The sequence below is a fragment of the Brassica napus genome, chromosome A7 (genome assembly GCF_020379485.1).
Source record: "Brassica napus cultivar Da-Ae chromosome A7, Da-Ae, whole genome shotgun sequence".
Taxonomy (NCBI): Eukaryota; Viridiplantae; Streptophyta; class Magnoliopsida; order Brassicales; family Brassicaceae; genus Brassica; species Brassica napus.
The window spans coordinates 773,278-879,764 of record NC_063440.1 but is presented as its reverse complement, the minus strand read 5'-3'; the positions used below and the strand labels follow the sequence as shown (position 1 = coordinate 879,764).

Below are 106,487 nucleotides of genomic sequence, written 5' to 3'. Positions count from 1 at the left end.
CAAAAGTCGATAACAAAGAATTGAGTATAAGAGTGAAAGGTCCTTCCGTCCGTTTCCTCAGTGACAATTAAGCAATCGGGTAGCTAAGCCGTTACTCGTTAGTCGAGAAAAGGCAGAGATTCACTCTTGTTTAGTCGGTTCAATGCTTGGGCATAGGTGAACCGTGACTGTTAAGGTCCTGGAGCCAAGTGTCTGATCAGGACATAGCTGCGAGAAAGGGAGCGTGAGTGTCCGCGTATCCTCTGCTGGAGGCACGGAAATTATGATGTGAAAGTCATTGTTTGTTCAATTGAGACCTAGGTAAGGTTTTGACTTTGGTTTTGTTATAGCTGGACCTGTTAAGGCTGCCTACGTACCTCGGTTGAGGATCAAGCCATTCGTAGTTCGTTTTTCCCGAGTAAAAGTGACTGTTGATGGCGCATTTACTCGGTCGAGTAGAAGTGACCACGGGGGTGCATCTACTCTGTTTTTTTTTGTTACAGCTGGACCTGTTAAGGCTGCCTACGTATCTCGGTTGAGGATCAAGCCATTCGTAGTTCGTTTTTCTCCAGAGTAAAAGTGACTGTTGATGGCGCATTTACTCGGTCGAGTAGAAGTGACCGCGGGGGTGCATCTACTCGGTTTTTTTTTTTTTTTTTTTTTTTTTTTTTACGTGTAAATACTTCTACGAGTAGAAACGTCGAAGATGCATTGAGTTCCATGATCGCGGGACTTCTTCTCCGCGCGAGGTTTGGAGTCGGTATACGCCAGGTTTAACAACTTTGATGATTTTGTATGGTCCCTCCCACCTGGCGCCGAGTTTACCGGCGTTAAGCTCTTTAGTGTTTTCAAACACTTTGCGCATGACGAGATCACCGAGTTCTAGAGGTCGGGCCCGGACCTTTTTGTTATAGTAGCTCTCAATCTGATTTTGGTAATTCTGGATGCGCAGCAGGGCTTGATCTCTCCGTTCTTCTATCTCATCGAGGGCGTCGAGTAGCATCTCCTTGTTTAGCTCGACGTATTGAGGCATTTTGGAGCGTCGGAGGCTTGAAACATTAACTTCAGCGGGAGCCATGGCTTCAACACCGTAGGCGAGAGAGAAGGGTGTCGATTTAGTCGATCCTCGTGGAGTCGTGCGATGGCTCCATAGGACTCCGTCGAGTTCGTCAGCCCAGTGTCCTTTTTTGAGGTCCAGACGCTTTTTAATGCCGTCGATGATGAGTTTGTTGGAGGATTCGGCTTGGCCATTACCTTGCGGGTAGCGTGGAGTGGACGGGCTTAGTCGGATGTTCCACTTGCTACAGAACTCCTTAAAGTTGCCTGACATGAACTGCGATCCGTTGTCTGTGACGATCTCGTAGGGCAGTCCGTGGCGGCAAATAATGTTTTTCCAGACGAAGCCGCGGACTTCTTTGTCTGTAACTTGAGCGTATGCTTCAGCTTCGATCCATTTGGTGAAGTAGTCGGTGAGGACGAGGATGAAGCGTCTTTGGCGGGAGCAGGGGAGTGGTCCTATGATGTCCATCGCCCATCGCATGAACGGGTAGGGAGCGGTGGTTGTTCGCAACAGTTCGGTTGGACAATGGATGCTGGGTGCGTGCCGTTGGCACTTGTCGCAGCTTCTCGCATAAGACTCGCAATCCGCGTTCATTGTTGGCCAGAAGAAACCTAAGCTCCTTACTTTTATTGCTAACGCACGTCCGCCCGAGTGATTTCCACCGGCGCCTTCATGCGTTTCCGCCATAACCCTTGCTGTCTCGTCGCCATGGATGCATTTTAAGAGCACCTTACTCGCAGTCCATCTATGCAGTTCATCATCGAGAACGACGTAATGGGCGCTGCGGGTTTTTAGCCGGCGAGCCGCCCATTTTTCTGCTGGGAGTTCCCCTTTTGAGAGGTAGTCGATGAATTCATTTCTCCAGTCAGGGCCAAACCCATCGTCGTCTGGAGTGGCGGGTTCAGCGACTTGGGCGATGAGGGTTTGATCGGTTAGGACGTCGATGCTTGGTTTCTCGATACGATGTATCGGGATGGTTCTCTTTACTTGATCACGAAGCTTGCTGCCAAGGGCGGCGAGGGCATCGGCGCAGACGTTCTCGCCTCTCGGAACTTTGATGAGTTCGAAAAATTCGAACTCTGCCGCCAGGCTTTGCACTATTTTGAGATAGGCGTCCATTCGATCGTTGCGGGCGTCGTAGTCGCCACTAAACTGACTGGCGACTAACTGGGAGTCACAGTAAGCGCTTAGACGTTTAGCTTTGACGGCTTTTGCTAAGCGGAGTCCTGCGATGAGAGATTCGTATTCCGCCTCGTTGTTTGAAGCGGGAAAGCCAAAGCTGAAAGACTGTCGGATCAGCTCGCCGGTCGGGGATTGCAATTGGACTCCAGCGCCTGCTCCTTTGTTAGTTGACGAGCCATCGACGTGCAAAGTCCAGTTTGAGCTTGGGAGTGTGAGATCTTGCTCTAATTCTGGGGCCAGTTCGACCAAGAAGTCGGCAAGGACCTGGGATTTTGCCGCCGTGCGATTCTTGTAGATGATATCGAGCTCGCCGAGTTCGATGGCCCACTTCGTGAGTCTGCCAGATCTGTTAGTGTTCTGGAGTATCGTTCGGAGAGGCTGATCGGTCAGTACTTCCACGGAGTGCGACTGGAAATACGGTCGTAGTTTTCTCGCTGCTTCAACAACTGCTAAAGCCATCTTTTCCAGAGTTGGATACCGCGTCTCCGGTCCTGTCATGCGTCGGCTCGTATAGAAGATGGGCTTTTGCTCGCCGCGGTCTTCTTTTATCAGAACACTGCTGACTGCAGCCTGTGATACTGCGACATAGAGAGACAGAACGTCGCCGACGTTAGGCTTAGCGAGTACTGGGGGTGTAGTTAGATACTGTTTGAGTTGAGTGAATGCTTCCTCGCATCTTTCGTCCCAAATGAACTTCTTATTTCCGCGCAGGAGATCATAGAATGGGAGGCACTTGTCAGTGGATCTGGAGATGAATCGATTTAGAGCGGCTATGCGGCCCGTGAGTCGCTGCACTTCTCTGCTGTTCTTCGGACTTGGGAGGTTTAGAACCGCAGAGATTTGCTTTGGGTTCGCCTCGATTCCTCGCTGTGTGACAATGTAACCAAGGAACTCGCCAGAAGAAACCCCGAACGTGCACTTCGCTGGGTTTAGCTTCATGCCGTACTTGTTGAGGGTCTCGAAGCATTCTTGTAGATGGCGGAGATGATCGGTTGCATGGAGCGACTTAACCAGCATGTCGTCGATGTACACTTCCATGGTGATGCCCAGCTTATCTGCGAACATCTTGTTGACAAGCCTCTGGTAGGTTGCTCCGGCGTTCTTCAGACCGAATGGCATGACCTTGTAGCAATAGGTTCCCCTATCTGTGATGAAGGCCGTCTTCTCGCGATCGTCCGGGTGCATCATTATCTGGTTGTATCCGGAAAAGGCGTCCATGAAGGTGAGCATCTCGTTCCCAGCCGTGGACTCAACTAGACGGTCGATACTGGGAAGAGGGTAGCTATCCTTTGGACAGGCTTTATTCAGGTCGGTGAAGTCGACGCAGACGCGCCACTTACCATTTTTCTTTTTGACGACTACCGGGTTTGCCAACCACTCAGGGTAGCGAACTTCAGCAATCGAACCCGCGCCGAGTAGCCTGTCGACTTCTTCGTTTACTGCCTTAGACCTATGGGGGCCGAGCTTGCGTCTCTTCTGTCGGATAGGCTTGAACGTTGGGTCGACGTTTAGTTCGTGAGTGGTTATACTCGGGTCGATGCCTTTCATGTCTGCCATAGACCAGGCGAACGTGGACACGTTCTGTCTGAGGAAATCCAGGACTGACTGCTGCATCTCATCGGAGAGGTATGCTCCAACTCTCACGGTTCGACTCTGGTCGATGTCGTCGACAGGTAACTCGAGAACTTCGCTTTCCTGAGAGTGGACTTTTGGGGTTGGAGGGGACACTGAGTTCACGGGTAGCGACGCTCGTTGGAGTTTGACCGTGGCGACTAGGAGATCCCTAGCGGCCTTTTGGTCCCCACGCAATGTTTTTATCTTCCCGTCCGTGCCCGGAAACTTGACGCATTGATGGTAGGTGGAAGGGACAGCTTGCATAGAGTGTAACCAAGGAGTACCGAGTATAGCGTGATACGGAGCTTTTGTGCTAACGACGGCGAATTTGACCGTTCGAGTAACGCCGCATGCGCGCACCGGGAGACGGATCGTTCCCAATATGGTTTCGGATGACCCGTTGAATCCTGTTAGCGTTCTGGAGGATGCTTTTATATCGTCGAGGTCGACTCCCATCTTCTGCAGAGTTCCTCGGAAGATGAGGTCAACGGAACTCCCGGTGTCAATAAGGATCTTGGTGACATCATACTCTCCAATTCCAAGGACGACGAGGAGGGGATCATTATGGGGCGCGTGAACACCTTCAGCGTCATCTGATGAGAAGGTTATTGGAGGATGACTTGACGGTTTACTCGGCCACTTCTGAGACGTCGCGACTTGTCGGCGATAATCTTTCACGGAACGGACTGAGTCGCCGCTAGGGGAACCCCCCATGATGACGTTTAAAGACTGCCCCGTTTGTACTCGCTTGGAGTTCAGTAAGGCGCGGAGGTCTTTTGGTACGCTAGTATCAGGAGGTGGGAGTTGAGGTTGACCTTTAGCTCGCTCCAACTGTCGTCGTAAGTCTGTGGGTTTTGACTTGTTAAGCTTCACGCGGAGATCGCTTACTCCGGCATTGAGTTTGTCTCGGAGGTCGCCAATTGGCCCTTCGTTGTTGTTGCCATCGTTTGTCGAGATGCGCCGAGACTTCCGTGCATCGAGCGTCGTCCGGAGATCTCTGCGTGTGGTATCGCTTACGTTTTCCGGCGCGAGGCGCCGTTTAAGGCTGTCTCTCAGGTCTCCGGGTACAGGCGAATCGTCGTTGTCTTCGTCGGACGACAAGGACTGCTGAGAGAGTATAACCTCAATGCGCCTGCGATTAGCCGGATGCTCTTCGTCGGCTGAGGAGTCTCCCCCGCCGTTATCCCGTGGGGTTTCTTCCTCGTCGTCTCGTTGCGGAGTGTCGTTTTGTCGACCTCTGCCAGTGGCTTTGCGCTGGGCCCTTCGTTCCTTGTTCTTGCTCCAGCTCTTACCGTTCTTTGGTTTGGCTTTCAATGGCTCAAATTTAAACTCGCCGCTTGCAAGGGACGAGAGGTAATGTGCGTAGAGGGATTTGCATTCTGAGGTATCGTGTCCCTTGACGTCGTGATACTTGCAATGCTTGGTGAGGTCGACGGTCCGGGAAGGTCCTGCTGCTGATCCGACTCCAGCTGCGGGTTGGGAGGTGCAAACAGAATCGACTTTTTGGTCGGATGACTCGAGTTCTCTTACCCACTTGTTCCACCCCTCTCCGCGAACTACGAGAGTGGAGATTGGTGCGTTATTCTCGTTCACGACATACATGTAACCATCCTTGGGACCGTTTTTGTCGTTTGGAGCGTGTTGGCGCGGTTCTTGTCGCGCATTTGCGTTCTTAGCCGCTGGAGCCTTGGGTGCGCTCATCTTGCTGAGGATTGCGTTGGTGTCCTCCTCCATTCGGATGAAGTTATCAGAGCGTGCGATAGCGTCTTGGAGCGACTTGGTTGGATTCTGGTACAGGTCTTCTCGGAACTTGGAGTGGACCCACAAGGTGTTGCGCAATGCATCGATAGCGATTCCATCTGGGATCTCAATCTTCGACACTACGGCTTTGAATTTCTCCATGTAGTCGCGCAAGCTCTGGTCCTTTTTCTGATTGAGGTTCCATAGGCTGGACGCGGTGGCGCTGCGCTTTGTGAACATGATGTATGTCTTGAGAAAAGCTGCTGATAGGTCGCGGAAACATCCGATTGAGTTCTCCTCCAACTGGGAGAACCAAGTCAGGGCTTGCTCGTGAAGAGTCTCGACGAACAGCTGGCAGTAACCTGCGTCCTTTTCGTCGTCGGGGAGACGAGCTCGCGCCATCGCGATGTTAAAAGCGGTCATATGTTCTACCGGGTCTCCGCCGGGCTTGTACTCAGGTAGGCGCAGCTTTTCTATCTTTCCGAGTTGGACGCTAGTTAGCGCGCGAGTAAAAGGAGTGCGCGAGGTTGCGGCGAGTACGCTCTCTATTTGCGGAGCTGCGCTGGTTACATGGTGGATCTTCTCTCCCATTTGTTGAAGGCTGAGTTTGAGCTCGGCGAGCTCGCGTATTGTCGTGAGATCTGAGCCTGCTGGGGGAGCGTCTGCGAGAAAGGCTTCGTTAGGCTCCGAGTCGTCAGAGATATGGTCGACTCCGGCTGCCGTAGGATTTGTGTTGAAGAGGCGGCGGCGTGTCAGCTGGGGACGGCTAGTTTGTCCCTCAGGGGCTGTGAGCGCCGCGACCAACGCAGCGAGTTGGTCGTTGGTTGTCTTTTGGACTTCGTCTTGGCGGGCGAGTCGAGCCATGACGGAGCTCATGAATTCTGAGGTGATGGGCGGCGCGGCCGCAGGCGTAGGCGTCGGTTCCTCGCCTGGGGCGCCGAAGGCGGCGTCGTCTTGAGCCATGTAGATCTAGAACGTTGCTTTAGTCAGCCCCACGGTGGGCGCCAATTGTTTGTACAGGATTCGGTTGATTAGAATGAAGAACTTAGAAAATGGGGTGACTAAAGACGTTTTATTAGAATCGACACAATGGGTTACAAGACTGATCAAAGATAGGAGACAAGATCAGAGGTTTAAACGACAAGATCAAAGAGATGATTAGGAAACCCTAAATCTAGCCGCTTAGTATGTGATTTGTTCCAAAAGTCCCTCTCTCGTTGCCTCCTCCTCCTCTCTTATAGTACCCTTGTGCGTGATGCCCTAATCGCGCCTATCCTTTGGGCCTTGTCGCCCAAAGGCCGAGTATGTGGGCCTCGATACTATTTCGTCCGAGCCGAGTATAGCTGATCGGCTCAGCTGACCGGCTTAAAGTACTCTAGGGTCGAGCTGACGTTTCTAGCCGCTAAGCCGACTAAGCTCGATCGACCTTGTCGGGCTAGGGCCTGTTATATGATGGGCCTTGTGGAGGGATGTAATCCATCTCCTACATTGCTCATCATGGATGTGTCAACCGCATACGTGCAATGCCTCAAAATCCTCATATCTGTGTCTCTTCGGCAGATTCTGCTCATGTACAGGTATGATATTGTCCATATTCTCAACATATATACTCAATGTGTATTTAATTCTTTTTTTAAACCCTTTAGGTGACTGCATGAGTATGATTCATTTATGGGAGCCAGCTTCCGGTTCATGGACTGTTGATCCTATTCCGTTAGCCGGACACACCGCAAGTGTTGAAGACTTACAAGTAAATTTCTCGCTTTGCAGCTAAATTGTGTGTTAACTGTTACTGTCTCTTTTCAGCTTAATATTCTTTCCTCTGTGTCCAGGTGAAGCCAACGCGTTTGCGTCTTGTTCTGTGGATGGGATTGTTGCACTTTGGGATATCCGAATGGGGAAGTCGCCTGGATTATCTTTCATGGCACATAACGAAGATGTGAATGTCATCTCATGGAACAGGTTCTCTTCCCACTTTGATGTGTAACTTGGTTTTGTGCTGCTTTCAAATTGGCTCATTCGTTGTATTTCCTCTTTCATGAAGGCTGGCTAGTTGCATGTTGGCATCAGGGAGTGATGACGGGACGTTCTCTATACATGATCTTAGAGTTATAAAGGTACTCTGAAGACCATAGGTTTTATAATTTTCATATCAATATCTTAACAAGATTCTGATGTGATAGAATTTGAATCTTGAACTAGGATAAGGATAAAGCTAAGGTAGCTCATTTTGGGTATCATAAGCATCCTATTACGTCGATTGAGTGGAGCGCTCATGAATCTTCGACACTTGCAGTCTCTTCTGGCGATAACCAGCTCACGTAAGCCACAAAGCTTATACAGAAAACATTGATAATCCCCAATAAAATCGATAACACTGTCTAATGTTTTTTTTGGCTATTTGTTGAATCTGCAGGATATGGGATTTATCCTTAAAGATGGATGAAGAAGAGTTCAAAGCACAGAGCAAGGAACAAGTCAACACACCTCAAGACTTGCCTCCTCAGCTACTCTTCGTTCACCAGGGGCAAAAGGACTTGAAGGAACTTCACTGGCACAACCAGATTCCAGGGATGATCGTCTCAACTGCGGCTGATGGTTTCAACATCTTGATGCCTTACAAGATTCAAAACACACTTCCTGATCTCGCTGCTTGAAAAGATTAAGTCTTTTGTCAAATGAAACACTTTTGAAGTATTTTAGTATCTTTGAATCTGTTTTTCTACTTAATTTTTTTTTGTTTCCAGAACGTACTCTTTTACAATTCTCAAGGTTTCATCATCGGTTGTTTTGACTAATGTAAATTTTGAAATGCATTCTCTTAGGCCTAGGCATTCAGATTCGGTTGATTTTTAGTACTATGCTCATAAAATTTGAGATGATTATCCAAAAAATCTAAAAGCTACAGCAAATTCTCTAAAAATATTGTCAAAGCTGAAAATGAAATTTTAGTAATAGTTTTATCAGTGAAATAAAACTTTGAATATTTTCGTTCTTGGAAAAAAGAATTGACATTCAAATTTTTTTTTATTGAGATTTCAATAAGTTGAAATAAAATGAGAAGAGAAAACACTGTTTTAGTAAAGGAAGCTTATGTTGATGAGAAAATCCTTCTTTCATTTGGTTAATTATGAGAATCAGAATAAGAAGACAACAAAACTTTTTTTTCTTCTTGCGGGTCAAATTTTTGAGTAAAAAAAATGACTCAACCCACAGCATGGCGGGTCGGGCGGGGTGAGTTTGACCCGCTTCCTAGACCTAACGCTCTATAACTTGAAACTCCATATGATCTCTCATATCTGTAGTAAATTAAAATAATATATATACATATAAAATTACACATTTATATAAAATTTGTAAAATCATCCGCACTTTTAAAGCAAGAGTCAAAATCTAGTTTGTTATTTAAAACAATAATTGTAGTTAATTTTGTCACACTCCAAATATATGAACATACCAACTAAAGATAATTGCAGAAAATGTTTTTCATTAGCTTATAACTCATAAATTCATAACCAATTTTTTAGTTTGATGAATCCAAAATAAATAAAACCAAACACCAAATCAAAGTTGTCAATCCCAAAGTAAATAAAAAAGAATACCAAATTAAAACACCACCAGAGCTCAAATCTTCGGAGCTCGAATCATCATCACCAGAACTTAAATCGTAATCGCCGGAACTCGAATCTTCATTGCCAGAGCTCCTTTCATTTTCTCGGAGAAAATCACGTGAATCACCTTCTTTTCACTCTCATTTTTTTAGGTAAAACAAGAAATGAAGAAGAAAAAAATACGGGTCCTTGTAATCCCGCATGACCTGTTTCGTCTCATCTCGAAAAAGTCCAGTCCTACAACAATGTGTTCCACGATGCCTGCTAATTTGCGGTCTAGGAATTCCCGGCCCAGTACCATTCCGCGACATTTTTTTATGGATCAGACCTGCAGTCCAGGTCCAAAATTGCCACCTCTACATGCCACATAGATAAATGAACAATTGGTATCTATTATTAGGCACCACGTTCATGCTACATGCCACATAGATAAATGAACAATTGGTATCTATTATTAGGCACCACGTTCATGTTTTCTTCATTGGTTGACTGATTTCAATTGTTACAAAATATCACAAAATTTTAAACTTTGAATGTACAAAAAGCAAACAATTCGTAAACTGTTGAGATGGAAAAATAAATTATTCAAGGCTGTAAAACAATCTGGATGTTCTGATTCCTTCTAGATCATTTTTTATTCCAAAAACAAATCTATCAGACTATCAAAAACAATTTCGAAGTAAATAATGAGATTAAGCTCGGGTTAAAACAGAGTTTCTTAATACAACAACAAGGACAACCCGCAAGTCACTATGAGCCTACAGGCTTCCCGTTCAGTTTAGGGAAAGGATCTTGCTTGCTTAGAACTACCACTTTGCTCTTGTGTGCCAAATAACCTTTCACAAGGTTTTTGTAAATCAAGATCGTCATTATACATTCCACCTGCAAACAACAGTATCAGAGCTATGAGTTTTATAACATTTCTATGCAAAGTAATCAAAAGCAACGAATGAGATGGAAACGTAGAAGAAACCTCATCGAGATCCATGTCTATCTCAAGCCATCTAAGTGCTTTAGCAATCACTTCAAGCTTCAGTTGGTGAGCTCTTGCCGGATCACTTAGCTTCTGGATGATATAACTGAAACATTAATTAAAAAAAAAAGAGTTATGAAACTGTGAAACTGAAGTAATCTGAGAGTGTTTTGTAACTACTACTTACATTTTTTTCATGAGTCTCTGGTAGACTTGGAGCTCCAGCTTTTCCAAGACAAGGTACACACCAGACCTCAAGAACCTGATTAGTATTAAAGTTGTTCAGCGATCTAATAATCAAAACTAAACAATTTTTTTATGCGATAGACTAACAAGGGCATCTCCACTCTCATTTAACCTTTAGCTCTATAACTAACCAGTCATTGCTGAGCTGTCAACACAGCTACAATACACTAGAAGCCACCTACGCTAATCACAATGCTCGTACACTACTAGTCTAAGACAAGGACCTAACATTAAGATGTAGATAAGTACAGTAAGATGTCAACGGAAAGACGTACCTATCTTCGTGTTCTTGAAGAGCATGCCGAAGAAGCCTGAGATCACCCTTTCTCAGAGCTTGCACAACATTCATGTACTGGACACATAGAAAAGTTGGATTAAGAGCGATAAGTTTGACATAGAACTGAGTATTTTTGAAAACAAAAAGAATGGTTGTTACCTCATGAAGATTATACTTTTGTAAGAGCTCATCTTTTGGTATGACTCCTAAAGAAAGTTTCACTGGTATTAAATACTTCAATATCATCCTGAATATAAGCCAATTATCCTCATTAAGCAATGAAACGCATGGGGTTAATCACTAATCAGAGAGTAAACCACAAACATACCTTATATTCCGTTCTCTTTCGGGGTTGCAATGTTGTAAGGCATATGATAGCTTTGTATCAGCCTGCAAGATTATTAAAACAAGAACATGTCCTTATCCATATTTCAACTAATACTACAAAATGAACCACAGAAAATCTATCAGTGACTCACAGCAGGAAAATTCTCGTTGAAGACTTCTAATCTTCCGGTATAATACATGTATGTAACCTGTATAGTTTGTGAAGAAAAGAAAAGCATAAGAAAAATGCATAACCGAATCAGGAGGCCAGAAACTATAACTGATTGCACAAGACCTTGTCTCTTCTTGGAAACTCCTCAAAGTCAAATATCCGAGCAGTCTCAATACTTCTTATTACACTTCGACAAAGATTGACAGTTCCAAGCTGAAATAGAGAAACAAGGGACACATTTTTAGTAAATGGAAAATCATATAACAAGTAATAAACAAACTATTTATCCTGAGTTTCACCTTGAAGTAGGTCTTGAACAATTGGCAAGTCACATACAATGCTCCAACTCGTTTTGGACCTTTACCCTATAGTTAAAAAAAAACTAAATAAGGATCCTCAAAAGAAGAAACTCAACACAAAAGTTAAAGATTAACAAAGACTAAGGAAGCTTACAGCAAGAACTCCAAAGACTTTCATGAGAAGAGATCCTGCTGCTTTCAGTTTCTCAGGGGATTTTCCATTAGAGGTCAACTCTTTATCAGCCTGCATTGCCATTGAAAACCTTCAGAAGATGTGAAACTAAACTAATCTATGAATTTGGATGAGTGATATAAAAGTGAAAGACTACCTTTTCAGCAAGAATACGAACTTCATAGCAAACTACATAGAGAGCTTCCAAAGCCCAAGCAGATTCCCAATTACGAAACTCCTGAACAAAAGCGCTGCACATATATAGAATCCCAATATCAGACATTGTCAACACACGAAAAGAGAGAGAAGCTTATCTATTCTTCTCATCAATGCAGCAGAGAGGGAACAAGAAAACTTTACTTGGCAAACTTTTCAAAAGCGAGGTATGCTTCGACTAGATTCCCAACGCGGTAACTTTGTAGAGAACGAAACAAGTGAGCTAGTATCTCCCCGTACTCAGAGAACTTATCAGATTGTCTTATCAAACTGCTAGCATCCTGCATCATTAAAAAAATAGTAGATTTCACTGGAATCAGTCTTTCAGAGTTCTCTACATTCTCAGATATCTTGCAAATTAAGGAAGATTCAATCCTATCCAGTAAACACATGAACCCAATTTTATCAGACGGTTTCATACCCTAATCCAAAACTTATACTCATTAAACTCAACACACATAAAACAAGTTCACCACAAACGGTTGTAAGCCTTAATCCAAAAACTTACACTCACTAAAACCAATACACATAGAGAGTGTTTTATACAACAACTTCACCACAGACAGTTTCAAGCCCTAATACAAAATTTATACTCATTAAACTCATACACATAGAGAGTGTTTCATACAACAAGTTTACCAAAGACAGTTTCAAGCTCTTGATTCAAATCGGAAAGCAACTTTACCTAACAGAAAGATTAAGCTTATACCCAAGGAACATACTCTTACTTAAATTCAAGATTCATACTCACTGAGAACTCAAATTAGAAGATCATATTCTAAGCATCGTGGATTGAAACTGAACCTAAAAGCCACAAACTTTACACACATAAGGATCATATCATGCCTCTTATCGCAAAAACATACTCCTACTGTTTCCAATTTGTTAATTTGACAATACGGGTCTCGATTAAACAGAGAAATTTAAGCAAATCAGAGAAATCTAAGAACCTGGAAGACGTTGAGTGCGTCGGCGAGTGAGAGAAGAGACGGGGAGTTGGAAGAGAAAGAGAGGAGGCGACAAAGCATAGAAGAGTCTTGGTAGGAAACGGCGTCGCAGAAGCGGTTTAGGTACTCAGTGATTCGCCGGTGAGCTTCACCCATGCTAACATACGCCATTCTCACCTTCGCCTTCTTCTCTGCGTCGTCTTTCTTATTTATTCCACAATAGAGAGAGAGAAGAAAAAGGAAAATTGACAAATTACAGAGACACGAAAACGGCGACGTATAATATGTAGACATGGTGAAAAAAGAACCGGTTCGGTTTAGATTGGTTTTATAAGAATGCAAGACCGGTTCGATTACAAAAAAAAATAAATCGACTCGTATTTTATAACATAACCGTGAGAAGAAACGCGTGTTGTCAAACGCTTGATCGAGAGGCCCGACTCAAATTAGAAATCTAACCGTTAGGAGAGACGGCATGCATGTTTTACGAAAAGGAAAACATTTTCTCCCAAATCAATTGATCTCTCCGTAACCTAGTTCCGTATTTTCTTTCTCTCTTCTTGACTTTCGAGAACTCTGTCAATCGACGCTTCCACAATTTGCTGAAACAGCAAATCCCTTCGAATTTTTTCAGATTAGTAAGTGTTTTGATCTCTCTGCAAATCGTGAATTTTTTTCTTAACGATTCGCATAAAATCTCTGATCGCAATTTTGTTTCTCTCGTTCGCCTGAAGCGGATCTAGCTGGTCAGGGCTTCTCGCTCGCCGTCGAGGTACGTCTCTGTAAATGTTAGGGTTTCTAAGTTTCGTATAAATCCTTCTTATGTCGCAATTGTTGCTTTAGCGTTTCTAAAATTGTTCAAATCCAGTGAAACTGAACCATGTATGGTCTCTCTCTCTCTGTCGTTTCGTGTAACTCCTGTACCAAACGCTGTCGTTTTTTCTGTTTTGATCGTATCTAGTTATCATCTTTGCGGCACTGCTTACTGTGGGTAGCTTCTTTTGTACATTTGATTTGTATCTTGTTCTTTTGCAGTTGTATAACAGAAACAGAGAATAAAAGGCTTCATTCAAGAAGAAGAGACCTTGAACAAGATTCAAGTGATGAAGCGTGATTATGATGAGACGAAAATGAAGGAGTTAGAGCAGATCAGCGTGACAACTTATAACATCACCTCAAACGCAATGATGATAAGTATATATTTCTAATCCCTTAGTGCATTTTAATACCATTACGTACGAGTTCTTGCTATAGACGTTCTTGTGGTTTTTCAAACCCAAAAAAGATCATAGACAGACACTAATCTAATAGTGTTCTGTCAGATTCTGATTAAGAGATTGACTGGCTATGTTAATGGTCGACAAGACTTGATATATATATATTCTTTTGTGTAGCACAGGTTGAAACAGTAGCTCAGTTTGGTGTAATCTTTCTCCTTTTTGCTTTAGGATTAGAATTTTCTGCAGCAAAGGTTTGCATGTTCTTTTCTGGTTTCTTTGTTCTTTTGAAACTTTTGAGATAGTCATTGACTTATTGTACTTTGTGGTCGCAGCTTCGTGTAGTTCGTGCAGTAGCTATTCCAGGAGGTCTTCTTCAAATATTTTTGTTCATGTGCTTGAGTGGGATAACAGCCTCGGTATGTTCTAGTTTGTAAATAGTAATAGCAATTGAGTAAGAATGAGTTATTAGGCTTATTGTGTATAAATCATGAAAAGGAATGCATTGGGTTGACTTGGCTGCTTCTTCATTGCATTGCAGTTATGCGGTGGTAAACTAGCAGAAGGAATATTCGTAGGTGCTTTTCTTTCGATGTCGTCAACAGCGGTGGTATATTCTAATATCACTTTTGTATTCTAAACTGTTATAATTTACTCCTGTATTAAATCCTTTCTTTTGTTGTACCAGTTATGTTTCCCTAAGTTTCTCTTTAGGGGTGATCCTCATATGTTCTTGTTACCTTGCCATGATTCTTGTATCAGGTGTTGAAATTTTTAATGGAAAAAAATAGCATAAGTGCTCTACATGGCCAGATAACCGTTGGAACACTTATCCTTCAGGTATCTCAGTCACTCTCCAAACAATAGCATAGTAATATGATTTTTACAGGCTACTGTTTCCGCTTACTCTTTTGTATGCTACTGGATTTCAGCTATTAATATGTTGTATCCTACAGTTGCTTTCATTAGATTTTTAATATATGGCTTCATGAATCTCTAGGATTGTGCTGTGGGTTTGCTTTTTGCTCTCCTTCCGGTTCTTGGTGGCACATCTGGTGTCCTTCAAGGAATGTTGTCCATGGCTAAATCGTATGTTTTCTATTTTACTGGAAGTTCTGTGAAAATGTCGACAATATCCTGCTTCCTTTTTCACTTGTTATACTGTTCAGTGAAACCAAGTTTTTGATACTTCATTTCTTTTGACCGTGCGGTAATTTCTTTCAAGGTTGGCTATTTTGATTGCGTTTTTGGCTGCTTTGATTGTACTGTCACGTACCTGGGTACCTTGGTTTCTAAAACTTATGACAAGCCTTTCTTCTCAGGTATACACATATTTTTACTTGCTTCCGTTTTTGGTCTTTAAAATGTTTATCAACTTAAGCGTTCGTCAATCTTTGACAGACTAACGAGCTCTACCAGTTGGCCGCTGTAGCATTTTGTTTGCTTGTTGCTTGGGTCAGTCTGATCCTTTGTTCTTCTTATCTATTGGCTTTTTGCACATCTGCTATCTCAAATTTTCAGTTCATAAACTCAGTATTGTTTTGGTTTCTTCAGTGTAGTGACAAGCTCGGTCTAAGTCTTGAGCTGGGTTCCTTTTCGGCAGGAGTGATGATCTCAACAACGGATCTCGCCCAGCATACTCTTGAACAAGTAAGAAGTCAATTTTGACTCTTTCGGACCTGTGGATCTTTCGCATTTTATTTGGACATTCTTATGCCACAAGTGTCTTTTGTGCTATATATCTGTTGGTGGCTTTATGAAATGCATTTCTCTTTTTTGCCACATAGAGCTCTTCTTATCATTCCTGTGCTTCCCTTTCAGGTAGAACCAATCCGCAATTTTTTTGCAGCGCTGTTCCTTGCTAGTATTGGAATGTTGATACATATGCACTTCTTGTGGAACCATGTTGATATTCTGGTAGCAGTTGTGTTACTGGTGATAGTGATAAAGACCGTGGTCGTTGCAATCGTTGTTAACGTCTTTGGATACTACTTTTAAGAAGTGAACCCTTCCTTTTTGCTTTCACATTGCTCCAAACCTTACTCGTAGTGAGAGCCCTTACAGTTTTCTTCTCTATAGGTTGGAATGTCGCTTGCGCAGATTGGGGAATTTGCTTTTGTTCTGCTAAGTCGAGCATCTAATCTTCACCTTATTGAGGTAAGCAATCAAATGAAACTCTGTAGTGCAACTACGGTTATATCTTCCCGACTGTGTAGTACCACATAATAGGTTGCTCATAATTTGCTTTTGATGGAGTGATAACAGTGAAGGGTTTTGTGTTTATTCGCAGAGCAAACTGTACCTCCTACTTCTGGGAACAACTGCTCTAAGCCTGGTATGGTTCACATCCACACCATTTCAGTTGTAGAACGAATATTTTGACATGTACATTAAAGTGAATATGTTGCAGGTAACGACACCATTTCTATTAAAGTTGATACCGGCCATTGTACATTTAGGAGTGCTCTTACGGTGGTTCTCTCCCGATAGCTCAACTGAGGTAAATCAAAAACATCTATGTCGTCCTGTTTCTCTCTGCACACCTTTGGCACAAACTCAGCTTTTTTATTGTCTTTTCTCTTCTCTGCATGTCCTTACACTTTCCCGTTTTATTTTGAAGCGCTTTTATCCCGGTTTTGTTTTGAGATTTTTGAAATCAGGATTCCGTTTTGAACTGTTTTTTATTTGACTACGATTTTCCTCTTTTAACAGGACTTTTAAAGCTTTTTGTTTTCTTGTGGTTTTATCAAACCCAAGAGATTAGGCAGACGTTCTTGCTATAGACGTTCTTGTGGTTTTTTCAAACCCAAAAAAGATCATAGACAAACACTAATCTAATAGTGTTCTGTCAGATTCTTGTTTGGGAACATTGTTTTGGTTTTGTTTTGTTTTTGTTTTTGTTTTTCAAACCAAAAAAGATCATAGACAGACACTAATCTTATAATGTTCTGTCAGATTCTTATTTGGGAACATTGTCCCTTGCTGCCTCCTTGGTTCGAAAAGGCGTGTGGCGAGAAGAAGCGAAGAGACTGGCGCTTAGCGCCTAGCACCACGGCGCCACAAAGCAAGCGCTTCATGTATCCTGCAACAAGAAGGTAAGTTCCTAGACCATCTATATGTATATCATGCTGCACAACTGAAAAAACCAAATCCATATAATAAAATTCAAAGGTTCTTAGAGCAAAACACAACTGAAAATATTAAATGCAAACACCAAATTAAAAAAAACCAAATTCAAAAGCAAATGAAACACCAGTAGACAAAGCTCTACTCCGATTCAGAATCCTCATACTCCAATTCCCTGTCATAGCCAACACCTACCTCGCCTTCAATGTCATCCTCTTCATCAACCAACTCCAACTGAGAAGGTGATGGACCATAGCATTTCTTCTGAGTTGAAGAGCTTGCTATTCCTTTTCCTTTGTCGTTTTTAGCTGAAGTATGAGTCTTTGCTCCTCTAGTAGTGTAGTTTGGCTCTTCAGCTCCTACTGCCTCACTCACCATGGTCCAAGGCAGCCTGTCTCTAAAAGAAACTTATGCCATCTCCTATAGCAAGATTGTTAAATGGACCGAGAATATGGGTTGGTGGTGCATGTATAAAGAAGGGCTTTAGGGGATGGCAAATAAGAGCATGCGGCTCAGTCTTAAGACAAAAGACTATAACTGAAAACAGATTCCTTACCCACGGCTTACAACGATTATTACCCACGGCTTACACATGTTTTGACAAAGACAAAGATTTATTACCCACGGCTTACAAGTCTTAAAGACCAAAGACTTTTATGTTTTCAGTTATTTGAATGGTACAGTTTGAGAAAGTCCTAAGACAAGGATTATAACTGAAAACAATGTCCCTTGCTGCCTCTAAAAAAAACTTATGCCATCCCCTAATGGATCGAGAATATGGGTTGGTGGTGCATGTATAGAGAAGGGCGTTAGGGGATGGTAAATAAGAGCATGCGGCTCAGTCTTAAGACAAAAGACTATAACTGAAAACAGATTCTTTACCCACGGCTTACAAAGATTTATTACCCTTGGCTTACACATGTCTTAGACAAAGACAAAGATTTATTACCCACGGCTTACAAGTCTTAAAGACCAAAGACTTTTCTGTTTTCAGTTATTTGAACGGTACAGTTTGAGAAAGTCACAAGACAAGGACTATAACTGAAAACAATGTCCCTTGCTGCCTCTAAAAGAAACTTATGTCATCCCCTAATGGATCGAGAATATGGGTTGGTGGTGCATATATAGGGAAGGGCGTTAGGGGATGGCAAATAAGAGCATGCGGCTCAATCTTAAGACAAAAGACTATAACTGAAAACAGATTCTTTACCCACGGCTTACAAAGATTTATTACCCTCGGCTTACACATGTCTTAGACAAAGACAAATATTTATTACCCACGGCTTACAAGTCTTAAAGACCAAAGACTTTTCTGTTTTCAGTTATTTGAACGGTACAGTTTGAGAAAGTCCTAAGACAAGGACTATAACTGAAAACATTGTCCCTTGCTGCCTCTAAAAGAAACTTATGCCATCTCCTAATGGACCGAGAATATGGGTTGGTGGTGCATGTATAAAGAAGGGCTTTAAGGGATGGCAAATAAGAGTATGCGGCTCAGTCTTTAGACAAAAGACTATAACTGAAAACAGATTCCTTACCCACGGCTTACAAAGATTATTACCCACGGCTTACACATGTCTTGACAAAGACAAAGATTTATTACCCACGGCTTACAAGTCTTAAAGACCAAAGACTTTTCTGTTTTCAGTTATTTGAATGGTACAGTTTGAGAAAGTCCTAAGACAAGGACTATAACTGAAAACATTGTCCCTTGCTGCCTTTAAAAGAAACTTATGCCATCCCCTTATGGACCGAGAATATGGGTTGGTGGTGCATGTATAAAGAAGGGCGTTAGGGGATGGCAAATAAGAGCATGCGGCTCAGTCTTAAGACAAAAGACTATAACTGAAAACAGATTCCTTACCCACGGCTTACACATGTCTTGACAAAGACAAAGATTTATTACCCATGGCTTAAAAGTCTTAAAGAGCAAAGACTTCTGTTTTCAGTTATTTGAATGGTACAGTTTCAGAAAGTCCTAAGACAAGGACTATAGCTGAAAACATTGTCCCTTGCTGCCTCTAAAAGAAACTTATGTCATCCCCTAATGGACCGAGAATATGGGTTGGTGGTGCATGTATAAAGAAAGGCGTTAGGGGATGGCAAAGAAGAGCATGCGGCTCAGTCTTAAGACAAAAAACTATAACTGAAAACAGATTCTTTACCCACGGCTTACAAATATTTATTACCCACGGCTTACACAAGTCTTGACAAAGACAAAGATTTATTACCCACGGCTTACAAGTCTTAAAGACCAAAGACTTTTCTGTTTTCAGTTATTTGAATGGTACAGTTTGAGAAAGTCCTAAGACAGGGACTATAACTAAAAACATTGTCCCTTGCTGCCTTTAAAATAAACTTATGCCATCCCCTTATGGACCGAGAATATGGGTTGGTGGTGCATGTATAAAGAAGGGCGTTAGGGGATGGCAAATAAGAGCATGCGGCTCAGTCTTAAGACAAAAGACTATAACTGAAAACAGATTCGTTACCCACGGCTTACAAAGATTTATTACCCACGGCTTACACATGTCTTGACAAAGACAAAGATTTATTACCCACGGCTTAAAAGTCTTAAAGAGCAAAGACTTTTCTGTTTTCAGTTATTTGAATGGTACAGTTTCAGAAAGTCCTAAGACAAGGACTATAGCTGAAAACATTGTCCCTTGCTGTCTGTAAAAGAAACTTATGTCATCCCCTAATGGACCGAGAATATGGGTTGGTGGTGCATGTATAAAGAAGGGCGTTAGGGGATGGCAAAGAAGAGCATGCGGCTCAGTCTTAAGACAAAAGACTATAACTCAAAAACAGATTCTTTACCCACGGCTTACAAATATTTATTACCCACGGCTTACACAAGTCTTGACAAAGACAAAGATTTATTACCCACGGCTTACAAGTCTTAAAGTCCAAAGACTTTTCTGTTTTCAGTTATTTGAATGGTACAGATTGAGAAAGTCCTAAGACAAGGACTATAACTGAAAACATTGTCCCTTGCTGCCTCTAAAAGAAACTTATGCCATCTCCTAATGGACCGAGAATATGGGTTGGTGGTGCATGTATAAAGAAGGGCTTTAAGGGATGGCAAATAAGAGTATGCGGCTCAGTCTTTAGACAAAAGACTATAACTGAAAACAGATTCCTTACCCACGGCTTACAAAGATTATTACCCACGGCTTACACATGTCTTGACAAAGACAAATATTTATTACCCACGGCTTACAAGTCTTAAAGACCAAAGACTTTTATGTTTTCAGTTATTTGAATGGTACAGTTTGAGAAAGTCCTAAGACAAGGATTATAACTGAAAACAATGTCCCTTGCTGCCTCTAAAAAAAACTTATGCCATCCCCTAATGGATCGAGAATATGGGTTGGTGGTGCATGTATAGAGAAGGGCGTTAGGGGATGGCAAATAAGAGCATGCGGCTCAGTCTTAAGACAAAAGACTATAACTGAAAACAGATTCTTTACCCACGGCTTACAAAGATTTATTACCCTCGGCTTACACATGTCTTAGACAAAGACAAAGATTTATTACCCACGGCTTACAAGTCTTAAAGACCAAAGACTTTTCTGTTTTCAGTTATTTGAACGGTATAGTTTGAGAAAGTCACAAGACAAGGACTATAACTGAAAACAATGTCCCTTGCTGCCTCTAAAAGAAACTTATGTCATCCCCTAATGGATCGAGAATATGGGTTGGTGGTGCATATATAGAGAAGGGCGTTAGGGGATGGCAAATAAGAGCATGCGGCTCAGTCTTAAGACAAAAGACTATAACTGAAAACAGATTCTTTACCCACGGCTTACAAAGATTTATTACCCTCGGCTTACACATGTCTTAGACAAAGACAAATATTTATTACCCACGGCTTACAAGTCTTAAAGACCAAAGACTTTTCTGTTTTCAGTTATTTGAACGGTACAGTTTGAGAAAGTCCTAAGACAAGGACTATAACTGAAAACATTGTCCCTTGCTGCCTCTAAAAGAAACTTATGCCATCTCCTAATGGACCGAGAATATGGGTTGGTGGTGCATGTATAAAGAAGGGCTTTAAGGGATGGCAAATAAGAGTATGCGGCTCAGTCTTTAGACAAAAGACTGTAACTGAAAACAGATTCTTTACCCACGGCTTACAAAGATTATTACCCACGGCTTACACATGTCTTGACAAAGACAAAGATTTATTACCCACGGCTTACAAGTCTTAAAGACCAAAGACTTTTCTGTTTTCAGTTATTTGAATGGTACAGTTTGAGAAAGTCCTAAGACAAGGACTATAACTGAAAACATTGTCCCTTGCTGCCTTTAAAAGAAACTTATGCCATCCCCTTATGGACCGAGAATATGGGTTGGTGGTGCATGTATAAAGAAGGGCGTTAGGGGATGGCAAATAAGAGCATGCGGCTCAGTCTTAAGACAAAAGACTATAACTGAAAACAGATTCCTTACCCACGGCTTACACATGTCTTGACAAAGACAAAGATTTATTACCCACGGCTTAAAAGTCTTAAAGAGCAAAGACTTCTGTTTTCAGTTATTTGAATGGTACAGTTTCAGAAAGTCCTAAGACAAGGACTATAACTGAAAACATTGTCCCTTGCTGTCTCTAAAAGAAACTTATGCCATCCCCTAATGGACCGAGAATATGGGTTGGTGGTGCATGTATAAAGAAGGGCGTTAGGGGATGGAAAATAAGAGCATACGGCTCAGTCTTAAGACAAAAGACTATAACTGAAAACAGATTCCTTACCCACGGCTTACAAAGATTTATTACCCACGGCTTACACATGTCTTGACAAAGACAAAGATTTATTACCCACGGCTTACGAGTCTTAAAGACCAAAGCCTTTCCTGTTTTCAGTTATTTGAATGGTACAGTTTGAGAAAGTCCTAAGACAAGGACTATAACTGAAAACATTGTCCCTTGCTGCCTCTAAAAGAAACTTATGACATCCCCTAATGGACCGAGAATATGGGTTGGTGGTGCATGTATAAAGAAGGGCGTTAGGGGATGGCAAATAAGAGCATGCGGCTCAGTCTTAAGACAAAAGACTATAACTGAAAACAGATTCCTTACCCACGGCTTACACATGTCTTGACAAAGACAAAGATTTATTACCCATGGCTTAAAAGTCTTAAAGAGCAAAGACTTCTGTTTTCAGTTATTTGAATGGTACAGTTTCAGAAAGTCCTAAGACAAGGACTATAGCTGAAAACATTGTCCCTTGCTGCCTCTAAAAGAAACTTATGTCATCCCCTAATGGACCGAGAATATGGGTTGGTGGTGCATGTATAAAGAAAGGCGTTAGGGGATGGCAAAGAAGAGCATGCGGCTCAGTCTTAAGACAAAAAACTATAACTGAAAACAGATTCTTTACCCACGGCTTACAAATATTTATTACCCACGGCTTACACAAGTCTTGACAAAGACAAAGATTTATTACCCACGGCTTACAAGTCTTAAAGACCAAAGACTTTTCTGTTTTCAGTTATTTGAATGGTACAGTTTGAGAAAGTCGTAAGACAAGGACTATAACTAAAAACATTGTCCCTTGCTGCCTTTAAAATAAACTTATGCCATCCCCTTATGGACCGAGAATATGGGTTGGTGGTGCATGTATAAAGAAGGGCGTTAGGGGATGGCAAATAAGAGCATGCGGCTCAGTCTTAAGACAAAAGACTATAACTGAAAACAGATTCCTTACCCACGGCTTACAAAGATTTATTACCCACGGCTTACACATGTCTTGACAAAGACAAAGATTTATTACCCACGGCTTAAAAGTCTTAAAGAGCAAAGACTTTTCTGTTTTCAGTTATTTGAATGGTACAGTTTGAGAAAGTCCTAAGACAAGGACTATAGCTGAAAACATTGTCCCTTGCTGCCTCTAAAAGAAACTTATGTCATCCCCTAATGGACCGAGAATATGGGTTGGTGGTGCATGTATAAAGAAGGGCGTTAGGGGATGGCAAATAAGAGCATGCGGCTCAGTCTTAAGACAAAAGACTATAACTGAAAACAGATTCTTTACCCACGGCTTACAAAGATTTATTACCCACGGCTTACACATGTCTTGACAAAGACAAAGATTTATTACCCACGGCTTACAAGTCTTAAAGACCAAAGACTTTTCTGTTTTCAGTTATTTGAATGGTACAGTTTGAGAAAGTCCTAAGACAAGGACTATAACTGAAAACATTGTCCCTTGCTGCCTCTAAAAGAAACTTATGCCATCTCCTAATGGACCGAGAATATGGGTTGGTGGTGCATGTATAAAGAAGGGCTTTAGGGGATGGCAAATAAGAGCATGCGGCTCAGTCTTTAGACAAAAGACTATAACTGAAAACAGATTCCTTACCCACGGCTTACAAAGATTATTACCCACGGCTTACACATGTCTTGACAAAGACAAAGATTTATTACCCACGGCTTACAAGTCTTAAAGACCAAAGACTTTTCTGTTTTCAGTTATTTGAATGGTACAGTTTGAGAAAGTCCTAAGACAAGGACTATAACTGAAAACAATGTCCCTTGCTGCCTCTAAAAAAAACTTATGCCATCCCCTAATGGATCGAGAATATGGGTTGGTGGTGCATGTATAGAGAAGGGCGTTAGGGGATGGCAAATAAGAGCATGCGGCTCAGTCTTAAGACAAAAGACTATAACTGAAAACAGATTCTTTACCCACGGCTTACAAAGATTTATTACCCTCGGCTTACACATGTCTTAGACAAAGACAAAGATTTATTACCCACGGCTTACAAGTCTTAAAGACCAAAGACTTTTCTGTTTTCAGTTATTTGAACGGTACAGTTTGAGAAAGTCCAAGACAAGGACTATAACTGAAAACAATGTCCCTTGCTGCCTCTAAAAGAAACTTATGTCATCCCCTAATGGATCGAGAATATGGGTTGGTGGTGCATATATAGAGAAGGGCGTTAGGGGATGGCAAATAAGAGCATGCGGCTCAGTCTTAAGACAAAAGACTATAACTGAAAACAGATTCTTTACCCACGGCTTACAAAGATTTATTACCCTCGGCTTACACATGTCTTAGACAAAGACAAATATTTATTACCCACGGCTTACAAGTCTTAAAGACCAAAGACTTTTCTGTTTTCAGTTATTTGAACGGTACAGTTTGAGAAAGTCCTAAGACAAGGACTATAACTGAAAACATTGTCCCTTGCTGCCTCTAAAAGAAACTTATGCCATCTCCTAATGGACCGAGAATATGGGTTGGTGGTGCATGTATAAAGAAGGGCTTTAAGGGATGGCAAATAAGAGCATGCGGCTCAGTCTTTAGACAAAAGACTATAACTGAAAACAGATTCCTTACCCACGGCTTACAAAGATTATTACCCACGGCTTACACATGTCTTGACAAAGACAAAGATTTATTACCCACGGCTTACAAGTCTTAAAGACCAAAGACTTTTCTGTTTTCAGTTATTTGAATGGTACAGTTTGAGAAAGTCCTAAGACAAGGACTATAACTGAAAACATTGTCCCTTGCTGCCTTTAAAAGAAACTTATGCCATCCCCTTATGGACCGAGAATATGGGTTGGTGGTGCATGTATAAAGAAGGGCGTTAGGGGATGGCAAATAAGAGCATGCGGCTCAGTCTTAAGACAAAAGACTATAACTGAAAACAGATTCCTTACCCACGGCTTACACATGTCTTGACAAAGACAAAGATTTATTACCCACGGCTTAAAAGTCTTAAAGAGCAAAGACTTCTGTTTTCAGTTATTTGAATGGTACAGTTTGAGAAAGTCCTAAGACAAGGACTATAACTGAAAACATTGTCCCTTGCTGCCTCTAAAAGAAACTTATGTCATCCCCTAATGGACCGAGAATATGGGTTGGTGGTGCATGTATAAAGAAGGGCGTTAGGGGATGGCAAATAAGAGCATGCGGCTCAGTCTTAAGACAAAAAACTATAACTGAAAACAGATTCTTTACCCACGGCTTACAAATATTTATTACCCACGGCTTACACAAGTCTTGACAAAGACAAAGATTTATTACCCACGGCTTACAAGTCTTAAAGACCAAAGACTTTTCTGTTTTCAGTTATTTGAATGGTACAGTTTGAGAAAGTCCTAAGACAGGGACTATAACTAAAAACATTGTCCCTTGCTGCCTCTAAAAGAAACTTATGCCATCCCCTTATGGACCGAGAATATGGGTTGGTGGTGCATGTATAAAGAAGGGCGTTAGGGGATGGCAAATAAGAGCATGCGGCTCAGTCTTAAGACAAAAGACTATAACTGAAAACAGATTCCTTACCCACGGCTTACAAAGATTTATTACCCACGGCTTACACATGTCTTGACAAAGACAAAGATTTATTACCCACGGCTTAAAAGTCTTAAAGAGCAAAGACTTTTCTGTTTTCAGTTATTTGAATGGTACAGTTTGAGAAAGTCCTAAGACAAGGACTATAGCTGAAAACATTGTCCCTTGCTGCCTCTAAAAGAAACTTATGTCATCCCCTAATGGACCGAGAATATGGGTTGGTGGTGCATGTATAAAGAAGGGCGTTAGGGGATGGCAAAGAAGAGCATGCGGCTCAGTCTTAAGACAAAAGACTATAACTGAAAACAGATTCTTTACCCACGGCTTACAAATATTTATTACCCACGGCTTACACAAGTCTTGACAAAGACAAAGATTTATTACCCACGGCTTACAAGTCTTAAAGACCAAAGACTTTTCTGTTTTCAGTTATTTGAATGGTACAGATTGAGAAAGTCCTAAGACAAGGACTATAACTGAAAACATTGTCCCTTGCTGCCTCTAAAAGAAACTTATGCCATCTCCTAATGGACCGAGAATATGGGTTGGTGGTGCATGTATAAAGAAGGGCTTTAAGGGATGGCAAATAAGAGTATGCGGCTCAGTCTTTAGACAAAAGACTATAACTGAAAACAGATTCCTTACCCACGGCTTACAAAGATTATTACCCACGGCTTACACATGTCTTGACAAAGACAAAGATTTATTACCCACGGCTTACAAGTCTTAAAGACCAAAGACTTTTCTGTTTTCAGTTATTTGAATGGTACAGTTTGAGAAAGTCCTAAGACAAGGACTATAACTGAAAACATTGTCCCTTGCTGCCTCTAAAAGAAACTTATGCCATCCCCTAATGGACCGAGAATATGGGTTGGTGGTGCATGTATAAAGAAGGGCGTTAGGGGATGGCAAATAAGAGCATGCGGCTCAGTCTTAAGACAAAAGACTATAACTGAAAACAGATTCCTTACCCACGGCTTACACATGTCTTGACAAAGACAAAGATTTATTACCCACGGCTTACAAGTCTTAAAGACCAAAGACTTTTCTGTTTTCAGTTATTTGAATGGTACAGTTTGAGAAAGTCCTAAGACAAGGACTATAACTGAAAACATTGTCCCTTGCTGCCTCTAAAAGAAACTTATGTCATCCCCTAATGGACCGAGAATATGGGTTGGTGGTGCATGTATAAAGAAGGGCGTTAGGGGATGGCAAATAAGAGCATGCGGCTCAGTCTTAAGACAAAAGACTATAACTGAAAACAGATTCTTTACCCACGGCTTACAAAGATTTATTACCCACGGCTTACACATGTCTTGACAAAGACAAAGATTTATTACCCACGGCTTACAAGTCTTAAAGACCAAAGACTTTTCTGTTTTCAGTTATTTGAATGGTACAGTTTGAGAAAGTCCTAAGACAAGGACTATAACTGAAAACATTGTCCCTTGCTGCCTCTAAAAGAAACTTATGCCATCTCCTAATGGACCGAGAATATGGGTTGGTGGTGCATGTATAAAGAAGGGCGTTAAGGGATGGCAAATAAGAGCATGCGGCTCAGTCTTTAGACAAAAGACTATAACTGAAAACAGATTCCTTACCCACGGCTTACAAAGATTATTACCCACGGCTTACACATGTCTTGACAAAGACAAAGATTTATTACCCACGGCTTACAAGTCTTAAAGACCAAAGACTTTTCTGTTTTCAGTTATTTGAATGGTACAGTTTGAGAAAGTCCTAAGACAAGGACTATAACTGAAAACATTGTCCCTTGCTGCCTTTAAAAGAAACTTATGCCATCCCCTTATGGACCGAGAATATGGGTTGGTGGTGCATGTATAAAGAAGGGCGTTAGGGGATGGCAAATAAGAGCATGCGGCTCAGTCTTAAGACAAAAGACTATAACTGAAAACAGATTCCTTACCCACGGCTTACACATGTCTTGACAAAGACAAAGATTTATTACCCACGGCTTACAAGTCTTAAAGACCAAAGACTTTTCTGTTTTCAGTTATTTGAATGGTACAGTTTGAGAAAGTCCTAAGACAAGGACTATAACTGAAAACATTGTCCCTTGCTGCCTCTAAAAGAAACTTATGTCATCCCCTAATGGACCGAGAATATGGGTTGGTGGTGCATGTATAAAGAAGGGCGTTAGGGGATGGCAAATAAGAGCATGCGGCTCAGTCTTAAGACAAAAGACTATAACTGAAAACAGATTCTTTACCCACGGCTTACAAAGATTTATTACCCACGGCTTACACATGTCTTGACAAAGACAAAGATTTATTACCCACGGCTTACAAGTCTTAAAGACCAAAGACTTTTCTGTTTTCAGTTATTTGAATGGTACAGTTTGAGAAAGTCCTAAGACAAGGACTATAACTGAAAACATTGTCCCTTGCTGCCTCTAAAAGAAACTTATGCCATCCCCTAATGGACCGAGAATATGGGTTGGTGGTGCATGTATAAAGAAGGGCGTTAGGGGATGGCAAATAAGAGCATGCGGCTCAGTCTTAAGACAAAAGACTATAACTGAAAACAGATTCCTTACCCACAGCTTACACATGTCTTGACAAAGACAAAGATTTATTACCCACGGCTTAAAAGTCTTAAAGAACAAAGACTTTTCTGTTTTCAGTAATTTGAATGGTACAGTTTCAGAAAGTCCTAAGACAAGGACTATAGCTGAAAACATTGTCCCTTGCTGCCTCTAAAAGAAACTTATGTCATCCCCTAATGGACCGAGAATATGGGTTGGTGGTGCATGTATAAAGAAGGGCGTTAGGGGATGGCAAAGAAGAGCATGCGGCTCAGTCTTAAGACAAAAGACTATAACTGAAAACAGATTCTTTACCCACGGCTTACAAATATTTATTACCCACGGCTTACACATGTCTTGACAAAGACAAAGATTTATTACCCACGGCTTACAAGTCTTAAAGACCAAAGACTTTTCTGTTTTCAGTTATTTGAATGGTACAGTTTGAGAAAGTCGTAAGACAAGGACTATAACTAAAAACATTGTCCCTTGCTGCCTCTAAAAGAAACTTATGCCATCCCCTAATGGACCGAGAATATGGGTTGGTGGTGCATGTATAAAGAAGGGCGTTAGGGGATGGCAAATAAGAGCATGCGGCTCAGTCTTAAGACAAAAGACTATAACTGAAAACAGATTCCTTACCCACGGCTTACAAAGATTTATTACCCACGGCTTACACATGTCTTGACAAAGACAAAGATTTATTACCCACGGCTTACAAGTCTTAAAGACCAAAGCCTTTTCTGTTTTCAGTTATTTGAATGGTACAGTTTGAGAAAGTCCTAAGACAAGGACTATAACTGAAAACAATCCTTTGCGGTCTCTAAAAGAAACTTATGCCATCCTCTAATGGACCGAGAATATGGGTTGGTGGTGCATGTATAAAGAAGGGCGTTAGGGGATGGCAAATAAGAGCATGCGGCTCAGTCTTAAGACAAAAGACTATAACTGAAAACAGATTCCTTACCCACGGTTTACAAAGATTTATTACCCACGGCTTACACATGTCTTGACAAAGACAAAGATTTATTACCCACGGCTTACAAGTCTTAAAGACCAAAGACTTTTCTATTTTCAGTTATTTTAATGGTACAGTTTGAGAAAGTCCTAAAACAAGGACTATAACTGAAAACATTGTCCCTTGCTGCCTCTAAAAGAAACTTATGCCATCCCCTAATGGACCGAGAATATGGGTTGGTGGTGCATGTATAAAGAAGGGCGTTAGGGGATGGCAAATAAGAGCATGCGGCTCAGTCTTAAGACAAAAGACTATAACTGAAAACAGATTCCTTACCCACGGCTTACAAAGATTTATTACCCACGGCTTACACATGTCTTGACAAAGACAAAGATTTATTACCCACGGCTTACAAGTCTTAAAGACCAAAGCCTTTTCTGTTTTCAGTTATTTGAATGGTACAGTTTGAGAAAGTCCTAAGACAAGGACTATAACTGAAAACAATCCTTTGCGGTCTCTAAAAGAAACTTATGCCATCCTCTAATGGACCGAGAATATGGGTTGGTGGTGCATGTATAAAGAAGGGCGTTAGGGGATGGCAAATAAGAGCATGCGGCTCAGTCTTAAGACAAAAGACTATAACTGAAAACAGATTCCTTACCCACGGTTTACAAAGATTTATTACCCACGGCTTACACATGTCTTGACAAAGACAAAGATTTATTACCCACGGGTTACAAGTCTTAAAGACCAAAGCCTTTTCTGTTTTCAGTTATTTGAATGGTACAGTTTGAGAAAGTCCTAAGACAAGGACTATAACTGAAAACATTGTCCCTTGCTGTCTCTAAAAGAAACTTATGCCATCCTCTAATGGACCGAGAATATGGGTTGGTGGTGCATGTATAAAGAAGGGCGTTAGGGGATGGCAAATAAGAGCATGCGGCTCAGTCTTAAGACAAAAGACTATAACTGAAAACAGATTCCTTATCCACGCTTACAAAGATTTATTACCCACGGCTTACACATATCTTGACAAAGACAAAGATTTATTACCCACGGCTTACAAGTCTTAAAGACCAAAGCCTTTTCTGTTTTCAGTTATTTGAATGGTACAGTTTGAGAAAGTCCTAAGACAAGGACTATAACTGAAAACAATCCTTTGCGGTCTCTAAAAGAAACTTATGTCATCCTCTAATGGACCGAGAATATGGGTTGGTGGTGCATGTATAAAGAAGGGCGTTAGGGGATGGCAAAAAAGAGCAAGCGGCTCAGTTTTATGACAAAAAACTATAACTGAAAACAGATTCCTTACCCACGGCTTAAAGAGATTTATTACCCACGGCTTACACATATCTTGACAAAGACAAAGATTTATTACCAACGGCTTACAAGTCTTAAAGACCAAAGACTTTTCTGTTTTCAGTTATTTGAATGTTACAATTTGAGAAAGTCCTAAGGCAAAGACTATAACTGAAAACATTGTCCCTTGCTGCCTCTAAAAGAAACTTATGCCATCCCCTAATGGACCGAGAATATGGGTTGGTGGTGCATGTATAAAGAAGGGCGTTAGGGGATGGCAAATAAGAGCATGCGGCTCAGTCTTAAGACAAAAGACTATAACTGAAAATTGATTCCTTTACCACGGCTTACAAAAAAATTTTACCCACGGCTTACACATGTCTTGACAAAGATAAAGATTTATTACCCCGGCTTACAAGTCTTAAAGACCAAAGACTTTTCTATTTTCAGTTATTTTAATGGTACAGTTTGAGAAAGTCCTAAAACAAGGACTATAACTGAAAACATTGTCCTTTCCTGCCTCTAAAAGAAACTTATGTCATCCCCTAATGGACCGAGAATATGGGTTGGTGGTGCATGTATAAAGAAGGGCGTTAGGGGATGGCAAATAAGAGCATGCGGCTCAGTCTTAAGACAAAAGACTATAACTGAAAACAGATTCCTTACCCACGGCTTACAAAGATTTATTACCCACGGCTTACACATGTCTTGACAAAGACAAAGATTTATTATCCACGGCTTACAAGTCTTAAAGACCAAAGCCTTTTCTGTTTTCAGTTATTTGAATGGTACAGTTTGAGAAAGTCCTAAGACAAGGACTATAACTGAAAACATTGTCCCTTGCTGCCTCTAAAAGAAACTTATGCCATCTCCTAATGGACCGAGAATATGGGTTGGTGGTGCATGTATAAAGAAGGGCGTTAGGGGATGGCAAATAAGAGTATGCGGCTCAGTCTTTAGACAAAAGACTATAACTGAAAACAGATTCCTTACCCACGGCTTACAAAGATTATTACCCACGGCTTACACATGTCTTGACAAAGACAAATATTTATTACCCACGGCTTACAAGTCTTAAAGACCAAAGCCTTTTCTGTTTTCAGTTATTTGAATGGTACAGTTTGAGAAAGTCCTAAGACAAGGACTATAACTGAAAACATTGTCCCTTGCTGCCTCTAAAAGAAACTTATTCCATCCCCTAATGGACCGAGAATATGGGTTGGTGGTGCATGTATAAAAAAGGGCGTTAGGGGATGGCAAAAAAGAGCATGCGGCTCAGTTTTATGACAAAAGACTATAACTGAAAACAGATTCCTTCCCCACGGCTTAAAGAGATTTATTACCCACGGCTTACACATGTCTTGACAAAGACAAAGATTTATTACCCACGGCTTACAAGTCTTAAAGACCAAAGACTTTTCTGTTTTCAGTTATTTGAATGTTACAATTTGAGAAAGTCCTAAGGCAAAGACTATAACTGAAAACATTGTCCCTTGCTGCCTCTAAAAGAAACTTATTCCATCCCCTAATGGACCGAGAATATGGGTTGGTGGTGCATGTATAAAGAAGGGCGTTAGGGGATGGCAAATAAGAGCATGCGGCTCAGTCTTAAGACAAAAGACTATAACTGAAAACAGATTCCTTACCCACGGCTTACAAAGATTTATTACCCACGGCTTACACATGTCTTGACAAAGACAAAGATTTATTACCCACGGCTTACAAGTCTTAAAGACCAAAGCCTTTCCTGTTTTCAGTTATTTGAATGGTACAGTTTGAGAAAGTCCTAAGACAAGGACTATAACTGAAAACATTGTCCCTTGCTGCCTCTAAAAGAAACTTATGCCATCCCCTAATGGACCGAGAATATGGGTTGGTGGTGCATGTATAAAGAAGGGCGTTAGGGGATGGCAAATAAGAGCATGCGGCTCAGTCTTAAGACAAAAGACTATAACTGAAAACAGATTCCTTACCCACGGCTTACAAAGATTTATTACCCACGGCTTACACATGTCTTGACAAAGACAAAGATTTATTACCCACGGCTTACAAGTCTTAAAGACCAAAGCCTTTTCTGTTTTCAGTTATTTGAATGGTACAGTTTGAGAAAGTCCTAAGACAAGGACTATAACTGAAAACAATCCTTTGCGGTCTCTAAAAGAAACTTATGCCATCCTCTAATGGACCGAGAATATGGGTTGGTGGTGCATGTATAAAGAAGGGCGTTAGGGGATGGCAAATAAGAGCATGCGGCTCAGTCTTAAGACAAAAGACTATAACTGAAAACAGATTCCTTACCCACGGTTTACAAAGATTTATTACCCACGGCTTACACATGTCTTGACAAAGACAAAGATTTATTACCCACGGCTTACAAGTCTTAAAGACCAAAGCCTTTTCTGTTTTCAGTTATTTGAATGGTACAGTTTGAGAAAGTCCTAAGACAAGGACTATAACTGAAAACATTGTCCCTTGCTGTCTCTAAAAGAAACTTATGCCATCCCCTAATGGACCGAGAATATGGGTTGGTGGTGCATGTATAAAGAAGGGCGTTAGGGGATGGCAAATAAGAGCATGCGGCTCAGTCTTAAGACAAAAGACTATAACTGAAAACAGATTCCTTACCCACGCTTACAAAGATTTATTACCCACGGCTTACACATGTCTTGACAAAGACAAAGATTTATTACCCACGGCTTACAAGTCTTAAAGACCAAAGCCTTTTCTGTTTTCAGTTATTTGAATGGTACAGTTTGAGAAAGTCCTAAGACAAGGACTATAACTGAAAACAATCCCTTGCTGCCTCTAAAAGAAACTTATGTCATCCCCTAATGGACCGAGAATATGGGTTGGTGGTGCATGTATAAAGAAGGGCGTTAGGGGATGGCAAAAAAGAGCAAGCGGCTCAGTTTTATGACAAAAAACTATAACTGAAAACAGATTCCTTACCCACGGCTTAAAGAGATTTATTACCCACGGCTTACACATGTCTTGACAAAGACAAAGATTTATTACCCACGGCTTACAAGTCTTAAAGACCAAAGACTTTTCTGTTTTCAGTTATTTGAATGGTACAGTTTGAGAAAGTCCTAAGACAAGGACTATAACTGAAAACATTGTCCCTTGCTGCCTCTAAAAGAAACTTATGCCATCCCCTAATGGACCGAGAATATGGGTTGGTGGTGCATGTATAAAGAAGGGCGTTAGGGGATGGCAAATAAGAGCATGCGGCTCAGTCTTAAGACAAAAGACTATAACTGAAAATTGATTCCTTTACCACGGCTTACAAAAAAATTTTACCCACGGCTTACACATGTCTTGACAAAGATAAAGATTTATTACCCCGGCTTACAAGTCTTAAAGACCAAAGACTTTTCTATTTTCAGTTATTTTAATGGTACAGTTTGAGAAAGTCCTAAAACAAGGACTATAACTGAAAACATTGTCCTTCCTGCCTCTAAAAGAAACTTATGTTATCCCCTAATGGACCGAGAATATGGGTTGGTGGTGCATGTATAAAGAAGGGCGTTAGGGGATCACAAATAAGAGAATGCGGCTCAGTCTTAAGACAAAAGACTATAACTGAAAACAGATTCCTTACCCACGGCTTACAAAGATTTATTACCCACGGCTTACACATGTCTTGACAAAGACAAAGATTTATTATCCACGGCTTACAAGTCTTAAAGACCAAAGCCTTTTCTGTTTTCAGTTATTTGAATGGTACAGTTTGAGAAAGTCCTAAGACAAGGACTATAACTGAAAACATTGTCCCTTGCTGCCTCTAAAAGAAACTTATGCCATCCCCTAATGGACCGAGAATATGGGTTGGTGGTGCATGTATAAAGAAGGGCGTTAGGGGATGGCAAATAAGAGCATGCGGCTCAGTCTTAAGACAAAAGACTATAACTGAAAACAGATTCCTTACCCACGGCTTACAAAGATTATTACCCACGGCTTACACATGTCTTGACAAAGACAAATATTTATTACCCACGGCTTACAAGTCTTAAAGACCAAAGCCTTTTCTGTTTTCAGTTATTTGAATGGTACAGTTTGAGAAAGTCCTAAGACAAGGACTATAACTGAAAACATTGTCCCTTGCTGCCTCTAAAAGAAACTTATGCCATCCCCTAATGGACCGAGAATATGGGTTGGTGGTGCATGTATAAAAAGGGCGTTAGGGGATGGCAAAAAGAGCATGCGGCTCAGTCTTAAGACAAAAGACTATAACTGAAAACAGATTCCTTACCCACGGCTTAAAAGATTTATTACCCACGGCTTACACATGTCTTGACAAAGACAAAGATTTATTACCCACGGCTTACAAGTCTTAAAGACCAAAGACTTTTCTGTTTTCAGTTATTTGAATGGTACAGTTTGAGAAAGTCCTAAGACAAGGACTATAACTGAAAACATTGTCCCTTGCTGCCTCTAAAAGAAACTTATGCCATCCCCTAATGGACCGAGAATATGGGTTGGTGGTGCATGTATAAAGAAGGGCGTTAGGGGATGGCAAATAAGAGCATGCGGCTCAGTCTTAAGACAAAAGACTATAACTGAAAACAGATTCCTTACCCACGGCTTACAAAGATTTATTACCCACGGCTTACACATGTCTTGACAAAGACAAAGATTTATTACCCACGGCTTACAAGTCTTAAAGACCAAAGCCTTTTCTGTTTTCAGTTATTTGAATGGTACAGTTTGAGAAAGTCCTAAGACAAGGACTATAACTGAAAACATTGTCCCTTGCTGCCTCTAAAAGAAACTTATGCCATCCCCTAATGGACCGAGAATATGGGTTGGTGGTGCATGTATAAAGAAGGGCGTTAGGGGATGGCAAATAAGAGCATGCGGCTCAGTCTTAAGACAAAAGACTATAACTGAAAACAGATTCCTTACCCACGGCTTACAAAGATTTATTACCCACGGCTTACACATGTCTTGACAAAGACAAAGATTTATTACCCACGGCTTACAAGTCTTAAAGACCAAAGCCTTTTCTGTTTTCAGTTATTTGAATGGTACAGTTTGAGAAAGTCCTAAGACAAGGACTATAACTGAAAACATTGTCCCTTGCTGCCTCTAAAAGAAACTTATGCCATCCCCTAATGGACCGAGAATATGGGTTGGTGGTGCATGTATAAAGAAGGGCGTTAGGGGATGGCAAATAAGAGCATGCGGCTCAGTCTTAAGACAAAAGACTATAACTGAAAACAGATTCCTTACCCACGGCTTACAAAGATTATTACCCACGGCTTACACATGTCTTGACAAAGACAAAGATTTATTACCCACGGCTTACAAGTCTTAAAGACCAAAGCCTTTTCTGTTTTCAGTTATTTGAATGGTACAGTTTGAGAAAGTCCTAAGACAAGGACTATAACTGAAAACAATCCTTTGCTGCCTCTAAAAGAAACTTATGCCATCCACTAATGGACCGAGAATATGGGTTGGTGGTGCATGTATAAAGAAGGGCGTTAGGGGATGGCAAAAAAGAGCAAGCGGCTCAGTCTTAAGACAAAAGACTATAACTGAAAACAGATTCCTTACCCACGGCTTAAAGAGATTTATTACCCACGGCTTACACATGTCTTGACAAAGACAAAGATTTATTACCCACGGCTTACAAGTCTTAAAGACCAAAGACTTTTCTGTTTTCAGTTATTTGAATGGTACAGTTTGAGAAAGTCCTAAGACAAGGACTATAACTGAAAACATTGTCCCTTGCTGCCTCTAAAAGAAACTTATGCCATCCCCTAATGGACCGAGAATATGGGTTGGTGGTGCATGTATAAAGAAGGGCGTTAGGGGATGGCAAATAAGAGCATGCGGCTCAGTCTTAAGACAAAAGACTATAACTGAAAATTGATTCCTTTACCACGGCTTACAAAAAAATTTTACCCACGGCTTACACATGTCTTGACAAAGATAAAGATTTATTACCCCGGCTTACAAGTCTTAAAGACCAAAGACTTTTCTATTTTCAGTTATTTTAATGGTACAGTTTGAGAAAGTCCTAAGACAAGGACTATAACTGAAAACATTGTCCCTTGCTGCCTCTAAAAGAAACTTATGCCATCCCCTAATGGACCGAGAATATGGGTTGGTGGTGCATGTATAAAGAAGGGCGTTAGGGGATGGCAAATAAGAGCATGCGGCTCAGTCTTAAGACAAAAGACTATAACTGAAAACAGATTCCTTACCCACGGCTTACAAAGATTTATTACCCACGGCTTACACATGTCTTGACAAAGACAAAGATTTATTACCCACGGCTTACAAGTCTTAAAGACCAAAGACTTTTCTGTTTTCAGTTATTTGAATGGTACAGTTTGAGAAAGTCCTAAGACAAGGACTATAACTGAAAACATTGTCCCTTGCTGCCTCTAAAAGAAACTTATGCCATCCCCTAATGGACCGAGAATATGGGTTGGTGGTGCATGTATAAAGAAGGGCGTTAGGGGATGGCAAATAAGAGCATGCGGCTCAGTCTTAAGACAAAAGACTATAACTGAAAACAGATTCCTTACCCACGGCTTACAAAGATTATTACCCACGGCTTACACATGTCTTGACAAAGACAAATATTTATTACCCACGGCTTACAAGTCTTAAAGACCAAAGCCTTTTCTGTTTTCAGTTATTTGAATGGTACAGTTTGAGAAAGTCCTAAGACAAGGACTATAACTGAAAACATTGTCCCTTGCTGCCTCTAAAAGAAACTTATGCCATCCCCTAATGGACCGAGAATATGGGTTGGTGGTGCATGTATAAAAAAGGGCGTTAGGGGATGGCAAATAAGAGCATGCGGCTCAGTCTTAAGACAAAAGACTATAACTGAAAACAGATTCCTTACCCACGGCTTAAAGAGATTTATTACCCACGGCTTACACATATCTTGACAAAGACAAAGATTTATTACCCACGGCTTACAAGTCTTAAAGACCAAAGACTTTTCTGTTTTCAGTTATTTGAATGGTACAGTTTGAGAAAGTCCTAAGACAAGGACTATAACTGAAAACATTGTCCCTTGCTGCCTCTAAAAGAAACTTATGCCATCCCCTAATGGACCGAGAATATGGGTTGGTGGTGCATGTATAAAGAAGGGCGTTAGGGGATGGCAAATAAGAGCATGCGGCTCAGTCTTAAGACAAAAGACTATAACTGAAAACAGATTCCTTACCCACGGCTTACAAAGATTTATTACCCACGGCTTACACATGTCTTGACAAAGACAAAGATTTATTACCCACGGCTTACAAGTCTTAAAGACCAAAGCTTTTCTGTTTTCAGTTATTTGAATGGTACAGTTTGAGAAAGTCCTAAGACAAGGACTATAACTGAAAACATTGTCCCTTGCTGCCTCTAAAAGAAACTTATGCCATCCCCTAATGGACCGAGAATATGGGTTGGTGGTGCATGTATAAAGAAGGGCGTTAGGGGATGGCAAATAAGAGCATGCGGCTCAGTCTTAAGACAAAAGACTATAACTGAAAACAGATTCCTTACCCACGGCTTACAAAGATTTATTACCCACGGCTTACACATGTCTTGACAAAGACAAAGATTTATTACCCACGGCTTACAAGTCTTAAAGACCAAAGACTTTTCTGTTTTCAGTTATTTGAATGGTACAGTTTGAGAAAGTCCTAAGACAAGGACTATAACTGAAAACATTGTCCCTTGCTGCCTCTAAAAGAAACTTATGCCATCCCCTAATGGACCGAGAATATGGGTTGGTGGTGCATGTATAAAGAAGGGCGTTAGGGGATGGCAAATAAGAGCATGCGGCTCAGTCTTAAGACAAAAGACTATAACTGAAAACAGATTCCTTACCCACGGCTTACAAAGATTATTACCCACGGCTTACACATGTCTTGACAAAGACAAAGATTTATTACCCACGGCTTACAAGTCTTAAAGACCAAAGCCTTTTCTGTTTTCAGTTATTTGAATGGTACAGTTTGAGAAAGTCCTAAGACAAGGACTATAACTGAAAACATTGTCCCTTGCTGCCTCTAAAAGAAACTTATGCCATCCCCTAATGGACCGAGAATATGGGTTGGTGGTGCATGTATAAAAAGGGCGTTAGGGGATGGCAAAAAGAGCATGCGGCTCAGTCTTAAGACAAAAGACTATAACTGAAAACAGATTCCTTACCCACGGCTTAAAAGATTTATTACCCACGGCTTACACATGTCTTGACAAAGACAAAGATTTATTACCCACGGCTTACAAGTCTTAAAGACCAAAGACTTTTCTGTTTTCAGTTATTTGAATGGTACAGTTTGAGAAAGTCCTAAGACAAGGACTATAACTGAAAACATTGTCCCTTGCTGCCTCTAAAAGAAACTTATGCCATCCCCTAATGGACCGAGAATATGGGTTGGTGGTGCATGTATAAAGAAGGGCGTTAGGGGATGGCAAATAAGAGCATGCGGCTCAGTCTTAAGACAAAAGACTATAACTGAAAACAGATTCCTTACCCACGGCTTACAAAGATTTATTACCCACGGCTTACACATGTCTTGACAAAGACAAAGATTTATTACCCACGGCTTACAAGTCTTAAAGACCAAAGCCTTTTCTGTTTTCAGTTATTTGAATGGTACAGTTTGAGAAAGTCCTAAGACAAGGACTATAACTGAAAACATTGTCCCTTGCTGCCTCTAAAAGAAACTTATGCCATCCCCTAATGGACCGAGAATATGGGTTGGTGGTGCATGTATAAAGAAGGGCGTTAGGGGATGGCAAATAAGAGCATGCGGCTCAGTCTTAAGACAAAAGACTATAACTGAAAACAGATTCCTTACCCACGGCTTACAAAGATTTATTACCCACGGCTTACACATGTCTTGACAAAGACAAAGATTTATTACCCACGGCTTACAAGTCTTAAAGACCAAAGCCTTTTCTGTTTTCAGTTATTTGAATGGTACAGTTTGAGAAAGTCCTAAGACAAGGACTATAACTGAAAACAATCCCTTGCTGCCTCTAAAAGAAACTTATGCCATCCCCTAATGGACCGAGAATATGGGTTGGTGGTGCATGTATAAAGAAGGGCGTTAGGGGATGGCAAATAAGAGCATGCGGCTCAGTCTTAAGACAAAAGACTATAACTGAAAACAGATTCCTTACCCACGGCTTACAAAGATTTATTACCCACGGCTTACACATGTCTTGACAAAGACAAAGATTTATTACCCACGGCTTACAAGTCTTAAAGACCAAAGACTTTTCTGTTTTCAGTTATTTGAATGGTACAGTTTGAGAAAGTCCTAAGACAAGGACTATAACTGAAAACATTGTCCCTTGCTGCCTCTAAAAGAAACTTATGCCATCCCCTAATGGACCGAGAATATGGGTTGGTGGTGCATGTATAAAGAAGGGCGTTAGGGGATGGCAAATAAGAGCATGCGGCTCAGTCTTAAGACAAAAGACTATAACTGAAAACAGATTCCTTACCCACGGCTTACAAAGATTTATTACCCACGGCTTACACATGTCTTGACAAAGACAAAGATTTATTACCCACGGCTTACAAGTCTTAAAGACCAAAGCCTTTTCTGTTTTCAGTTATTTGAATGGTACAGTTTGAGAAAGTCCTAAGACAAGGACTATAACTGAAAACATTGTCCCTTGCTGCCTCTAAAAGAAACTTATGCCATCCCCTAATGGACCGAGAATATGGGTTGGTGGTGCATGTATAAAGAAGGGCGTTAGGGGATGGCAAATAAGAGCATGCGGCTCAGTCTTAAGACAAAAGACTATAACTGAAAACAGATTCCTTACCCACGGCTTACAAAGATTTATTACCCACGGCTTACACATGTCTTGACAAAGACAAAGATTTATTACCCACGGCTTACAAGTCTTAAAGACCAAAGCCTTTTCTGTTTTCAGTTATTTGAATGGTACAGTTTGAGAAAGTCCTAAGACAAGGACTATAACTGAAAACAATCCCTTGCTGCCTCTAAAAGAAACTTATGCCATCCCCTAATGGACCGAGAATATGGGTTGGTGGTGCATGTATAAAGAAGGGCGTTAGGGGATGGCAAATAAGAGCATGCGGCTCAGTCTTAAGACAAAAGACTATAACTGAAAACAGATTCCTTACCCACGGCTTACAAAGATTTATTACCCACGGCTTACACATGTCTTGACAAAGACAAAGATTTATTACCCACGGCTTACAAGTCTTAAAGACCAAAGCCTTTTCTGTTTTCAGTTATTTGAATGGTACAGTTTGAGAAAGTCCTAAGACAAGGACTATAACTGAAAACATTGTCCCTTGCTGTCTCTAAAAGAAACTTATGCCATCCCCTAATGGACCGAGAATATGGGTTGGTGGTGCATGTATAAAGAAGGGCGTTAGGGGATGGCAAATAAGAGCATGCGGCTCAGTCTTAAGACAAAAGACTATAACTGAAAACAGATTCCTTACCCACGGCTTACAAAGATTTATTACCCACGGCTTACACATGTCTTGACAAAGACAAAGATTTATTGCCCATGGCTTACGAGTCTTAAAGACCAAAGCCTTTCCTGTTTTCAGTTATTTGAATGGTACAGTTTGAGAAAGTCCTAAGACAAGGACTATAACTGAAAACATTGTCCCTTGCTGCCTCTAAAAGAAACTTATGCCATCCCCTAATGGACCGAGAATATGGGTTGGTGGTGCATGTATAAAGAAGGGCGTTAGGGGATGGCAAATAAGAGCATGCGGCTCAGTCTTAAGACAAAAGACTATAACTGAAAACAGATTCCTTACCCACGGCTTACAAAGATTTATTACCCACGGCTTACACATGTCTTGACAAAGACAAAGATTTATTACCCACGGCTTACAAGTCTTAAAGACCAAAGCCTTTTCTGTTTTCAGTTATTTGAATGGTACAGTTTGAGAAAGTCCTAAGACAAGGACTATAACTGAAAACAATCCTTGCGGTCTCTAAAAGAAACTTATGCCATCCCCTAATGGACCGAGAATATGGGTTGGTGGTGCATGTATAAAGAAGGGCGTTAGGGGATGGCAAATAAGAGCATGCGGCTCAGTCTTAAGACAAAAGACTATAACTGAAAACAGATTCCTTACCCACGGCTTACAAAGATTTATTACCCACGGCTTACACATGTCTTGACAAAGACAAAGATTTATTACCCACGGCTTACAAGTCTTAAAGACCAAAGCCTTTTCTGTTTTCAGTTATTTGAATGGTACAGTTTGAGAAAGTCCTAAGACAAGGACTATAACTGAAAACATTGTCCCTTGCTGCCTCTAAAAGAAACTTATGCCATCCCCTAATGGACCGAGAATATGGGTTGGTGGTGCATGTATAAAGAAGGGCGTTAGGGGATGGCAAATAAGAGCATGCGGCTCAGTCTTAAGACAAAAGACTATAACTGAAAACAGATTCCTTACCCACGCTTACAAAGATTTATTACCCACGGCTTACACATGTCTTGACAAAGACAAAGATTTATTACCCACGGCTTACAAGTCTTAAAGACCAAAGCCTTTTCTGTTTTCAGTTATTTGAATGGTACAGTTTGAGAAAGTCCTAAGACAAGGACTATAACTGAAAACATTGTCCCTTGCTGCCTCTAAAAGAAACTTATTCCATCCCCTAATGGACCGAGAATATGGGTTGGTGGTGCATGTATAAAAAAGGGCGTTAGGGGATGGCAAAAAGAGCATGCGGCTCAGTTTTATGACAAAAGACTATAACTGAAAACAGATTCCTTACCCACGGCTTAAAGAGATTTATTACCCACGGCTTACACATATCTTGACAAAGACAAAGATTTATTACCAACGGCTTACAAGTCTTAAAGACCAAAGACTTTTCTGTTTTCAGTTATTTGAATGTTACAATTTGAGAAAGTCCTAAGGCAAAGACTATAACTGAAAACATTGTCCCTTGCTGCCTCTAAGAGAAACTTATGCCATCCCCTAATGGACCGAGAATATGGGTTGGTGGTGCATGTATAAAGAAGGGCGTTAGGGGATGGCAAATAAGAGCATGCGGCTCAGTCTTAAGACAAAAGACTATAACTGAAAATTGATTCCTTTACCACGGCTTACACATGTCTTGACAAAGATAAAGATTTATTACCCCGGCTTACAAGTCTTAAAGACCAAAGACTTTTCTATTTTCAGTTATTTTAATGGTACAGTTTGAGAAAGTCCTAAAACAAGGACTATAACTGAAAACATTGTCCTTTGCTGCCTCTAAAAGAAACTTATGTCATCCCCTAATGGACCGAGAATATGGGTTGGTGGTGCATGTATAAAGAAGGGCGTTAGGGGATCACAAATAAGAGCATGCGGCTCAGTCTTAAGATAAAAGACTATAACTGAAAACAGATTCCTTACCCACGGCTTACAAAGATTTATTACCTACGGCTTACACATGTCTTGACAAAGACAGAGATTTATTACCAACGGCTTACAAGTCTTAAAGACCAAAGACTTTTCTGTTTTCAGTTATTTGAATGGTACAATTTGAGAAAGTCCTAAGACAAGGACTATAACTGAAAACATTGTCCCTTGCTATCTCTAAAAGAAACTTATGCCATCCCCTAATGGACCGAGAATATGGGTTGGTGGTGCATGTATAAAGAAGGGTGTTAGGGGATGACAAATAAGAGCATGCGGCTAAGTCTTAAGACAAAAGACTATAACTGAAAACAGATTCCTTACCCACGGCTTACACATGTTTTGACAAAGACAAAGATTTTTTACCTACGGCTTACAAGTCTTAAAGACCAAAGATTTCTCTGTTTTCAGTTATTCGAATGTTACTATTTGAGAAACTCCTAAGGCAAAGACTATAACTGAAAACATTGTCCCTTGCTGCCTCTAAAAGAAACTTATTCCATCCCCTAATGGACCGAGAATATGGGTTGGTGGTGCATGTATAAAGAAGGGCGTTAGGGGATGGCAAATAAGAGCATACGGCTCAGTCTTAAGACAAAAGACTATAACTGAAAACAGATTCCTTACCCACGGCTTACAAAGATTTATTACCCACGGCTTACACATGTCTTGACAAAGACAAAGATTTATTGCCCATGGCTTACGAGTCTTAAAGACCAAAGCCTTTCCTGTTTTCAGTTATTTGAATGGTACAGTTTGAGAAAGTCCTAAGACAAGGACTATAACTGAAAACATTGTCCCTTGCTGCCTCTAAAAGAAACTTATGACATCCCCTAATGGACCGAGAATATGGGTTGGTGGTGCATGTATAAAGAAGGGCGTTAGGGGATGGCAAATAAGAGCATGCGGCTCAGTCTTAAGACAAAAGACTATAACTGAAAACAGATTCCTTACCCACGGCTTACAAAGATTTATTACCCACGGCTTACACATGTCTTGACAAAGACAAAGATTTATTACCCACGGCTTACAAGTCTTAAAGACCAAAGCTTTTCTGTTTTCAGTTATTTGAATGGTACAGTTTGAGAAAGTCCTAAGACAAGGACTATAACTGAAAACAATCCTTTGCGGTCTCTAAAAGAAACTTATGCCATCCTCTAATGGACCGAGAATATGGGTTGGTGGTGCATGTATAAAGAAGGGCGTTAGGGGATGGCAAATAAGAGCATGCGGCTCAGTCTTAAGACAAAAGATTATAACTGAAAACAGATTCCTTACCCACGGTTTACAAAGATTTATTACCCACGGCTTACACATGTCTTGACAAAGACAAAGATTTATTACCCACGGGTTACAAGTCTTAAAGACCAAAGCCTTTTCTGTTTTCAGTTATTTGAATGGTACAGTTTGAGAAAGTCCTAAGACAAGGACTATAACTGAAAACATTGTCCCTTGCTATCTCTAAAAGAAACTTATGCCATCCCCTAATGGACCGAGAATATGGGTTGGTGGTGCATGTATAAAGAAGGGCGTTAGGGGATGGCAAATAAGAGCATGCGGCTCAGTCTTAAGACAAAAGACTATAACTGAAAACAGATTCCTTACCCACGCTTACAAAGATTTATTACCCACGGCTTACACATGTCTTGACAAAGACAAAGATTTATTACCCACGGCTTACAAGTCTTAAAGACCAAAGATTTTTTTGTTTTCAGTTATTTGAAGGTACAGTTTGAGAAAGTCCTAAGACAAGGACTATAACTGAAAACATTGTCCCTTGCTACCTCTAAAAGAAACTTATGCCATACCCTAATGGACCGAGAATATGGGTTGGTGGTGCATGTATAAAGAAGGGCGTTAGGGGATGGCAAATAAGAGCATGCGGCTCAGTCTTAAGACAAAAGACTATATTTGAAAACAGATTTCTTATCCATATCTTACAAAGATTTATTACCCACGGCTTACACATGTCTTGGCAAAGATTTGTTACCCACGGCTTACAAGTCTTAAAGACCAAAGACTTTTCTGTTTTCAGTTATTTGAATGGTACAGTTTGAAAAAGTTTTAAGACAAGGACTATAACTGAAAACATTGTCCTTTGCTACCTCTAAAAGAAACTTATGCCATCCCCTATAGCAAGATTGTTAAATGGACCGAGAATATGAGTTGGTGGTGCATGTATAAAGAAGGGCGTTAGGGGATGGCAAATAAGAGCATGCAGCTCAGTCTTAAGACAAAAGACTATAATTGAAAACAGATTTCTTATCCACGGTTTACAAAGATTTATTACCCACGGCTTACACATGTCTTGACAAAGACAAAGATTTATTTTCCACGGCTTACAAGTCTTAAAGACAGATTTATTACCCATGGCTTACAAGTCTTAGGGAGAAAAGACTTTTCTGTTTTCAGTTATTTGAATGGTACAGTTTGAGAAAGTCTTAAGACAAGGACTATATCTGAAAACAGATTCGTTATCCACGGCTTACAAAGATTTAGTACCCACGGTTTGAGAGAATTTGTTTTCAGTTATTTGAATGGTTATGGTTTGAGAAAGTCTTAAGACAAGGACTATAATTGAAAACATATTCATTACCCACAGCTTACTAATGTCTCGACAAAGACAAAGAAAATGTAGGAGGTTTAAGACTTGTTGGATTGGAAATAACGACCAACAACCCACCTTTGATTTTTCAGCTTATTCCAGTGGAATGGAGTTAATGACCACAGTTTGAGAATGTCTTAAAGACAGAGACTAAGAACTGAAAACAGATTCCTTATTTCACTACCCACGGCTTCTAATTCTTAAAGACAAAAAAAAACTTTTATGAGAATCTTTTTTCAGTTATTTGAATGGTAATGTTTGAGAAAGTCTTAAGACAAGGACTATAACTGAAAACAGATTCCTTACCCACGGCTTACAAAGATTTAGTACCCACGGCTTGAGAGAATCTGTTTTCAGTTATTTGAATGGTTATGGTTTGAGAAAGTCTCAAACCAAAGATTATAACTGAAAATAGATTCCTTACCCGCGGCTTACAAATGTTTTGACAAAGACAAAGAAAATGCAAGAGGTTAAGACTTGTTGGATCGGAAATAAGACCACACGGCTTACAAGTCTTAAAGACAAAAGACTTTTATGTGATTCTGTTTTCAGTTATTTGAATGGTACTGTTTGAGAAAGTCTTAAGAAAAGGACTATAACTGAAAACAGATTAACTCACGGCTTACAAAGATTTATTACCCACGGCTTACAGTTGTCTTGATAAAGAAAAAGAAAATGTGGGGTTTCTAAGACTTGTTGGAGTGGAAATAACGACCAACAGTCCAGAAAAAAAAAGTCATTAGTGGATGAAAAATAAGACCACACGGCTTACAAGTCTTAAAGACAAAAGACTTTTAGGAGAATCTGTTTTCTGTTACTTGAATGGTACAGTTTGAAAAAGTCTTAAGACAAGAACTATAACTGAAAACAGATTTCTTACCCACGGCTTACAAAGATTTAGTACCCACGGCTTACAAAGATTTAGTACCCACGGCTTGAGATAATCTGTTTTCAGTTATTTGAATGGTTACGGTTTAAGAAAGTCTAAAGATAGACTATAACTAAAAACAGATTCCTTACCTACGGCTTACAAATATCTTGACAAAGACAAAGAAAATTTAGGAGGTTTAAGACTTGTTGGATTGGAAATAACGACCAACAGCCTAGAAAATGTCATTAATGGATGGAAAATAAGACCACACGGTTTAGAAGTCTTAAGACAAAAGACTTTTTTAGTACCCACGGCTTTCAAAATTCTGTTTTTGATCTATGGATGGATGGAGTAACGACCTACGGTTTAAGAAAGTCTTAAGACAAAGGCTACAAATTGAAAGCAGATTCCTTACTTCACTACTCATCGCTTACAAGAAAAGAATTGTTGGATGGAAATATATTGCAATAGGGCAGGCAGTTATTAGACTTGTGTCCGTCCGTAGAAGAAACAAGGTGGGCATACTACGTAACTAAAGACTAATTATTTTTATTTCCTCAGGTATGTACTTCAGAAGGCGTTCATATTGTTTGGGAGATTCTGAATAGATTTGAAGTGTAGAAGACTTCTGTGACAGGTATCTTCTTTTCAAACATCTTTGTAACTAGTTTAGTCTCATATAGTTTACAACTTGCTTGACTCTAGAAACTATATGGGTTATCACTAAACCCCTTTGTTGAACATTCTGAAATTGGGCAAATGACATTCATGTAGTTGTATAACTAATTTTGACTGTCATATGAGCTTCCTTACATTTCGCAATCTGCATTCATTTGGTTGTTGTATGCACTTTGCATCATGTGGTTTACACTTCTCCATTCTATATTTTACAACACATTCTGCATTTTGCACCATTTTCTTGCAATCTTACTTCATCATTGAATGTCCTACATTTTGCATTATGCATCATTTCCTTACACTTACAGGTTCTTCATTTTACTAAACATTCTGCAGTATGCATCTTCATTTGGTTGTTGTATGCACTTTGCATCATGTGTTTACACTTACTGCATTCTACATTTTACAATACATTATGGCATTTTACATCATTTCTTGCAATTTTACAATATACTTCAGCTTTGAGCGTCCTACATTATGCATCATTTTACACTTATGGGTTCTTCATTTTACAATATGTTCTGAAGTATGCATCTTCCTTGCAATTTTGTAGTTAAATTTGGATGTCTGAGCACTTGCGACATTCCGCAACGACATATTACATTACGTTCTGAAGTATGCATCTTCCTTGGAGTTTTGTAGTTAAATCTATTGACCGTTTCGGAAATTGTTTTGGTATCGTACTAAAATATATGTCTTTGGTCTATTATACATAGTTGATGGGCCGTGGAAATCTATTGAATCATGGTGTATTCATTTAAAATGTGCAATAGATGTTTTCGCGGTTTTTGTTTGATACTTTTGTTTTAATAATATTTTTATGACTGATGTCAAAAAAAACAGAAAATGAATATTATTTGAACTCTTATTTTGCTCTCCTTTGTATATGTGCTTTAATTTTCACTGTTATTTATTTAGGCTAAATGTTAAATTTCTATTATTTTTGGTTCTAGAAACCGTATTTTTGGTACTTCGGTACATATTCTGAATTATTGTTTAAAGGTAAATTCAGCTATATCCTTTAATATATATATATATATATATATTATTGTATTTGTATTGTCTGTTTCTTAATCCATACTAGACCTTGACCCGCCCGAGCGGGCGGGTATTTATTTTATGTTTTTAGTTTTCTTAGTTTATATTAAATGATGTATTTGTAATATTTAAACATAAATTTATATTGAAAATTAATCTTTGCAGTTATAATAAAAATAAAAATTAAAAATTAAAAAATATTCTGATATAAATTTTATCCTAATTAAAATAATATAGAGGTGGGTCATAATTGTTTTCCAGTTTCAAAATATTAGCATCCCTTAAAAAACAAAGAAAATAAATTTATAAATAGATAAAATATATAAACATATTTGGAACTATAATATCTATTAAAATAAATTTGTTAAAGAAAAATAATCTTGCGCTGTTGTTGTTTATTTCTAGAGCTTGACCCGTGACCGTAAAAATATTTGCTTTACTTTAAATTTTTTGAGTACTAATGGTATAATATATATTTGTAAATTAAAATGTATTACATAATTGTTAATATAAAATTTTAAAACATAACAATTTTATTTATTACTTTGAATAATTATATTTTGTGATTTTAATTGTCTATTATATCACAATGTGTCATAAAAATCCAACATTTATAATTAATTGGACTTGTATTATGAAAGCATTATACTAATAATATACGAATAAAGTATTTTATATTTTATTTATATGTTATATAAATTGATTATGATGTGTACTTTTTTATTTTATTATTTATTATTAACAAATATTAAAAAGATTTAATATGTTAATATAAAATATATTAAGAATATCTATTTTGGTTAAGATTTAATTAAAGAAATCTATTATTTAAATTAGGAAAAGATATTAAATGCTTAAATCTATTATTTAAATTAGAAAAATAAATGCATATTTAAATATATGTTTAATAAATATCTCAATGAAATTCTAATGTAAATAAATGGTAAAATTAAAGGGTATTTTTATTTTGTACTTCTGTTTTAATAATATAGATGTAACATTTCAGGAAGATGGTATTTATTATTATTTGACTATTTGTTAGTTTAATACGGACAATTTGATTTTAGATAATATTTTCTTGATATTAATTTTTATGTATTTTGTATAATTACTTATCTATGCCATTGGATTAAAACACATCGTGTAACGCTTTACCTATCTATTAATTCCCTTTTAATAAATTCACCATTAACAAACCGCCTTACAACTCTAAAATTGTCCGTAGCAAACCGGATACAATCCGTGGTTTATATAACCACCTCCTTAATATTAGTTAGCTTCACAATCTTTTTTAAAATACTACAATTTAGCGTGACTTGATTACAACCTTCTTTAGTGGAGATCTTTTGACGTTTATAATAGAAATATTATATTGAAAAGATATTTTTGAGACACAACTCAATTAGCTCCGCCAAATAACACAAAAATCTGAATCACTCCCAAACAGCCCCTGTTTTCAAGCTATCACATTAACCCAAGCGTATCAATCTTTCAAATCCAGTCGATATTCTTAGATCAACCAGAATATTCCTTTCATATATACTATCACTAAATTATTGGAAACATGTTAATCTTTTTATTAATTTTCATTTCCTTTACAACATTATTCGACATACCAATTTAATTGAAACTAAGGGTATGACTGATTTCTCTGCTACTATTTGTAAACGCAGTTTGCGGTTGCTAACGGTTATTGGCGTTTTGCAACAATCAATCAAACTGTTCTGAACTATTTCAAACTGTTGTAAACTTCATAAATTCAAAAGGTGGTTTCAACGTTTGCGGTTGCGGGCGGTTGCGGAATGATAATTTTTTTCTATTTTAAAAAACAATATAAATACAAAAATAAAACTATTAATTAAAAATTTTAAATTTGAATTATAAAAATACTAAATTATATCTATTGTATTTTAACTAATATTATAAAATTTTAAAATAAAAATTTTCTATAATTTTAAAAAATTTAAAACTATACCGGTTTTAGGAAGCAACCATCTTTCGTCGTTCAAAGGCGGATATCCTAGCACGTAGTGTCAAAAAGCAACCGTCTTTCGTCGTTCACATGGATCAAGATCTATCGGTTTGGTTCACAGAGTCAGTATGAGTCTGTATAAGTTGATGACAAAAAAAACTATAATTTTCTAAATATAATTTTTATACTTAATATAAGATTATGATTTTTGATATTTTTTATAATTATATAAAATTTAAATATTGTTAATTTATTATTTAACCCCTGTTGTGTTTGGTAATTAACCAGTCATAAGTATCCCGCACCATATAACCGCAGAACCAGTTATATAAATCTCTTAAAACCGCTAGAAACCGCAACCATCCGCATCTGCAAACTCTCGTAACCGCAACCGCTGCGTTTGAACCAGTCATGCTCTAAGCCAGTTATATTATTATAAATATAAGACTACTTATTTTATTAAACTTCTAATGTAATAGGTTTATAAAGTATTGTTGTAAATTTAAATTTCTAATCTTAATGTATTCCTTTCAAGTGTTAAAAACACTATTCTTAATATTTTGTTAAGATTTATTTCTTAACATGTATAGTCGCACCAACAATATAAATAAATTTCATTCCTATAGTATGATAACATATTCATATTAAGAACAATATAAAGTTATAAAAAAACATCCGTGCGGACGCACGGATCAGAATCAAGTTATTGTTTAAAGGTAAATTCAGCTATATCCTTTAATATATATATTGAATTTGTATTGTCTGTTTTTTATTCCATATGTAACTTTTCAGGAAGATGGTATTTATTAGATTTGACTATTTGTTAGTTTAATACGGACAATTTGATTTTAGATTATATTCTCTTAATGTTTTATGTATTTTTGTAACTTTTTTTTTAATGGAGAATTAGAATATGTTACTTATTAGACATAGATCTTGCATTTTAGCTCACTAGTCCTTCGCTGTTATGTCTAAATGTGATTTTAATTTTCTAATATGGCCCAATTATATACCATCTTAACTTTTTTGAAAAACTAGGAACACACGAACAGTTAGTAAATTATCAATTATTTTCTTAAAATATATTTTGATGCAAAACTATAATACATGTTTTTCAAATATATTTTGTAAGTAGTTTTAACTATTTGTAATTGTTAATGTCATATAATGTTATGTTTGGGCTCAACCCAGCTAATAAGACCATTTCCACTTCATAATTTACTGCAAAATAGAGTGGAAAATAAAGTAATGAAGAAATAAAAAAGTGATTACTCCATAAATAGAGTGATTTTTTATTGTTTGTCCATACTTCATTTTTCACTCCATATTTGGAGTAAATTATGAAGTGGGGATGGAGATGCCCTAAATATTTCAAACGAGAAGTCAGTTTAGCTCACTAGTCCTTGTTATGTCTGAATGTGATCTTAATTTTCTAATATGGTCCAATTATATATACCATCTTAACTTTTTTGAAAAATAGGAACAGACGAACAGTCAGTAAATTATCAATTATTTTCTTGAAATATATTTTGATGCAAAACTGTAATACAAGTTTTCCAAATATATTTTGTAAGTAGTTTTAACTATTTGTAATTGTTGATGTCATATAATGTTATGTTTGGGTTCAATCCAACTAATAAATGTTACAAACGAAACGAGACGTTAGTTGTTTCCATTTTAATTTTTAAATAATATAATGACTTGATTATGTTGATTATCAATAGAGAAAATTCCTTAAAAACACACGGACTAATTTTCATTTGCTAATAAAATACACTAATTATTTTGGATCTATGTTTAATACACGAACTAATTTTTGTTGCCTATTAAAAACACAAATTTTTGAAATTCGCAAGTTAACGATATTGACGACGGCGTTAGTGTTTAATTAACATGTATTTAAATTTTGAAAATAATTTTTTTAAAATACACAAACTATTTTTCATTTGCTAATAAAATATACAAACTATTTTTGGATCCTCGTTTAATACACAAACTAATTTTTGTTTTCTATTAAATACACAAACTTTTAAAATTTGCAGATCTTACGCATCAATTTAGACGATGTCAACTATATTTAACAGAAATGAAGTCAATGTTTTAATTAAACAAGTGGTTTAACTATGAAAAGCACGCTCACCTTCAGCCAATTGAAATTAATTTGAGTTAGTTTCAATTTGAGTTTGGCACTCTAATATGTTCCAACTTCTTTTATTCTCCAAACTATGTTTCTTTTCTTCTTATTTACTTTGATTTCCCTTTATATTGATTCGAAGTGGAGTTGATTTCCACGTCGTGAAAAAGGACGAAGAAAACTACGTAATTTTAAACGAGTTTCTGATTAGTGTTATGAATTAAATTCTACATATATTCTTTCTACTATGATTAAAAAATTTGAAATTTCATTAAAAAAATTTACACTATGAAGCATCACTGGAGAAGAAAGCTAACAATATAATATATCGGAGGACCTTTAAGGAACTTTTTCTTCACAGTTTAACCATATGCTCAATTAAACATTAACATTGTCTTCACTTCTGCTAAACATAGTTGACATCATCTGAATCGATGTGTAAAATTTGAAAATTTTAAAAGTTTGTGTATTTAATAGAAAAAAACAGTTTGTGTATTAAACGGGCATCCAAAATAGTTCGTGTATTTTATTAGCAAATGAAAAGTAGTTTGTGTATTTTTAAGAAATTTTATTTTCACAATTTAAAAACATATTAATTAAACACTAACGTCATCATCACTTCCGTTAAATATAGTTAACGAGTCTAAAATGATGTGTAAAATCTGTGAATTTCAAAAGTTTGTGTATTTAATAGGCAACAAAAATTAGTTCGTGTATTAAACGCGAATCCAAATTAGTTAGTGTATTTTATTAGCAAATGAAAATTAGTTGGTGTACTTATAAGGAATTTTCCCTTATCAATATTATTAATTTATGATCACTCTTATTTTCTGTCTTTACCCATATCTGGTATATTACTTAAAATGTCACTGGACCTACCTTTTTTTTTCAAAACTGATTATTTCATAACTGCTTCTAATTATTTACTAACTCTAACCACAATCCCTTATTATTTGTCTAACCATTTCGCAAGTTTTATATTAACGGGTAAATTTGTTACTAAATTGGGCTTTGTAAGAAGGTTTTTGCGTGGTCCAAATTTATGATTAATAATTTGTTTTTGTGTTAAATTTTGTTGGCGGTTTTGTAAAGTTTTGTAAAGTCAACCTTGCATAGTGACTCAAAGTTTTGCGTATTGGCTGTCGGTTTTGTAACTGCTTCTATTTTAAAAATTGTTTTAGCTATAAAATTTTTTTTTTCTTTACAACTTGATGGACAGTAAACTTTCAGAAATCAAACCTAATTAATATTATTAAAACATGACTAGATTTTGATCCGCGCAGGCGCGCGGATGTATATTTTGAAAAATATGTTGATATTTGTTTTTCATGTAATTATTAGGATTTGGAAAAATGAATCCGAGGAACATAACCGATACCGATCCAAAGATATAGTACCAAACCCAAACATAAATTGATTAAATATTCTAATTATTCAAAATTTTGTTATTTAGAGAACCGAATCTGATCCGAACCGAAGTATTTGGGTATCCGAATTTATCTAAAAATAGATTTATATACTTATATATATTAATTATTTTTAGATTTAACGTATATAAAACATCAAAAATGATACTTTTAAATTGGTTTAAATACTTGAAAATATATATAGATAGTCAAAAGTAAATATCTGAAATAGTTAAAGTATACTCAAATCACCAAAAATACTTAAAATAATTATTGATTTCGTATCCAAAATTTTAAATCAAGCCAATTGATATGTTAAGCTTAAGTATTATGACATATGTTATTCAAATTTATACGTAATATATTATTTTATTTATACATTTTGAGAAATTTAAAATATATAATGATTTAAGACTTTAAAAATAATTTAAATTAGTTATCCAAACCCAAACCAAACCCGCAAAGATCCAAATCGAACTCAAACCAAAATTTAGAAACATTCTAATAAGGCTGAAATCTTTGACCCCGAAAACCCAAAATACAAACCGATCAGAACTAAACCCGTATGGGTATCCAAAAGCCCATCCCTAGTCATTATTATATATCGTATTTTATCATCATATAATTAATCGTATTTTATATATACCATCATATAAGTAATCATATAATTAATAGTATTTTATACATACCATCATATAAATAATTACATATATTATATTTTTAAAACTTAATATGAAATATGAAAACCATAATTTGAGTTGGTATTTCAAATTGGGCTTTGTATTATATTTTTCTTATATATATTGACAATATTTTTTTATAATGGTTATTGAAAAATAGTTTAGTAAAAATCCATTTTTGAATATATGTATATTTTTGAATCAATTTTTGATATAAATCAAATTTGAATTATTATTTTGATTTGAAATATGTATATAAAGTTTAAATTTTGTTTTATGGTTAGTTTAGAAAAAAAAATTTTAGGGAATTAGATTGATCCATTTTGGTATATTTTAAAAGTGGCCTAGATAACTTTCAATTTTAAAAAAAAACATAAGCCCATTACTTTTTTTCTTAATACTACTATCTTTGTTTTCAAAAAAAAATATTTTTTTTTAAAAGACTGCAATCCATGTTTCCAAACACTCGAAATTTTTAAAAGTCCTATTCAAGTCTCCAAACACTCCAATTTTGTACTTGAGTTTTAATAAGATAGAAGATTCTCTTGACTTTTACTTCCACCATCACATGGAATATTATTATTTTTTTGCCACTAGACCTACTTTAAAAAACCAATTTTTGAATAACAGTATCTAAATCTATTTAATAAAAAAGACACGATCTTTCTCTATACTCGACAATTATATTTTAATTTATACTTACTTTTTTTTAGACTCGACAATATTTGTTTATATATTTATTGAAATCCTAAATTTTGCCTTCCAAAAAATTATGAAACCCAGTTTATGAACAACAACCTCTGCAACTTCAGAAGCGATAGATAATTCGTCGGTTATGTGTTCATCGGAGATGTGCCGTGGAGATTTGTCAAATCGGTAAAATTCAGAAATACAACTTTGACATATTCGATATAGTTTTCAAAAGTTAAATTAAACACATATATAAAAATCAAATTTCTTGACATAATAAAAATTAAAATAATTAAGGACGGGTCAAAGTCTAGTTGCACCTTCAAAACCATGTTTTCGTTGTATTGGTTGTTGCGTGGTTTTAGCTTTGGATTCATGGCTTGCTTAGTATCGGTTAGAATATGGCCTATAATGCTTTCAAACTATTTTTTTTTGCCGCATCTATTATAAAGTGTTTTTATGTATCATAACCTTGAATTTTAAACCCTAAGGATGTTTGATCAAAAAAAAATCCCTAAAGCTAAAATTTACACAAAAGTGTTTTACCAAAAAAAAAACTTTTGACAAAAGTGTACTATCTTCCATCTGAACATTAGTGATCTAAAATTTCTAGACTAATTGATAACCACTCATAGTAAGAGTTGCTTGTGGACCATCTTATTTTTATTATAGCTTTTCAAAAATTCATGTTAAGCCATCAATATGTACACTGATTGTGTAAACAACATTCATAACTTATTCTTTTATTGATCAGTCGATGTCTTCACTGTCCTTGTTTAGTTGCCACACAACATCATACATTACATAAAAAATTGCCAAGACAATTAGTCTTGTTTATCTGTAACAAAATAAAGGATGATATGGCTAACCTTAAGATTTCGATTTTAGTATTCCACATTTTTTGTTTGCTCAGTTGAGAAGAACTATACCGGATTAATACTGAAATTTCTTTGGTTCATTTGAAAATATAAGATCCCTTTCTTTCTGATATAAGCAAACAGAATAATTTCTTGCGTTTGATTTGAGTTTGATTCAAATATACGTTCCTGCTTCTTCTTTTTTGCACAACAATTTACATTCCTGCTTTTGTGATGTAATAGCTGACATTAAACTTTAGAGAGGGATATAACATTATTATTAGAGATTTTCTTAAAATGAATCTCTCAAAATTATTATTAAACAATTTATTTATGTATTGAGTTTAAAATAGATATGCTAATAAAAGAAAAAATACTCCTATAAAGAGTTTTTCCAAAGAAAATTGAAAATATATTGGTAGAAAGACTCTTTTCCTCTTTTCTACATTTTTAAAACATTTATTATTATTTTGAATGAAGAAAACAATTTAAAAGATGATTAATCAAATATAGTTTTAAAAGTACAGACGAACATAATAATTTATTAGAATAGTTTATACATAATACAAATAAGATAAAAGAGTCTTCTTATATTAATTCTCTTACGTCTCATCATCACCAATCCATTCATCATTCAGAGCAGAGGCATCGCTTTCAACTTTTAAGTTTCAATAATTAACTATTTTTTGTTTGTTTTGGGTTACGAATTTAAAGTCCATTTTATTATTTATTATTCGTTTTTTATTTTATTTTTCTTTTGGTGATATTTTATCTCAAAGGTCAATGGCAATGGTAGACGCTGAAATCGCATTTCGGCGATATCATCTGTATCAGCAACCTCGCCGTGTGCTCTTGCCGCACCACCGCGTCTTCTTTCTCCACAAGCACAGCTCCGACGATTCTCTCATAACCTCCTCCGCCTCCGTTAGCGATGTAATCCACCAACGCCGCCTGTAGTGGTCCCAAACTAGGGTTATACGCCGCCGATTCCATGTACCATCCTCTATACACTTTCCCGTCGCAATCCACAAGCGCAACTCCCGAGGGACACAAACTATACGGCGCGTACGATCTGTTCGCCGCCGCTAGAGCCGTACGTTTCAATTCCACGGTGTTTCCGTTGGAGATCGGATCGAGATCCGAGATCGTGAGGTTGTTATCGTGATGCTCGAGGATGAGAGGGAAGTCTTTCTCGAGAAGATCCTCCGGACCGAATCTGTGCGGCAAGATGCTCCCGAGGCGGAGGAATCCGTCGGAATCGGCGTCGGGATCCGCGGTGGCGTTCGGATCGGTGATTACGAGTCTGATCTCCGACGCGTCGCGGATCTCTTGGAGGAACTGACGGCAATGTCCGCACGGCGCGGCGGAGACGGCGAAGTTTCGGAGATGTCGCTCGCCGTTGAGTGTGAGATTGGTTACGAGGAACTGCTCGGCGTGGATCGAGTGGTGGAGAGGGAGGCCTGGGAACTCGACGTTGACTCCTAAGAAGATCCGACCCGATGATCCGAGTCCGACGGCTCCGACGTGGAATTTTGAGATCGGTGGGCGAGCGAAGGATTTCGCAGGGTTGACCAGCGAAGGGAGGAGCTGGAGGACGGAGACGCCGAGTTGGTTCGCGGCGGATTCAGCTTCTTCTGGTGAGATTACGAAGCTAGGCTTATCCATTGTTCTGGTTGACCCGGTTTGGGTCGCGTAAATGGGTCGGGTCGGAGTTGTAGAGATCCGGGAAATGAGGATCGTGAAATGGATGCTATCTACTAATAGACGGAAACTATTTATAGGTAGCAACAAAGTGGGAAACTATAATACGCAAATGAAACACAATTTGGTTTTCCACCTTCCGGTTTAATTATGAAATACATAATTGAGATCCAAAATAATTGTGAAAGCATAAAATAACATTTACATATAAGGTGAATTTTACATTAACACACAATAGTTGGATTACTATATGCAGTAACGTATTTATAATGTTAAACTCGTGACCATTCAACATAAATTAAATTATACAACTATTTTTATGGATCAAAGGAACTTACCTAGTAGTTTCGACCACGTTAGGAAACTACAATGATCTCAAGATGATATTAATTTAAAGGTAAGAAATGCTAATGACAGCTTAGGTTTGATCATTTTGTACATTTTATTTCTAGAGTTATTAATTTATTATTTAATTGAGATCCAAAATAATTGTGATAACACTTTTTAATCTTTTCATAAGACTAATAATATATCAAAGATCGATGGACGAGAAAAATGCATACACTTAAGCTATAAGACGAGACTTGGAACGCCCAAACAAAAGATAAGTCTTTGTTGATAGTTGTGTGTTTAACAAAACTGCATACACTTTGGTTAAAGATTTCTTAGTTTGAAACTGAGAAAAGTAGGTGATGTATCTTGATTAAAAGTATAGATAATGCACAAGTGGCTGTAACTTAGAAAAACAGTGTCAACTTAACGCCTAAGCATACAACAAAATCAAGATCTGGTTATAGTTAATTACTTACGTATATAGAAATACAAAACACAAGGATACGTTTTTGAGAGAGATAGGGATGAAGAAAAGGAGTGTGGTGATAATTATTGTAGTGTTGGTGATGGCTAACATGGAACAAGAAGCACAAGAAGTGACTTTTTTTTTATTGCTTGAACAAGTACCATAAACAGGATCCGATCCTCCTTTCTGTAACAAAATATTGTTTGACTGTGCTTTTCAATGCATGTTCTTCAAGAGTCGACCAAGCAAACATCTCGCTGAAATAACATCTCTACGCGATACATGCCCCCGACCACCTAATGCTCCATGACAATCATCACAGTAATTATTTATTTTGTATTTGCGTTCATCTTTAGACCATTAAAACATAGTATTTTGTTAGAAAGATAAAACAGCATTTTAATGTTTGTATCAAACGTGTTTTGTTTATGTATAAATGTATAATTGCAACTGATACTTGTAAGTATAAACTTATAAATGTTTTCGGTTAAAACAATCATACTCATGTGTTTACCTTCTAGTGTTGTGCGTATGGAGAAGTTGACCTTGTTTATAAATATGTTGACATTGCAGGATAGAAACCTGGTATAGGAATGAGAAAAGGAAGATAATAGATGTTCATGGTTAAATATTCTTGATTTTGCATGTGACAAATGATAGACCAATAAAATTTTCAAATATTTACTTAATTAAAGAGTTTGATAATCAATACGTAGATTAGGGATCCTATTTAATATTTCTTTCTTCACAACTCACAAGCAATGTAACATAAACATAAAAATCCATGCAAAAGAAAAAACCCTTTCCAAACACGAGTAAATATTACAAGCTATTTTCGAAAATACTTCCATGTCAACAACTACAAACAAATCTATACACTTTAGACCCAACCCTGTTTGTATTTGCGGAAGAGGTCCTCGGTCTGAGCATTCCTAAACGCACTACACGCAATAACATAGACCCAAATAAGAACAACGACAGTGATGATAAGTATGAGATTTGCTTTACGCCAATCTTTTCTAAGGTTTCCCAAAAGACCAGCTTTGCATGAGTTGCAATTGTAACAAAGCTGGCTTTGGTCGTTGTTCCATAGGTAACAGTCTGCATCTGCAGCCATGTTGGTTGGGTTTTGCCACAGTGTCGGGTTCACGAAGTTGTAGCCACACGCAGGGGCGGTCCTCTACTAACTGGGGCCACAAGCAAAAAAAAATTTGGGGGTCCATACATAAACATAAAAACTTTGAAAATGAGAAGAAATTTAATCAAAACTATTTTTTTTTCTATTGAATCCCATTGAAATGATAATATTTTGTTAGGATAACTTTCTAACTTCATTGACAATCTTTTTTTGTACCATAAAACTTAAAAATATATATATAATAATTTTTTTTTTCAAATGGGGGCCCAGAAAAATTTGGGGGCCCAAAGCCTGTGCTTCACCTCGCTGTGCCGAGGGACGCCCCTGGCCACACGCGGTCGGCGGTTTGCAGCAACCGGACTGTGCAATAAAAAAACAGTGTCAAATTAATATTTGATCAGAAGCTCCTCAACAAATGAAAATAGGATAATGACAATTTCGACTTTTGAGATATCTTTCAACGTATTTAATTGTTATGCAAGCTTGAAGATCTTGTCCCGATAGTCTTGTCTCGTGTAAGGATTTGGAGAATTTAGGAGATGTATTCGGAAAATCAAGATTTTGATGTTTTTGTGTGCATTTAGGTTTTGTATGAGATTTTTTTTTTAAACTCAAAATTTTGAAATCTAAAACCTTTTAAACCTTTATTAACTTCTGATTGACATTTTCATTGTTTCATAAAATATTTTTGCGAAGTATAAACGCTTTAAAAAGTCATGTGTACTCAATTGTTTACTTTAGTGTGTAATTTATCTAAATGCACCCAAAGTTCTAAACATTTTAAGCTAACAATTATTATTTTTGCTTAAAATGGTTAGAACGGTGAGCTCAATTGGAGAAGACATACATTTTAAAGCAATGAACATAAGCAGTGAGACTAAATAATAGCTGTCTAGTATTTTTGTTTAAAATGGTTAGAGCTGTGCTTCATAAGGAGAAAATACACACCAAGTCCCTAATGTAAATGGTAGAACATGGGAGGGGTATAAATATTCGTTATGCTTATCGATGGGGACAAAGATTTGTGATTGTAATTATTGAATCAAATAATTGGTCCAACATTTAATAATGTCTAATTACTATAGACATATACAATCAGTCAAAATCTCATCAACTAGGCTTTATCTAATTATATTAGTGGTTCCCATTTTGTTACAGGAAATTTGAATGTCAAGTTGCTAGAAACTAAAGATATAAAATCACTTTACTGGTTTAAAACGTTTCCACATTTACGTGGAAATCTACTCGATGGCAAATATCAGAACATTTTAATCTTATTCAGATATAAAAAAACATATATTATATATGCATCTGTAGTAACCACTTTGGTCATTATTTGTTTTGAACATAATTTCGTAAGCTATGTCATTAATCTCTCCATGTTCTAAGCATAAAAGACAGGACAGTTAACGTTAAGAGTGCTTTAGTTTGTAATTTTTGGAAAGAAAAACTTGAAAATCATGTCAAGTTTATGTCGAGATGAAAAAAAGACTATATAAACTCTAAAAGAGAATGGTATCCTTGAATAATGTGGGTGAGTTGATTAAAAAGACAGGTAAACCTATTTTATCATGTACCATATCGATGGTGCATTGTGGGTCCTTTCCTTATGCAAGATAGTGTGTTATTTTGACTTCCGGTTATCCTACTATAATATTTTGTTTTGGACTGTTGGTTTCCAGGAACTTCTACACCAGTCTCATAGGAACTATGCGTTTCAATATCAAGTTTCTAGATATGTTTTCAATAAGTGTGATTACATCTGCCTAAAATTTGAGTAATACGCTTGAATTGTTCAGAAACCATTTTACTTGGCTAAACTGTTCCATCTTAAAGTGAATTAAAAAAAATAAAAAAATTTAAAAGAGAATTTAAACGTTAAAAGCCACTATGAAAAAAAGGAACTTAGAGAATAAGAACAATGCTCTTTTGAACTTCACAAAAGCTAAAGTGAAATTTTATAACTTTATGATATGAGCCCCCTGTTTTAATTTTTGAATAATGGGACCTCTCTTCTTTCTTTTTCATTTATAAGATCATACCGCAAGTCTCGCATAATCTTGATATTAACATCGCATCTTATCTTCATTAAGCATATAATCTTAATTAATAAGTTTTTCTTTTTAAAAATCATCACAATAGTCATGTGAAGAGTGACATGATGATTTTGATCGACTAGTAGTTGACAATTAATGACTAACTTACTGCGCCATTACATTTTGATTTTGCAGGTTAAATTGATATTAATTAGCGTTGTACCGCAGTTACTCCATTTACTGTGATTTATCACTCGTAAGTCCTAACTTACTTCAGTTAACCACAAATTGCTAACTAAAAAATAAATTATAAATTAGGAAATGAAAAATGTGGGGGCCGAAATGTAACAAACTAGAAGTTTCAGGTTCAGAATAAAGAGATTTAAAAAAAGAGAGAACATGCCTGGAGGGCAGTGATGGAAGAGGAAGAGAAGAACTGATCAGCGGTGATGAACTGTTGGCTGAGCTTAGGACAAACGTTTGAATCAGCCAAACAAGCCCTTATCTTCCCCCAGTTCTTTGAACCCACAACGTTCTCTCTAAGCCAATTCGAGAACCCTTCGAGCCTGTACTCTTTATAACCTCGACCCGGAACTTGATACGACCCGTCGGGTCGGGTCACGACGAAAGCGAATATCAAAACCACCAGCAAAAGTCCGATCAGTATTGCCATACAGCACAAGTAGACAGCCAGCAGAGTCTCCTTGTACCTGAGAATGTTTCAAAGCTAAGATCTTTTGTCAGGCTCTGTCTTTTTATATTAAAACTTACTGATAGGCGCCAATGAAGCCGCAAGCAGAGACGACGAGGATGAGAACGCCGAGGACGACGACGGGCCAACGGAGGAGATTGACACACTCGTTGTCGGGCTTTGAGGCGAGCCATATTCCTGACGCCGTTATGGGTATGGAACAGAGTAGCGCTAGTAAGTTCAGTATGGCCGTTAAGTTATTCGCTAACGCCATTAACTCTCTCTTTCTCTCTTGAAAATTTGAGTTTTATTTTGTTGTTGTTGCTTATAAATTGAAAGAAAAAGAAATTGTCAAAGTGAGAGGACTCTCTGTTTTTCGATACAATGAGTTATGTGGTCGGTGCCTCGGTTGTTAGAGATGATGGGAAGTGTGAGAATTGTTTAATGCTAATTTACAGAAGACAAGGTCCGGTCCGGTGCAGTCAATCCGGTTCGGTGCTGATTTAAAGGGATGAATCTGATTGGACCGGGTTTTTGGGTTTAGGAGTGGAATCATGTCACATAGATGGAGACATAGAGACATGAGATGCCTTGAGTGCGTTTGTGTTATACAAACGGCATTCTTAATGCGTCACTGTAACTACTTTTTTTTTTTTGCTTAAATTTTGTCACTTGTTATTGGCTCCAAACTAGTGTAACTTCTTTAAATGGTAAAAATATTCATCCAAATAGAAGGTATCACTATCACCCAAAGGGAATTAGCCATGTGACCCCAACTCCTCTGCAATGAACTAAACTTGAAAATGTTAGGCCGAGCCATACGTTGAATACTGAAGTGCAAGTTGTAGAAGCAAATTTGGAAGATCAAAAAAAGGAATCAACTATTATGTTAGAAGATCAAAGAAAGGAATTTGCTCAGTTACATGCCAAGTTAAAAGGTGAAGAAAAAGAAGTTGCTACAAATAAGACCACTTGGTTTAGTTTGTGGTCTGCTATTACAAGAAGCAGCCGTGGGAGTTTGATCCTACGAAAACTTAAATAAAAAGACTGTTTTTGTTTCACCATTGTCTAAGTTTTATGGTTTGACATTTTTTTTTCATTATCTTGGGTTCTCTTTTATGACCATACGGATGTTGGTAATTACTAATTACTAACTAGGTTATCATTCTCTTAATCATATTGAATTATCGCTTAACATGAAATATCTTTTGTGTTTTTGTTGTTTTAAAAGATAAACAGAATTAAACGATATATAACTTTTTAGCCAAAACATACTAATATCTTAAGGACATCCTTAAAAATAAAAGTACAATATAAAAGACCTTCAAAGTTCAAACTAATGTTTTTAAAGTTGCCATCAACGACTTGCCTAGTACAAAATCACTTGAGTAAAAAGAGTTATTTTTTCTTAACAAAGCAAAATAGTTGAATCAGCATGATCCTGGCATAATTGTTATTCCTTTATGAAAGAAACACAACAAGAAGACAAAGTTTTAATAGAAATAGAGTTTCATGTGAAATACAAAAGCAGCGTTACGTTCAGGCGATGCATCCTAGACGGAATCCCCATTCTCCATTTTCTTCATGGTATTAAATCTAGAGCCTTTGTCTCCAAACTTAGTGGTTGAATAAAGCTTAAGGTAGTCTTGGAATCGGTAACCACTTGGGTACAACATCTCTTGAGCTGGAGATATTATGGCATCCCCAGCTGGATTGTAAAATGTAGCTATCGACAGTCTACTTCCTTGCTTCATCGTCATCACACGGTGTACAACACTCTTGTACCTCCCATTACTCAATATCTCGACTTGATCACCGGTATTGACAAAAATGGTATTGTTCTTCGATGGTGGGATAGGAACCCACTTCCCATCTTTCAAGAACTCAAGACCAGGCACTTGATCATCCTGCAAGAGCAATATGATCCCTCCAGCATCAGTATGTTCTCTCAGCCCTCTAATGAGCTCCGGATGAGGGCATTCTGGGTATTTAGCCACTTTTGTCCCAAAAACTGGACCTTCTATACCGGAGAACGCATTCACTATGTGTTCTCGAGGGAGACCAAGATTTTCACACATGAGTTTAGAGAGCCTTTCTGCAAACTTGTGCAGTTGAGAAACATATTCATCCATTGTCTTGCTGCAATATAAGTTTCATCCCCACACATTGTTAATTATAATAGGCAAGACATATAAATGGTAAAAACTTTGTCCAAATAAAGAAATTGGTAAAAATTTGGATATATAATTTTTTTAGTTACTTACATGAGTTCATCTGAAATGTTGGAGACTTTGGATATGTTTGAAGTCGGCTTATGCCAAACGAAGAAAGTGCTTTCCCAATCAGCATCTGACGTTTTGCCTTCACTCAAAGCCTTGACCATCTCTGACTGGTAAAACTTCTCTTTCAAATGCTCCTCATAATGAGAGTTAATCAGCTGTTTTACTTTATCCATCAATTCTTTATCATTCCATGATTATCAACCTGAAAATTCATCAGCCCGCATTTAATAAGGGTCTACACTAGAACTGGATCTAGGAACGTTTACATATGCATACTTAAGAACTTGATTTGTGGATAAAGATTTGTACATACCATGAAGAAGCCCCACTTATCACATGCATGATCAAGAAGAGACATAGTCTTGGTTCTGTTTTCTCCATCCAGTTCACTAAAATCAATGACTGGAATCTCCATCTCTTTCTCTTTGATTAAACCCATCTTCTTCTTTTTTTTTTTTGCCTTTTTGTTCTCAGACACAATTTGAATGGATAAGTTATTGATTTGAGGAGTATTTATAGGCATGGAGTGAGCATGATGTCTCTTTTTCTTTGGGAGGCATAGTTGCCTACTTGGAGAGGCAAAACCATTTGCTTCTTTCAATACTGGTTTTTAACTCTGGGAGTGTCATTACAATTAAATAAAAAGAACATAAGTAAAAGTATCGATCTTCCTTGAAAATGAAAAATGAACTATATGATTAAAGAAAAGTCCAAGTTTAGTCCACACAACCATGTGATCAAAAGTTTTGAATTTTCTTTTATGATTTCTTCTAACCTAATTAATGTGAATTTTCTTTCTTCTTTACAAGGAAAGTGTTTTTCCTTACCACTCGCTCATAAGTTATATTCGCTGGAGTTAGTTAGACCATCATGCTTCGTTTTGTATTGTGTGCTTAGTACATTTCTTTTGTATTGTTGTTGTTAAAGTTAGGTCTATAAGTAGTTCTTGGGGTTTTAAGCAAAAAAAAGAGGTTGTTCTGGGTTTCGATCTACTCACCTACTTGAAAACAGATTTGAGGAATAACATTTCTTTTATCTAATTGTTTAATTAATAAGTCTCGAGAAATAGAATAAATTAATTCAGCTAAAATATGTTTGGTTGATGGCTCAATCCGACAATGGAAAAGTCCATGTGAGTCTAAGCGGGATTAAGCTAAAAATCTATCTCACTTCTATGGGCGCTCTTGGTTTTGAATTAGATATTTTATAAATATGTATTTCATATTTTACAACTTCTTATATAATGGTTGGGATGCTGATTAGTGTATAAGTATTCTAGATTATCATATGACTTAAGACCCGCACAATTATGTTATATATAAAAATAAATTTTATATATTATTATTTATTTATATTCATTTATTTATTATGTATATAATTAAATCAGAGTGAGCATATAAATCGAAACAATACATCTTATTTATGATACATTTTTTGGTAAATAAATCAAAACATTATTTTATTTGTTTTATATAGTATATAACTAAATTTTAATGACATGGATATATATATATATATAGTATATTTTAATATAAATATTTATTATTTAGAATCATATTCATACGATAAACACAAAATTTCTAATGTGCGATTTTTTGAATGCAAATTTTAAAATTAAAATAATAAGGTTTTAATATTTTTTAATACAAATTTAGAAATTATCATACTTGAGTATTTTTCTATGCTATATAATTTAATTTAAAAAAATATTAAAATATAATATGAATGTCTAGTCATATTCATACAATTTATGATCATTTGTATTTTGTTATCACCAAAAAAATTAAACCATTGATGACAAAATTTTAGTGTGTGAGACATTTAACTATTTTAGTAATTTATAGTCGTTTTAAAAATTAAAATGGGAAATACCCTAGAATAGCACTAAAAAGGTTTATGTCACAAATACAGATCCTAAGGATCAAAATAACCAAAATGTTTCATTAAAGAGATCTACAGTTATACCCCTAGGATTAACTAATCAAAACCGTAGGGTTTAGAGTTGAGAGATGGAGATTTGAGATTGAGATTTAAAATTTTATTAAAAAAAATTTCGAAAAAAATTATAAAAAAATTATTATAAAAAAGTTCGAATTTGAAAAAATATAATCTAAAACTATAATTTTATATATATATATATATATATATATATCTAGGGTATTATGGTCCTTTTACCTATTAAATGAAACATTTTGGTCATTTTTTTCCTTATGGTCTATTTTTGTGATCAAAACTTGAAAATGGTCTGTTTAGGAGAATTATCCATTAAAAATATAACATATAAAAAAATCATGTTTTATTATATAGTTAATGTGGTTGCTTAATATCTTTTAATAATGTCAAATTAAATAAAAAAGAGCTAAGATACTAAAATTCTTATCAAATATTTATTATTCATAATCATTAATTCTTTTATATATGTTAATCATATTATGAAATTTTGTAGCTTTTTTTAAGGAAAGTGCGATAATATTCTTCTGTATGCTATTTATCAATTTAATAGTTAGTATAATGTAAGTAAGATGGACCAACCTATTTCTCTAAGAATTCTGAATTTCATTTTTATGGTCACACGTGTCTACAAAACAATGTTGTATTGTTTCTCGGTTAATATATAAGGGATTTATAAAAATCACACCGACAAATCTATTTTGGTGGTCAAGCGGATTCAACCGTGACGGCACATTGAGTTTAGTGGGACAATACCCATTTTTTAAAGACGTATCATTTTTGTATAGCCAAGTACAAATTATTTATGATATAACTTGTTTTATCTTGTGAAAATTCCTTGGACAAATGTTTGAGTATTAATTAGGTTTAGAGTTTAATATTCACAATATTCTTTTGAAGGTTGTAATAAGGGTTAAGTATGTAAACGCAAAGTTTACTGAAAATCTTATCGTATTGCATGTAGAATTGTATACAGTTGATCCAAGTGTTACGTAGAGTACTATCATCACAGAGTTGTACACGAAACCATGCATTTATCGTGACTACATGTGTAAATTATTCATCAAGAATAATAAAAACCAGCTTCATATATATACTTTTTGTTTTGATCAACTCGAATCCGAGGAACTGGACTTCCAAAGCTTTTCAGCTCATATGCAACTGTATGCCAATTGATAAACACTGGACATTTCCCGGCCCAGCTAGCAAACATTGTATACCAACTCAACTATATATATACTATAACAAAATAAATGACTAAAACATTCTATAATCTAAGTTAGTAATCTATCACTCTATGTACAGTTCAAGATTAAGGGCTTGGGATTCCTCTTTGTCATCCTTTTTAGTCCAGATGATCAACAGCACCATCCTAAAGTTGTAGCATCCGTAGTACCATCAAAAGAATACTCTCTTTGTTCCCGAAAGTAAGATTTTTTTATAGTATGCACGCTTATTAATAATTTAATAAACATTTATAATTTAATTTTTTTTACTTTATTATACACTTTTCAACAACTTTCCACCAATGAAATTTTATCAATTCAAATATTCTCAATTAATGTTTTTTAAAAGTATAAAAAAATACCTTAACAATATAGAAAATCTATCTTTGTGGAACAAGAAAAAAATCTAAAAAAATGTTTACTTGGAGTATTATTTATTATCTCCATGTATCATTCAGTAACATTAAAGTTGAATGAGATATCATTTATTTATTAAAATAAAATGAAAATTTGCTGGTTTCTTCACCAAAATTAAGCTATTTAGTACAAGCAAAAAAAAAAAAAAACGATAACAGTTGAATATAATTTACACGTATTTAATGTGCATATTCAGCAAATGTTACCCTTTTTACTTTAATAGTATTAATTAATTTTCCTTCGATCTGTTTTCTTTCTCGCTCTCTAACCACCAGAAAGAGAGAGAAGAAGAAGAAGAAGGAAGCAGAATCTATCTTTCACAATCACTCTCTCTCTCTCTATTTCTTAATCGCTCCGCCGCGCCACCACCGTCACTGAGATGCGGCGGTGTAAAATCGGCGAATTCATCTCCGTGGAAACGATGAGGTTTCTGGCGTTTCTCCTGATCTGTAGTTTCCATCTTGCCTTCTCCGCCGAGTCCGATATCGGGACTGAGTCAGTTGCCACACGCGAGATCAACGGAAACGCCGCCGAGTCCAATGCGACGAACGCGAAACCTAAGGAGGACAGTTTCGCCGATATGATCGATAGGGCACTTGAGAAGGAGTTTCCGGAGAATGACCAGAACGATGGTTCGTTTGCTACACTAGGGATTTAGATTTGGTGAAAATTGATTCTACTCCTTAGGGATTTATCATTGATTTTAGCTAATGCTCACATCTGTATATATGCATTGGAGTTTTTAGATTACTCATGGCTTATAGAATTTAATGAATTGCATATTGAGATGATAAAAGTTATTGACCAATGGCATAGTGCTTAAAACTCTTGGATTATATCACTTGGTCTGGTCTCGTCCTAGAGGATATACAAGATGTTATTTGAACTCTTTGAATAAGTGGTTTGTGAATTGCTTTTGTCTTGTTTTGCTTTTGCAGTTCCTGATCCAGGAAGCTTTAATAATAGCGTTGCTGATCAGCAGGTTGGTTAATTGTAATCTTTGTTTTCGCCACTTCATTTGTGGCCTTATTGCTTTTAGACGGTACACTACTCAGTCTTTCTTGTTTTTTTTTTCCTTCTTTTTATTAAACCATTTGTTCTGCTCTTTAGGCTGTTCTGGAAACTGTTGCTCGAGTGAAGCCCAAGAAAAATGAGACCAAGACCAAGGAGGAGAAGTGAGTCTCTTTATAATCATGCTTGCTTTACCCTTTTTGGACTCGATTTGTGAAAGTTGTGGCTGCTATCTAGCTTTGTTTCAGAGGCGGTAATATAATCAGTGCCTTTTATGCTAGATCATTCTTTAATTTGGATAACGAGAATGGCGTAGAAGATACTCCAAGACTGATAGATAGGAAGGTAAGCTTTCATAGTCTTTGAAGAATTGTACTATATATTGGTTAAGAGAGAATGTACACCTGTTATCTACCCGTTTGTGACAACATTCCTGAATTGTGAATTTTCAATTCCAATCCAGGACAACGTTTTTATCATGTCCAATCCAAAGTCCAAGTACCCTGTACTGCAGCTAGATTTAAGGTAAATATAGCATTCGTAAGGAAAGGTCTTTGATCATTTATCATTTGTAAGAATCTACCTAACCGTTTTTTGTTGGGGACGCCTCTCTTAACTGGATATATTTGTAGGCTGATCTCAGATTTGGTCGTCGTCATTGTTTCTGCTACTTGTGGTGGAATTGCATTTGCTTGTGCTGGTCAACCGGTGAGTACACGCTTCCTTTGCAGAGCTTGTAACTTTCAACATTATTCCGTTACCATTTGAGTATTCACCTTTCCAAGAGCTTAGAATTGATTTTGTTGGCCTTTGAATCATCGAACAGTGACGGCCATATTTAATTTCTGTACTACTTACTTGGCAGGTCATTACTGGGTATCTGTTGGCTGGATCTATCATTGGACCGGGTGGGTTAAGCTTTGTTAGTGAAATGGTGCAGGTAGCTTACATCAGCTTTAGCTCTTCAAAGTTCCTCCTTTTTGTCTTCATATTGCATTTCGACGGAAGTTTTCATGATTAAGAGATTGACTGGCTATGTTAATGATCGACAAGACTTGATATATATATTCTTTTGTGTAGCACAGGTTGAAACAGTAGCTCAGTTTGGTGTAATCTTTCTTCTTTTTGCTTTAGGATTAGAATTTTCTGCAGCAAAGGTTTGCATGTTTCCACCCTCTTACACTTTTCTGGTTTCTTTGTTCTTTTGAAACTTTTGAGATAGTCATTGATTTATTGTACTTTGTGGTCGCAGCTTCGTGTAGTTCGTGCAGTAGCTATTCCAGGAGGTCTTCTTCAAATATTTTTGTTCATGTGCTTGAGTGGGATAACAGCCTCGGTATGTTCTAGTTTGTAAATAGTAATAGCAATTGAGTAAGAATGAGTTATTAGGCTTATTGTGTATAAATCATGAAAAGGAATGCATTGGGTTGACTTGGCTGCTTCTTCATTGCATTGCAGTTATGCGGTGGTAAACTAACAGAAGGAATATTCGTAGGTGCTTTTCTTTCGATGTCGTCAACAGCGGTGGTATATTCTAAGATCACTTTTGTATTCTAAACTGTTATAATTTACTCCATGTGCTCTCACTGTATTAAATTCTTTCTTTTGTTGTACCAGTTATGTTTCCCTAAGTTTCTCTTTAGGGGTGATCCTCATATGTTATTTTTACCTTGCCATGATTCTTATATCAGGTGTTGAAATTTTTAATGGAAAAAAGAGCATAAGTGCTCTACATGGCCAGATAACCGTTGGAACACTTATCCTTCAGGTATCTCAGTCACTCTCCAAACAATAGCATAGTAATATGATTTGTACAGGCTACTGTTTCCGCTTACTCTTTTGTATGCTACTGGATTTCAGCTATTAGTATGTTGTATCCTACAGTTGCTTTCATTAGATTTTTAATATATGGCTTCATGAATCTCTAGGATTGTGCTGTGGGTTTGCTTTTTGCTCTCCTTCCGGTTCTTGGTGGCACATCTGGTGTCCTTCAAGGAATGTTGTCCATGGCTAAATCGTATGTTTTCTATTTTACTGGAAGTTCTGTGAAAATGTCAACAATATCCTGCTTCCTTTTTCACTTGTTATACTGTTGTTCAGTGAAACCAAGTTTTTGATATTTCATTTCTTTTGACCGTGCGGTAATTTCTTTCAAGGTTGGCTATTTTGATTGCGTTTTTGGCTGCTTTGTTTGTACTGTCACGTACCTGGGTACCTTGGTTTCTAAAACTTATGACAAGCCTTTCTTCTCAGGTATACACATATTTTTACTTGCTTCCGTTTTTGGTCTTTAAAATGTTTATCAACTTAAGCGTTCGTCAATCTTTGACAGACTAACGAGCTCTACCAGTTGGCCGCTGTAGCATTTTGTTTGCTTGTTGCTTGGGTCAGTCTGATCCTTTGTTCTTCTTATCTATTGGCTTTTTGCACATGTGCTATCTCAAATTTTCAGTTCATAAACTCAGTATTGTTTTGGTTTCTTCAGTGTAGTGGCAAGCTCGGTCTAAGTCTTGAGCTGGGTTCCTTTGCGGCAGGAGTGATGATCTCATCAACGGATCTCGCCCAGCATACTCTTGAACAAGTAAGAAGTCAATTTTGACTCTTTCGGACTTGTGGATCTTTTCGCATTTTATTTGAACATTCTTATGCCACAAGTGTCTTTTGTGCTATATATCTGTTGGTGACTTTATGAAATGCATTTCTCTTTTTTGCCACATAGAGCTCTTCTTATCATTCATGTGCTTCCCTTTCAGGTAGAACCAATCCGCAATTTTTTTGCAGCGCTGTTCCTTGCTAGTATTGGAATGTTGATACATATGCACTTCTTGTGGAACCATGTTGATATTCTGGTAGCAGCTGTGTTACTGGTGATAGTGATAAAGACCGTGGTCGTTGCAATCGTTGTTAAGGTCTTTGGATACAATAACAAAACTGCAGTACTTGTAAGAAGTGAACCCTTCCTTTTTGCTTTCACATTGCTCCAAACCTTACTCGTAGTGAGAGCCCTTACAGTTTTCTTCTCTATAGGTTGGAATGTCGCTTGCGCAGATTGGGGAATTTGCTTTTGTTCTGCTAAGTCGAGCATCTAATCTTCACCTTATTGAGGTAAGCAATCAAATGAAACTGTGTTGTGCAACTACGGTTATATCTTCCCGACTGTGTGGTACCATAATAGGTTGCTCATAATTTTGCTTTTGGTGGAGTGATAACAGTGAAGGGTTTTGTGTTTATTCGCAGAGCAAACTGTACCTCCTGCTTCTGGGAACAACTGCTCTAAGCCTGGTATGGTTCACATCCACACCATTTCAGTTATAGAACGAATATTTTGACATGTACATTAAAGTGAATGTGTTGCAGGTAACGACACCATTTCTATTCAAGTTGATACCGGCCGTTGTACATTTAGGAGTGCTCTTACGGTGGTTCTCTCCCAATAGCTCAACTGAGGTAAATCAAAAACATCTATGTCGTCCTGTTTCTCTCTGCACACCTTTGGCACAAACTCAGCTTTTTGATTGTCTTTTCTCTTCTCTGTATGTCCTTAGACTTTCCCGTTTATTTTCAAGCGCTTTTATCCCGGTTTTGTTTTGAGATTTTTGAAATCAGGATTCCGTTTTGAACTGTTTTTATTTGACTACGATTTTCCTCTTTTAACAGGACTTTTAAAGCTTTTTGTTTTCTTGTGGTTTTATCAAACCCAAGAGATTAGGCAGACGTTCTTGTAATGTTCTTGCTATAGACGTTCTTGTGGTTTTTCAAACCCAAAAAAGATCATAGACAAACACTAATCTAATAGTGTTCTGTCAGATTCTTGTTTGGGAACATTGTTTTGGTTTTGTTTTGGTTTTGTTTTTGTTTTTCAAATCCCAAAAAAGATCATAGACAGACACTAATCTTATAGTGTTCTGTCAGATTCTTATTTGGGAACATTGTCCCTTGCTGCCTCTAAAAGAAACTTATGCCATCTCCTATAGCAAGATTGTTAAATGGACCGAGAATATGGGTTGGTGGTGCATGTATAAAGAAGGGCTTTAGGGGATGGCAAATAAGAGCATGCGGCTCAGTCTTAAGACAAAAGACTATAACTGAAAACAGATTCCTTACCCACGGCTTACATTACCCACGGCTTACACATGTCTTGACAAAGACAAAGATTTATTACCCACGGCTTAAAAGTCTTAAAGACCAAAGACTTTTCTGTTTTCAGTTATTTGAATGGTACAGTTTGAAAAAGTCCTAAGACAAGGACTATAACTGAAAACAATGTCCCTTGCTGCCTCTAAAAGAAACTTATGCTATCCCCTAATGGATCGAGAATATGGGTTGGTGGTGCATGTAGAAAGAAGGGCATTAGGGGATGGCAAATAAGAGCATGCGGCTCAGTCTTAAGACAAAAGACTATAACTGAAAACAGATTCCTAACCTCCGGCTTACAAAAATTTTTACCCACGGCTTACACATGTCTTTGACAAAGACAAAGATTTATTACCCACGGCTTACAAGTCTTAAAGACCAAAGACTTTTCTGTTTTCAGTTATTTGAACGGTACAGTTTGAGAAAGTCCTAAGACAAGGACTATAACTGAAAACAATGTCCCTTGCTGCCTCTAAAAGAAACTTATGCCATCCCCTAATGGATCGAGAATATGGGTTGGCGGTGCATGTATAGAGAAGGACGTTAGGGGATGGCAAATAAGAGCATGCAGCTCAGTCTTAAGACAAAAGACTATAACTGAAAACAGATTCCTTACCCACGGCTTACAAAGATTTATTACCCTCGGCTTACACATGTCTTAGACAAAGACAAAGATTTATTACCCACGGCTTACAAGTCTTAAAGACCAAAGATTTTTCTGTTTTCAGTTATATGAACGGTACAGTTTGAGAAAGTCTTAAGACAAGGACTATAACTGAAAACATTGTCCCTTGCTGCCTCTAAAAGAAACTTATGCCATCCCCTAATGGATCGAGAATATGGGTTGGTGGTGCATGTATAGAGAAGGGCGTTAGGGGATGGCAAATAAGAGCATGCGGCTCAGTCTTAAGACAAAAGACTATAACTGGAAACAGATTCCTTACCCACGGCTTACAAAGATTTATTACCCTCGGCTTACACATGTCTTAGACAAAGACAAATTTATTACCCACGGCTTACAAGTCTTAAAGACCAAAGACTCTTCTGTTTTCAGTTATTTGAACAGTACAGTTTGAGAAAGTCCTAAGACAAGGACTATAACTGAAAACAATGTCCCTTGCTGCCTCTAAAAGAAACTTATGCCATCCCCTAATGGATCGACAATATGGGTTTGTGGTGCATGTATAGAGAAGGGCGTTAGGGGATGGCAAATAAGAGAATGCAGCTCAGTCTTAAGACAAAAGACTATAACTGAAAACAGATTCCTTACCCACGGCTTAAAAAGATTTATTACCCTCGGCTTACACATGTCTTAGACAAAGACAAAGATTTATTACCCACGGCTTACAAGTCTTAAAGAGCAAAGACTTTTCTGTTTTCAGTTATATGAACGGTACAGTTTGAGAAAGTCCTAAGACAAGGACTATAACTGAAAACATTGTCCCTTGCTGCCTCTAAAAGAAACTTATGCCATCCCCTAATGGATCGAGAATATGGGTTGGTGGTGCATGTATAGAGAAGGGCGTTAGGGGATGGCAAATATAAGCATGCGGCTCAGTCTTAAGACAAAAGACTATAACTAAAAACAGATTCCTTACCCACGGCTTACAAAGATTTATTACCCTCGGCTTACACATGTCTTAGATAAAGACAAAGATTTATTACCCACGGCTTACAAGTCTTAAAGACCAAAGACTTTTCTGTTTTCAGTTATTTGAACGGTACAGTTTGAGAAAGTCCTAAGACAAGGACTATAACTGAAAACATTGTCCCTTGCTGCCTCTAAAAGAAACTTATGCCATCTCCTAATGGACCGAGAATATGGGTTGGTGGTGCATGTATAAAGAAGGGCTTTAGGGGATGGCAAATAAGAGCATGCGGCTCAGTCTTAAGACAAAAGACTATAACTGAAAACAGATTTCTTACTCACGGCTTACAAAGATTTTTACCCACGGCTTACACATGTCTTGACAAAGACAAAGATTTATTACCCACGGCTTACAAGTCTTAAAGACCAAAGACTTTTCTGTTTTCAGTTATTTGAATGGTACAGTTTGAGAAAGTCCTAAGACAAGGACTGTAACACCCCCGAACCGTCCTAGGCATAGGTCGACCCACCGGCCAACAATCAAACAAGAACATGACCGACAGACCAACCAACACCAAGGATTGGAGATGAAAGGCCAACCGGCCAGCCAACAATCAAACAAGAACATGACTGACCGTCCAACCCAACACCATGGTCCGGAAGCGCTACGTGACGAGCTAGGGACGATCCGGTCCGAGTCACAGATTTATTCCGCAACCTAGACTAGTTCATCCACTAACACGTCCCGCTAAATCAAAGCTTAAGGCTTTGCAACCTGTACCATGAGTTAACGGTTCCGTTAGATCGAGGCCTAAGGCTTTTCAACCCGTACCAAGACCTAACGTTGTGTTGGTTCAGACTAAACCAATATCATATTGGACCCGTTAATTTTTTTAAGATTTAAATCCAAGACTTTTAAGAATATTTGCAATACTTTAGGGATCCCAAATCCGATAAAACGCAACGGAAACATAAATCGTATAAAAATCAAACCGTAGCCAAATGCACTGCAAATCTATTCCGGTGGCCTACGCGTCCAATCTCCTACAACCTAAACTCCTGCAAAAAGGACAACGAGAGTTGGGTGAGTAACAGAAGGTCACTCAGTGAGCTGGCTACCTAAATACCTAAACCTAGTAGCTAGCTCAGACAACCCAAAAATAAACAATCAATCTAGCCTAAGCGCAGAAAATAAAGCTTTAAGGCTAATCCCCAAAACCGCACCGATTAAGGTATGCTCGACCTTAATCTAATAATACTAATAATAGACATGGCCAAACGACCATCTACTCAACGGATCCCTAATCTAACAATCAAGACTTGATCAACACCGTATCTCGGTGCTAACACTATCTCGAGGGTTCCTCACCCTCAAGACGACACAATAAAACTAACTCGACACACTATTCTAACTCTAGACTCAATACTCTAACATGGGCCCTGGTGATCTCGTGTTCCTCCTCAACATCGGCAATATCCTATCTCCCTACCACAAAGGCCAGAAGAAGGAACTTTCAACCGACTGCGGCCCACAGTCCTTCGGGTCACCGCGCGACAGCCCACAGTCCTTCGGGTCACTGCCACATTACACCGTCGTGTAATAACTCAGCCATAGACCATGATCCCGTCTCTCTGAGTCTTCCCGATCCAACGAATAAGGGGTTTCCTTAAACCCGCTGGGTACGAGGCTGAGGAAACACTAATCACCCTTAAACAAGCCTAGTATGGACGGGTTATGCTCATACTATCGGCAACAACACACTAATCCTAATAAGACCAAGACTCCTACCACAAACTTAAATACACTAAGGAGTCTACGACACTAACACCAGTACTCGTAGTCCAGCCTATATGGCATAGGATTCGTAGTACTAAACTCAACATGGACGGAAATCGGCCTATATGGCCTAAGATCTCCTGAACAATACCATCCCTGCACAACAACAATCACTACCAAACCAAGCATTCAATAGTCCTAATATCTCTAAGGCAGGTCTACTCCATTACTAAACTACCCATAAATAAATAAAGGAAAACATGCATCTCAATCCTAACAATTCAGCTACGCCATAATTTATCACACTATACCGGTTAATGCATCATTCATCCTAGTCCTAGTCAGGTTATAACTCAGTCTTAATTCCATTATATCTCAGCTTAGCCCATGCTAAACTGAGTCCAATTCATAAATAAAAATAACCCTAGGACTCTATCATGCATCAGTGAGATATTTCTACTCTATATGCAACTCGATCTATCCTAAGTTCCAAGTGGAACTCAAACAAACCAACTCACAGTGTTCTTGCAGCTGGTTGATCGGAGAGAGCCTAGCCAAAACCCAATGCCTTTGTCTTCAATGGACTGGTATGGACGAATCAGGACTTGGACAGAACCTCCTCGGACTTCTGGATCTTCTTCTTGGACTTTCGGTAGAACAATGGCTCTTAAAAATGCTCTAACTTCTTCAAAACAGCTCCAAATCCTTCACTTCCTTTTTCTACTTCACTTTCTCTCTCTAGCCCAAGTTTTAGAGTGATGTTTGAGTGTGTGGAATGAATGAAACGAGCTGGGGGAGCTGGGTTTATATAGATATGGCCAACCATTGAAATGGTGCCACTCCATCGCCTGTGTGTCGTCCCGCATGCTTCCGGTCGCATGCGCGGCGACACACGGGCGTCCAAATGTCACCATGCATGACTCCTCTGCATGCCAGAAGCCAGCACCACGTCCAGATGTCATTCAGCATGGCTGGAGCTCATGCATCGCGACACACGGGCCTCTGGGTGTCAAGACGATGCCATGTCGTGCTTTGGGTGTCATGCTGCATGTGAGGCTTCATCCTGCGGAGACATGTCGTGCTACGGAGACACTAAGATGCTTGGATGAAGGACAGCACGTCCTGATCTCTCAGATAGGGCCACCTCGAGCTTCCCGGTTGATTTGTGCGATTTCGGTCTTTCTAGTGAATTTTCGTCCCGCGATCAATCCCGAATATTTTTCCGCTCCCGTTCTGATTCTCTAAATATTTTTAATAAACTCCAGATGAATACTGAGATCCTCTAAAAATATTTCCCGAGCCTCCGGCTTCTTCCAATAATTTCGAAAAACCGAAATTAGGGTTTTCGACCAACTTCGGGTTTTCCCGTCGTGCTTGCTTCCCGTCCTGCTTACTCCCGTCATGCTTCCAAATTATAATATCTCTGAAATAATATTCTGATCATAGATGTGAAGTTTCGCGGAAAACTTAGTGGCTAAGAAACGTCGGGTTTTTGAAACGTCGAGCTTCTAAACCGTCGTGCTTCCAAAAATGTGATTCTTCCAAAATCTTCGTCTGATCAATCTAAGACTCTTCTAAGAAAGGTAGAGCAGCTTAATATGTCTCATGGTTCACTCACGATCCATTCTTCGACCACATCCTACTTCGAACTTCTCGGTTGGCCCGTACCGCCCGCGGTTCGATCATCAAGTTGATGCTCGACCAATCTTCTGTCTTCTCCGAACCTTGTTAAGTTTTGTGTGATCAAAACTCAACATTACTCCAAATATGTAATCTCCCAAAAGCTTGGCTCCAGATTCTGACTTTCCCTTGCTCGACCATTTTATCCCGAAGGACGGGTTATCACAAGGACTATAACTGAAAACAATGTCCCTTGCTGCTTCTAAAAGAAACTTATGCCATCCCCTAAAGGATCGAGAATATGGGTTGGTGGTGCATGTATAGAGAAGGGCGTTAGGGGATGGCAAAAAAGAGCATGCGGCTCATTCTTAAGACAAAAGACTATAACTGAAAACAGATTCTTTACCTACGGCTTACAAAGATTTATTACCCTCGGCTTACACATGTCTTAGACAAAGACAAAGATTTATTACCCACGGCTTACAAGTTTTAAAGACCAAAGACTTTTCTGTTTTCAGTTATTTGAACGGTACAGTTTGAGAAAGTCCTAAGACAAGGACTATAACTGAAAACATTGTCCCTTGCTGCCTCTAAAAGAAACTTATGTCATCCCCTAATGGACCGAGAATATTGGTTGGTGATGCATGTATAAAGAAGGGCGTTAGGGGATGGCAAATAAGAGCATGCGGCTCAGTCTTAAGACAAAAGACTATAACTGAAAACAGATTCCTTACCCACGACTTACAAAGATTTTTACCCACGGCTTACACATGTCTTGACAAAGACAAAGATTTATTACCCACGGCTTACAAGTCTTAAAGACCAAAGACTTTTCTGTTTTCAGTTATTTGAATGGTACAGTTTGAGAAAGTCCTAAGACAAGGACTATAACTGAAAACATTGTCCCTTGCTGCCTCTAAAAGAACCTTATGCCATCCCCTATAGCAAGATTGTTAAATGGACCGAGAATATGGGTTGGTGGTGCATGTATAAAGAAGGGCGTAAGGGGATGGCAAATAAGAGCATGCCGCTCAGTCTTTGACAAAGACTATAACTGAAAACAGATTCCTTACCCACGCCTTACACATGTCTTGAGAAAGACAGATTTATTACTCACGGCTTACAAGTCTTAAAGACAAAAGACTTTTCTGTTTTCAATTATTTGAATGGTACAGTTTGTGAAAGTCTTAAGACAAGGACTATAACTGAAAACAGATTCCTTACCCATGGCTTACAAAGATTTATTACCCACGGCTTACACATGTCTTGACAAAGATAAAGATTTATGATCCACGGCTTACAAGTCTTAAAGGCCAAAGACTTTTTTTTTCAGTTATTTGAATGGTACAGTTTGAGAAAGTCCTAAGACAAGGACTATAACTGAAAACACTGTCCCTTGCTTCCTCTGAAAGAAACTTATACCATTTCCTATAGCAAGATTGTTAAATGGACCGAGAATATGGGTTGGTGGTGCATGTATAAAGAAGGGCGTTAGGGGATGGCAAATAAGAGCATGCCGCTCAGTCTTTGACAAAGACTATAACTGAAAATAGATTCCTTACTCAAGGCTTACACATGTCTTGACAAAGACAAAGATTTATTACCCACGGCTTACAAGTCTTAAAGACAAAAGACTTTTCTGTTTTCAGTTATTTGAATGGTACAGTTTGAGAAAGTCTTAAGACAGAGACTATAACTGAAAACAGATTCCTTACCCACGGCTTACAAAGATTTAGTATCCACGGCTTGAGAGAATTTGTTTTCAGTTATTTGAATGGTTATGGTTTGAGAAAGTCTTAAGACAAGGACTATAACTGAAAACAGATTCATTACCCACGGTTACTAATGTCTGGACAGAGACAAAGAAAATGTAGGAGGTTTAAGACTTGTTTGATTGGAATTAACGACCAACAACCCATAAAAAAGCCATTAGTGGATGGAAAATAAGACCAACGACTTAAGAAGATCTTAACGTCCTCCTTCTCTTGCCTCTTTGCCTCTGTCAAGGGCCTAAACCTCAATGATGACAAAAGAGTGACGACATATCAGAGAAAACAATAGACACTTGCCTCCTGGAAGAAGCAGTCTCGTTTGCAGAATCTTGAAGTGGATTAAGCCCACAATCTTCAGAGAATACTGAGGTTGTTAAGAGAAACCTTTTTTAGATATCTTACGAGCCCACCTTCTTACTCCTTAATGTCAGATGATGTTGCATTATTCGCTGACCTGAAAACCGAAACTTAAGCATATGATTACCGATAAGAACCAACACAATTTTGAATGAGGACACTATAACCTAACACAATCTAGCTTTTGGATGCTGGACTCCTATACCCCCTTGGTAATATATGATTTTTCTCATATAAACAATATTTGGTTCAAAAGCCAACTCTAATGAAAGGATGCTCCTCATATTTCTGCTGACACCTGATGAATCTAACTGGTATCATAATGCCGGCAGTCTTTGACCAAGCAATAAGATACCTTTTACAAGGAAACTATATAAAAGATTAGAAAATTTTAGCCGCTACATACATTGACAATCCACCCTAGAACAAAAATATGAACACTCTAGTTTACAAGTTGAGAATGTGACGCACCAAGACAATAATAGAGCATAGCCTAAGGATAACACACGGTGTAGCTAATCAGAATGCTCTCAGAAAAAAATGCAAAATAATGATTTTTAGATATCGTGAGATCCCCCACCTACTTATTCCCTCATGTCAGATGTCGTTGCACCATTTTGCTGACCTAAGAAACGGAACTTAAGCATATATCTACCGAGAAGAACCAACACTGACAAACCAATGTTATCATTAGCTATTTGAATGAGGATGTCGTAACCTTTGACACATTTTAACTTTAGATGTTTTTCTCACATATACAATCTTTGGTTCAAAAGCCAACTCCACTGAAAGAATTCTCCTCATGGTTCTACTGACACCTGATGAAGCTACTGTATCACTATGCCACCAAACAACACACACAAAAAAAAACCACAAACCTTGGGCGGCAATGGGTAGTTGGATGCTAGAGGTTGTCCTCCTATGTCCAAGCTAACAGGATTGTGCCTTAGCTCTAGGAACCTCGAGCAAAGTCTCGATGCCTTCCTCAATGGATTTAGGCACTATAATCATTGGAGGATTCATTTTGAACAAGCCTCTAGCCGCTACATACATTAATTGCGGTGCGGTTTTAACAGTTATAAAAACGTATAGATATATAGTATATGTAGAGATTTTTGTTACTGTTAACTGCGGGGCGATGCAGTTCGTAACATTCGAAGCCTAAGTTAGTAATCTATCACTCTATGTACAGTTCAAGATTAAGGGCTTGGGATTCCTCTTTGTCAACCTATTTAGTCCAGATGATCAACAGCACCATCTTAAAGTTGTAGCATCCGTAGTACCATCAAAAGAATACTCTCTCTGTTCGCAAAAGTAAGATTTTTTAGAGTATGGACGCTTATTAATAATTTAATAAATATTTATAATTTAATTTATCTTTTACTTTATTATACACTTTTCAATAACTTTCCACCAATGAAATTTAATTAATTCAAATATTCTCAATTAATGTTTTTCAAAAGTATAAAAAAATACCTTAACAATATAGAAAATCTATCTTTGTGGAACAAGAAAAAAATCTAAAAAAATCTTTACTTGGAGTATTATTTATTATCTCCATGTATCATTCAGTAACATTAAAGTTGAATGAGATATCATTTATTTATTAAAATAAAATGAAAATTTGCTGGTTTCTTCACCAAAATTAAGCTATTTAGTACAAGCAAAAAAAAAAAAAAAATTTGCTGGAATTTGCTCAGTTACATGCCAAGTTAAAAGGTGAAGAAAAAGAAGTTGCTACAAATAAGACCACTTGGTTTAGTTTGTGGTCTGCTATTACAAGAAGCAGCCGTGGGAGTTTGATCCTACGAAAACTTAAATAAAAAGACTGTTTTTGTTTCACCATTGTCCAAGTTTTATGGTTTGACATTTTTTTTTCATTATCTTGGGTTCTCTTTTATGACCATACGGATGTTGGTAATTACTAATTACTAACTAGGTTATCATTCTCTTAATCATATTGAATTATCGCTTAACATGAAATATCTTTTGTGTTTTTGTTGTTTTAAAAGATAAACAGAATTAAACGATATATAACTTTTTAGCCAAAACATACTAATATCTTAAGGACATCCTTAAAAATAAAAGTACAATATAAAAGACCTTCAAAGTTCAAACTAATGTTTTTAAAGTTGCCATCAACGACTTGCCTAGTACAAAATCACTTGAGTAAAAAGAGTTATTTTTTCTTAACAAAGCAAAATAGTTGAATCAGCATGATCCTGGCATAATTGTTATTCCTTTATGAAAGAAACACAACAAGAAGACAAAGTTTTAATAGAAATAGAGTTTCATGTGAAATACAAAAGCAGCGTTACGTTCAGGCGATGCATCCTAGACGGAATCCCCATTCTCCATTTTCTTCATGGTATTAAATCTAGAGCCTTTGTCTCCAAACTTAGTGGTTGAATAAAGCTTAAGGTAGTCTTGGAATCGGTAACCACTTGGGTACAACATCTCTTGAGCTGGAGATATTATGGCATCCCCAGCTGGATTGTAAAATGTAGCTATCGACAGTCTACTTCCTTGCTTCATCGTCATCACACGGTGTACAACACTCTTGTACCTCCCATTACTCAATATCTCGACTTGATCACCGGTATTGACAAAAATGGTATTGTTCTTCGATGGTGGGATAGGAACCCACTTCCCATCTTTCAAGAACTCAAGACCAGGCACTTGATCATCCTGCAAGAGCAATATGATCCCTCCAGCATCAGTATGTTCTCTCAGCCCTCTAATGAGCTCCGGATGAGGGCATTCTGGGTATTTAGCCACTTTTGTCCCAAAAACTGGACCTTCTATACCGGAGAACGCATTCACTATGTGTTCTCGAGGGAGACCAAGATTTTCACACATGAGTTTAGAGAGCCTTTCTGCAAACTTGTGCAGTTGAGAAACATATTCATCCATTGTCTTGCTGCAATATAAGTTTCATCCCCACACATTGTTAATTATAATAGGCAAGACATATAAATGGTAAAAACTTTGTCCAAATAAAGAAATTGGTAAAAATTTGGATATATAATTTTTTTAGTTACTTACATGAGTTCATCTGAAATGTTGGAGACTTTGGATATGTTTGAAGTCGGCTTATGCCAAACGAAGAAAGTGCTTTCCCAATCAGCATCTGACGTTTTGCCTTCACTCAAAGCCTTGACCATCTCTGACTGGTAAAACTTCTCTTTCAAATGCTCCTCATAATGAGAGTTAATCAGCTGTTTTAATTTATCCATCAATTCTTTATCAATTCCATGATTATCAACCTGAAAATTCATCAGCCCGCATTTAATAAGGGTCTACACTAGAACTGGATCTAGGAACGTTTACATATGCATACTTAAGAACTTGATTTGTGGATAAAGATTTGTACATACCATGAAGAAGCCCCACTTATCACATGCATGATCAAGAAGAGACATAGTCTTGGTTCTGTTTTCTCCATCCAGTTCACTAAAATCAATGACTGGAATCTCCATCTCTTTCTCTTTGATTAAACCCATCTTCTTCTTTTTTTTTTTTGCCTTTTTGTTCTCAGACACAATTTGAATGGATAAGTTATTGATTTGAGGAGTATTTATAGGCATGGAGTGAGCATGATGTCTCTTTTTCTTTGGGAGGCATAGTTGCCTACTTGGAGAGGCAAAACCATTTGCTTCTTTCAATACTGGTTTTTAACTCTGGGAGTGTCATTACAATTAAATAAAAAGAACATAAGTAAAAGTATCGATCTTCCTTGAAAATGAAAAATGAACTATATGATTAAAGAAAAGTCCAAGTTTAGTCCACACAACCATGTGATCAAAAGTTTTGAATTTTCTTTTATGATTTCTTCTAACCTAATTAATGTGAATTTTCTTTCTTCTTTACAAGGAAAGTGTTTTTCCTTACCACTCGCTCATAAGTTATATTCGCTGGAGTCAGTTAGACCATCATGCTTCGTTTTGTATTGTGTGCTTAGTACATTTCTTTTGTATTGTTGTTGTTAAAGTTAGGTCTATAAGTAGTTCTTGGGGTTTTAAGCAAAAAAAAAGAGGTTGTTCTGGGTTTCGATCTACTCACCTACTTGAAAACAGATTTGAGGAATAACATTTCTTTTATCTAATTGTTTAATTAATAAGTCTCGAGAAATAGAATAAATTAATTCAGCTAAAATATGTTTGGTTGATGGCTCAATCCGACAATGGAAAAGTCCATGTGAGTCTAAGCGGGATTAAGCTAAAAATCTATCTCACTTCTATGGGCGCTCTTGGTTTTGAATTAGATATTTTATAAATATGTATTTCATATTTTACAACTTCTTATATAATGGTTGGGATGCTGATTAGTGTATAAGTATTCTAGATTATCATATGACTTAAGACCCGCACAATTATGTTATATATAAAAATAAATTTTATATATTATTATTTATTTATATTCATTTATTTATTATGTATATAATTAAATCAGAGTGAGCATATAAATCGAAACAATACATCTTATTTATGATACTTTTTTTGGTAAATAAATCAAAACATTATTTTATTTGTTTTATATAGTATATAACTAAATTTTAATGACATGGATATATATATATAGTATATTTTAATATAAATATTTATTATTTAGAATCATATTCATACGATAAACACAAAATTTCTAATGTGCGATTTTTTGAATGCAAATTTTAAAATTAAAATAATAAGATTTTAATATTTTTTAATACAAATTTAGAAATTATCATACTTGAGTATTTTTCTATGCTATATAATTTAATTTAAAAAAAAAATTAAAATATAATATGAATGTCTAGTCATATTCATACAATTTATGATCATTTGTATTTTTTTATCACCAAAAAAATTAAACCATTGATGACAAAATTTTAGTGTGTGAGACATTTAACTATTTTAGTAATTTATAGTCGTTTTAAAAATTAAAATGGGAAATACCCTAGAATAGCACTAAAAAGGTTTATGTCACAAATACAGATCCTAAGGATCAAAATAACCAAAATGTTTCATTAAAGAGATCTACAGTTATACCCCTAGGATTAACTAATCAAAACCGTAGGGTTTAGAGTTGAGAGATGGAGATTTGAGATTGAGATTTAAAATTTTATTAAAAAAAATTTCGAAAAAAATTATAAAAAAAATTATTATAAAAAAGTTCGAATTTAAAAAAATATAATCTAAAACTATAATTTTATATATATATATATATATATATATATATATAGGGTATTATGGTTCTTTTACCTATTAAATGAAACATTTTGGTCATTTTTTTCCTTATGGTCTATTTTTGTGATCAAAACTTGAAAATGGTCTGTTTAGGAGAATTATCCATTAAAAATATAACATATAAAAAAATCATGTTTTTATTATATAGTTAATGTGGTTGCTTAATATCTTTTAATAATGTCAAATTAAATAAAAAAGAGCTAAGATACTAAAATTCTTATCAAATATTTATTATTCATAATCATTAATTCTTTTATATATGTTAATCATATTAGGAAATTTTGTAGCTTTTTTTAAGGAAAGTGCGATAATATTCTTCTGTACGCTATTTATCAATTTAATAGTTAGTATAATGTAAGTAAGATGGACCAACCTATTTCTCTAAGAATTCTGAATTTCATTTTTATGGTGACACGTGTCTACAAAACAATGTTGTATTGTTTCTCGGTTAATATATAAGGGATTTATAAAAATCACACCGACAAATCTATTTTGGTGGTCAAGCGGATTCAACCGTGACGGCACATTGAGTTTAGTGGGACAATACCCATTTTTTAAAGACGTATCATTTTTGTATAGCCAAGTACAAATTATTTATGATATAACTTGTTTTATCTTGTGAAAATTCCTTGGACAAATGTTTGAGTATTAATTAGGTTTAGAGTTTAATATTCACAATATTCTTTTGAAGGTTGTAATACGGGTTAAGTATGTAAACGCAAAGTTTACTGAAAATCTTATCGTATTGCATGTAGAATTGTATACAGTTGATCCAAGTGTTACGTAGAGTACTATCATCACAGAGTTGTACACGAAACCATGCATTTATCGTGACTACATGTGTAAATTATTCATCAAGAATAATAAAAACCAGCTTCATATATATACTTTTTGTTTTGATCAACTCGAATCCGAGGAACTGGACTTCCAAAGCTTTTCAGCTCATATGCAACTGTATGCCAATTGATAAACACTGGACATTTCCCGGCCCAGCTAGCAAACATTGTATACCAACTCAACTATATATATACTATAACAAAATAAATGACTAAAACATTCTATAATCTAAGTTAGTAATCTATCACTCTATGTACAGTTCAAGATTAAGGGCTTGGGATTCCTCTTTGTCATCCTTTTTAGTCCAGATGATCAACAGCACCATCCTAAAGTTGTAGCATCCGTAGTACCATCAAAAGAATACTCTCTCTGTTCCCGAAAGTAAGATCAAAAGAATATTTGAATTGATAAAATTTTTATAGTATGCACGCTTATTAATAATTTAATAAACATTTATAATTTAATTTTTTTTACTTTATTATACACTTTTCAACAACTTTCCACCAATGAAATTTTATCAATTCAAATATTCTCAATTAATGTTTTTTAAAAGTATAAAAAAATACCTTAACAATATAGAAAATCTATTTTTGTGGAACAAGAAAAAAATCTAAAAAATCTTTACTTGGAGTATTATTTATTATCTCCATGTATCATTCAGTAACATTAAAGTTGAATGAGATATCATTTATTTATTAAAATAAAATGAAAATTTGCTGGTTTCTTCACCAAAATTAAGCTATTTAGTACAAGCAAAAAAAAAAAAAACGATAACAGTTGAATATAATTTACACGTATTTAATGTGCATATTCAGCAAATGTTACCCTTTTTACTTTAATAGTATTAATTAATTTTCCTTCGATCTGTTTTCTTTCTCGCTCTCTAACCACCAGAAAGAGAGAGAAGAAGAAGAAGAAGGAAGCAGAATCTATCTTTCACAATCACTCTCTCTCTCTCTATTTCTTAATCGCTCCGCCGCGCCACCACCGTCACTGAGATGCGGCGGTGTAAAATCGGCGAATTCATCTCCGTGGAAACGATGAGGTTTCTGGCGTTTCTCCTGATCTGTAGTTTCCATCTTGCCTTCTCCGCCGAGTCCGATATCGGGACTGAGTCAGTTGCCACACGCGAGATCAACGGAAACGCCGCCGAGTCCAATGCGACGAACGCGAAACCTAAGGAGGACAGTTTCGCCGATATGATCGATAGGGCACTTGAGAAGGAGTTTCCGGAGAATGACCAGAACGATGGTTCGTTTGCTACACTAGGGATTTAGATTTGGTGAAAATTGATTCTACTCCTTAGGGATTTATCATTGATTTTAGCTAATGCTCACATCTGTATATATGCATTGGAGTTTTTAGATTACTCATGGCTTATAGAATTTAATGAATTGCATATTGAGATGATAAAAGTTATTGACCAATGGCATAGTGCTTAAAACTCTTGGATTATATCACTTGGTCTGGTCTCGTCCTAGAGGATATACAAGATGTTATTTGAACTCTTTGAATAAGTGGTTTGTGAATTGCTTTTGTCTTGTTTTGCTTTTGCAGTTCCTGATCCAGGAAGCTTTAATAATAGCGTTGCTGATCAGCAGGTTGGTTAATTGTAATCTTTGTTTTCGCCACTTCATTTGTGGCCTTATTGCTTTTAGACGGTACACTACTCAGTCTTTCTTGTTTTTTTTTTCCTTCTTTTTATTAAACCATTTGTTCTGCTCTTTAGGCTGTTCTGGAAACTGTTGCTCGAGTGAAGCCCAAGAAAAATGAGACCAAGACCAAGGAGGAGAAGTGAGTCTCTTTATAATCATGCTTGCTTTACCCTTTTTGGACTCGATTTGTGAAAGTTGTGGCTGCTATCTAGCTTTGTTTCAGAGGCGGTAATATAATCAGTGCCTTTTATGCTAGATCATTCTTTAATTTGGATAACGAGAATGGCGTAGAAGATACTCCAAGACTGATAGATAGGAAGGTAAGCTTTCATAGTCTTTGAAGAATTGTACTATATATTGGTTAAGAGAGAATGTACACCTGTTATCTACCCGTTTGTGACAACATTCCTGAATTGTGAATTTTCAATTCCAATCCAGGACAACGTTTTTATCATGTCCAATCCAAAGTCCAAGTACCCTGTACTGCAGCTAGATTTAAGGTAAATATAGCATTCGTAAGGAAAGGTCTTTGATCATTTATCATTTGTAAGAATCTACCTAACCGTTTTTTGTTGGGGACGCCTCTCTCAACTGGATATATTTGTAGGCTGATCTCAGATTTGGTCGTCGTCATTGTTTCTGCTACTTGTGGTGGAATTGCATTTGCTTGTGCTGGTCAACCGGTGAGTACACGCTTCCTTTGCAGAGCTTGTAACTTTCAACATTATTCCGTTACCATTTGAGTATTCACCTTTCCAAGAGCTTAGAATTGATTTTGTTGGCCTTTGAATCATCGAACAGTGACGGCCATATTTAATTTCTGTACTACTTACTTGGCAGGTCATTACTGGGTATCTGTTGGCTGGATCTATCATTGGACCGGGTGGGTTAAGCTTTGTTAGTGAAATGGTGCAGGTAGCTTACATCAGCTTTAGCTCTTCAAAGTTCCTCCTTTTTGTCTTCATATTGCATTTCGACGGAAGTTTTCATGATTAAGAGATTGACTGGCTATGTTAATGGTCGACAAGACTTGATATATATATTCTTTTGTGTAGCACAGGTTGAAACAGTAGCTCAGTTTGGTGTAATCTTTCTTCTTTTTGCTTTAGGATTAGAATTTTCTGCAGCAAAGGTTTGCATGTTTCCACCCTCTTACACTTTTCTGGTTTCTTTGTTCTTTTGAAACTTTTGAGATAGTCATTGATTTATTGTACTTTGTGGTCGCAGCTTCGTGTAGTTCGTGCAGTAGCTATTCCAGGAGGTCTTCTTCAAATATTTTTGTTCATGTGCTTGAGTGGGATAACAGCTTCGGTATGTTCTAGTTTGTAAATAGTAATAGCAATTGAGTAAGAATGAGTTATTAGGCTTATTGTGTATAAATCATGAAAAGGAATGCATTGGGTTGACTTGGCTGCTTCTTCATTGCATTGCAGTTATGCGGTGGTAAACTAACAGAAGGAATATTCGTAGGTGCTTTTCTTTCGATGTCGTCAACAGCGGTGGTATATTCTAAGATCACTTTTGTATTCTAAGCTGTTATAATTTACTCCATGTGCTCTCACTGTATTAAATTCTTTCTTTTGTTGTACCAGTTATGTTTCCCTAAGTTTCTCTTTAGGGGTGATCCTCATATGTTATTTTTACCTTGCCATGATTCTTATATCAGGTGTTGAAATTTTTAATGGAAAAAAGAGCATAAGTGCTCTACATGGCCAGATAACCGTTGGAACACTTATCCTTCAGGTATCTCAGTCACTCTCCAAACAATAGCATAGTAATATGATTTGTACAGGCTACTGTTTCCGCTTACTCTTTTGTATGCTACTGGATTTCAGCTATTAGTATGTTGTATCCTACAGTTGCTTTCATTAGATTTTTAATATATGGCTTCATGAATCTCTAGGATTGTGCTGTGGGTTTGCTTTTTGCTCTCCTTCCGGTTCTTGGTGGCACATCTGGTGTCCTTCAAGGAATGTTGTCCATGGCTAAATCGTATGTTTTCTATTTTACTGGAAGTTCTGTGAAAATGTCGACAATATCCTGCTTCCTTTTTCACTTGTTATACTGTTGTTCAGTGAAACCAAGTTTTTGATATTTCATTTCTTTTGACCGTGCGGTAATTTCTTTCAAGGTTGGCTATTTTGATTGCGTTTTTGGCTGCTTTGTTTGTACTGTCACGTACCTGGGTACCTTGGTTTCTAAAACTTATGACAAGCCTTTCTTCTCAGGTATACACATATTTTTACTTGCTTCCGTTTTTGGTCTTTAAAATGTTTATCAACTTAAGCGTTCGTCAATCTTTGACAGACTAACGAGCTCTACCAGTTGGCCGCTGTAGCATTTTGTTTGCTTGTTGCTTGGGTCAGTCTGATCCTTTGTTCTTCTTATCTATTGGCTTTTTGCACATGTGCTATCTCAAATTTTCAGTTCATAAACTCAGTATTGTTTTGATTTCTTCAGTGTAGTGACAAGCTCGGTCTAAGTCTTGAGCTGGGTTCCTTTGCGGCAGGAGTGATGATCTCATCAACGGATCTCGCCCAGCATACTCTTGAACAAGTAAGAAGTCAATTTTGACTCTTTCGGACTTGTGGATCTTTTCGCATTTTATTTGAACATTCTTATGCCACAAGTGTCTTTTGTGCTATATATCTGTTGGTGACTTTATGAAATGCATTTCTCTTTTTTGCCACATAGAGCTCTTCTTATCATTCCTGTGCTTCCCTTTCAGGTAGAACCAATCCGCAATTTTTTTGCAGCGTTGTTCCTTGCTAGTATTGGAATGTTGATACATATGCACTTCTTGTGGAACCATGTTGATATTCTGGTAGCAGCTGTGTTACTGGTGATAGTGATAAAGACCGTGGTCGTTGCAATCGTTGTTAAGGTCTTTGGATACAATAACAAAACTGCAGTACTTGTAAGAAGTGAACCCTTCCTTTTTGCTTTCACATTGCTCCAAACCTTACTCGTAGTGAGAGCCCTTACAGTTTTCTTCTCTATAGGTTGGAATGTCGCTTGCGCAGATTGGGGAATTTGCTTTTGTTCTGCTAAGTCGAGCATCTAATCTTCACCTTATTGAGGTAAGCAATCAAATGAAACTGTGTTGTGCAACTACGGTTATATCTTCCCGACTGTGTGGTACCATAATAGGTTGCTCATAATTTTGCTTTTGGTGGAGTGATAACAGTGAAGGGTTTTGTGTTTATTCGCAGAGCAAACTGTACCTCCTGCTTCTGGGAACAACTGCTCTAAGCCTGGTATGGTTCACATCCACACCATTTCAGTTATAGAACGAATATTTTGACATGTACATTAAAGTGAATGTGTTGCAGGTAACGACACCATTTCTATTCAAGTTGATACCGGCCGTTGTACATTTAGGAGTGCTCTTACGGTGGTTCTCTCCCAATAGCTCAACTGAGGTAAATCAAAAACATCTATGTCGTCCTGTTTCTCTCTGCACACCTTTGGCACAAACTCAGCTTTTTGATTGTCTTTTCTCTTCTCTGTATGTCCTTAGACTTTCCCGTTTATTTTCAAGCGCTTTTATCCCGGTTTTGTTTTGAGATTTTTGAAATCAGGATTCCGTTTTGAACTGTTTTTATTTGACTACGATTTTCCTCTTTTAACAGGACTTTTAAAGCTTTTTGTTTTCTTGTGGTTTTATCAAACCCAAGAGATTAGGCAGACGTTCTTGTAATGTTCTTGCTATAGACGTTCTTGTGGTTTTTCAAACCCAAAAAAGATCATAGACAAACACTAATCTAAGAGTGTTCTGTCAGATTCTTGTTTGGGAACATTGTTTTGGTTTTGTTTTGGTTTTGTTTTTGTTTTTCAAATCCCAAAAAAGATCATAGACAGACACTAATCTTATAGTGTTCTGTCAGATTCTTATTTGGGAACATTGTCCCTTGCTGCCTCTAAAAGAAACTTATGCCATCTCCTATAGCAAGATTGTTAAATGGACCGAGAATATGGGTTGGTGGTGCATGTATAAAGAAGGGCTTTAGGGGATGGCAAATAAGAGCATGCGGTTCAGTCTTAAGACAAAAGACTATAACTGAAAACAGATTCCTTACCCACGGCTTACATTACCCACGGCTTACACATGTCTTGACAAAGACAAAGATTTATTACCCACGGCTTAAAAGTCTTAAAGACCAAAGACTTTTCTGTTTTCAGTTATTTGAATGGTACAGTTTGAAAAAGTCCTAAGACAAGGACTATAACTGAAAACAATGTCCCTTGCTGCCTCTAAAAGAAACTTATGCTATCCCCTAATGGATCGAGAATATGGGTTGGTGGTGCATGTAGAAAGAAGGGCATTAGGGGATGGCAAATAAGAGCATGCGGCTCAGTCTTAAGACAAAAGACTATAACTGAAAACAGATTCCTAACCTCCGGCTTACAAAAATTTTTACCCACGGCTTACACATGTCTTTGACAAAGACAAAGATTTATTACCCACGGCTTACAAGTCTTAAAGACCAAAGACTTTTCTGTTTTCAGTTATTTGAACGGTACAGTTTGAGAAAGTCCTAAGACAAGGACTATAACTGAAAACAATGTCCCTTGCTGCCTCTAAAAGAAACTTATGCCATCCCCTAATGGATCGAGAATATGGGTTGGCGGTGCATGTATAGAGAAGGACGTTAGGGGATGGCAAATAAGAGCATGCGGCTCAGTCTTAAGACAAAAGACTATAACTGAAAACAGATTCCTTACCCACGGCTTACAAAGATTTATTACCCTCGGCTTACACATGTCTTAGACAAAGATTTATTACCCACGGCTTACAAGTCTTAAAGACCAAAGATTTTTCTGTTTTCAGTTATATGAACGGTACAGTTTGAGAAAGTCTTAAGACAAAGGACTATAACTGAAAACATTGTCCCTTGCTGCCTCTAAAAGAAACTTATGCCATCCCCTAATGGATCGAGAATATGGGTTGGTGGTGCATGTATAGAGAAGGGCGTTAGGGGATGGCAAATAAGAGCATGCGGCTCAGTCTTAAGACAAAAGACTATAACTGGAAACAGATTCCTAACCTCCGGCTTACAAAAATTTTTACCCACGGCTTACACATGTCTTTGACAAAGACAAAGATTTATTACCCACGGCTTACAAGTCTTAAAGCCCAAAGACTTTTCTGTTTTCAGTTATTTGAACGGTACAGTTTGAGAAAGTCCTAAGACAAGGACTATAACTGAAAACAATGTCCCTTGCTGCCTCTAAAAGAAACTTATGCCATCCCCTAATGGATCGAGAATATGGGTTGGTGGTGCATGTATAAAGAAGGGCTTTAGGGGATGGCAAATAAGAGCATGCGGCTCAGTCTTAAGACAAAAGACTATAACTGAAAACAGATTCCTTACCCACGGCTTACATTACCCACGGCTTACACATGTCTTGACAAAGACAAAGATTTATTACCCACGGCTTAAAAGTCTTAAAGACCAAAGACTTTTCTGTTTTCAGTTATTTGAATGGTACAGTTTGAAAAAGTCCTAAGACAAGGACTATAACTGAAAACAATGTCCCTTGCTGCCTCTAAAAGAAACTTATGCTATCCCCTAATGGATCGAGAATATGGGTTGGTGGTGCATGTAGAAAGAAGGGCATTAGGGGATGGCAAATAAGAGCATGCGGCTCAGTCTTAAGACAAAAGACTATAACTGAAAACAGATTCCTAACCTCCGGCTTACAAAAATTTTTACCCACGGCTTACACATGTCTTTGACAAAGACAAAGATTTATTACCCACGGCTTACAAGTCTTAAAGCCCAAAGACTTTTCTGTTTTCAGTTATTTGAACGGTACAGTTTGAGAAAGTCCTAAGACAAGGACTATAACTGAAAACAATGTCCCTTGCTGCCTCTAAAAGAAACTTATGCCATCCCCTAATGGATCGAGAATATGGGTTGGTGGTGCATGTATAGAGAAGGACGTTAGGGGATGGCAAATAAGAGCATGCGGCTCAGTCTTAAGACAAAAGACTATAACTGAAAACAGATTCCTTACCTACGGGTTACAAAGATTTATTACCCTCGGCTTACACATGTCTTAGACAAAGACAAAGATTTATTACCCACGGCTTACAAGTCTTAAAGACCAAAGACTTTTCTGTTTTCAGTTATATGAACGGTACAGTTTGAGAAAGTCCTAAGACAAGGACTATAACTGAAAACATTGTCCATTGCTGTCTCTAAAAGAAACTTATGCCATCCCCTAATGGATCGAGAATATGGGTTGGTGGTGCATGTATAGAGAAGGGCGTTAGGGGATGGCAAATAAGAGCATGCGGCTCAGTCTTAAGACAAAAGACTATAACTGAAAACAGATTCCTAACCTCCGGCTTACAAAAATTTTTACCCACGGCTTACACATGTCTTTGACAAAGACAAAGATTTATTACCCACGGCTTACAAGTCTTAAAGCCCAAAGACTTTTCTGTTTTCAGTTATTTGAACGGTACAGTTTGAGAAAGTCCTAAGACAAGGACTATAACTGAAAACAATGTCCCTTGCTGCCTCTAAAAGAAACTTATGTCATCCCCTAATGGATCGAGAATATGGGTTGGTGGTGCATGTATAGAGAAGGACGTTAGGGGATGGCAAATAAGAGCATGCGGCTCAGTCTTAAGACAAAAGACTATAACTGAAAACAGATTCCTTACCTACGGCTTACAAAGATTTATTACCCTCGGCTTACACATGTCTTAGACAAAGACAAAGATTTATTACCCACGGCTTACAAGTCTTAAAGACCAAAGACTTTTCTGTTTTCAGTTATATGAACGGTACAGTTTGAGAAAGTCCTAAGACAAGGACTATAACTGAAAACATTGTCCCTTGCTGTCTCTAAAAGAAACTTATGCCATCCCCTAATGGATCGAGAATATGGGTTGGTGGTGCATGTATAGAGAAGGGCGTTAGGGGATGGCAAATAAGAGCATGCGGCTCAGTCTTAAGACAAAAGACTATAACTGGAAACATATTCCTTCCCCACGGCTTACAAAGATTTATTACCCTCGGCTTACACATGTCTTTGACAAAGACAAAAATTTATTACCCACGGTTTACAAGTCTTAAAGACCAAAGACTCTTCTGTTTTCAGTTATTTGAACAGTACAGTTTGAGAAAGTCCTAAGACAAGGACTATAACTGAAAACAATGTCCCTTGCTGCCTCTAAAAGAAACTTATGCCATCCCCTAATGGATCGAGAATATGGGTTTGTGGTGCATGTATAGAGAAGGGCGTTAGGGGATGGCAAATAAGAGAATGCAGCTCAGTCTTAAGACAAAAGACAATAACTGAAAACAGATTCTTTACCCAAGGCTTAAAAAGATTTATTACCCTCGGCTTACACATGTCTTAGACAAAGACAAAGATTTATTACCCACGGCTTACAAGTCTTAAAGAGCAAAGACTTTTCTGTTTTCAGTTATATGAACGGTACAGTTTGAGAAAGTCCTAAGACAAGGACTATAACTGAAAACATTGTCCCTTGCTGCCTCTAAAAGAAACTTATGCCATCCCCTAATGGATCGAGAATATGGGTTGGTGGTGCATGTATAGAGAAGGGCGTTAGGGGATGGCAAATAAGAGCATGCGGCTCAGTCTTAAGACAAAAGACTATAACTAAAAACAGATTCCTTACCCACGGCTTACAAAGATTTATTACCCTCGGCTTACACATGTCTTAGACAAAGACAAAGATTTATTACCCACGGCTTACAAGTCTTAAAGACCAAAGACTTTTCTGTTTTCAGTTATTTGAACGGTACAGTTTGAGAAAGTCCTAAGACAAGGAATATAACTGAAAACAATGTCCCTTGCTGCCTCTAAAAGAAACTTATACCATCCCCTAATGGATCGAGAATATGGGTTGGTGGTGCATGTATAGAGAAGGGCGTTAGGGGATGGCAAATAAGAGCATGCGGCTCAGTCTTAAGACAAAAGACTATAACTGAAAACAAATTCCTTACCCACGGCTTACAAAGATTTATTACCCTCGGCTTACACATGTCTTAGACAAAGACAAAGATTTATTACCCACGGCTTACAAGTCTTAAAGACCAAAGACTTTTCTGTTTTCAGTTATTTGAACGGTACAGTTTGAGAAAGTCCTAAGACAAGGACTATAACTGAAAACATTGTCCCTTGCTGCCTCTAAAAGAAACTTATGCCATCCCCTAATGGATCGAGAATATGGGTTGGTGGTGCATGTATAGAGAAGGGCGTTAGGGGATGGCAAATAAGAGCATGCGGCTCAGTCTTAAGACAAAAGACTATAACTGAAAACAGATTCCTTACCTACGGCATACAAAAATTTATTACCTTCGGCTTACACATGTCTTAGACAAAGACAAAGATTTATTACCCACGGCTTACAAGTATTAAAGACCAAAGACTTTTCTGTTTTCAGTTATTTGAACGGTACAGTTTGAGAAAGTTCTAAGACAAGGACTATAACTGAAAACAATGTCCCTTGCTGCCTCTAAAAGAAACTTATGCCATCCCCTAATGGATCGAGAATATGGGTTGGTGGTGCATGTATAGAGAAGGACGTTAGGGGATGGCAAATAAGAGCATGCGGTTCAGTCTTAAGACAAAAGACTATAACTGAAAACAGATTCCTTACCCACGGCTTACAAAGATTTATTACCCTCGGCTTACACATGTCTTAGACAAAGACAAAGATTTATTACCCACGGCTTACAAGTCTTAAAAACCAAAGACTTTTCTGTTTTCAGTTATATGAACGGTACAGTTTGAGAAAGTCCTAAGACAAGGACTATAACTAAAAACATTGTCCCTTGCTGCCTCTAAAAGAAACTTATGCCATCCCCTAATGGATCGAGAATATGGGTTGGTGGTGCATGTATGGAGAAGGGCGTTAGGGGATGGCAAATAAGAGCATGCGGCTCAGTCTTAAGACAAAAGACTATAACTAAAAACAGATTCCTTACCCACGGCTTACAAAGATTTATTACCCTCGGCTTACACATGTCTTAGATAAAGACAAAGATTTATTACCCACGGCTTACAAGTCTTAAAGACCAAAGACTTTTCTGTTTTCAGTTATTTGAACGGTACAGTTTGAGAAAGTCCTAAGACAAGGAATATAACTGAAAACAATGTCCCTTGCTGCCTCTAAAAGAAACTTATACCATCCCCTAATGGATCGAGAATATGGGTTGGTGGTGCATGTATAGAGAAGGGCGTTAGGGGATGGCAAATAAGAGCATGCGGCTCAGTCTTAAGACAAAAGACTATAACTGAAAACAGATTCCTTACCCACGGCTTACAAAGATTTATTACCCTCGGCTTACACATGTCTTAGACAAAGACAAAGATTTATTACCCACGGCTTACAAGTCTTAAAGACCAAAGACTTTTCTGTTTTCAGTTATTTGAACGGTACAGTTTGAGAAAGTCCTAAGACAAGGACTATAACTGAAAACATTGTCCCTTGCTGCCTCTAAAAGAAACTTATGCCATCCCCTAATGGATCGAGAATATGGGTTGTGGTGCATGTATAGAGAAGGGCGTTAGGGGATGGCAAATAAGAGCATGCGGCTCAGTCTTAAGACAAAAGACTATAACTGAAAACAGATTCCTTACCTACGGCATACAAAAATTTATTACCTTCGGCTTACACATGTCTTAGACAAAGACAAAGATTTATTACCCACGGCTTACAAGTATTAAAGACCCCAGACTTTTCTGTTTTCAGTTATTTGAACGGTACAGTTTGAGAAAGTCCTAAGACAAGGACTATAACTGAAAACAATGTCCCTTGCTGCCTCTAAAAGAAACTTATGTCATCCCCTAATGGATCGAGAATATGGGTTGGTGGTGCATGTATAGAGAAGGACGTTAGGGGATGGCAAATAAGAGCATGCGGCTCAGTCTTAAGACAAAAGACTATAACTGAAAACAGATTCCTTACCTACGGCTTACAAAGATTTATTACCCTCGGCTTACACATGTCTTAGACAAAGACAAAGATTTATTACCCACGGCTTACAAGTCTTAAAGACCAAAGACTTTTCTGTTTTCAGTTATATGAACGGTACAGTTTGAGAAAGTCCTAAGACAAGGACTATAACTAAAAACATTGTCCCTTGCTGCCTCTAAAAGAAACTTATGCCATCCCCTAATGGATCGAGAATATGGGTTGGTGGTGCATGTATAGAGAAGGGCGTTAGGGGATGGCAAATAAGAGCATGCGGCTCAGTCTTAAGACAAAAGACTATAACTGGAAACAGATTCCTTACCCACGGCTTACAAAGATTTATTAATCTCGGCTTACACATGTCTTAGACAAAGACAAAAATTTATTACCCACGGCTTACAAGTCTTAAAGACCAAAGACTCTTCTGTTTTCAGTTATTTGAACAGTACAGTTTGAGAAAGTCCTAAGACAAGGACTATAACTGAAAACAATGTCCCTTGCTGCCTCTAAAAGAAACTTATGCCATCCCCTAATGGATCAAGAATATGGGTTTGTGGTGCATGTATAGAGAAGGGCGTTAGGGGATGGCAAATAAGAGCATGCAGCTCAGTCTTAAGACAAAAGACTATAACTGAAAACAGATTCCTTACCCACGGCTTAAAAAGATTTATTACCCTCGGCTTACACATGTCTTAGACAAAGACAAAGATTTATTATCCACGGCTTAAAAGTCTTAAAGACCAAAGACTTTTCTGTTTTCAGTTATTTGAACGGTACAGTTTGAGAAAGTCCTAAGACAAGGACTATAACTGAAAACATTGTCCCTTGCTGCCTCTAAAAGAAACTTATGCCATCCCCTAATGGATCGAGAATATGGGTTGGTGGTGCATGTATAGAGAAGGGCGTTAGGGGATGGCAAATAAGAGCATGCGGCTCAGTCTTAAGACAAAAGACTATAATTAAAAACAGATTCCTTACCCACGGCTTACAAAGATTTATTACCCTCGGCTTACACATGTCTTAGACAAAGACAAAGATTTATTACCCACGGCTTACAAGTCTTAAAGACCAAAGACTTTTCTGTTTTCAGTTATTTGAACGGTACAGTTTGAGAAAGTCCTAAGACAAGGACTATAACTGAAAACAATGTCCCTTGCTGCCTCTAAAAGAAACTTATGCCATCCCCTAATGGATCGAGAATATGGGTTGGTGGTGCATGTATAGAGAAGGGCGTTAGGGGATGGCAAATAAGAGCATGCGGCTCAGTCTTAAGACAAAAGACTATAACTGAAAACAGATTCCTTACCCACGGCTTACAAAGATTTATTACCCTCGGCTTAAACATGTCTTAGACAACGACAAAGATTTATTACCCACGGCTTACAAGTCTTAAAGACCAAAGACTTTTCTGTTTTCAGTTATTTGAACGGTACAGTTTGAGAAAGTCTTAAGACAAGGACTATAACTGAAAACATTGTCCCTTGCTGCCTCTAAAAGAAACTTATGCCATCCCCAAATGGATCGAGAATATGGGTTGGTGGTGCATGTATAGAGAAGGGCGTTAGGGGATGGCAAATAAGAGCATGCGGCTCAGTCTTAAGACAAAAGACTATAACTGAAAACAGATTCCTTACCCACGGCTTACAAAGATTTATTACCCTCGGCTTACACATGTTTAAGACAAAGACAAAGATTTATTACCCACGGCTTACAAGTCTTAAAGACCAAAGACTTTTCTGTTTTCAGTTATTTGAACGGTACAGTTTGAGAAAGTCCTAAGACAAGGACTATAACTGAAAACAATGTCCCTTGCTGCCTCTAAAAGAAACTTATGCCATCCCCTAATGGATCGAGAATATGGGTTGGTGGTGCATGTATAGAGAAGGACGTTAGGGGATGGCAAATAAGAGCATGCGGCTCAGTCTTAAGACAAAAGACTATAACTGAAAACAGATTCCTTACCCACGGCTTACAAAGATTTATTACCCTCGGCTTACACATGTCTTAGACAAAGACAAAGATTTATTACCCACGGCTTACAAGTCTTAAAAACCAAAGACGTTTCTGTTTTCAGTTATATGAACGGTACAGTTTGAGAAAGTCCTAAGACAAGGACTATAACTAAAAACATTGTCCCTTGCTGCCTCTAAAAGAAACTTATGCCATCCCCTAATGGATCGAGAATATGGGTTGGTGGTGCATGTATAGAGAAGGGCGTTAGGGGATGGCAAATAAGAGCATGCGGCTCAGTCTTAAGACAAAAGACTATAACTGGAAACATATTCCTTACCCACGGCTTACAAAGATTTATTAATCTCGGCTTACACATGTCTTAGACAAAGACAAAAATTTATTACCCACGGCTTACAAGTCTTAAAGACCAAAGACTCTTCTGTTTTCAGTTATTTGAACAGTACAGTTTGAGAAAGTCCTAAGACAAGGACTATAACTGAAAACAATGTCCCTTGCTGCCTCTAAAAGAAACTTATGCCATCCCCTAATGGATCAAGAATATGGGTTTGTGGTGCATGTATAGAGAAGGACGTTAGGGGATGGCAAATAAGAGCATGCAGCTCAGTCTTAAGACAAAAGACTATAACTGAAAACAGATTCCTTACCCACGGCTTAAAAAGATTTATTACCCTCGGCTTACACATGTCTTAGACAAAGACAAAGATTTATTATCCACGGCTTAAAAGTCTTAAAGACCAAAGACTTTTCTGTTTTCAGTTATTTGAACGGTACAGTTTGAGAAAGTCCTAAGACAAGGACTATAACTGAAAACATTGTCCCTTGCTGCCTCTAAAAGAAACTTATGCCATCCCTTAATGGATCGAGAATATGGGTTGGTGGTGCATGTATAGAGAAGGGCGTTAGGGGATGGCAAATAAGAGCATGCGGCTCAGTCTTAAGACAAAAGACTATAATTAAAAACAGATTCCTTACCCACGGCTTACAAAGATTTATTACCCTCGGCTTACACATGTCTTAGACAAAGACAAAGATTTATTACCCACGGCTTACAAGTCTTAAAGACCAAAGACTTTTCTGTTTTCAGTTATTTGAACGGTACAGTTTGAGAAAGTCCTAAGACAAGGACTATAACTGAAAACAATGTCCCTTGCTGCCTCTAAAAGAAACTTATGCCATCCCCTAATGGATCGAGAATATGGGTTGGTGGTGCATGTATAGAGAAGGGCGTTAGGGGATGGCAAATAAGAGCATGCGGCTCAGTCTTAAGACAAAATACTATAACTGAAAACAGATTCCTTACCCACGGCTTACAAAGATTTATTACCCTCGGCTTAAACATGTCTTAGACAACGACAAAGATTTATTACCCACGGCTTACAAGTCTTAAAGACCAAAGACTTTTCTGTTTTCAGTTATTTGAACGGTACAGTTTGAGAAAGTCTTAAGACAAGGACTATAACTGAAAACATTGTCCCTTGCTGTCTCTAAATGAAACTTATGCCATCCCCAAATGGATCGAGAATATGGGTTGGTGGTGCATGTATAGAGAAGGGCGTTAGGGGATGGCAAATAAGAGCATGCGGCTCAGTCTTAAGACAAAAGACTATAACTGAAAACAGATTCCTTACCCACGGCTTACAAAGATTTATTACCCTCGGCTTACACATGTTTAAGACAAAGACAAAGATTTATTACCCACGGCTTACAAGTCTTAAAGACCAAAGACTTTTCTGTTTTCAGTTATTTGAACGGTACAGTTTGAGAAAGTCCTAAGACAAGGACTATAACTGAAAACAATGTCCCTTGCTGCCTCTAAAAGAAACTTATGCCATCCCCTAATGGATCGAGAATATGGGTTGGTGGTGTATGTATAGAGAAAGGCGTTAGGGGATGGCAAATAAGAGCATGCGGCTCAGTCTTAAGACAAAAGACTATAACTGAAATCAGATTCCTTACCCACGGCTTACAAAGATTTATTACCCTCGGCTTACACATGTCTTAGACAAAGACAAAGATTTATTACCCACAGCTTACAAGTCTTAAAGACCAAAGACTTTTCTGTTTTCAGTTATTTGAACGGTACAGTTTGAGAAAGTCCTAAGACAAGGACTATAACTGAAAACAATGTCTCTTGCTGCCTCTAAAAGAAACTTATGCCATCCCCTAATGGATCGAGAATATGGGTTGGTGGTGCATGTATAGAGAAGGGCGTTAGGTGATGGCAAATAAGAGCATGCGGCTCAGTCTTAAGACAAAAGACTATAACTGAAAACAGATTCTTTACCCACGGCTTACAAAGATTTATTACCCTCGGCTTACACATGTCTTAGACAAAGACAAAGATTTATTACCCGCGGCTTACAAGTCTTAAAGACCAAAGACTTTTCTGTTTTCAGTTATTTGAACGGTACAGTTTGAGAAAGTCCTAAGACAAGGACTATAACTGAAAACATTGTCCCTTGCTGCCTCTAAAAGAAACTTATGCCATATCCTAATGGACCGAGAATATGGGTTGGTGGTGCATGTATAAAGAAGGGCTTTAGGGGATGACAAATAAGAGCATGCGGCTCAGTCTTAAGACAAAAGACTATAACTGAAAACATATTCCTTACCCACGGCTTACAAAGATTTTTACCCACGGCTTACACATGTCTTGACAAAGACAAAGATTTATTACCCACGGCTTACAAGTCTTAAAGACCAAAGACTTTTCTGTTTTCAGTTATTTGAATGGTACAGTTTGAGAAAGTCCTAAGACAAGGACTGTAACACCCCCGAACCGTCCTAGGCATAGGCCGACCCACCGGCGAACAATCAAACAAGAACATGACCGACGGACCAACCAACACCAAGGATTGGAGATGTAAGGCCAACCGGCCAGCCAACAATCAAACAAGAACATGACTGACCGTCCAACCCAACACCATGGTCCGGAAGCGCTACGTGACGAGCTAGGGACGATCCGGTCCGAGTCACAGATTTATTTCGCAACCTAGACTAGTTCATCCACTAACACGTCCCGCTAAATCAAAGCTTAAGGCTTTGCAACCTGTACCATGAGTTAACGGTTCCGTTAGATCGAGGCCTAAGGCTTTTCAACCCGTACCAAGACCTAACGTTGTGTTGGTTCGGACTAAACCAATATCATATTGGACCCGTTAATTTTTTTAAGATTTAAATCCAAGACTTTTAAGAATATTTGCAATACTTTAGGGATCCCAAATCCGATAAAACGCAACGGAAACATAAATCGTATAAAAATCAAACCGTAGCCAAATGCACTGCAAATCTATTCCGGTGGCCTACGCGTCCAATCTCCTACAACCTAAACTCCTGCAAAAAGGACAACGAGAGTTGGGTGAGTAACAGAAGGTCACTCAGTGAGCTGGCTACCTAAATACCTAAACCTAGTAGCTAGCTCAGACAATCCAAAAATAACAATCAATCTAGCCTAAGCGCAGAAAATAAAGCTTTAAGGCTAATCCCCAAAACCGCACCGATTAAGGTATGCTCGACCTTAATCTAATAATACTAATAATAGACATGGCCAAACGACCATCTACTCAACGGATCCCTAATCTAACAATCAAGACTCGATCAACACCGTATCTCGGTGCTAACACTATCTCGAGGGTTCCTCACCCTCAAGACGACACAATAAAACTAACTCGACACACTATTCTAACTCTAGACTCAATACTCTAACATGGGTCCTGGTGATCTCGTGTTCCTCCTCAACATCGGCAATATCCTATCTCCCTACCACAAAGGCCAGAAGAAGGAACTTTCAACCGACCGCGGCCCACAGTCCTTCGGGTCACCGCGCGACAGCCCACAGTCCTTCGGGTCACTGCCACATTACACCGTCGTGTAATAACTCAGCCATAGGCCATGATCCCGTCTCTCTGAGTCTTCCCGATTCAACGAATAAGGGGTTTCCTTAAACCCGCTGGGTACGAGGCTGAGGAAACACTAATCACCCTTAAACAAGCCTAGTATGGACGGGTTACGCTCATACTGTCGGCTACAACACACTAATCCTAGTAAGACCAAGACTCCTACCACAAACTTAAATACACTAAGGAGTCTACGACACTAACAGCTGTACTTGTAGTCCAGCCTATATGGCATAGGATTCGTAGTACTAAACTCGACATGGAAGGAAATCGGCCTATATGGCCTAAGATCTCCTGAACAATACCATCCCTGCACAACAACAATCACTACCAAACCAAGCATTCAATAGTCCTAATATCTCTAAGGCAGGTCTACTCCATTACTAAACTACCCATAAATAAATAAAGGAAAACATGCATCTCAATCTTAACAATTCAGCTACGCCATAATTTATCAAACTATACCGGTTAATGCATCATTCATCCTAGTCCTAGTCAGGTTATAACTCAGTCTTAATTCCATTATATCTCAGCTTAGCCCATGCTAAACTGAGTCCAATTCATAAATAAAAATAACCCTAGGACTCTATCATGCATCAGTGTGATATTACTACTCTATATGCAACTCGATCTATCCTAAGTTCCAAGTGGAACTCAAACAAACCAACTCACGGTGTTCTTGCAGCTGGTTGATCGGAGAGAGCCTAGCCAAAACCCAATGCCTCTGTCTTCAATGGACTGGTATGGACGAATCAGGACTTGGACAGAACCTCCTCGGACTTCTGGATCTTCTTCTCGGACTTTCGGTAGAACAATGGCTCTTAAAAATGCTCTAACTTCTTCAAAACAGCTCCAAATCCTTCACTTCCTTTTTCTACTTCACTTTCTCTCTCTAGCCCAAGTTTTAGAGTGATGTTTGAGTGTGTGGAATGAATGAAACGAGCTGGGGGAGCTGGGTTTATATAGATATGGCCAACCATTGAAATGGTGCCACTCAATCGCCTGTGTGTCGTCCCGCATGCTTCCGGTCGCATGCGCGGCGACACACGGGCGTCCAAATGTCACCATGCATGACTCCTATGCATGCCAGAAGCCAGCACCACGTCCAGATGTCATTCAGCATGGCTGGAGCTCATGCATCGCGACACACGGGCCTCTGGGTGTCAAGACGATGCCATGTCGTGCTTTGGGTGTCATGCTGCATGTGAGGCTTCATCCTGCGGAGACATATCGTGCTACGGAGACACTAAGATGCTTGGATGAAGGACAGCACGTCCTGATCTCTCAGATAGGGCCACCTCGAGCTTCCCGGTTGATTTGTGCGATTTCGGTCTTTCTGATGAATTTTCGTCCCGCGATCAATCCCGAATATTTTTTCGCTCCCGTTCTGATTCTCTAAATATTTTTAATAAACTCCATATGAATACTGAGATCCTCTAAAAATATTTCCCGAGCCTCCGGCTTCTTCCAATAATTTCGAAAAACCGAAATTAGGGTTTTCGACCAACTTCGGGTTTTCCCGTCGTGCTTGCTTCCCGTCCTGCTTACTCCCGTCATGCTTCAAAATTATAATATCTCTGAAATAATATTCTGATGATAGATGTGAAGTTTCGCGGAAAACTTAGTGGCTAAGAAACGTCGGGTTTCTGAAACGTCGAGCTTCTAGACCGTCGTGCTTCCAAAAATGTGATTCTTCCAAAATCTTCGTCTGATCAATCTAAGACTCTTCTAAGAAAGGTAGAGCAGCTTAATATGTCTCATGGTTCACTCACGATCCATTCTTCGACCACATCCTACTTCGAACTTCTCGGTTGGCCCGTACCGCCCGCGGTTCGATCATCAAGTTGATGCTCGACCAATCTTCTGTCTTCTCCGAACCTTGTTAAGTTTTGTGTGATCAAAACTCAACATTACTCCAAATATGTAATCTCCCAAAAGCTTGGCTCCAGATTCTGACTTTCCCTTGCTCGACCATTTTATCCCGAAGGGCGGGTTATCATATATCTACCGAGAAGAACCAACACTGACAAACCAATGTTATCATTAGCTATTTGAATGAGGATGTCGTAACCTTTGACACATTTTAACTTTAGATGTTTTTCTCACATATACAATCTTTGGTTCAAAAGCCAACTCCACTGAAAGAATTCTCCTCATGGTTCTACTGACACCTGATGAAGCTACTGTATCACTATGCCACCAAACAACACACACAAAAAAAAACCACAAACCTTGGGCGGCAATGGGTAGTTGGATGCTAAAGGTTGTCCTCCTATGTCCAAGCTAACAGGATTGTGCCTTAGCTCTAGGAACCTCGAGCAAAGTCTCGATGCCTTCCTCAATGGATTTAGGCACTATAATCATTGGAGGATTCATTTTGAACAAGCCTCTAGCCGCTACATACATTAATTGCGGTGCGGTTTTAACAGTTATAAAAACGTATAGATATATAGTATATGTAGAGATTTTTGTTACTGTTAACTGCGGGGCGAGGCGGTTCGTAACATTCGAAGCCTAAGTTAGTAATCTATCACTCTATGTACAGTTCAAGATTAAGGGCTTGGGATTCTTCTTTGTCAACCTTTTTAGTCCAGATGATCAACAGCACCATCTTAAAGTTGTAGCATCCGTAGTTACATCAAAAGAATACTCTCTCTTAGGGCTGTTCAATATGGTAAAACCGAACCGTACCGAACCGAACCGAACCAAAATAGACAATATGGTTTGGTTTTGGTATATACCATATAAACCGAATGGATATAATTTTATAAAAACCGTAGGATTTGGATATGGTTTGGTATATAACCGATTAAACCGAATAAACCGAACAAAACCGATTAAAAGTAGAAACATGT

General features: G+C 37.8%; 7 protein-coding genes and 2 pseudogenes across 15 annotated transcripts; 4 read left to right on the top strand and 5 right to left on the bottom strand.

Annotated features, from left to right (window-relative positions):
• The first annotated feature begins 6,356 nt into the window (after window positions 1–6,356).
• On the top strand, window positions 6,357–8,321 carry LOC106398577 (protein HEAT STRESS TOLERANT DWD 1-like). Its single transcript, XM_048737169.1, has 6 exons — window positions 6,357–7,152; window positions 7,222–7,325; window positions 7,408–7,537; window positions 7,620–7,692; window positions 7,778–7,896; window positions 7,992–8,321. The coding sequence occupies exons 3-6, from the start codon at window positions 7,470–7,472 to the stop codon at window positions 8,230–8,232; spliced, it is 501 nt and encodes a 166-aa protein (XP_048593126.1). The 5' UTR covers window positions 6,357–7,152; window positions 7,222–7,325; window positions 7,408–7,469; the 3' UTR covers window positions 8,233–8,321.
• Window positions 8,322–9,747: 1,426 nt separating this feature from the next.
• On the bottom strand, window positions 9,748–13,078 carry LOC106355549 (enhanced ethylene response protein 5-like). The gene is made up of 13 exons (XM_048737159.1): window positions 12,819–13,078; window positions 12,013–12,149; window positions 11,810–11,903; window positions 11,635–11,724; window positions 11,481–11,546; window positions 11,305–11,394; window positions 11,162–11,218; window positions 11,011–11,072; window positions 10,842–10,929; window positions 10,681–10,757; window positions 10,347–10,421; window positions 10,160–10,265; window positions 9,748–10,068 (listed from the first exon to the last, which is right to left on the bottom strand). The coding sequence occupies exons 1-13, from the start codon at window positions 12,984–12,986 to the stop codon at window positions 9,937–9,939; spliced, it is 1,242 nt and encodes a 413-aa protein (XP_048593116.1). The 5' UTR covers window positions 12,987–13,078; the 3' UTR covers window positions 9,748–9,936.
• Window positions 13,079–13,259: 181 nt separating this feature from the next.
• LOC106355551 (K(+) efflux antiporter 4-like) lies at window positions 13,260–47,683 on the top strand. 6 transcript variants are annotated; one of them, XM_048737161.1, is made up of 18 exons: window positions 13,261–13,453; window positions 13,550–13,587; window positions 13,851–14,009; window positions 14,210–14,286; window positions 14,368–14,451; window positions 14,574–14,642; window positions 14,795–14,872; window positions 15,033–15,121; window positions 15,258–15,354; window positions 15,434–15,487; window positions 15,587–15,682; window positions 15,854–16,026; window positions 16,112–16,189; window positions 16,323–16,367; window positions 16,443–16,532; window positions 16,988–17,127; window positions 46,692–46,767; window positions 47,362–47,683. In XM_048737161.1, the coding sequence occupies exons 3-13, from the start codon at window positions 13,919–13,921 to the stop codon at window positions 16,158–16,160; spliced, it is 957 nt and encodes a 318-aa protein (XP_048593118.1). In that variant the 5' UTR covers window positions 13,261–13,453; window positions 13,550–13,587; window positions 13,851–13,918; the 3' UTR covers window positions 16,161–16,189; window positions 16,323–16,367; window positions 16,443–16,532; window positions 16,988–17,127; window positions 46,692–46,767; window positions 47,362–47,683. The 6 variants fall into 6 exon arrangements, with proteins under 6 accessions (XP_048593119.1, XP_048593120.1, XP_048593118.1 ...); XM_048737162.1 differs by lacking the exons at window positions 46,692–46,767; window positions 47,362–47,683 and having other exon boundaries at window positions 13,260–13,453; window positions 13,559–13,587; window positions 16,988–22,650; XM_048737163.1 differs by lacking the exons at window positions 46,692–46,767; window positions 47,362–47,683 and having other exon boundaries at window positions 13,260–13,453; window positions 16,429–16,532; window positions 16,988–22,650.
• Window positions 47,684–56,107: 8,424 nt separating this feature from the next.
• Window positions 56,108–57,499, bottom strand: LOC106400856 (cytidine deaminase 1). Its single transcript, XM_013841246.3, has one exon. The coding sequence runs from the start codon at window positions 57,248–57,250 to the stop codon at window positions 56,366–56,368; it is 885 nt and encodes a 294-aa protein (XP_013696700.2). The 5' UTR covers window positions 57,251–57,499; the 3' UTR covers window positions 56,108–56,365.
• Window positions 57,500–57,985: 486 nt separating this feature from the next.
• Window positions 57,986–62,355, bottom strand: LOC106400857 (tetraspanin-2). 4 transcript variants are annotated; one of them, XM_048737168.1, is made up of 5 exons: window positions 62,031–62,355; window positions 61,663–61,969; window positions 59,526–59,583; window positions 58,600–58,667; window positions 57,986–58,381 (listed from the first exon to the last, which is right to left on the bottom strand). In XM_048737168.1, exons 1-4 carry the CDS (start codon window positions 62,222–62,224, stop codon window positions 58,636–58,638), a joined length of 591 nt encoding a protein of 196 aa, XP_048593125.1. In that variant the 5' UTR covers window positions 62,225–62,355; the 3' UTR covers window positions 57,986–58,381; window positions 58,600–58,635. The 4 variants fall into 4 exon arrangements, with proteins under 4 accessions (XP_048593125.1, XP_048593124.1, XP_048593123.1 ...); XM_048737167.1 differs by lacking the exon at window positions 59,526–59,583; XM_048737166.1 differs by lacking the exons at window positions 57,986–58,381; window positions 58,600–58,667 and adding an exon at window positions 58,788–59,272.
• Window positions 62,356–63,372: 1,017 nt separating this feature from the next.
• Window positions 63,373–64,815, bottom strand: LOC125576651 (annotated as a pseudogene).
• Window positions 64,816–67,914: 3,099 nt separating this feature from the next.
• On the top strand, window positions 67,915–72,791 carry LOC111210725 (K(+) efflux antiporter 4). Its single transcript, XM_048737158.1, is given in 20 exon segments — window positions 67,915–68,457; window positions 68,764–68,807; window positions 68,936–69,000; window positions 69,118–69,181; window positions 69,300–69,361; window positions 69,469–69,544; window positions 69,702–69,776; window positions 69,922–69,993; window positions 70,089–70,172; window positions 70,295–70,363; window positions 70,528–70,549; window positions 70,552–70,604; window positions 70,765–70,853; window positions 70,993–71,089; window positions 71,169–71,222; window positions 71,322–71,417; window positions 71,590–71,778; window positions 71,864–71,941; window positions 72,074–72,118; window positions 72,194–72,791. Coding segments are annotated over 20 exon segments (1,821 nt in total). The 5' UTR covers window positions 67,915–68,204; the 3' UTR covers window positions 72,428–72,791.
• A 9,496-nt stretch (window positions 72,792–82,287) lies between these two features.
• On the bottom strand, window positions 82,288–83,723 carry LOC106400855 (1-aminocyclopropane-1-carboxylate oxidase 1). The gene is made up of 3 exons (XM_013841245.3): window positions 83,462–83,723; window positions 83,130–83,350; window positions 82,288–83,004 (listed from the first exon to the last, which is right to left on the bottom strand). The coding sequence occupies exons 1-3, from the start codon at window positions 83,669–83,671 to the stop codon at window positions 82,419–82,421; spliced, it is 1,017 nt and encodes a 338-aa protein (XP_013696699.2). The 5' UTR covers window positions 83,672–83,723; the 3' UTR covers window positions 82,288–82,418.
• A 3,207-nt stretch (window positions 83,724–86,930) lies between these two features.
• Window positions 86,931–102,943, top strand: LOC125576650 (annotated as a pseudogene).
• The last annotated feature ends 3,544 nt before the right edge of the window (window positions 102,944–106,487 follow it).

Bases quoted from the DNA above. Each gene is read 5' to 3' on its own strand.
- LOC106398577 (XM_048737169.1), top strand. From the start codon at position 7,470: ATGGGGAAGTCGCCTGGATTATCTTTCATGGCACATAACGAAGATGTG. The intron at 7,538-7,619 runs GTTCTCTTCCCA...TCTTTCATGAAG, and splicing joins AATGTCATCTCATGGAACAG to GCTGGCTAGTTGCATGTTGG. The intron at 7,693-7,777 runs GTACTCTGAAGA...ATCTTGAACTAG, and splicing joins ATGATCTTAGAGTTATAAAG to GATAAGGATAAAGCTAAGGT.
- LOC106355549 (XM_048737159.1), bottom strand. From the start codon at position 12,986: ATGGCGTATGTTAGCATGGGTGAAGCTCACCGGCGAATCACTGAGTAC. The intron at 12,150-12,818 runs GTTCTTAGATTT...TTAATGATGCAG, and splicing joins ACGCACTCAACGTCTTCCAG to GATGCTAGCAGTTTGATAAG. The intron at 11,073-11,161 runs GTGAGTCACTGA...ATAATCTTGCAG, and splicing joins TCAACGAGAATTTTCCTGCT to GCTGATACAAAGCTATCATA.
- LOC106355551 (XM_048737161.1), top strand. From the start codon at position 13,919: ATGAAGCGTGATTATGATGAGACGAAAATGAAGGAGTTAGAGCAGATC. The intron at 14,010-14,209 runs GTATATATTTCT...TCTTTTGTGTAG, and splicing joins CTCAAACGCAATGATGATAA to CACAGGTTGAAACAGTAGCT. The intron at 15,122-15,257 runs GTATGTTTTCTA...ATTTCTTTCAAG, and splicing joins ATGTTGTCCATGGCTAAATC to GTTGGCTATTTTGATTGCGT.
- LOC106400856 (XM_013841246.3), bottom strand. From the start codon at position 57,250: ATGGATAAGCCTAGCTTCGTAATCTCACCAGAAGAAGCTGAATCCGCC.
- LOC106400857 (XM_013841248.3), bottom strand. From the start codon at position 62,224: ATGGCGTTAGCGAATAACTTAACGGCCATACTGAACTTACTAGCGCTA. The intron at 61,970-62,030 runs GTAAGTTTTAAT...AAACATTCTCAG, and splicing joins GGCTTCATTGGCGCCTATCA to GTACAAGGAGACTCTGCTGG. The intron at 59,584-61,662 runs GCATGTTCTCTC...TTTATTGCACAG, and splicing joins CTTCCATCACTGCCCTCCAG to TCCGGTTGCTGCAAACCGCC.
- LOC106400855 (XM_013841245.3), bottom strand. From the start codon at position 83,671: ATGCCTATAAATACTCCTCAAATCAATAACTTATCCATTCAAATTGTG. The intron at 83,351-83,461 runs GTATGTACAAAT...ATGAATTTTCAG, and splicing joins ATAAGTGGGGCTTCTTCATG to GTTGATAATCATGGAATTGA. The intron at 83,005-83,129 runs GTAAGTAACTAA...CTTATATTGCAG, and splicing joins AACATTTCAGATGAACTCAT to CAAGACAATGGATGAATATG.